Source organism: Callithrix jacchus, chromosome 15 (genome assembly GCF_049354715.1).
Source record: "Callithrix jacchus isolate 240 chromosome 15, calJac240_pri, whole genome shotgun sequence".
Lineage (NCBI taxonomy): Eukaryota > Metazoa > Chordata > Mammalia > Primates > Cebidae > Callithrix > Callithrix jacchus.
The window spans coordinates 23,759,266-23,903,444 of NC_133516.1; positions in this window are offsets into that span (position 1 = coordinate 23,759,266).

Consider the following 144,179-nt stretch of genomic DNA (forward strand, 5'->3'; position numbering starts at 1 on the left):
GATACAACAAAATTCTGGTATAAAAAGAGAATTTGCAAACTGACCTGCCTCGTGTGTAAAGGCTGTATTGTCAAGAGTTAGAGTTTTATGACTTAGAGAGAAAAAGCATTTTCCCTCTTTGACTAAATTTATTTCTTACTCTCTTATCCTTCCAACAAACCATGACAGAACATCCACCATGTCCCAGACCTTAGTAAACTCCAGGGGAATAAAGATGAAGAGTAAGTTGTATTTCTGATTTGTAGAGACATAATTCAGAAAGGGAGATGATATGAAAACCAAACCAATGATCACAGTTCAATACAAATACAGTGCAGGTGTGCACAAAGCGCTGTGAGAACCGGGAGAGAGGCTCTGAGTATGACAGGAAAAGGTGACACAAAAGGACTGGCCTTTGGATCAGGCTTTGAAAATGAGCCAGACTTATCAGAAAAAAGAGCATTCCAGGTTATAGAAAGAGCAGGAATTGAGCTATGGAGGCTAGTATCTGGGTTTCAGAAGCGGTCAGTGACGAGAGGTGGTTGGCGTGTAGAATATCTGGGAAGGGACAGGAGGCAGAGTTGGAATGAGAGGTAGAGGCAAACCAAAGGACCGTATGTGCCTAGCAATGGGGAGTTGTCGTAGGTCCCTAAACATGAAAGCATAGCAGAGATGGCTGGTTATCTACTCTAAGATTTATTATCTCTTTCCGTCTTATTTACAGAACTCTGCTGTTGAGTTAGGCCTATTAAGTTGTGAAACAGCAGACTACGTTCCTCAGCGTCCCAGGCACTTAGCCGTATGAGTAAGAGATACATGAGTAAGTCTTGGCTGAAGGGGAATAAGCAGAGTGTTTGTGTAGAACGCCTAAGAAGACTGCTTAACGGGGGATGAGTTATAAAGCAGAGACACCTTCGGTCATTCTTATTTCCTCTTCTTTTGGTTTGCAACTTGGACGTAATGTCTGGAGTTTCAGCAGTTCTTTTGTACTACAGTCACTTTGAGGAGGAAAGCCAGAGCTAGAAAGGGCAGAGTAGAAAGAGAAGGCACCAACCCCATGTGTCATCTTTCATTTCGTGTAAAAAATAAACAAGGATTTATGTTATATAAATTATTGTCATTTGGGGATTTGTAAGATCCAGCCAAACTTAATGAATTCAGTGAGTCATTGCCTCTCTGATTTAAACACCATGTCCGGTAACTCCAATATTCTGAATCTCCTTTGGATCTATATATGCCAATTATTTTCCTCCTGATTTTCGGTCATTTGATCTTACCTTTTTATTTTCCTGGTAATTTTTAATTGAAAGCCCAGCATTGGATACATCTGCATCATCAAGCACAGTAGTTACAAGTCACATGTAGCTATTTGAATAAAAATAAAATAAAATATAAAATTCAGTTCCTCAGTTATACTAGCCACATTTGAAGTGTTCAATAGCCACATATGGCTAGTGCTTACTCTCTTGGCCGGTGTAGATTACAGAACGCTCCCGTCATTGCAGAAAATAGATATTGCTGCTGGAGAGATTATTTGAGCCTCTGGATGATGTTATCTTTCTCCAGAGAGGAAACCCTTATTTCTCACCAACAATTAGGCTTTAGCTCTTTTAGACTGATAGACCCTGCAGTCCTACTTCTGTCTCTCTAGCCCCACAAGACTGTCAAATGCTCTGTTCAGTTTCTCAGACTCTCGACTGCTGCTTATGAAAGGGCAAATGCCTCAAGAGCAGCTAAATGATGGACTTACCTCTTTGTATTTACCTTCTTTCCACAATCTTGGCCCTTCACATTTTTTATTTTGGTCACTTTCCAGTGACTTCAAATGGATTTTTAAAATACCTCTTTCAATTTTCTAGGTATTATTCATAGAAAAGTTGGTCAAATACAAGCTGGTCTGCCATAGCTGGAAGCAGAAGTCATATCTCTGTCTTAGGTGCATGGCTTGGGAAGCATTGTAGAGGAAGTCTGGTAGGGTAGTTTAGACAAGAAGCAATGAGAACTTCAACTCTCCAGGGAGGGAGATAGGAGACAGATTTCAGAAATTTGAGCAACTGAAGAAAGCAAAGTTAGCCGGAATTGGTGTCAAAGTGGATGTGAGGCGTGAGAGACAGGGACAGGGAGAGGGAGAACTCAAGGATAACTTTCAGGTCATGGCCCTTAGATATCTTGGGCAACACGGTGGATGTGCCCTTCTGAAGTGACATAAATGAGCAGGGCCTGGGGAGAATTGTCTCCGGTGGCTTTGGAGGTGGCTGCATCAAGTGTGCCATGTACAACGTCCTGTTGCAGTAAGATTGGTAGAGCAGCTGTTGTGTCTGGTGTTCGGTGGCCGGACAGCAGTCCTGTCCCCCAGGCTAGTTCTGTAGCATGGCTTTAGTTTGCTCTGGCGGCTGCTTCTCCTCCTCCTCCTCCTCCTCCTCCTCCTCTTCCTCCTCCTCCTCCTCCTCCTCCTCCTCCTCCTCCTCCTCCTCTTTCTCCTCCTCCTCCTCCTCTTCCTCCTCCTCCTCCTCCTCCTCCTCCTCCTCCTCCTCCTCTTCCTCCTCCTCCTCCTCCTCCTCCTCCTCCTCTTCCTCCTCCTCCTCCTCCTCCTCTTCCTCCTCCTCCTCCTCCTCCTCCTCCTCCTCTTCCTCCTCCTCCTCCTCCTCCTCTTCCTCCTCCTCCTCCTCCACCTCCTATTCCTCCTCCTCCTCCTCCTCTTCCTCCTCCTCCTCCTCCTCCTCCTCCTCTTCCTCCTCCTCCTCCTCCTCCTCTTCCTCCTCCTCCTCCTCCTCCTCCATCCCCTCTTCCTCTTCTTCTCCCCTGCTCCTTCTCTGCTTGCTACCCCAGGCTTCTGGGCGATGCCAGTACTCTTTGAATGAACTTCTCGTCTGTTTCTGGTGTCCACTTCTGTTGCTTGAAACCCAGAACTCTGACAACTAAGGAACTATACGCTCATACTATCCAACGTATACATTATGGAGAGTTTTCTCCCTGTGGACCAAGTTTCTCAGTATAACTCTGGTACATCTGCTTGTCCTATTTTTCAAATATTCTCAGAAGTAATGAGAAAAAAACAGAACGTAGAGATGGAGGGTGGAATCAAATGGCTATTTCAAGCAGTCATAGTATAGGCTGGCTTAGCTGAAGCCATGAGAATGGCTGAGATTTCCCAGACACTGTGAAGCCTGAGAAAGAAAGAGAGTTTACGGATTTTCATTGAGTCTATCTCCCTCCCAATCTAGGTGAGGTGTTCCCATCTAGGGATGCTAAGCCAATTCCAGGGACTCTGGGTATGTGACTTTCTCCTAGCACACTGCTGTGCTGGTCAAGCAAAGGCTAGCCCAGTATTTACCCTTCAGCTGAGGAACAGCAGGGTCTCTGCCAGGTCTGGGTGAGCCTTTCTCCTCCTGGACATGACCCATCTGACCTGAGAGCGAGCACGCTGCTCCCTGCAATGCCTAAAACTGCCTGGGGTGCAGACCACTCAGCATCCCTGGGTCAAGTGGCCTGAGCTGGAGCCCCAGGAGCCAGAGGCCAGACTTAGGGCATCACTACATCCATGTGGTCCTTGAAGCTCAGTAGGCCAAAGAGGGAACAGGGAGGATGCCTGAAACCTGGGCTGCTGTTCTGAGCTCTGCAGAGGCTGGATCATAGAGAACCCCACTGACCAAGTTCAGACATTTGGGTTTTACCCTAGGGGCACTGAGGAGTGACTAGCTTAAGTGACTTGGTTTGCATTTTGGAAATCTGACTCCCAATCAGAATCGATGGAAGGGGAAGACACTATATGTTGTGAGTCCAGTGAGGATCTTCTGTAGTGGTCCACGCGAGAGAAGAGGCAGGCCTGCAGGGAAGAGTGTGGTAGGGACGCAGAGGAGGAGACAGACGTTTTAAAGGCAGTCTTGATAGACTGTGGACAAGGTCAGAGTGACCTCTAGATGCTCTTCTCTCAGGCAGATCCAGAGAAAGAACCACGAGATTTGCCGGAAAGATAATAAATTCCGTTCGGACATGACAGTTTGAGGTGTCTGTGAGAAACGCAAGACACTTGGGCAGACTGTGTGTCTAACGATCAAAGGCAGTGTCTGGGTGAGAGACCTGGATTTGAAATCCTTGGTCATAGCTGGCCTCTGTCTCAACCACTCCAGAAATTGATGGCTTGGGTATCTGCATATGGACTGCCCCTTGCCCCCAAGACTGGATGCTTGTTCACACTTTCTCGTGCCATCATCTGCTTAGGACCTCCCCAGATGCCCCACTATGCCCATGGACTGGCCCTGCCTGGGGGCTGCTCCTTGCAGTCCATCCCATCTGCCTCTTGGGAGCTGGAGTTCTGACAGGGGCAGGCCTGACCATCTCAGTCCCTGGAAGAGGGCACTGTCTAATGAGGCTTCTGACTTCTCAAAGCTGCCTGTGTAGACAGACTCACAGCTCTCGTGAGAGCCACCTAGAAAGGCTCCAAAAATATATGCAATTGTCAGGGGAGATCAGGAGTGCTGATGTCATCTTGAGGAAAGTGGTGTTCACTTAGGTTACAGTATGTGGGCTGTGGCCCAGAACTTGGCTCCCATGGATGCCCAAGCCACAGCGTTCTCTGCTCTCCCACTGCCAGTACAGAGCTGAGCTGACTTCAGATGCTCTCCCGATCATGCCCAACTTGCAGCCTTTCTCTCTGGGATGAGCTTCTTCACAGCTTCTTCCCAATTGACAAGGACACATTTTTTTAAGGCCAGTATCACATGCTACCTCCTCTCTGGAGCTTTCTCCAAGCCAGGAGCAATTGCCCTTCCTCTGGGCTCCCATGGCACTCTGGGTAGCATCTAACCTGGTACCACTGAGTACCTCACCTGGGACAATGCATATTCAAGTCTGTCTGTCCTGTTCAACTGTAAACTCCTTGAAGGCCTCCTTTTAATCATTCTATGTCTGGTGTCTAGTTCAGGGTCTGGCACAGAGGAACTTAGTAAGTATTTCTTGAATGCATATATAAATAAAATAATTACACCAAGAATTAGAAAGAAGGAGGCCGGGCATGGTGGCTGATGCCTGTAATCCCAGCACTTTGGGAGGCCGAGGCAGGTGGATCACAAGGTCAGGAGATCGAGACCATCCTGGCTACACGGTGAAACCCTGTCTTTACTAAAAACACAAAAAAATGGCCGGGCATGTTGCCACATACCTGTAGTCCCAGCTACTTGGGAGGCTGAGGTGGGAGAATCGCTTGAATCCAGGAGGTGGGGGTTGCAGTGAACCAAGATCATGCCACTGCACTCCAGTCTGGGTGAGAGTGAGACTCCATCTCAAAAAAAAAAAAAAAAAAAAAGCCACAGTCTGGTGGACTGCAGATTGGAATCCAGCCCCATCCTTTATCCCCGTGCTCCCTGATTCACCCTGAGTAGGTCACTCACCTTCTCTTCAGCATCCTCATCTGTAAAACAAAGGAGGTGGAACCAGTTGCTAAGGCTCATCCTACTTTGATGCTCTGTAATCTATGAACTAAATAAAGACACTCTGAAGACACAAAGCTCTAATCAGAACTGAAAGACTCAAGGACTTGAGATCTTGCCAAACTAAATAGCCACAGAAGTCAAGGAAAGCATCAGAGTGGAAGGCTTGGGAGCAGCGGAGGGGAGGCCCAGGCCATAGCAGGAGCACGCATCAGAGGTGCAGCAGGAAAAACGCTCATGGTTGTTATTGAGGGTCGATGAGGCACCGGCTTTGGGGGAGCCAAGCAGGCCCTCCTTCTTCTCCTTCATGGATTGGAATTTCTCATTGCGCTTTGTGTAGCCTTTTAGAAAACTGAAGAGCAGGATTTTTAGAGATGGAGAACTGAGTCCTCTCGTCTTTCAGCCAAGGGAACAGAGAATAACTGGTTGGCGCAGGGCCTCAAGGAAGAGCTCCTGACCCCGAAGCTGGGACTTGTTTTGTCTCCCAGGTTTCTTGTGAGTCACTGGAGGATTGGCACATCTTTCTTCCATATCTTCAGCTGCCTCCTGCAGAGTTTCATACCCAGAAGGTGTTTCATAAATGCTCAGCAGAGAATGAACAGCCTTGAAGGACTCTGTTCGTGTGCTGAGCAGTTTCAGCTGTTGGAAGGAGGTATGGCAGGGAAGGTTTGGGTAATTTTCCAAAGCTTTGGAGGCCTGGCGGGGCTCATGGTGAACTTGTAGGGGTAAATAGCTTGCCTCTGTGAAATGAATGAACTCTCCCAGGACACCAAGTGGTTAGAGAAAGAAGTAATTCACTAAATGGTTCCTTCCTGCAGCAGAAGAACAAATGTGCTTCACAGAAGCGTGGAAATTACTTATCACAGGAATATTTCTGGGGAGAATCGTTTTATCAGGGCTGTTGGAATCATGACTAGAGCCAGCACTGTGACGCAAGAGCCAGCTAGCCCTTCAGAGAGCTGGCCAAGAGGTGGCACCTCTTTATTCTTACCAGAGGAACCCTTGAGATGTGGGGAGGGGTAGAGAGAGGCAATACTCATGACAGATTAAGGGTCGCCTTTTCTCACTAAGTCATCCTCAAGACTGGGAAACTGAGCCCCATAAAAGAGAGAGGACTCCTAGAGCCATTCAGGGGATGGGGCAGGAGCAAAAGGACCCCTGGCTTCCAGCGTGGGCTCGGCCTTCAGCTTGCCTCTCAGAGCCCCGGGGACATCTTCCTCTCTGTTCTAGGGTCCCTGGATTTGTGGCTGGACACTCCATGCCTTCTGTCGCCCCTTGGTTTTCATCACAGTTGCTTACCCTGTGTCCAGAGCGCTGGGGCAGGGGACCTGGGAGCATAAGGAGCTCTCCCTGCCCCTCTGCAGGTAGAGCAAGTCTTCTCCACTTTATCTCTGAGTATAGAGAGCTCATCTTTTGTTGAAGACTCAAAACTCTGTAGCCTGCTTTTTTGTCACTTCTGAAAATCCTGTAAACAGTTTCCAAGTTGCCGCACACATAACTAACTTGGTTTTGTTTTCAATGGTTGCATTTTAATCTGTGTATGGATCTCGCATAATTTATTCAACCAATTATTTATTGATGAAAATGTAGGTTGTTTCAAGCTTTTGCTAATACAAAAGCTCATGTGATAGATGTCCTTCAAATGTACTCTTCTGTACTTGCTTTAACAATTTCTTTCTTTTTGTGTGTGTGGAATAGCTGTGTAATAGTAATAGTACTGGATTAAAGAGTAAATCCATTTAAAATTTTAATAGCAATGCCTGGCCAGTGTGGTGGCTCACACCTGTAATCCCAGCACTTTGGGAGGCTGAGGCAGGCGGATCATGAGGTCAGGAGTTCAAGACCAGACTGGCCAACATGGCAAAACCCCGTCTCTACTAAAAAAAAGATACAAAAATTAGCTGGCCCTGGTGGCTCATGCCTGTAATCCCAGTTACTTGCGAGGTTGAGGTAGGAGAATTGTTTGAATCGGGACCCGGGAGGTGGAAGTTACAGTGAGCCAAGATCATGCTAATGCACTCCGGCCTGGGCTACAGAGCGAGACTCCATCTCAAAAAAGAAAAGAAAAGAAAAGAAAAGAAAAGAAAAGAAAAGAAAAGAAATGTGCAGCTTACATGCCAGAACTGTATAGCAATTAAATCCTGCTGCTGTGTGAACTCATTTGATGGCAAAAATTGAGAAGTCATGATACCAAGTGGGGGAGATTCTGTCTATTAACTGTGTCTCTTCTGCATTCCTAGAAGTGCAAATTGGCACAAGCCTTCATTTTGGCCAGTCATTTAGCATGATCTTAGGAAGTGGTGCCTTCAGGTATTCTGTGACCCAACAATTCCACTACTCAGTGTACTGAACGTGCTTTCACATTTATGCTAGGAAACTCACACAACGGTGCTCCAGTAGATTTGTTCATATCAGCAAAAGCCAGAAACAGCAAATGCCCTTTGACAGGATATTGAATATGTAAGTTCTGGCATTGCCACAGTACACATGGTTGAGTTATAGCTACACGATATTCCATATGGTATATACATAGACTATGTAACATATATAGCATGATACTATACACACAGCATAAAATACTGAGAATTCAGATCCAGAAGAATATTGTGTACTGTTGTTTACTGTTTAGTAAACAATTAAATTTTATTAAAACCATATGTAAAATAAAACTTGAAAACAACCACGGTCATGATCAATGAGTAGTTCGTTGGTATTAAGAATGTCATAATTAGATGAAAATCATTAATGAATGAATCAAGCAATTCATCAGTTGAAAGAGGGTCATTCATGAGCGTGTGTCAGGTCCTAAGCCCTATATAAGAAAAAGAAAACAGAAACAAAGGCCAAGGAATGCAAGATGAGATTTCAGCCCCTGGAACCAGCTTTCTGACTAATGGGAAATCAGGATTCTCAGGTTCCCAGGTTTGGATCAGGGGACTTATGGAGAATATTGGCACATTCAATGCAGCATCCCTGCAAGAAGCCTGGGTGGCTTTGTCAGAACATTTATCCATAGCAGTTCTCTAGGGTACAGATGATGTCAGAGTCTGTCATCCTGAAGGCCTGGGAATGATTGATTTCTTCCCATTTCATGAGTTTCATCCTTCGGGGAAAAACATTGTCTGGAAATTTTCACCTTGCCTTGGAGTGAGGCACCCATTGGCTGAGGTGAATCAGCACCAAACGGCCACACACTGGTGTCTGGCTCAGCGTGAGGCTACCTAGAACTGGGCGAACATCCCAGAGGGAGGCTCTGTTCTTGCCCTGCCAAAGATACACTCACCTCCACATCACCTCTCTGCTGTTCCAGCCAGTTGGCAACACCCTCAGGCCCAGAAAGGATATGATGGATAAAAGGACCTAGCAGATTGGAATGAGGCTGTCTGTTATCAGGTGGAATTATCAGGGACCTGTTCTAGGTGGGGCTACATTGCCTTCGACACAGGGATGTCTGGTCCCTCCCCAAAACGTTTCTGCACTAAAACAATCACCTTCCTGTCTGAACTGGCTTGGTTGCCAACCCTCTTTGATAAGAAAGGGGCTAAATTGCTAATTATGATCTTGTCCTGGCTAGGAGGGTCAGGATGGGAGCACAGACTTTCCATCAGCTTCTGTATCCTGAGACTTAGAATGGAATTATCTAGAGGAGCAGCTGTAATTGTTTAATGGTAGATGAAATACTCACTCTCTCCAACAGCATGAGAAGATGGTGAGCTGCTGTTGTTATGATTTTTGATTTACAAAAAGAGCAAGTCATAGAGCCCCAGGGCCACCTAGCTAATGGACACATAATTTTCCAGATGCTCTCTAATGCATCACGTTATGAACAAGAGAGCCAGCTCTGTGCTCCTCTCCTAGCCTTGGCCTGGCTGCACAGTTAGGCCAACACAATCTGGACAATTTCAAACAGTCTAGGACGTTTGCACCAGGTTTCCACTCCCATGCCTGTGCTTACTGGCCTGGGTGCTCAAAGCTTCTTACACTAGTAAATCTCAATTTGTCCAGATTATAGGAAGATTATCCACTCAAGAATATAGAACCGCATTGCTAGTCATTTACCTGATCCGTGGTCATTACAAGGACTGCAAATATAAGGAATTATTCCCTCCACTCTGATTCTCATTCTCTCTCTCTCTTTTTTTCTTTTTCTTTTTTTTTTTTTTTTGAGATGCAGTCTTGCAGGAGTGGAGTGGCATGCTCTTGGCTCACTGCAACCTCCACCTCCCAGGTTCAAACAATTCTCATGCCTCACCCTCCCAAGTAGCTGGGATTATAGGCGCCCGCCACCATGCCCAGATAATTTTTGTATTTTTAGTAGAGATGGGGTTTCACCATGTTGGCCAGGCTGGTCTAGAACTCCTGACCTCCTAATCCACCCTCCTTGGCCTTCCAAAGTGCTGAGATTACAGGCATGAGCCACTGTGCCCCACCCCACTCTGACTCTTCTCCCTTTCAGTATATAAGACCCAGCTACATGGGTTTACTTGGTCTCTAAGGATTCCTTGAAGTTTTGCAACATACTGTGTTTATAGTGACCAGATTCTTCTTCCCAACTTCCCATCCTGAAATTCTGCTCCCTTTTTTATGGAGTTTATGGGAAGGCTGGGGCTTCTCTGACCTGAAAGACCATTATGAACTTTTGATATCCTGAAAAATCTTTCCCTGAAATGTGCATCTTTAAAGGGCCGATCAAATACTGCCCCCTCTTTGGAACCTCCTTGTTCCTCCTAGTTGGAATTAAGTGCTTCTCTATCTGCACATTCCGTTCTTGTGACACTGAAACTGTGCACCATGTTGTGGTTGTATACAGTTGTGTCTCTTCCATTTCCTTGTAAGTCCCTTGAGGGCAGGGAATGAGCAATGAGAGAGAGGCTGTGCGAGGCATGTAGCACAGAGTCGGAAGGTGACGGGCACTAACAGAGGTCAGCTGCCACTCTGCTCTGCGCAGTGCCTGGAACAAAGTGGGTCAATCCAGATTTCAGTTGAACACACATGGAACTGAGAGGTCAAAATGGCAAACAGGCTAAAGTGATACGAAATAGGTTAACAGTTTTGTGAGACTCCTGAATTATTTGTTCTGAGTGGGGCAAGAGAGTGGATATGTCCAGTTTTGTTACAATACAATTGGGGGTGGTTCTAGATTTAGTTACAATGAGCACAGGACATAAACGGATTGTGTGATTTGAGTTTCTTGATTCTGAGTATTTGAGGTGGGGGTTTCACCTGTTGCCACCACCCGGCCTCTGTGGTAACTAAGCCACGTGTACCGACACCAGGACAAGGGAAGGGAACTGCTTCTTTAACCCACAGTGTACCCCACACATGTGGGTTTCCTGTTTGGCTTAAACTGAGGGAAGGGGCATCATTTGCATTTGAAGCATTTTTGTTATACCGAATGTTAATTATCATGATATGTGTAATAGTGGGATTTGGCCTCCAAACCTACAGGAGCAATTGGAATTATTTTACTGCAAGGTTGGGTGCAGTGGCTTACGCCTGTAATCCCAGCACTTTGGGAGGCCAACCTGGGTGGATCATGAGGTCAGGAGTTTAAGACCATCCTGGCAAAGATGGTGAAACCCCGTCTCTACTAAAACTACAAAAATTAGCCAGGCGCCATGGCAGGCACCTGTAATCCCAGCTACTAGGGAGGCTGAAGCAGGAGAATCACTTGAACCCAGGCGTCACACAGAGGTTGCAGTGAGCTGAGATCACATCACTGCACTCCAGCCTGGGCAACAGAGTGAGATTCCATCCCCTCCCCCGCAAAAAAGAATTATTTTTACTGCAAAGGCAATCTGTTGCCATTAATCTCCATCTTATTTTTTTCTTTAGTTAGAACAGTGTAAGGGGAAATGAACTGGGGCTCCCAGATTAATAGTAGTTGCTGCCATCCCCATCACCTCCAATGAACCAGTAACCGGTCTTTGCCACTATCTCTAAGCCATATAAGAATCTTGCCAAAGAAGTATTATTTCCTTTACTTTAAGATGAGGAAACGAAGATCTCAAAAGGATAAGTGACTTCAGCTCAAGACTGAAGCTAGGATTCAAAATCAGGCTTGCCAGCCTTCAGAGCTTGTCTTCCTGCCTCCAGACTTTCTCCTTCCCAGAAGCCACGCTGGCTTCTGTGTCTGGGCCTGTGCTGCTGGCGTGTGTCACTCAGCCCAGGATGGGCACCACAGGTATGAAATGCACCCCAGAGCTTGCTGGAGAGTTTATAAAAGGTGAGGGCTTGTTTGCTGAAAGGTCCTTCTGATCTTTTGATATCATGAAAAATGCTTCCTCAGAATTTGCATCCATAAAAAGGCAAATCAGGATAAGAGATAATGACCCATATGCTTTGGGTTCTGGCTTTCCTCTGAGGCTATGCAATTGTTTTAAGATATAGCAGAGGGGCCGGGTGTGGTGGCTCATGCCTGTAATCCTAGCACTTTGGGAGGCTGAGGCGAGTGGATCACAAGGTCAGGAGATTGAGACCATCCCAGCTAACACAGTGAAACCCCGTCTCTACTAAAAATATAAAAATTAGCCAGGCGTGTCTATAGTCTCAGCTACTTGGGAGGCTGAGGCAGGAGAATCACTTGAACCCAGGAGGCCGAGGTTGCAGTGAGTCGAGATTGCGCCACTGCACTCCAGCTTGGTGACAGAGCAAGACTCTATCTCAAAAAAAAAAAAAGATGTAGCAGCAAGGTCACACAGGCTGTGAACTCGCAGCCGTTTACCTTGACCAAGTTCCTCAGCATCTGGCAGGTTTCTTTTCCTTATTTATAAAATGAGGCTCATAAAACCCCCTTCTTGGGTGTGATACGATGATAAAATGATTTGGTGAATGGCAGTGCCTAAAACAGTACGTAGAACACAGTAAGCAGATGATAAAAAGGATGTTAATTGAGTACATGAACATCAGCGTCCACTCTCAAAAGATTGGCACAGACATTGAATATGTGAATATGTGATGAAGGCCACAGGGCTCTGTTAATGTAATGCCCGGGATGCATCTATGGGATGATTCCAGGTGATTCTGCAAGAAGGACACTGAGCCTTGGAGCAAGCATGCGATTCGTCAGGGGTCGTTGCCATTTGCTATGAGGGGGTGATGAGTTGCCCCTCCCCAGTAGCCTGAACCCACTCCTCAGGGCCCCACCCTTTAGGAAATGCTGGACAGCAGTAGGTGGAAGGGTGGCCTGAGCTCAGCCTCTCCAAGAGAACAAAGGAGAGGAGAAAAGGAAGGCCCACCCTCAAGAGCTGAAAGTCTCCAACATTTCACTTTAGTGATTGACTCCAAGCAGTTTCATTACTTCGAAGGGTTGAAAAGGCGACAGGCATTAGCCTATTTAAATAATCCAAATCTTGTATCAGGAGAGACATAGAGTTGTTAAAACTCAGCTAACTTTTCTCAGTGCCAGAAGCACCTCCAGCGTTCACCCAGGGGCTTGGAAGGAGTTCCGTCCGTGGGAGTGGGTGATCGATGTGTGTAATATGCCACCGTGGCTCTGGGTTGGGCCTTTATGGCATTAGCTCCCACACATGAAGCATGATGCATGGACCCAATTCACTTTATGCGGCAGATGGGCCTGCACTGACATGAGGATGCCTCTCTCCAGACACATCTGAGGCCAGGGAGGAGATAATGAGGAAAGCTGCAGGACAGGAAGGGCTGGGACATGGGCTGCCCTGCTGCCACCCATGATTAGGCAGTTCACCTGGGGCTGCAGCACCACAAGGCAAGAGGGCTTTTCTGTAACAAATGGACCATCCCTTCACTTGGCTGGATCTGCCATGGCCCATCTGCTACCTTTAAGATGCAGTGGGGAAGGTAATCAGAGAATGAGCAGCATCACGGATACCTGGGACCTGCTCATTTTTGTTTAACATTTGCTCTCTTTCATGCTTCTGGCTTATTTTTCTTTGCAGTTTTGAAGTTGCTAAAAGACATTTATTTATTATTTTCAAAGCCTTTGGCTCTCTTGGACAAAGGGAGCTCAGATTAGTGAAGAGAACATTTGATTAGGAGCTCAGAGACCAAGCAAGCTCTGTGATCTTGGCAATTTCACCCTTTCAACAAACACTTAGGGCCCTCATTAGATGCAAGGGATCCCATTAAATGCCACGGAAGATGCCAAGATGTGCAAATGGCCTCTGCTCCCCAAGTGCCATAGTGCCTCCCTGTCTCTCACTTTATCTGAAGACCAAGAACCATAGGATACGCCCAACATCTTCCATAGAGTTGTAGACAGGAGCACGCATGAAAGCACTCAGCACCACACTTTCCTTCTCTCTTCGAGTATTGGGAGAGTCACCAAGGTGTCATCAAGTTGTGAGTGCTAACTTTCCATTTTTATTTAAAAACAAGACTAATTATAACCCTTTTACTTATCCAAGGCTTTGAAATGTAAGAACCAAATAGATCAACTCAACCTTTAAGTCAGTCGTGAGGACGTTGGCAAATAGGGCAGAAAGGGGCTGGCTTGCCCCTCCATTCTGCTGGGGCCAGTATTCCTCTGGCTTTATGAAGGGGCATTAAAAATATATGATGTACAAGAAGTGACGAAGAAATGGAGTCTCTGCTTGTCCTTGGAAAAAAATGTAGGCCACAGTAAGACCTCTGAGAAAAATCTCTGGACAGTCTGCAAACCTCTTTCCATCATCTGGAAAGGAAGGGAAGGTCCAAAGAGGCAGCTCAGCGAGGGTAGAGGGTGGGCTGTGGGCTCTCTGAGTGTCCTCCATAATTTATCAACGTGGAAGAGCAAACATCAGTCCTCAGAGACCAGTATCAAGGCACCAAAAGGCTCCGAGACTCAGCCAGAAAGCTGGGCCTGCACTTGGGGATGAGGGTGACAATGGCTCACAGAAATGCCGGTTTCTCGGCAGCATTGGCTGCCTGTGGGGTGTGCATGAGAATCATAGCAGGATCTTCACAGATGAAGGGGGTGGGGGGTCCCTGGATCCAGAGGTGTCAAAGCCCAGGGAATGGCTGCTTTCTGCCTAAGCCTCTGCAACACCCTTGATGTGTGAGCTTCCCCATGATTATCCTGGTCAACCTCTGGCCAACCACTGAGGGTCAGTTCAGGGCAGGGCTGAGGGCTACTGTATTAGTCTGTTTTCATGCTGCTGATAAGGACATACCCAAGACTGGGTAGAAAAAGGGGTTTAATCAGATTTACAGTTCCACATGGGTGGGGAGGCCTCAGAATCATGGCGGAAGGTGAAAGGCACTTCTTACATGGCAGTGGCAAGAGAAAATGAGGAAGATGCAAAAGCAGAAACCCTGATACAACTATCAGATCTTGTGAGACAATCATCACAACAAGAACAGTATGGGGGAGACCGTCCCTATGATTCAAATTATCTCCCACCAGGGCCTTCCCACAACACATGGGAATTATGGGAGTACAATTCAAGATGAGATTTGGGTGGGGACACAGCCACCATATCAGCCACCAAGCCACAGCTTTGCAGGAGGGAAGCATCAATCTGCTTCCCTCAAAGGATGGGCAGCCTGGATGGGAGGTGGGGCTGGGAACTACAAGCAGCTGGGAGCAGGAGACTGTGTTTGCTGATCGCTGAACACTGTTCCACCTCTTCAGTTTCACTGATGGAGCACTAGAGGTTGCTGAACAGCAACAGGGCATGGACACTGCATGCAGTAGGCTGTTAATAACTTAGGAGATGACCAGGGCTATGCCGGGGCAGGGCCCTCTCAGCCAGGAGCCCTGTTGGCTCACATTCAGGGTCACAGGAAAAATGACTTCAGAACCTTGGGTCTCCTTCTTCTTTCCAAGTTTCCTGACCCATGCAAGGTCCCAATGGGGCCTAGGATGCAGCCAGCATGGCCCAGTCACACCGGTGACCCTGTGGGGTCTTTAAAGATGCTCCCATGGGAAAGGGAAGGAGCTGACTGCAGCAAGGGACAGGAAGGGATGGAGGAGCTATTTGTGTAGTGCTCCTCATGCACAGAGCACAGGGCAGCATGGTGGTGGCTCATGAACAGAAAGGCAGCAAAACTTATCATCCACACTGGCACACTTTTAACAGAGAAGGTACATAACTAATAATTATTCCAGGACAACAGGGTTAAGTGGAGGCTGTTTGGGGCTATAGTGGATGCTGTGGTATGCCACCCAGATTCCTCCCATCAGTACTAGACTCTCATTTCCCCATGCTCATTTCTCCAGCATTGCCATCAGCCAAGAGAAGCTGCTTCACCCAAGGCTATGTCACCTCCACAAGGACAGCACCCATCTGAAGACTAGTTGATGTAGGGTCACAAAGGCCTGGCCACTTTGCCTCGATTTGGGACAACTTTGAAAGACCACTTTAGCTCCTGAGCTCACCATGAGTTTGGTTGAAACTTTTGTTGTAACTAGGTTGGAGTTCAACATCCCCTTCCGCCTAAGCTGATTCCCTCACTTTCCCATAGTGCTTTTGCTAAGAGCACACCCCAATAAACCTACTCACAACTCTCCATCTCGAAGTTTGTTTTCTGGGGATCTCAACATAGGACGGCTGGCACCAGAAGTTGTCTGCAGAAGCTGCCTCTACAGTGGGGATATGGAGCTTGGTCCCTCACTGGCTGGCTGGTGGGTGGAGTTTGGGTAGCCTCTGGTGTGCTGCAGCAGGTCAATGGCTAAGACTTTTCCTGGTGGTGAGTTGGAATTGAGTACTGGTGGAAGGGAGGCACTAGCATTTGCAGTATCTCAGGCATGTAAGGAGTTGCGGCAAGTTGTGATTATAAGAACTATGCAATCAGATGACTGTCCTGAATGGCCACACATGCAGTGGGGCAAGATAATAACAGCCAAGAGTGACTAAGCACGTTAAGGTAAAGTGTGAAAGTTTGAGGGTCTCCTTGACGGCATGTAAAAAAATTTTCATCTCCTGCATCTGGAGGGCAGAAAAAACTCAGGATCAGGCACAAGACTTAATCATGAGGGTAGCTGAGCTGCAGAGAAGGTTCAGTTCTCAACCAAAGCAAGTCTGAGATGCCACAATTGTCACAGTTGGGAAGAAATAAGATCTTGACATGGGATGGGGGCATCTGGACAAATACACTTGAGGATCATGAGCCCCCTGGGCCTGGAGAAGGGGTTCACTCCTCCCTGTTAAAGGCCATTCCCCTCAGGTGCTTAAACATGTTGTAACCTGTTTCAACAAAATTGGATGGCCATGTGGAGTTTGTTGCTAGTTGTCTTCTACAAGAACAGATCAATGGAAAAGGACTGAAAAGAAAACCATGAAGCATTTACTTTAACTTCAAAAAGAAAGGATAGGTTTAGAATTGAAATGTCACTGTCACCAGAATGACCACATCTCAGAGAAATGTTGCTGCAAGTCCATTCCTAGGGTGTAAGTCAGGAAGGAGTTGTTGGGCTGACACTGGCTCTGAGTGCATGGCCCAGTGCATGATGAATACGTATTGACTACCTTGGCATCCAGAGAAGGCACTGTTTATGCAAAGGGAGCCTGGGAGCTGTTGAAGTTTTAGAATCTTCTTCCCTCAGTCTTCATGGGGGCTTTAGTGGTGAGATGGGAGGCATAGGCTCATATCAGGCGTCCTGGCTGGGTGGGGATTCTCCTGCCCATTGTAGGTTGTGTTATCCCAAGCCAATTTCTTAGCTTCAGTGAGCCTCAGTTTCCCCATGGGTAAAATAATGTTAATAAAACCTCCTCCCAGAGATTTTGAGAGGGTAAATAGGAACAAATGAACAATGCATAGCACCATGCCTACCTACAGTGTAAAGGGTGGGAGGGACAGTGGGTAGGGCAGGAGGGGTCTTCTATCAATCCAGCTCTGTGAGGCCTCTGGGACCCAGAAAACCACTGGGGGTGCCAGGAAGGGAGGGCCTGGCCAACTGTGAGAAGGCAAAGGGATTGAATCTGGTTGGCCGAAGAGAGAAAGAGGCCATCTGATGGCATCTCTGTATCCAGGCAGCATTCTGTCAATTACCCAGGCTGGGATGCTTCCCAATTTCATAAATAGTCAAAGGGCACTGAATCATAGAGCATCATAAAGAATGGCTTCTTTGTGCTAATTTTATTTCCTAGGGCAGCCCAGTTTGGCTTTCCATCTGTTTTCAGCATGACCCTGATTTCTGCCTAATTTCCCAGTTGGATACTAGAAGCCAAGAGAGGTTAAGTGATTTGCCCATCAGCCTGTGGTGTGGTTACTGTTTGTAGCCTCCTCCACAGCAATCCTTTAGCACAGCCAAGGAAAAGCTGTGAGGTGAGGAGTCAGGAGGACTTGGTATTGAACTCCCCCCGGAGGAAGAGTTCAGCTGCTTATCCTCTCTGTGTCTCAATTTCTCCGTCTGTCAAATGGGCTAAGCCACACTGAGCCTGCCAGGCTGTTGTGAGGATTACAAGAAACGTGTAATTATCCTCAACCTTCCTTGGCCTGTGGTAGGGACTCAATACGGGGTGCTGTTCTTTTGTTATCTCTGTACAGAATCTTATGATTGGCAAACTCAAACTTCTTGTTTTAGAGGTTTCCTTATAGAATTTTTAAAATTTCATAGACCAGTAAGATTTCCAAAAAACAAGGGATTAATATAGGGTTGACAACTTTTATTTTGCTGAGCAAGATCATTAAAACAAACTATCCTTCATTAGCACCATACTTTCATTAAAAATGGATAACTTCACACACACACACACACACACACACACACACACACACTCAGATTAGAAATGGCAGCCTTTTAAAGTTGGGAACAATTCAATTTGTAAAACATGCATTACAGGCCAGGCACCATGGCTCATGCCTGTAATCCCAGCACTTTGGGAGGCCAAGGAGGGTGGCTTACCTGAGGTCAGGAGTTCAAGACCAGCCTGGCCAACATGGCGAAACCCCTTATTTACTAAAAGTACAAAAAAAAATTAGCTGGGCATGGTGGTGGATACCTGTAATCCCAGCTACTCGGGAGGCTGAGGCAGGAGACTCGCTTGAACCTGGGAGACAGAGGTTGCAGTGAGCCAAGATCATGTCCTTGCACTCCAGCCTAGATGACAGAAAAAAAAAAACCCATGCACTACCTTATTACTTTTTTATTTCCCCTTTATTCAGATTGGTTAAGACTGTGTCATATACTGACAACTCTGCAAAGATGTGTACTTGGGAACCACTGCTTCAGTTCATTTGATCCCCAAAGCAATCACTTGAGGAAAACTGGGTAGGGATTAAAGCCGTATTCCCATTTTATAGGTAAGCAAACTGAGTTGAGGAGAGATATCCTTTTGAGCTCTAAGTATCTGTTCTATTCGTTAGCGTTATTTTCATTGTCATCAGAACCTTTACTGGAATATTTCCTAAGTGCCGTACATGCTTGTTGGAAACAGATGCTCAGTGCCACAAAGAAAAATTCACAGGGAAACAACGGACCTCTCAGCAAAGCAACTTCTACTTCCTGCACTGCAGGAAGGGTACTTTCGCCAGCCATCTTGCCACAAGAGCACAATGAACAAAGGAAAAGCAGACGTATTTATTTCTTATGCATTTGGGGTCGTCCTTACTGCTGTGTCTGATCTCCGTTGGCTAGAGCCAAACCTCACAACCTAAACTAAAACCTGACTGGCTAACAACTTAAAACTTTTCTAAACAGGTGAAAGCAATGGGGAGCTGGGACTTGCCTGTGAGCACATCCGACACAGATATCTTGGTTTAAGGACAAGGACACAGAATATACTACATACCTATAAGCCTGTCTAACAGCTACATAGGATAGGGCTTAATAAAGAGTTATTAGCAAATTTATTCTTCAACAAGAAAGAAAACTTTAAAGAGGAACTCTTCTACTTCCCACAATGGTGCTAAGTCCCTTACAATCATGACCTCACCTGATCCTCACAGCCACCCGGTAACCAAGGGTGCTATCATTTCTCATTTTAATGATGGGTAAAGTGAGGGTCAGACAGTTTAACTCTCCAAGGTCTAAGGTCACACATAGAGTGAGTGACAGAACCAGGATCTGCCTGCGGTCACTAGCTGGTAAGAGGGAGATTGACTGCAAATCCTAAGCATTCTGACTCCTGGCCAGCTGCCTCCGCTGGGGAAAAGGTCTGAGTGGGGGGTCTCTGCCTCTTTCTGCTGCTTCGTCTGTCCGGATACACATCACTTGGCTCCATTACCCTTTGTTGACAAATATTAATAGTAATAATAATAATAAGCTTTTAAAGAATTAAAGTTACTTTTGAGAGTTTTATTGAGGACTATCACCTAGGAGTAGACTTTCAGAGAGGTTTTATTAGACTGTTTTAACGTAGTATTTTAGTTTATAGGTTATACACAGGTGGCGAAGATTTAGTATGTATAAACGTTTGTCTAAGTTTGGGTGTATGAGTAAAATTGGTTATAGTTTGTAGGGATATGTATTTACCTAGACAGGTGTTATTTTGTGTGTAGGAGCAGGCAACTTAGATATAATCGCCAGTGGGAACCTGGGACTGGGGTCAGAAGCCGAGCAAAGAATCCAGCCTAATGGCCCTTTACATTATCTCATTATCTTCTTGACTTTTATAACCAACAGTTGAACTAAAGGCTTTTGCCTCTTCTGCCTACTGGGACATAAAACTTTCAGCCAGGAAAGGCGAATAACCTCTTGGCACACCGCTCTTAATGGATTATGAGTCTAGCAGATACTGAGGAAGGTGGAATTCTCTAGGATTGTTTTAATATGTTTTGTGATCTGGATTAGGAGACAAAGCTACATCCCTGTTCCCTGTCTGAATGAGCAATTTCCATTTTATAAGCGCAGAATAAATAGGGAAAGTGAGTTGTTCCTAATCTTCCAGTCAACTGAAAGTTAGACGCAGAATCTCCCATGGAGCTGGGCAGTATCTGACCCAACCCTGCCCTTCAGATGGCCCCAGTGTAGGCCTTACTCCAGTTGCAGGTGGGGAATCCATGGGGTGAGGGGTCATGCCAGCAGCAGCCTCTGCAGCCCCTCCCACACCATGACACCGATACATGGGATGACAGAATTTCTGGATCAAATGGCTGGGACCACCTCCAGAGCCTGAACTGGCCTCTTGCCCAATCTGCAGAGGCCAGGATGGGCCTCAGGCAGGAGAAGAGGGCACTGTTTTCAAGCCTGTCTGTGAGTTGATTGTGCATGCTCCTCACCCCACCTCACACAGAGACTCTTCCTCCTTCTCTCCCTAGCCCTGTCCCACCAGAGTCAGCAGGAGGACAGAGATTCATTTTCTAAAGAAGTTTAAAAGAAGGGACTTTGACTTTAGGGCCACTAGGATCAATGGAGGGTAAGTGGAGTGAGTGCCATGTGGGCTGCAAACTAGAGGATTCAGTGAAATCTACATAATGGACAGTGAGACTCTGCCCCTCTCCCTACCCTGCCGAAGAGCACCTACAGCCAGGCACATGTCCTTCAGGAAGGAGACTGGGCTCTGCCTCTCTGGAGAAACTGAACAGATGACAAAAACAGATCTTGAGCGACTGGCATCTGGGGGTCCTCTGATGAAGTGCCTGGCTTGGTCTCTGGGCATTCACCATGCAATAAGCTGGTGTCATCACCGCTTGCCTGAAAATACCCTCGATTCTCTTGCCCAGCGTCCTCTGTTGCACTCACAGTCACACACTTCTTTATGCTGCCCAGAGACACTTTGAAGTTCTTCTGGAAAGCTTGCCATCCCCATCCGCAGGGGAATAATTGCATACTTTGCTCTTTCTCTTCAAACTCTGTCACTTTCACCTAGAAACCTTGTCTCATGTCTTCAATGGCGGCCGTAAGGGAGAAACAGCCTCATCCCTCTCCCAGTGCTGGAACCGTCCCACCGTCTGCATCAGCTTCTTCCCTTGGGCTCTGATGGACAGACAGCAGCCTTTCCCCTGCCCACACTGAAGCCCTCACCTCCCACTAGAAGTCTTCTCTCTCCCTTTCACCACTCTGGGTTTCCGCCCCACTCTCTCCGTCTCTGCTTATGGTAATTCCTGTAACACACAGTTCCCCATCCTCTCCTGTCTCTGACCAGCTTCTGCTGGCTCTGCTCAAGTTCAAAGTAAAACTTCCTGACAACATCGGCAGCACTCGCCCGGCCCCTTTTCTCACCTCCTATTCACTCTTCTAAGCTTATTTGTGTAAAGTCCCTTCCATACTATCCTTTCTGCATTGTGGCTGCTGATACTTTTTTAATCAGTAAGCTCATCAAAACCAAGGGTTGTTTTGGGGGCATTTCATGTTCCTCGAGTTATGATTTCCTGGTTCAGGGGCAGTGACTCACACCTGTAATCCCAGCACTTTGAAAAACTGAGGTGGGTGGATCACTTGAAGTCAGGAGTTCGAGACCAGCCTGGCCAACATGGTGAAACTCTGTCTCTACTAAAAATACAAGAATTAGCCAGGCATGGGGGCAGGTGCCTGTAATCCCAGCTCCTCAGGAGGCTGAGGAAGGAGAATCGCTTGAACCCTGGAGGTAGAGGCTGCAGTGAGCCGAGATTGCACCATTGAACGCTGGCCTGGGTGACAGAGTGAGCATCTGTCTCAAAAAAAAGTAACAAAATAAAAATAAAATAAATAAGATTTCCCTGCAGGAGGTTCCGTCTCCTATGCCAGATCCTCTGGGTTTCGCTGTTCTGTGCTGGTTTTGATACTGATTTCTTGGTCTTGCATTTCTGCATGACATGGACAATGTGTGGTGTGGCACAGCTTGGTTTTCTGGTTTTGTTCAGGTGGCTCTTTCCCCGTGATGTCCCTGGGGCAGGTGGTCGGCTTTCCAGGCTGTGAGTGCAATCTGTCTGGTTTGTTTCAGGAGCTCCCCATATACCTTGTTCTTCATTCACATGCCAGAAAACAGAGTTAAAAAGCCGTGATTTTTCTTGAAGATTTGACAATAGCCAGAGTGATCTCAGAGCACAGAATGATGAGACCATATGGGAAAAAGGCTGAGCTGTGCTGAGAAATTTTGTTAGGAATCCATTTCCATTAAAAAACAATTGTTAGGAATATTTTCATTAGTGGAAGAATGGAAAGAATAAAATCAAATATGTCAGTTGCTTATACTAAATACTTTTTTTTTTTTGAGATGGAGTCTTGCTCTGTCGCCAGGTTGGAGTGCAGTGGCATAATCTCAGCTCACGGCAACCTCCACCTCCCAGGTTCAAGAGATTTTCCTGCCTCAGCCTCCTGAGTAGCTGGGATTACAGGCATGCACCTGGCTCATTTTTGTATTTTTAGTACAGACGGGGTTTCATCATGTTGGCCAGGCTGGTCTTAACTCCTGACCTCAGGTGATCCACCCACCTCAGCCTCCCAAAATGCTGGGATTACAGGCCAAATACATTTTCTTAAATGAAGCTATTTTTGTGATTAAAAAAAAAATAGTTATGTAATTTTGGATAATCTAATCTTTCTTCTCTTAAACTTTTTCTCTTCTTCATGCTTTATGGCGTGACAGGAAGATCTATTTTGTTGACATGACTTTTCACCTGACAAACCCTCTGCCCTTCTAAAAGTTTGAGGGTCTATTTATAATTCATGCAGATCAATTTCTTTGATCATTTGCCTTTTTTCTACATTTCCCTTTCCCCTCCCTTCTCCTTTAAAAAAAACCCCAAACTCGTGATAACCCAAAAGCAAATGAGCAACAAGGTGAATAATCAATTAATTCATTTATTTTGAGATTTTTAAAAAGGGGGGTACTAATTACGACCCACTGCCCTCTCATGTTGCCTTCACCCTGTTAGTTCGGGGGCCTTTTCCCTCAGCATCCCTCAGAGCACAAACATCAACTAAGGCCTCTGGAGATGGAGTGCCCCCAGGTTTTCTTTTTTTTTTTGAGACGGAGTTTCGCTCTTGCTACCCAGGCTGGAGTGCAATGGCGCGATCTCGGCTCACCGCAACCTCCGCCTCCTGGGTTCAGGCAATTCTCCTGCCTCAGCCTCCTGAATAGCTGGGATTACAGGCACGTGCCACCATGCCCAGCTAAGTTTTTGTATTTTTAGTAGAGACGGGGTTTCACCATGTTGACCAGGATGGTCTCGATCTCTTCACCTCGTGATCCACCCGCCTCGGCCTCCCAAAGTGCTGGGATTACAGGCATGAGTCACCGCGCCCAGCTTTGCCCCCAGGTTTTCTAAGAACAAATTTCCCGTAAATTCATGGACTGTGGGTGAAACATTCTTCACCCCTCTACCTGTGTGTTTTAGACTACCCCAGGCCATTCTCCTTCATAGGGGGTGGTCAAAGCTACCACATTGCTGGGGAGACACTGCCACCTCCCCTTCTCCCCAAGTTGCTAGAAAAAGGGTCCTATTGCCCCTTCCTCCCATTTCATGCCTTTCTCTCCAGAACGTAATTGCCCCTCCCTCCTCGTCCGCATGTCTGGGTGTTGGCCCTGGGGATGATGTCTAAAAAGTCCTGATGACGGCGGGGTGCGGTGGCTCACACCTGTAATCCCAGCCCTTTGAGAGGTCAAGGTGGGCCAATCATGAGGTCAGGAGATCGAGACCATCCTGGCTAACATGGTGAGAACCCGTCTCTACTAAACATACAAAAAAATTAGCTAGGCGTGGTGGCAGGTGCCGGTGGAATCACTCGAATCCAAGAGGCAGAGGTTGCAGTGAGCCAAGATCATGCCATTGCATACCAGCCTGGGCAATAGAGAGAGACCCTGTCTCAAAAAAAAAAAAAAAGAAGTCCTGATGAAAGCAGGGAAGTGACAGAGAATCCTTGGCTCCTTTGAAGTCTCTCCTTAAAGGCAATGAGCAGGCAGAGCCTCCCCTGGAGAGGTGGGTTGTACAACATAAGCAGGTGCGAGCCTCCCAGGATGTGTGGGCTGGGATTTCTCCACCCCTCAAGGCCCTCACAGATGCTTCCTTTTTCGAACCTCAGGTTATAGACATGAGCCTTGGCAGGGTTAACCCCACCTTCTCATTGTATCCATGGGATTGCTGATGTCTGGGAACAAATGCGACGCAGCTTCTCCTGACAGCTCTTGCCTGTCCAATCTGGATTACTTCTAGATCTTTGACCAGAGATGTAAGATCCAAGGCCACCTAGAATGTTTCTTGTCCTCCTCCCCCCCGTCAAATCTCATGCGATGTGTAGAAACAGGATGAGTTTTAAGCTGCTCAGCGTGCACGCATGCATGTGGGCCTCGCTGTCCTCCGGAGAATCCCCCAGGAAGGGGTGGGAGGATAGATTACAAAATCAAACAGGCAACTATCTGGTAGCACAACTCCAAGATATCTGGAAATCCCTCATCGACTTATCTTATCATGGAAGTGAAGAATGCAAGAAACCAAAAATCCTGTGGATGGGAAACGGGGATAAAACCGTGTGTCACTAAATAGCATTTTAGGGAAATGTGCTCAAAAATTTGGTTTAGGCTGGGTCTGGTGGCTCATGCCTATAATCCCAGCACTTTGGGAGGCTGAGGCGGGTGGATCATGAGGTCAAGAGATTGAGATCATCCTGGCCAACATGGTGAAACCTCATCTCTACTAAAAATACAAAAATTAGTTGCGCATGGTGGCTTATACCTGTAGTCCCAGGTACTCAGGAGGCCGAGGGAGGAGAATCGCTTAAACCCTGGAGGCAGAAGTTGCAGTGAGCGAGATCATGCCACTGCACTCCAGCCTGATGACAGAATGAGGGTCCATCTCAAAAAAAAAAGGCCGGGTGCAGTGGCTCACACCTGTAATCCCAACACTTTGGGAGGCCAAGGCAGGCAGATCATAAGGTCAGGAAATTAAGACCATCCTGGCTAACGTGGTGAAACCCCGTCTCTACTAAAAATACAAAAAAATTAGCCTGATGTGGTGGCATGTGCCTGTAGTGCCAGCTACTTGGGAGGTTGAGGCAGGAGAATCGTTTGAACCCGGGAGGCAGAGGTTGCAGTGAGCTGAGATTGCATCACTGCACTCTAGCCTGGGTGACAGAGTAAGACTATGTCTCCAAAAAAAAAAAAAAATATATATATATATATATATATATAATTTTTTATTTTATATATTTAATACATATTATAAATTATATATATATATATATATATATATATATATATATATATGTCATCTGCATTTAGGCAGAGCCTGGCATGTGCAGCTCGAGCATGAGGGCCAGGACCTGGAGGGCAGGCATGAGAAAGAGGGCTAGCGGCAGGGCTGGAGAGCAGGGGAAAGAGCAGCCCCTGCCCACTCATCAGCACACTCCACAACGCAGATGCAGGTGCAGGGCTCTACGGAGGGCAGGTGACACGACCTCAGGTCCTAGCCCCTCAGGGGAAAGTAGCCCCTCTCCTAGGGCTGATCTCGGCACTGTGCCCCAAAACCCAGCCCCTCAGCTTCCTCAGTACCACCCTTCTGAGAGAAGGGAAAGTTTATCTTCAAAGTTTATATCTCAGACTGCATTATAAGGAAAAGGAATTATAATCTCTTGCTCTAAGACCATTATCCACTATTATAAACATACCCATGTATATATATTCTCTAAATCAGCCACGTCTTAAATCAGCTACCTTGACTCTCTCCGGCATGTCTGAATAGAACTGGGCAAGCTCCAAACGCTGATGCATGCCATTCCTTATTGAGAAACCCTCCTGACTAGCTTCCCCCTTATCTATTCAGGAAATTGCCAAGATTTTAGCTAATCAGGGCAAGCAGAGAATGTGAGGTCCTGTTCTGGCCAGTGGAAACTGGACACAGCAATAGGGTGATTTTGCCAGGTTATGGAAGTTATAAATGTCCCTGTCTCCTTTGCTCAGGTGTGCTCTCATGGCAGGGCTGCCGGCGAGTTGCATCCTTTCTGCAGGAAGTAAACTAGCCTTGCTGAGTGACCCATGGTCTCAGTGTGATTTTTTCCCCCACGTTATAAACCTGTTCCAAGCAACCCTCTGTGAACATAACTTTCCTCATTATTCAAGGCCTTGCCCACTTACCCCTTTTGCTTCTTTATGCCTGGAACAGAAGCTTCCTCAAATCTGCCCAATCATACCTCCTTTCCCTCTTTTTTCCTCCGCTTCTATTCATAGCCAAGTTTCCTAAAAAAGTGCTTCATGTTTGGTGTCTTCGCTTACTCCCCTTCCACTCTCCTTGAAGTCTGGTCTACTGCAACCCTCATCAGCCGCCTTCCTGCCTTCCCCCTGGAATCTGTGCTGGCCCAGGTCACCTTGACGGACTCCTCGATGCTAAATGCCAGAGGCACCCCTCAGTCTTCTCACAGCCTGGTTCTTCTCTCAGCCTCCGATGCTGCTCACAGGACCGCCTTCCTGACATCCCCCTCCGACTGCTTTAGAGTAAGGCTCTCTCCTGGTGCCCTCTACCCTGAAGGCCAGACTGATTTGGGGCTCTCTTCCCTCCCTGGCCCTTCGGTGTCGACGTGTACCACAGATCTGCCTCAGGCTACCTCTGCTCCATCATCATGTCTCCATGGCAGTGTTTCCATCCCTGGAAACACTACACATCAGAAGAAGCACCTGGAATCATTAAAAATCTAGCAGTGCCAGGGCCCATTATACAGTAATACACTCACCAAATCATAATGTCTGGGGATGGGACCCAGAGATCAGTATTTTTTTTTTTTTTTGGAGATGGAGTCTTGCTCTGTCACCCAGGCTAGAGTGCAGTTGCATGATCTTGTCTCACTGCAACCTCCACCTCTGGGTTCAAGCAATTCTCCTGCCTCAGCCTCCTGCATCGCTGGGACTACAGATGCCTACCACTGCACCTGGCTAATTTTTGTATTTTTAGTAGAGACGGGGTTTCACCATTTTGGCCAGGTTGGTCTCAAACTCCTGACCTTGTGATCCATCCACCTCAGCCTCCCAAAGATCAGTATTTGTTTTTAAGCAGCCTAGTTGATTTTGATGAGAGTGAAGGTTGAGACCCACTGTTCTAGAAGCTTCTTCAACTCCTTACCATCTTCCAAAAAGTTTAATGCAAGCCTGATTTCTCCCTGGGCCCCATACCTGTATATCTGACTTCCTGCTTATCAATGCTGCTTAGATAGCCATGCGCCTCCCTACTAGGACAGATGCAAAGCAAGCCTGCCCTTACCTGCACCTGCTCCTGCTCCTGCCCCTGCCTGCACCTGCTCCTGCCCTGTGCGCCCTCACTCCATGGATGGCATTCATCTGTTCCCAGCCACCCAGACTCAACCCTGGGCTTACCCTGACTTCTCTTCTCTTGTCCCATGCATACAACTGGTCTATGCCCTGTTACTTGTTTTCATCCTACCGTTTAGTTACTTCTAAGGACTTCTAGAACTGGCTCCTTCTTTTTTATCCTCTCTCCCTCCACTTGCCTCTGTCCCATCCTGTCTCACCTGCACTATTGTTAAGACCTGCATCTGGCCTCCTTCTCTGCAGCCTTGTTTCTCTCCATCCTCCCCACAGCTATCATAGGGATGGCCCCAACATCCACCGATGATCATGCTCTCCACTGCTGGAACCCTCCAGTGGCTCCCCCTGCCCTTCAGGCAGCCCTGCACCTCCTGCTCTGCCTTGCTCTGGTCCAGCTCCAGGGTCCCCGCCTTGCCCATTCCCACTCGGACCTGCTTTCGGCTCCCATGTGCTCCCCGCTCTGCTGCGCAAGCTGCTCCTGTCTGGACAGCTATTCTGTTTCCTGTTCAGCCCTCAGATGCCCAAAGGGATGACTCCCTTCCTGAAGCCTTTCTTACCTTCTCTCCCTACCCTGCGCCTACCATGCCCTGGAGTTCCGTCCTGGCACCATGACCTCCCCAGGGCAGGGAAGATGTCATTTATCTCTGAGAAGGCCTGGCCCAGAGTGCATACTGGGGAAATCCTTGTGAAATGAATGAATGGTGACTGGTTTGACTACAAGGGAAAGTGGGTGTGGCCAGATATGTAGGAGAACAAGAAGAAATTCTGAGCCGATGCCGGCTGATCCAAGGTTGTCCCACCTTTGGTCACACCAGAGACTTTCATTTACATTTTTTTTTGCATAACAGTGGTGTTATAAATGCACACATATCACTTTCATTTCTTAATCTATAACTTGGGGATAATAATATCCATTTGGCAGAAGTGCAATGGCGGTCAGAGAAGGTCATGGATACGAGCATGCTTTGGAACTGATAAATGACTGTTCCCACGTGAAGCTGAGTAGACAGTGTCCCAGCTGCGTGGATGTTGTGTGCTGGTGGTTCTGAGAATGTCCAGTGGGAAGTGGAGTGCACAGCTGGGCACAGGGGTCCCATCGTAGTGGGCTTTGTGGTGCCTGGCAGGTACCCGGAGAGGGATGAGCCTGCACCTGCAGCAGAGGCCTTTGCACAGTGGGGAATCCCTGTGGGCAGGGAGGAGAGTGTGGGGTTGAAGTGCAGTGCCTCCTGACCTAAGGGCCTGCGAGGCATCAGGCCCTAACTTGGTGCTTTTGTGTGCATGTGATGAGGGGTTCCGCTCCTGTGACCTGGGGTTAGCAGGCTTCAGGGCCTTAAAAATAGCACTGGGAGGATATTTTTAGCGCACCATCCTGAGGTGCAGCCCGTGGCCTCCTATGACGCATGAAAATAGTTTTGGCTCTGTTTGCAAGTGATTCAGACAGCTGGTTTTGGACTTCAAGGGTGTAAAAATAAAAACAAAGTGGGGGAAGCTGGGCTCTAGCCAGGAGCACCCCCACCCCCACAACATCTGCATAATTACTCCTGAGAAGGTTTCCTTTGAGCCCTGGTTCTCTGGAGCTTAACACAGCACAGTTCCTTGTGAAGGGTTTTGGGCTGGTGGATAAGACAAAGAAGAATAACCCCGTATTAAAGACCAGAAACCGGGGCTGCGGGAGGGTGTTTCCCTTCTCCAAGTCACAGAGTCAGTCTGTGACAGGACCACATTCAGACCCATGTTTAACTCCAGAGCCTCTGCTGTCTTGCCAATTTTTCAACCATAAACATTTTAAAGTCTACAAAGCACTGCAATAAACTGTGTCTGACTTGATCCTCACGTGAGGCAGCGTTTTAATTCCAATCTTACCAGTGAAGAAACTGAGGCTCAGAAAAACAAAGTGACTCCAAAGTCCTTCAGCACCTGGCCAGGGTCAGTCCCCACAGTGGCTGAGATGGACAGCCAGTGGCCTCTGGGGAGAAGGCTGTGAGCACAGCCACTGGTCCCTGGCTAGCTGGGAGGAAACAGGAATGTCCATGTGCCCTTCCTCACCACTGCCTCCCGGGGAACAAGGAAGACCCCCAGAGCTAGCGGGCAGGGTGGACAATGGACTCGTGCATGGCCTGGGTGTCTCTGGGGCTCCTGGGAGATCCTGGCCGGCAGCAGTGAGCACTGTGACTTGAGCCCTGTGGTGGTGGCTTGCCACGTGGCCAGTCAAGGCTCAGTCTTCTTAGTTATCAAGACTGAAAGTGTCCAGTCAGCTCTGGATGACCGTGAGGACTCGTTAATAAAGACTGCTGCCCTATGGGGATGTGTTATGCTCTCTGGAATGAGCAATGCAGGTGGGCCCAGAGAACATACTGTGTGCAGCACCTCACCAAACACACTCATAACAATGTAAAGGTGTGAAAGTAAAAGTCACATGAACTCCTGTGGTGCAGAGCTAGGTAATGTTTGGTGACTGTCACTCCAGGCATCTGTCTTTGCACTTGCGGGAGGGATAAAATGTAAGTAAATAGAAAAACACTGTACAGTAGATGCCATCCTTAATTTAGTCAATGATATATCAATAAATATAAATCTATATCATTGTAACTGCATCCAATTCCATTGTATGAATGCACCTTACTTTATTTAATTAATATGCTTCTGATTGCAATTTGCATTGGGTTTTGTATCTCAACCATCTCTCACGATCCTTAAAGCTTGGACCTCAATCAAGATACACAAAAATACTCACCTGAAATTACTTAACAGAGACTCACCTTCATTTTGCCCCAACAGTTTTGTGTCTATTTAATGACAGAAAAAAGGGAGACGACAGAGATACAAAAGGAGAGCCTAGTCGGCCGCTGCCCAGGCAACATCCCCAATGCCACTACTTTGCTAAATGCAAGAAGTTCTGTACTATTGCAATTCTTAGCAATGACTCACCTGGCTTGATGAAACTCCAGTCTTATTGTAGGGCCTTATCTATCGTTCCTGATGTCACTTATCTGAGCCATCCCAGCTAGCAGAGGGGGAGAGGAAGGAGAGCTGCACTCTTCTGAAAATGAATGTCCTTGTGTGGTATGTTGCTGAAACCACGGTTCCACTACCTGTGGCTTATGGTGCTGCCCCAGGCAGCCTCCTGGACTTGGAGCTCTACTTTCCTAGCAAGATCGTTTTTTGAGACCCAAAAGCAAATGTGAAAGCAAATGTTTTTTAATTGCAACAGGCAATAAAACATGAAGCTGTCATTTCGTTAATTATTTTGACTACCTCGTGGTTCTTGACATTTTCAAGTACAGCTGTCTTTTTTTTTTTACTATTTTATTATTATTATTATTATTATTTGAGATGGAGTTTTGCTCTTGTACAGGCTGGAGTGCAATGGTGTGATCTTGGCTCACTGCAACCTCCGCCTCCTGGATTCAACTGATTCTTCTGCCTCAGCCTCCCGAGTGACTGGGATTATAGGCACCCACCACCTTACCTGGTTATCTTTTGTATTTTTAGTAGAGACGGGGTTTTGTTGGCCAGGCTGGTCTTGAACTCCTGATCTCAGGTGATCCACCAGCCTTGGCTTCCCAAAGTGTGCGATCACAGGTATGAGCCACTGAGCCCAGCTGTGTCTATCTTTTTAAAGTAAAAAGTTTCCCTGATGCCTGACAAATATCTGCTAAGCATCTAGCACATGGTGAGCCTTGAACACGGTGCTGGGAGTACAGCACCAGTAAGACAGCTATGGTTTCATCTTTTCCAGAGCTGGCACTCTAGTAACTGAGAGTCCTTACACAACCCATGTAGGATGCATGGTGGTATTTGTGGTAGTAACTGTTGCAGTACCCGTTGTTGTATCCATGATAATATCCATTGAGCTAGAAAAGTGCATGGTGCTTGGTATAAACTCAGTGCTACTTTTAAATGAATTTCCATTTCATTAGTTACAGTGGCAGCTCTGCTGTACATTTGAGAAACAAGGTGTAGTTGCAAGACTTCATACTCATTTAGTCTAGAAATGACACTGGATTCACAAGGAATCTGTGGACCTCTAGCAATAATTTTAAGCCCTTCTACCGTCTGTCCTACATTCCAGCCCTGGACTTTGGGGCCTCAGGCTTTAGACTCTGGAGGGTTATAATAAATTTCTAGACACTTTATGGTCATTCATATAATTTGACACATTTTCCAGTTCTTCTCAGGTCCTGATCCTGAATGATACTTTTACCCCTAGTCTTTGGAATTCAGCAAACTTACCAGCTCTGTAGGGAAGAGATGGTGGAGTCAACATTGAGAAGCCCCAGGATGCTAATTATGAGAAAATAAAGACAGGGCTCCTCCATCCCAGGAAGAAGGCAGTAGGAGGTACTGACAATTAGGTTTTGAGGACTAAGTTCTGTTGGAACCAAAGCATCTCTTTTTTCTAATTATGTCCTTGGTGCTATTTATGGAATTTAAGAGGGTTCCTCTGAACATGGTGGTCTTCTGATGTCCCTCACAAGCAACTCAAAAGAAGCTTCTTTTTTTTTTTTTTTTTTTTTTTTTTTGAGACAGAGTCTTTCTCTGTCACCAGGAGCCAGGCTGGAGTCCAGTGGCGCGATCTCAGCTCAATGCAACCTCCACCTCCCAGGTTCAAGCAATTCTCCTACCTCAGCCTCCCAAGTAGCTGGGAATACAGGCATGCGCCACCACACCCAGTTAATTTTTGTATTTTTAGTAGAGACAGTAAATACTAAATTTTGTATTTTAGTCAAGATGATCTCTTGACCTCGTGATCCACCCACCTCAGCCTTCCAAAGTGCTGGGATTACAGACATGAGCCACCACGCTCGGCCAGGAGTAATTCTTAAAGAAAACATGTATGATTCACCACCATAAACCACAGAGTCTGAAAAGGACTTCTGAGATTTTGATCCTAGAATTTATATGTGCAGAGAGGAGATTGGATTTACACGAGTTTATGAGGAACTCAGATCTCACGACTTCCTGCCTAGTGCTTTTCTTATTGTGCTACCTGCTTTTTCAAGATTGTCTCTGATACCGAGGATTTATCCTATTGCAGCAATTCTATTTGTGAATGAATGAATTCAATAACCACTTACTGAGCTCTTTTCTGCTATATCCTGGGAAGTGTGCTAGCCACTGGAGGTACAATAATGAGTCGGAGAGAATCTAGGTCTCAAGGTCTCACATCCTAGTAAGGGAAACAGACAACTAAGCAGGTAATTGGTGTATATGAAGGTATTGGCTCAACAGTGGTATGGGGTCTCCTAATCCAGCTGCTGGGAAAGGAGGTGATGGTGGAGTGTGCTGAGTGCTCTGGGAAAGTGTCCTGCCCTGGTACCCTTAGCTCATGTCTAAACCATCTTCAAGGTTGATTAGGAGTTAGGGGAGGGAGGACAGGGAGATCCAGGAGGACCTGTGTTGTGTTTGAAGACCCGAAAGTAAGAGAAAACATGGGGTATGAGTGGTCAGAGCATTCCTGCAACAGAACGAGTGCTGAGGAGTAAGGACATAGCAGAGGTCAACAGGGGTCAAGCTGGGAGGATTCTGTGAAGCAGAGCAAAGCGGCTTGGATATTACCCTGAGGTCTAAGGAGGCCATTGAGGGGCAATAAAAACCTGGTTAGATATGTGGCTTAAAAGATGGCTCTGGATGCTGTGTAGAGATCAAATTAGAGGGGACTGAGAGGGGGGTCAGGAGTGCCAGTTAGAATAGTGTGCAGTGTCCAGGCAAGGGGAGAGGTGGCAGAGGGCTGGAGAGAAGTGGTTTCAATTAAGAGAGCATTTGGAGGAAATGGAGTCAAAGGCCTTTGTGAGTTATTAGAAGTCCATGCTTATGAGAGAAGCCCCACAATTCCCTGTCTGTGAAGTTTAATGTTCTTCGATGAGTGGGATAGGTTTATTGGGTCACCTGGAAATCTAACACAGAAAAGTGGATAAACCAGTTCACTGCCATGGCTCTGGTCACACCTGTGGGCTTTGTCCCATTCTCTTCAGGCCTTGAGGCCTTGGGGCTTTGAATGCCTGAACATCTATGTAACCACTTCAGCTCCCCAGGCACCCATCAGGAATTCTTTATGGGAATAATTGGCAATGAGATTGCAGTGGATTAGGGGAACTCCTCCAGGGAAATATATATATATATAATATATATTTCTTATATATAATACATATATAAATATATATAATAAATATATATTATATATTAATATATAATATATATAATATATACTTTTATATATTTGTATATAATATTGTATATATTTATATGCAATAATGTATATAATATTTATATATAATGTATGTATTATTTATATATTTAAATATAATATATTATATATTATTTATATATATTTAAATATGTAAAAATATATAATATAGTTATTATACATAATAACAAATATATTTTTTATTAATAAATATATATATATAAATCCTTAGTGTGTGCATATATACATATATATATATTCCTTTCATAGTACAATCCCTAGAGAATGAGTGACTAGCAATGATCTGCCTCCAATCCTAAAAAACTGCTGCAGCAACCTCTAGGACAATCTGAAGCTAAATCCACACTTGAGCACTGCATCAGATGTGGGGTGCGGAGACAGAGAAGACCGGGCCTGGCAGGCAGTTCCAGCCGAGCCAGCAGAAACCAGCAATGTAGCAAGCTATCTACAAATCAGGGCGGGAGTTTTTCTGAGACAGGCAAAAACACTGTAAACAAACGACAACATGTCAGAGCCAAGGTTAAGAATCTCTAAAGGAACCACCTGATAGGCTATTTAAGAAAGAAAGGGTTGTCTTAGAAACAGGAAATCCCTGGTGCAGCCAGCACTGAGCAAGGCAGTCTTCTGAGGGCAGACACTGTCCTGCTGATGTCTGTCTTCCCTGTGTGTTGCCTGCCAGGCACACAGGGGATTGTGAAATGCAGATGATTGAACAATGAGTCCATTGACGAGTAGAGTAAATACTCCGTTTCCTGACTTTGACCTTAGGGAAGAGTTCTTGAAGGAGTGGGCACAGGTGTGTGTTCTTCTGACAGGACCAGGTTTGCTGGACAGAGTCCTTGGTGTTGAAGGAATTCATCCATGATCTCCTGGGAACTCTTCCAAGCTTCTGGAGGGCTGGAGTTCTGGCCAACCAGCCCAAGACAACCTGAGAAAAATCCCAAGAGTCTCTGCCTTCCTGGATCCTGTAAGGAAGATCCTCTGAAACGGACCCCTCTGGGCATCCATCAGGTTTCCAGCAGGACACCAGGGAACGTGTAACACATACCTCCCTGAAAGGAGCTCCATTATATCTGACTGTGGATGTGGGAGGGAGCAAGAGGCAGCAGGGTGTGTGTGTGTGTGCATGTGTGTGTGTGTGTGTGCGCATGCGCGCACGTGTGTGTGAGCGTATGTGCATGCATGTGCAGGGTTTAGACTGTGATGAATGAACTTACCAAAAATAAGGATTCTATGTCTATTAGACATAGAATTTAAATTTAAATTTCCTTCCTTTAGGTCTTTCGTTGAAAAAGGTAGTCATCATTTCATGGAGTTTGGCAGCCCCCTTTCCCAACAATGAAAGAGATTAATCAGCTCTAGGTTTGGGGAGCAGATCTTCATTCCTATTAGGAGTGTGGGGAAATAGAAAACATTGTTCTGAATGGGAGCTCAAAGGCTGGACTCTCCCAGTTTGGAGTTTATTGCAGAGGACTTTTTGCTTCTTTCTGGCTTCTGAGCTGCATTCTAAGTAGAAGAGGGTGTGAGACAATGTCTTTCAGATAAACAAGATGCCACTGTGGTGGGGAAACAATGCAAGCACATAAAAATTCCTCCAGAAATGGAGGGAATGGAGTCAAGGAAGGAGGGAAAGAATCCATATCATATTTGAAAGACATATAATCTTGGTTGGAAGGGCACAGATGGGTGGGAAAGAATTCAAGGAAGCCTCATTCATTAATTCATTAATCCTTTGAAAAACTCCATTTAATAGACTTGGGTGTCTGCCATGTGCCAGGTGCTGAGCTGGGAGCTGGTCATCCAGCCAGAGACAACACATGTGTGGCCCTTGCTCTCATGGAACTTATAGTCTAGTGGAGAAGGCAGGCTGCCACCGAAAAAGACTGCAAGTGCTGTGAAGAAAAAGAACAAGCAGAATGAGCACACAGGGACTAGGGAAGGTGACATTTAAGCGGAAGGCTGAAAAATGAGCAGGATTCCATCTTGTGAAGAGCTTGGGGAAGGGCATGCTGGGTGGAAGCCATACCTGCAAGGGTCTAAGACAGTGAGGAACTTGGCTCTGGGAGAAATGGAAAGGAGAGGACAGTGTGTCTAGAGGGAAGGCAGAGAGAGATAGGAGATGTAGGAGGAGACATAGGAGGGGCCAGTTGCTGTAGGGCCTTGTAGGCCTCAGAACACAGGGAGGAGCTTGAGTTGCATTTTGAGGGCAATGGAAACTTGCTGGTGTGTTGCAATCAGGGCTTAGGCTTTTAAGTGGTCTGGCTGCTCTGTGAGGTGTGGATTGGAAGAGGCAGGAGTGGAGAGAGTGGGAACAGAGCGACAGCTGGAGAGGCCCAGAAGGGAGAGGGTGGAGGAAATGGGCTGGAGGCAAGCGCCCTCAAGAGGCGTTCTAAGACAGAAATGGACAGGACTCGGGGCTGGTAGATGTGGGGACTCGGGGGAGAGAAAGATCAAAAGTGACTTCTACATTTCAAATCTGGAAAACTATTTATTTGTTTACATCATGAAGAAAAGTGCCATGACCTAACCTTTGGAGAAAATGAGGGATAAGAGAATTTCACCAAGAATTAAGTGAGTAATGCTCACCCTGTCAACCTCTGCCGCAGATGAGACAAGGTTTAACAAGGCCTGAGGTTTTTTGCTCATTGCAGTTTGCTGGGATTATTGCCCTGCCTTTCTGTTTACTGGACTGATAAAGAAAATAAAATTGAGCAATTGCTCCTGCCTCGGGAAAAGAAATCATGTACTGAATGAATAATGATTGAATAAGAAATGAGATGGGTTGTTATTTTAAACTAGGATTTCCTGCCTACCAGAAATCATGGGGGAAAGATCATTGCATGATCAAATTTGGGAGCCCAAGTAATGGAAGAAGATACAATTAGCAAGGTGAAGAACATAAATTTCCACAGTGGTCAAACAAACCAGAAAAAAATCATAACAGGGAGGAAAACGGAAAGACCTCAGAGACAAAAGCATCTGCGGTATTTGCATGAGTTAAGAGGATGGGCCTGTCCTCGATCAGCAGAGCCTGGGCTCCAAAAAGGTTTAGTAGCCCAACCAGGAGTTCAGGTGGCAAAAGGGGAAGGGGAAATCTGACCAGATGACAGGCTATCATCTCAGGGTGAAAGGTGGGGCGGGGAAAGACAATGGGTATATGAGCCAAAGGCACCAAGGTCACCGCCAGAACACAGCGAGCCCTGCTGCCTTGATCTGCGCAAGGGTGGGCAGGAGTGAGAGCCCTTTGGTCACTGGGGTCCCATGCTTCTGCGCCCCTCTCCCCACCCTCACCCTTTTCTGCCCTCCTACCCTACATTGGATTACCCAGCCAGGGAGCTCTCCTGCCAGGCTGAGCTTCTCTCTCCTCTTTGGCTAGAAGGCCTTCCTCCTCTGACATTGTCGTCATCATCACCATCAACACGGATGAGCTTGGACTCTGTCAGATGTAGGGAATGCAGCAGTGTGACAACAGCTACGCACAGTCCTCCAGAGTGACCACGTAAAAAGGCTCACCCAACAACTGACTGGCATCGACGAATCAGGGAGTGAGGAGGGACTGACCCTCAGAAGTGTCCAGTGGAGCAATGCTTAGGATGAGGACAGAGTACAGAGGCCATGGGTAGCCAGCGAGAACTCAGGGAGCTCACTCCTACAAACACGAGGGAATATGTTCTGCCAACCTGAGTGAGCTTGGAAGCGGATTCTTCCCCAGTAGAGCCTCCAGAAGAACATGCCGTCTGGCCAGCACCTTGACTGCCATCCTGTGAAACCTTGAGCTGAGGACACAGCTAAGCCGTACCTGGACTCCTGATTCACAAGAACTGTGAGATAATGAGTGTGTGTTGTTATGTTTGTGGTAATTTGTTACACAGCAATAGATAATATCGCTTCACAGGTGTTGGGAGAACTAAGTGAGACTCTTCTCATGAAGCCCCCGGCACGGGAGGCACATACCAGGGCCTCAGTAATTTTGGCTATTGTTAGAATCACCATCACGCTTTGTGTGGTACAAGCCACCGGGAGGGGAACATTGGTGAACTATTTTGTGGGGAAAGCCCCACAAGAAAGCAGAGCCCAAGGGGAGTTGTAAAGAAGAGCAAGGCTTCGAGAGTCAGCAAGAGGGTGGGTGGGAGGGGGAGAAGTGGCGTGGCAGCGAGATCCTGGAGGGAGAATTTATACGGCATGATCTAATGGATTCCTTCCTTCATTCCTATGTTTAAGGCAATGCCCAGGGGCTGCAGAAACAAAGTCCAATACACAGAATATCTGTACTTAGGAAGCTCACTTGTATGTACGGAAGTACACGCACAGGACAACACAACATGTCGCCCATGGCCAGAATGTGCTAGAAGCCTTGAGACCAAGGAAAAGGAAGTGCTCTACACATTCCTATACAATCGGTTTGGGTTGAATGGAGGATCTGTACCAGGGACAGGTGGGAGGCAGCTAAAGAGGAAGGGGAAGGTCACCCGGGTCCCCACTGGCCTATAGCATATCTTTGTGTGTTTAGAAAATGGGGTCTCCTCTGAGTGTACTGATTAGAAAAATCCATGCCTTTGGGTAGATGAAGCTGGGCTGGCACTGGAGTTGTCAAGTAGAAGATGCCTTTGTGCAAAAGAAAGAACAGTACCTCTTCCTGTGGAGGCAGAGATCTCATCCTGGGCCATAGAATAGAACTTGGTAAAAGGAGCATGGACTGGATTTCAATTCCTACTTGCTCCATTCAGCCAGGTGCCCTCATGAATGGCACATGCTGCATACCTGTGGGCCTCCTAGGCCAGAAGGACAAAGGCCCTGGCTCCAGAGGTCTGCCCCCTGCAGTCCCTCATCCAAAGCCAACAGTGATCACCCATCCATCCCCAGCTCACAAGCAGTCCTGCAGAGGTGCCTGATGGTTCTACATCTTACTCCAGCCAGATTCCAAGTCTGCAAATGAAGAGGTGGGGCCAGGTGCCCTTCAGGGTCCTTTCTGCTCCTATGGTCTGGCCTTCTGAGTCTGCGTGCTCTAGGCAGATGTGAACCATGTGTTGGCACCCTCCCCAAGGTCCACATCAGTGGAAGCTCAAAGAACCTTTATTGACTCAGGTGAAAAATTCCAGGATAATCTGGCCCTGTGCACCACATGTGGTGGAAAGGATAAAAAGGCAGGGTAGAGAAAGGACTGGTGGATATCATTTTTTAAAGTATAAAATGTGGCCGGGCATAGCGGTTCACACATATAATCCCAGCACTTTGGGAGACTGAGGTGGGTGGATCACCTGAGGTCAGAAGTTCGAGACCAGCCTGGCCAACATGGGGAAACCAGGTCTCTACTAAAAATACAAAAAGTTAGCCAAGCGTGGTGGTGGGCACCAGTAATCCCACCTACTTGGGAGGCTGAGGTATGAGAATCACTTGAACCCAGGAGACAAAGGTTATGGTGAGCCGAGATTGTGTCGCTGCACCCCAGCCTGGGCGACAGAAAGAGACTCTGTCTCAAAAAATAAAATAAAATAAAGTCTAAAATGTGGGAATCCGCAGCATTCACTTCCAGGAAGCATCACAGGAATCCGTGGCAGCCTGGTTTGTTATTCCAGACTCACAGAGCCCAGGAGAAAGAAGGGCTCCATGAGAACGGATGCCATGCCCACTTATGAAACACTGGCTGCTTTTAACATCTGCAAGCACTCAGGCTAGTCTGGAGGGGGGCTGTCTCCTGGCCCCTACTTCCAACTCTTAACCCCCACTCAACCCACTTTCAGAGCCGTCTTCAGGCAAACTGCAAATGTGAGAGACTGATAAATACCTTTCTAGGTCTTGCCTCCCAGGGTGCTTTTCTATAATCAAAGCTTCAGGCTCCCAGAAGGAAATTCTGCCGGGGGTAAAGCATTGTTAGAATCAGAGACTGGGTTAATTTTAATAATCCAGAGATGAATAACTAGCCTTAATTATTTATATTAACCTTGACAACCCCAAGACACCTTTGCAGTGACAGCACTGTAAAGAATTCATTCGTTTAACAAATGCCTATCACGCAGACTCTCCTACAGGCTTCTGTGCTGGGCAGCAGCAAACACCAAGCTGGAAAAGACCAGGTCCCTGCCCTCCCAGCTGAAGGCCTGGGTTCCTGTGGCACTCCATGGGTCGCAATAGTTGTGAAACAAAGCAGTTAGGTGAGTGAGATCAGAGAGAGAAAACAAAGACGTGTGAGGCCCCACAGGGGTTCACTAAGAAGGCTTCATGGAAAGATGGCATTTGTGATAGGTCTTGAGAAGTTGGTGGCATTTCTGCAGGCTTGGAAGAGAGAGAAGGCCATTCTAAGCCAAGGAGATAGTCTAGGCAAACACAGTGCATCAGGGAAGCTTCAGGTGTATGCAGGGAGCAGCAACAGGCTGGCTGCATGGTGGGTGTAACATGCCCAATGAAGGGAGCTGCCAGATAAGGCATAGCTAGAAAGACATTTGCAATCGGGGCAGGGAAGTATAATATCAGCTGAAGGAAATCAATGGGGAGCCACTAAAGGTTTTAGAGTAGGGGACATGATCAGAGCTGGGTTTTTGGAAGACTGATCAGGCTAGCATATGGAGCTACAGTGAATAGCTAGGGAGGACATATTGAGGGCCTGAACTGATAGAAAACAGAGCGGTTGGAGGTTTATAGGACAGAGTTGAGATCTGCACAAGCATATTTTCCAAGTTGTGAATCCAAGCTGGCGGAAAACAAAGCCACGATTATGCAGCAAACAAGTCCTCAGGCTACTTCGTGATAGGCCTCTGTTTCCATTCACCAATGTTTTCAGTACCAGTAGCATCAGCACCAGACCTGGCCTAAGGGATTCTGGGATTGACTCAAATAGTGGAAAGACCAGGAGAAGGGAATCATGGAGAAATGCTAAGCGCTGAAGCCAGAAGATGGAGGCTGGAGTCAGGCCAGTAGCTGTGCAGTGCCTCCTTCTCCCCTCCGAGTCCAGCAGCACCTCCTGCTTGCATGCCCGTAAGCATCGGGGAACTGGAGCATCAGGATCCACACGAAGGCCAAGCTTCACCAGCCTCCATTAGGGGACAGACCTCTGCACGTCTGTGTTCAGTACAACAAACTCAAGTCGTCTCCATCCAGGAGGACAGATTGCATTTCCTCTCAGGACCTCAGTGTGTCTCCTTGTAAAATGGAACTGTGCAAGGCCCCTTCCACCTCTTACACATCATGATTCTGTGAAAGGGAAGGAGAACATGGAGGCCTGTAGAATCCATGCTTAAAAGCCAACATGCATTACCTGGGACACTTGTTCAAAACCGTGAAAAAATAGATAGCTTGCAGTCAAGGGGCCAGGTGCGGTGGCTCACACCTGTAATCCCAGCACTTTGAGAGGCCAAGGTGGGTGGATCGTGAGGTCAAGAGATTGAGACCATCCTTGGCAACATGGTGAACTCTATCTCTACTAAAAAGACAAAAATTAGCTGGACACAGTGGCAGGCGCCTGTAGCCCCAACTACTCAGAAGGCTAAGGCAGGAGAATAGCTTGAACCCAGGAGGCGGAGGTTGCAGTGAGTCGAGATTGCGCTACTGCACTCCAGCCTAACGACAGAGAAAGACTCCGTCAAAAAAAAAAGAGAGAGACAAAGATCACTTGCAGTCAAGGATACACGGAAGTATGAGACAGAGATGATTAAAAGCCAGAGGACTAGGTGGTTTCCTCAAGTGAGATGTAGAACACTGAGAAGGGTACAAACCGGAAAGGTGGGAGCACACCCTGCCAGGGCAGGGGGCCTGGGAGTCCGTGGAGTGGGAGCTGGTCCAGTGTGTAGGTGATTGGAGGAGGGCTGGGGTGGCAGGGAGGGGATGCAGAAGGCGCATGCCTGAGAAGTCAGCTGAAGGCCTGGGTTCCCATGCGGCTGGTGCTTCCGTGTTTGCAGCTAGACTTCTGGGTGTTTTAGCACACGTTTCTGAGACTACAATGGGCTGCTTTCAAGGAGATGGGTAGGAGGAGGAAATGCACAACCAGGTTTTGCTAAGGAAAAAAGGAGATGTCCATAGCGAGGGCTGTCTGCTCAGATTTCAGAGAAGGAGCCTCGGGGTTGGGAGGATAAGGGCTGCCCTTACAGGGACAGAGACTCTTTGGCCTTCCCTGAGGCCTCTAAACCCCAGCCAGCCATGGAGAGCAGAAGGCTCATCTTTAATTGGTACCAGTTTTTCTGGCAAGCTCAATTTAGAGATGCAGCTCAGTTGCAATCAACAGAATAAGCCAACCAGAAAATCACTTGCTTCTCTTGGCGCAGTGAGGACCATCAGCAACCCCAAAGGCACCAGAACATTTGCAGGCCTTCATCAGGGAACAGGACCTCTGCTCCTATGTCCTCAGCACGCACCAAGGTAGTATCCACCTGGGAGAGCACCTTCCCAGTCCACCCATTCCCCACGGTACTCTTGGTAAGGCAACAGCTTTCCAAGCTGTCACTGAAAGACACTGGGCTGAAGTGAGAAAGCGAGTCTCGTGTCTGCTACTGCCTGCTGGATGGCCACGCGCAAGTCACTTCTCCTGGAGCTGCAGTTTTCTCTCCTCAGAAGGGAAGAGGAGCAGGGACTAAGCTGTGCTGCACCTACTTTACAGGGTGATTATGAAGCTAAAATAAAATAATGGATGTGAAAGCTGTTTTTGTACATTACAGGACATCGAGCAGATGCTCACCTCTCAGGGTAATGGTGATGATGGCAACGATGGTAATGATGGCTGAGTTACTTTTTATGTGCAACTCCTATAAATATCACACTGAGAGATGAATTCCTGGTTTTAATGGCCTAACTGTGTCCATTTCATTCACCCCTGGGTTCTCACCCTGGCTCTGAGGGATTCTTGTTTAGCTTTGTGAGAGAGTTGGAATGGAATGTCTCAGAGCACCCTGGTCCCTCTGCAGAGTCCAGCAGTCCCTCTTACATGTCCTCCTCTAAGCATCAGGGAATAGAAGCGTCGATACCCACATTGAGGTTAAGTTCTGCCTGGTTTCACCCGGAAGAAGAGAGCAGTTGGTGACCTTCAATGTCTTTGCAAGGTATCAGGTGCTAAAACCTAGAAAATTCTTTTAACACCCCAACTAACTGCCTCCTCTTACTCAAGCCAGAAAGAAAGAACTCAAAGACAGGGCCAGCTGGGTCACACCTCTGTCTTGAGTATGACTTTGCGTGTGTGTGTGTGTGCGTGTGTGCGCGTGTGCGTGTGTGTGCGTGTGCATGTGTGCGTGTGTGTGCGTGTGTTGTGCGTGTGCGTGTGTGTGCGTGTGCGTGTGCATGTGTGCGTGTGTGTGCGTGTGCGTGTGCGTGTGTGTGCGTGCGTGCGTGTGCGTGTGCATGTGTGCGTGTGTGTGTGTGTTTACACATATGGTGGGTTAAACTTCCGTGAATTGCAGTTCTGGTTCTGAGAGTGTATTCTGCCTAACACTTACCTTTCTCCATAGAATATCCAATAGTCAAAAGATTATTCTAACTGTTACTATTCAAAATAATGTCCATTTATGCCTCTCTTAGATAGGACTTTTTTTTGCAGAAAGGAAACTGAGGTAATGATAAAGTAAGTTGATAATGGTTACTGAGAGGATATGCTGGGCATTAGGGATCATAATCCCAAATCACCAGCTTCTCAGACCTTTTCTTAACACACAGAGGGGCCAGTGCCCTTGTCTGAAGTGAGCTTGCAGCCTGATCCTAGGTGCAGACGGCTGCTGTTTGCTGCAGAGCGACAGAGCAGGAGGAAGGCAGCTACGCGGGTTCCTTAGCCAGTCTTAGAATCTTAGGCTTTTAGAGCTGGAGGGATCACTGGGTTTCAAGGGACCTCCCCTGTGTTTACCACCAAAAACCTTTCAAAAGCCATCCTTCATGCTGGCCCACATTTAGAACAATTTTGTATGAAGAAAACTAAATATGTTAAAAATTTATTTTCCTGTGATTTATTAAAGAAATATATGACTGCTGATAGGGGTTTCTAATGAACACGACAGTCCCAGTTTATGGAATCTACACAATGCTAGTCAAAAGCAATGGAATTGGGCTCTTGAGCCCAGTCAGCCCCTTCGTTGTGAAATGTACATTTCCATCAGGCCATTTGAAATCACAGAAACCATTGCTACTGCTGGTAGACTTGGGCCCAAAAGTTACAGCTTCTGGACTAGACTGACTATCGCCATTTTTCAGATGAGGAAAGTGGAGCCCAGAGGGAAACATGGCTTGCCCACAGCTACACAGAGCATTGGCAGCAGGTCTGGGACTAGAAGCAGGTCTCCCATTCTCTTCCCTGGCTCCTTTCTTCGGCACGTGGACACCCTGTTAGTTCTTAAGTTGGAAAGCAGGAGACACACATAGGACCCTTTCACAGAGCCTCAACTGTGTGGACCTGCCGATGCTTTTACAGATCCAGACTGTTATAGTGAACCCCACGTTTCTCTTCAAAGAATCAGTATGGCAGTATGTTCAGCTCTTTTATTCTTTAAATCTCTAAAGTTTAACTTCCTTGTACTTCCAGTAAACAACCTTCTCCATCGGTTCTAATCAGTAATTCACATCTGTTGTCTCCTGCCCCCACCATCCTGACTCATCCCGGTCACCTGATCACCCCTGGCTACCTGTTCTGACCCACCTGCCAAAACACCCACCCTGTCACTCCAGCTCAGACCCCTGCTCTTTTTAAAATAGCCAATTGGGATTAGTTTAGCTTGTGCTATCTAACCTTAGCCAATAGGGGACGACACAGCAGTAGGGACGACCCCCCAACAGGCATAAGTACCCCTTCCGCCCTTGTCCAAGCATGCGACCGCCATTGTTCCATCTGTACACCGCACCCTTCTATAGAAGTAAACTGCCTTGCTGAGAGGACTTATCTTCGAGTGCCATTTCTTCTGCGGCATCTAAATTTTACTTACAACAAGACCTAAGCATGAATGGGGAGTGACAGCTTATCACTCCTGAGGTGACTCAAGTTCCAAGGTGACTCATCCTGACAGCAGAATGAGCCCTGGCCAAAGGCACAGTGACATCCTAGAGCCTGCCCTCACTGTCTCTCCTCATCTCATGTTTAGCTAGAAAAGGCAAAATCCAGTCCTTTTGTGAAATCAAACAGGCAAGTAACCCTCAGGTCTCCCTTGGCTCTGGCTAGAGTTGCTGGGACTCACAGGATAGAAGAGACCCTACAGGGGCCTGTCACAGAGGAAACAGAACATTGCGTAATGATGGCACTGCGGTATCTTTGATCTTTTTTCTTCCTCAGGGAAGTAGGTGATGGAAATGTCCTTTCTTTGTCATTGAAAGTTAAACTGCCTTTGGCTAAGCCTTGGGATAACCCCGCTACTGTGTGGTAGCACACTGATACCTCTGGTGTCACCTCATCAGGTCTTAATTCTGACATTATACGCGCCCGTGTTCCTTCTTAGTGCGGAGATTTGAGAAAACCAGAAGCTTTAAAAAGTCATGTTCGTTTCAGTTTGAGGCTCCCCAAGTCAAACGTCCAGGTAAATCCTCGTTTGCTGATAACACGACATGCAGGCAGCAGCCCTCATTCATTCCCTCAATAAACATTGAGCAGTGCTACTAATCCAGGCTCTGTGTGAGGAACTGGGAATGAATGAGTGGGCGAGTGAGTGGTGAGTGAATGAATGAGCAAGTGCCACCCGTCTGTCTTGGGTACACCTCCATTCCACCCTTTTCATTCCCGGTAACACTTGAAATTATTTGTTGAATGTCTGTTTCCCATTAGAACTTAAGCCCACGAGTGCAAGGACTATTTCTGTCTCACGTATCACTCTGAGCCAAGCCCCAGGCACATTCATGTTTGTTCAATGAAGGATGGTTGGTTGGATGAAAGGATGCATTGGTAAATAAATGATCAAATAAACAAATAGATGACAGACAGTGGGTTTCCCCAAATATTTTTCATGTCCTTATTTATTCATTTCTATGCTTATTTTCACTCTCTTCAATTCATTTTTTTTAATAGCTTGCATTATTCTAGAAAGGATTTGAGGCAACTTCATCAGAAGTAAAAGTTTTAATTTGGGGTTCCAAAGAAAACATTTCAGAATGTGTCCCAAGATCTTAGTTCATCATAATTTGGAATTGGATAACATTTCCTGAGCACGTGTCCCACGCAAGGTAAGCCATGGAGGGACCACGATGCATAATCACGCCCTCCAGCTGCTTTGAGTGTCGCGGAGGAAAAACCACAGTCGGGTGACAGCAGTTCATGGGGAATGAAGGGATTCAGCCAAGGAACACTACTGCAGTAGAAGCAAAGAGGAAGAAAGAACATTTCCTCTGATCATGTTTATTTTTTGCACATGTCTTTATTATTATGCTGGTCTTTCAGCAAGCATGTGATATTCTTCCATGAGATTTTATTAACATAGGGGAAATTAGGTGCCACTAAGACAAAGACTTATTTTCTTGCTGTCTATGCAAACTACCTATGTCAGTTGCCCATTTTGCTAGAAGTCAGTAGGACAGAAATGAACATATTTTGAGAATTATTTTGACTCTTTTTTATTGTAAACCATAGAAAGCACCGATAACGTGTCAAGCTCTGGGCTAGGTGCAGAGTGGTGTCGAAGATGTCTCAGTCTAGGGTAGACAAAGAGATGACCGTAACACAGTGTGGTAAGAGTAGTGACGGGGGTCAGCTCCTGAGGTGCTGTGGGAGGAAAGAAGAGTGTGCTTAACCTGGACTGGGGTTTCAAGGAAGTTTCTTTAAAAACCAGTGGGACTTAGCCGAGAGAAGGCGGTGGGAAGAATGTTCCAGATATACAGAACCCTCTAGATAATGCCTCAGCAACATGAGAGGGCACAGCATGTTTGGAAAACCATGAGTTTTTCCATTTGGGTTTGGCATGGAACGTGCAGGATTATGGAGAAAAGCCAGAGGGGCAGCCACATCTAGACCATGAATGACTGTATGAGTTATACAAAGAAATTCAAGTTTTATTTCAAATGCAACAGAAAAGCAGACACTACAGGATCCTTAAGCAGGAGAGTGACATGATCAACTGCGCATTCTGGAGAGATCTCTGGGCATGATATAAGGAGTGGCTGAGGAAGGGAAACGCTGGTGGCAGGGAGATAGGAGACTGTTACACTGCAGCGGGAAGATGTCAGACCTGGATTATGACAGTGGGAATGGGGAGGATGAATGGATTCAGTCCGATTGCAGAAATATCTGTGAAAACCCTAACTACTCAAGAAGGAAGCCAGCCATGGGCCTTCTGGTTTTTCATTGAAATGCTCTTTCCCAGTATCTGCATTTCATCAATCTTTGCTGCTAGAATCTAATTCATTTCACAGGGTTTGAGAACTCTCTCACAGAAGCAAGAAAAAAACCCACCTCTAAGGATGACTTCAAGCAAATCAAAGCTTTTTCTTTTAAGTGCATCCATCAAAAGCGGAACCTTTTCACCTCAGGCTTTTAGCAGGAAGGATTTTCTCTGAATTTTGTTAATCAGCAGGGGTAAGGTGATGGCAATTTTGCAGCTCAGATCTACTTGAAATTGGTCCTTCAAAGAGAGGGATCCTGGTCGCTGGCCTAAAACTACTCAGTGGTTCTCAAGCCTGCTGTACTTGGGCCACCTAGGGAGCTTTTAACGCCCTCAGTGGGCAGGCCACACCCCCAGTGAAGTACTTCAGAGAGCACCTCTGGGGCTCAGTGTTTGTTAAAACTCCCAGGTGGGCGGGGCACAGTGGTTTCTGTCTGTAATCCTAGCACTTTGGGAGGCCAAGGCGGGGGATCACCTAAGGTCAGGAGTTCGAGACCAGCCTGGCCAACATGGCAAAGCCCCATCTCTACTAAAAATACAAAAATTAGCCAGGGGGTGGGGGTGGGGATGGTGGCGGGTGCCTCCAATTTCAGCTACTCAGGAGGCTGAGGCAGGAGAATCGCTTGAACCCGGGAGGCAGAGGTTGCAGTGAGCTGAGATCCCACCACTGCACTCCAGCCTGGGTGACAGAGTGAGACTCCATCTCTAAACAAAACAAAACAAAACAAAAACTTACAACAGAAAAACCTCCCAGGTGATTCCTAGTACAGCAAGCTTGAGAACTACTGAAAGAGAGGAGAGTGCTAACCCCCGTCCCCCACCAACCACTCAAAACCAACTTACTACACCTTTTGGAAGAGGTAAACTGAGGCCATGAAAAAGAAGGCTCAGTTCTCCAACCCCCTAAAAGCATGAGTTGATTTAAAATTTTCTAAGAAATTTAATCTTCCTAAAATTTTCAAGAAGATAAAAACTTTATATAACCGAATTACCTGAAAGCAAGATAAGAAGAGATTTGAAAGATCCTACAGTCCATTTCTCTGACCCTAGCTAGCCTATGTGCACTCAAGCAGTCTGCCTCAGAGAGACTCCAGCCTCTGATAATCTGGAGGCAATCCCCAGACAGGAAGGAGGAGTCCAGGGCAACCCACCGCCTTCCCCACCAGGGCCTTCTCACTGTTTCCCGGGTGAGCCTGGAGCCTCTCAATGTTTTCCACACAAGTGCTTCAATGGCAGGAACAAAGACCCCAAACCTGGGCAGAGCCTGAAAGAGCCCATAGGTTTGAGTTCTGTTCTCATCCTAAACAACTATGCTTAACTTGTTCTCCCTTCCTTAATATATCAATGTTGATTTTAAAATAAAGCTAATGTCTATGAAAAACCAAACAAATTGCACCTCAACAAGATGGCCCATATTTATTTCTGTGGCTTCTAGCACCCACTGATGCGCTGGTGTACACCCTGGAGATACTGATGGTGATGATGATGACGGTGATGGTGATGGAGAGTATTGTGAACATAGCCTTGGCTGGGATGCACATGTGCAGTAGAAAATGCATGGGATTTGGAACCAGGAAGTCCTGGGTTTGAATGTTAGCTGTGGCATTTCCAAATTGGCCTTGGGAAATCTGCTTAACATCTTGGAGATTGTTTATTTGTAAAATTGGACAGTGATCTCCAATTCAAGATTATTATAAGGATTAGATATATTCTAGATATCTGGCAGCTGATGTACAATAAATACTAGAGACTACCATGACAGAATTCCCTATTATCTGCTAAAACATCTTTTGCTCTAAGATGGAGACCAGGCAGACTGTTCTCTGCTTCACATGAGTGACCCTCTCAACTAGAATCCTTCCTTGGGCTCTAAGTCCCCAGAGTACAGCCCAGCTGAGGGCCTGGTCCATCCAGGGAAGTTCTCTTAGATAAGCACACTATAAAATCAGCTCTAACATGGCTGGTGCATAGGGTGGTCCAACAATCAAGCGTATTGAATGTTGGTCACTCAAAGGAACATGTACGATGTCTAGTTTTCCTGTGACACTGTGAGAGTGCACATTAAGGGTGGGGTCCAGTGTGAAGACAGCTAGTAACTGAACCCACTACCCTGGTGGACACACCGTGGGCACTTGGGTCAGAAGTCCTGGGTACCCAGTTCCTCCTCTGCAGCTCTTGGGTTCCATCCTCTTCTACTACTAAGTACCAGGAGCACTCTGGAAAACAGAATCCTGTACAGGAGGGAGTGGCTGGCATTTTTGGCTGCTCTCATGCTGCCCAGGTTTTTCCTATCTCAAGTTCTCTTCTCTGCAGAGTGCAGATGCCTGGGGAGCAAAGGCAGGGTCTCTCTGGATTAAGAAAGAGAGGAACATAACCCTGAACAGCTGCCATTCACCTCAGCTGCCCTGCCAGAGCCTAGGAGAACCTGGGGAGGCTGTGGAGTGGCTGTTCAAGGCATAGCAAAGGAGCGTGACCACACGCATGTGAAACATTCAGGACCAGGTGCCCCACACAGCTGCATGCTCCCAGGGGTATTGCACATGGCTGAGATCCCATTAACCCTAGACAGAGCTAAAATTTTTCAAGACTTCCAAGGAGAAGGGGGAAGGAAGAAGTCATTGCCTCTCCCACTCCTGCCTGAGCTATAGTTATATGACTATATGACTATATAACTATATATATATCGATATCTATATAAGGATATATAGAATGGATTCCAGTCTCACTTCCACAGGATGGTAGCTGTGTGGCCTTGGGCAAGGTACTCAATCTTTCTGTGCCTTTTGTTCCTCAGATATAAGATGGTATTGATCATACCAGCAACCTCATGGGATGGGTGGGGTTCAAAGAAAGTCCTTGTAAAGCCCTTCACACCACAGGCCACAGCCTGGCCTGCAGGAGGCGTTTACCCAAGGCTAGTCATGTTTATGGGGTTCCCCTGACCTGGAACCCTTGCCCCTGTCTCCCAGCAAACTCTTCCTCAGCTTTCAGACTTCAAGCAAAATCTCCTCTTTTGTGATCTGCTTCATGGCTCCTGCAGAAATTTCCCCCTCTTTAAGTCCCCAGAGCCCTCTGTCACCATTCCTTCAGCAAGTGCTGTCTGAGCAGAAGCTGGGTACCAGTGTCTGGGCTAAATGCAGTGGGGAAAAAAAGGTTAAAATAAAAATCAACCTTTCCCTCAAGCAGATTATACTCTGGTGGAGAAGGAGGCACAAAACAATTACAATCCATCGGAAAATTGCCACAGTGGAGTTGCACGCGTGGCAGTACCAGCGAGGACAGGCACCATGAGAGCGCCGATTATTTGCTTCGTGGTCTTTTGTCCACAGGCCTGTTTTCCCGGCTAGACTTTGAGCTGCTCAAGAGTGGTAGCGTTTGTCTTTATGTCCTTCACTGTGCTTAGCACCATGCTGTGTTCAATAAATAGATGTTACCCATAAACACAAGAACAAACAAACAAATGAATGATATGTCGCGGCAATGATGAGGTTTCTGGTACATCTGCAGGCCCTGAGGCCTAGGCTCTGTTTTAGGGTGATGCATCTTTAATGCAGACCCATTCTGCACCCCAGCAGATTTCTTGAGCTTTATACAACTGCTCCTGACTATACTGTGACTCATGTGTCTTGGTCTCACCTTCCTCTTCTGTACGGTGGATAGTGATAATCATCGCCTTCATCTAACTGATGGCAGTGTTGGGAGGTTCGAATAGTGTTAACTGTGGAGGGTGTCCAGGTACTTGGAGTCTTGAACAAAGAATTGGACAAAACGCACAAAGAAAGGGAAGAATGAAGGGTATTATTGAAAATGAAAGCACACCCCACCGTGTGCGAGCAGGCCTGAGCGCAGGGCTCAAAGGCCGTGTTAGAGAGTTTTTGTGAGTTTGAATACCCTCTACTTGGGGTATGCACTATGTAAATGAAGTCATTTACTTGGTGTATGCCCTATGGAGAGGGTATCCCATGTTTCCCGCCTGCAGACCCTATTTTCCTGCCTCCGTAGGATTCACTCATTCAACAATATTCTCTGAGGGTAGCATTTTACTTTCCCCATGTAACACAGGCCTCACCAGGAGAAGGCAAAGTCTGAGGGATGCTGGATCCAGATGAAAAGGCAGGGTGATTTTAAAGAAAAGGTAATTTACTGACAAGGCTGGAATGTTACTTCCCCAGACAAGACCAGTGTCACCAAGAAGGCCTTGGGTCTCTACCCAGGAGTCCGTGCTTCCTTCTTCTGGCTGAAGCCACTCATCAGCATGAACCTGATAGATTGTTGCTGTAGGTCAACTCCTAAGATGTGAATATAGTGAAGGGCCTAATTGGGAGTTCTTTCCTCAGTTTATCTGTTTCCTCTTTTTTGTCTTTATTTTTCAGGAAGAGATAGAGAAGAAAAAGAAGGAGAAGGAGGGAAAAGAAGGTAGGAAGGGAGGAAGGGAGGGAAGGAAGGAATAATTGTTGTGTCTAAGAGAATCAGTCATCAACAGAGCAACAAATACGGAGTGTCCATAAGTAATGGGCATTGGGCTGAATTCCAGGGGAGGGAGTGAAGGAGTGGGGCTGGTGGGCAGGAAATGGATCTGATGCAACGACCACTTTCAGTGAATTCACCTTCATTTAGAGGCAGACAAGACATAAAAATACGTAGCTCTCCTGAGAGAGACAGAGCTACTTTATCTACACCTATCTTCTTATTTATACAGTGCTTTGTGCCAGAAAGTATTCATAAATAAAACATAACAAGGGAACGTAATTTAAAAGAAGAAATGAAAGGAAAACTTAAGGGCATAAAAATGGGGCCAGGAATGAGACTAAACTACGAGAACTGTAAATATACATGTGATGAGGGTGAACCCCAAATTCGACTCGAAGCTTTCTAACAGCTTCCAGGAAAGGGAAGCCTGGGAAAAGGCCCAGTTCCTGGTGTCCATAAAACAGAAACTGACCAGTTGCTCAGGAGCACTTCGGGCACCTCTCCTGAGGGTCCTAATTGAGAGAGTGCTGTGTGATGAAATGAGCCGTGTCCCCTAACATCTCTCCACAAGAGTCCTCACAAGGCAATGTCTTATGATGCCTGTCAGTGCAGGTATATGGCTTGCCCTCTCCCCACCCCACTGCAGAGGTCGAGCACAGAGTAAGATGTGGCATCAGATTAGGGCATTGAACATCCTTTTTTTTTTTTTTTTTTTTGAGTCAGAATCTCACTCTGTCACCCAGGCTGGAGTACAGTGGCACAATCTCAGGTCACTACAACTTCTGCCTCCTGGGTTCAAGTGGTTCTCCTGCCTCAGCCAGTTGAGTAGCTGGAATGACAGATGTGTGCTACCATACTCGGCTATTCTTAGTATTTTTAGTAGAGATGGAGTTTTGCCATGTTGGTCCGACTGGTCTTGAACTCCTGACCTCAAGTGATCCACCCACCTTGGCCTCCCAAAGTGCTGGGATTACAGGTATGCATCACCACGTCTGGCCAGGACACTGAGCATCATGAAAGGGAGAGATGCTGGCTAGTTCAGAGAAAGAGGGAAGCAGTCAGATTTGGGCAAGTGGAGAGAGCTTGAGGTGAAGGAGAGCATGCTAATAGAGCAAAGGCAGGTTCCGCAGGGCAATGAGTAATAAATATTCGGTGACGTAAGACTGCCCTTTTCTTCTTCCCTCCCTCCAGGAGGAGTCAAAAGGGCTCCCTAGGACTCTACATGCCGCTGTCCTGGCAGGAGCCCAGCCTCTCCTGAGGGAAAGCCTAGGCCTTTATTCCAGAGTGGTCACAGGAGGACTGAGGCAGCTATGGACCTGCGCCTGTGAGAGCCCATCATCTCTGGGACAACATGGCAGTCACAGAATAGAGGTAATATGGGGACGGTATTAGAGCGATGGTTCTCAACTAGAGGCAACCCTGCTCCAGGGGTATTGGGCAATGTCTAGTGGCGCTGTTAATGGTCACAATTGGAGAGGAGGCGCTGGTGACATCGAGTGGGTAGAGATCAAGGATGCTGCTAAGCATCCCACTGCACAGGACAGCTTGGACAACAAAGCGTGACCTGGCCCCAGATATCACTTGCTGAGGTTGAGAAACCCCGGGTTAGAGGACAATCCTTAAGCTGATGATGGTGCTGACCATGAAGGATGATGATTCCACTTGCCCACGCTGCAGTGACAGGACTCTCACACCCATTTCCTCCCATGGCCCCCAGGCAATTGGTCATAATGGGAGAGGCAATTGAAGCCCAGAGAGCAGAAGCGACTAGTTCAAGATCTGTTTCCAACTGTAGTGTTTGTTTCTCACTTCTCCTCTTCTTACTCCTTCTTCTTCTTCTTTTTTTTTTTTTTTTTTTTGAGACAGAGTCTGGGTCTGTCACCAGGGTGGAGTGCAGTTATGCGATCTCAGCTCATTACAACCTCTGCCTCCCAGGTTCAAGCGATTCTCCTGCCTCAGCCTCCCAAGTAGCGGGGACTACAGGCACGAGCCACAATGCCCAGCTATTTAAAAAAAAATTTTTTTTAATTTTTTTTTTTTTTGAGACGGAGTTTCGCTCTTGTTACCCGGGCTGGAGTGCAATGGCGTGATCTCGGCTCACCGCAATCTCCGCCTCCTGGGTTCAGGCAATTCTCCTGCCTCAGCCTCCCGAGCAGCTGGGATTACAGGCACGCACCACCGTTCCCAGCTAATTTTTTGTAATTTTAGTAGAGACGGGGTTTCACCATGTTGACCAAGATGGTCTCCATCTGTTGACCTCGTGATCCACCCGCCTCGGCCTCCCAAAGTGCTGGGATTACAAAATTTTTTTAATTTTTAATAGAGACAGGGTTTCACCATGTTGGCCAGGACAGGATGGTCTCGATCTCTTGACCTTGTGATCCGCCCGCGTTGGCCTCCCAAAGTGCTGGGATTACAGGCGTGAGCCACAGTGCCGAGCCTTCCTCCTTCTTCTTGGCTGTCAGTGTGTCTGACTGACCCTTCCCTCCCCAGTCTCCTGTGTTGGGAGAATTTCCTAATGTAGAAATCTAGAAGCTGAATGGGACAGACAAATCACTTACCCCATGCTCCTTGAGGCCAACATGTGGGCCAGTTACCCTTACCCACCTCTGACTTTGAATCAGGAGCCAGTGACTGCAGTGAAGCAGGGACAGGGACAGATTCTTTCTGGCAACTGTGGTGTTAGTGGTGACAGTGGTGATGGTGGTGGTGGTGATGGTGATGGCAGTGGTGGTGGCAGCAGCAACGATGGCAGCGGCGACATCCGGCATCCAAGATGGGCAATATCAGCGGTGCCTGCTGAGCTGTCTGGAGTTTGCCAGTGGAGAGGGCACAGCCTTCTCTGGCTCTGTGGCTGTGGTAGTAACCTTTCGCTTCTTTTAGTTTTCCAGTCCTGCTGGCCGGCCGCCTTGTGAGCTACGTGATACCCTTTCATAGCACTCCTTCTTAGCTCCTATCAGCCAGAATCGGTTTTTGTTGCCTGCAGTGAAGAGCCCTTACGAACGTACTCTGCGCAAGGCCCAAGACATGCATGTTCTTACTTCAAGCCTTCACCCTCTATAGAGCCCAGGCATGAAGTGAACCAGGGCTGTGCGGGGTCCGATCAGTCTCAGCTGCTGCTCAGGAGGACTCGCCTCCTCCACAAAGCTTTCCACGTACTCATGCCGTGCGGCCCCTTCTTCCCTTAGGACGAGTGCTCTCTGAGAGGCTTCTCTGCTCCCCCTGCCTGAGGCCCTCCTTGGACCATCGTTTGCCAGGTTAACCCAGGTATGTGTGAATTCCACCTGTGGATACAACTTGAATTTCTTTCCCAGAAGCCACGGTAGCCCCATACCACCTTCATTCCTAAGATTCCCCCTTCTGAGGCTGGAACCTTTCACTGCCACATGTAAATTTGCTGCTGCAGTGGAGCAGGGATGGGGACAGTGCAGTGACCTGGCAGCTCAGCTCCAGACCACTGCTCAGAGAGGCCTGTGGCTGCAGAGGGGACCATAGAGGGAGCTCCCAATCCACTGGGCATGCCAGGGCTCCTTCTCAGCCCCATAGGGAAGCTACAGCAAGGTAAGAATCTGCTGGCTCACCTGAGCAGTACTGTGTCCCTGGGGACTTCCACCCACTTCTCAGTGAACTCTGAGAGTCACGTGGCCTGCCTGTCCCCTGGAGCAGGTGGAATCGTATTTCTTGTGGGCACTGAGGCCTGGCATGCAGCCACTGGCTGTGGAAGGCAGCGTGAAACCAAATCTTTCCCTTGTGCTACCCAGGCGATGGAGACAGAACAGGAAAGACTAGCTCCTGGAGCTCTGGGGAGGGGCTCAAGGACATCCCCCGAGCCACTGGCCTGGAGGGCAGTGCCTCGACTCCTTCCCAGCAGACAGGCAGCCCATCAGCTCTGAGCTGCAGAAGGGCCAAAGCCACCCCGGCAGGGTCTGTGTTTACTTTCTTCACTTACCTGCCTGGGGTGGAGGGTGGGACTGGGAGGCGGTGGAACTTTCCAGTTCCTCCCCAGGGCAGAGGGGAAATGGAAGCACTGCCAGGAGCCAGAGCTCAGCGTCCTGCAGGCACTGCTCAGTGTCCCCCTCTGAGGGCCCCATTCCAGCCTGTGGTGAGGGCTTTCTTCTCCCCTGAAATTCCCCCTAAGGCTAGTTCTCTTCATTTCTCTCATTCATGGATTCACCTGTTTTATGTCGAGATAATTCAAAATGGCTTTCCTACCCACCTCAGAAACACCTAAGAAGATATTTGATACAACACTGGGAAATTGTTTTATCGTCTTTGGTATGCCCAATTTTAAATATTCATATGGTCAGATCTGGCTGGGAGAGGTGGCTCATGTCTGTAATCCCAGTGCTTTGAGATGTCAAGACGGGTGGATCACTTGAGCTCAGGAGTTCGAGGACAGCCTGGCCAACATGGTGAAACCCCATCTCTACTAAAAATACAAAAGCTAACCAGGCGTGGTGGTGCACACTTATAATCCCAGCTACTCGGGGGTTTGAGGCAGAAGGATCACTTGAACGCAGGAGGCGGAGGTTGCAGTGAGCTGAGATTGTATCACTGCACTCCATCCTTTGAGACAGAGTGAGACTCGGTCTCAAAAAAAAAAATTAATATGGTCAAATCTGTTAATCTTTGCCTTTATTGTAACTGCTTTTGTATCATGCTAAGAAAGACTTCCCCTGTCTCAAGATTACATTCACTGTCTCTATGTTTTCTTCTAGTAAAGTTTATATTTCTCTTCTGAAACCACCTGGAATTAATATTGGTCCACAGAGTGAGATAGAGATGAAACATTATTTTTTCCTAAACAGCCATTTGCCCCAGGCCTGCTGGTTGAAGTTATCCTTTCTTCACTGATTGGCAGTGTCACCTTTGTCATAAAAGAACATTCTTATATGTTCTTGGACTTTATTGTTTGGCGTGTTTATTGATGTGTTTCTTTGTCTTGGCGACATTTGTTTCAGGGAGAGTTGCAAAGTCAAAGCAAACACAACTGATTTAGTTAGGTTTCTTTGCAAGGCTGTGCAAAAGAAAAACCGTCAGCTATTGAGAAAGCGACAAGGCCTGCTGGGGGCACAGTGGGTGGACAACTAGTAGTCTTCTATTCGGCCAGCTTGAAGAGCAGTGACAAAAATGTCAGAGGAGGCCAGGCTGGGAGGACTTTGAGAAATCACTTTCTAGCCCAAGCTTTTGACTTCCCAGCTATGGCACATGAGGCCCAGAGAGGATAAGCAAGGTGCCCTGTGGGGGAACGTGGATGAGAACTCAGAGGGATCGTCCCAGGAGCTGTTTGTCCTGGATGCCTCTCTAGTTCTTGCCCTTTTCGCTCGCTGTCACCTGGCCAGTGACCTTGGCTTTAGCATGCCTCCCTCTGGTCTCTATCTTTTTTCTGGTTGACAGAACCCCTCAGGATGGGGTTTATGTCACTTCTCTGCTGAAATTCCTGGCTCAGTGATTCCCCACTGAAGTCAAACACACCTGTTGCTGAAGGCTTTTTTACCCCCTAGCACCCCGCTAAATTATCTCATTTTTCTCATACGTAATTTGTTTGCTCCAACCAGACACTGTCAGGTCCTGTGTATTTCCCTCCGAACCCCTAATTGCCCTTCCTCTTCCTGGATTGCCATCAAACCACACCCACTCTTCAAAACCTAGTCCAAAGTTTAGCAAACTTCTCCCCATTCCTAAAAGGTTAACTGGTTGCCCCATTTCTCTTCCTCTGTGGCGCCCAGGCCAGAATATGTCTCTCCTTTCCCAGATGACACATTTCCTTGGAGGCAGCATTTTCCAGGCATGTCACACTCTTTGCCTTGTGGTCTGGCTGTTTCCTAGATTATGTACTCCATGGGGGCAGGTGCTGCCTTTCACATGGGTATCTTCCATAGCACCTTGTACTGTAGGTGCTAAATAATACTAATATAATATGTAGTATGTGTGAGATGATATAGGACAAGTAAATAAATAAAACAGGCTGGGCGCGGTGGCTCACGCCTGTAATCCCAGCACTTTGGGAGGCCAAGGAGGGCAGGTCATGAGGTCAAGAGATCGAGACCATCCTGGCCAACATGGTGAAACCCCATCTCTACTAAAAATGCAAAAATTAGCTGGGTGTGGTGGTGCGCGCCTGTAGTCTCAGCTACTCGGGAGGCTGAGGCAGGAGAATTACTTGAACCTGGGAGGTGGAGGTTGCAGTGAGCCGAGATCGCACCACTGTACTCCAGCCTGGCATCTGGTGACAGAGCGAGACTCTGTCTCATAAATATAAATAAATAAATAAAATATTTCCCCTCCTTACCACTGTCAGAACCTTTCATTAGTTCCCATGAATTAGGATGGAATGCATTCCCGGGTTCCCAAATGACTTAATAAACTCACTAAAGCACTGTAGACGATCTTTAGAGAATTAGGGAAAGGAGTTGACATACAGGAGTGGCAAATGCCACTCTATTTTCAAAGAGAGAGAGAGAAGTTATATACTGAAAAAGATGATATAAAAGCCTGAAGTTCATTTTGGACAAAATTATAGACTGTATTGTTAAAAGGACGCATTATGCAATCCCAGCACTTTGGGAGGCTGAAGTGGGCGGATCACCTGAGGTCAGGAGTTTGAGACCAGCCTGACCAACATGAGGAAGCTCCAAATCTACTAAAAATACAAAAATTAGCTAGGTGTGCTGGCGGGCACCTGTAATCCCAGCTACTCGGGAGGAGAAGAATTGTTTGAACCCTGGAGGAGGAGATTGCAGTGAGCCGAGATCATGCCATTGCACTTCTGCCTGGGCAACAGAGCGAGACTCCGTCTCAAAACAAAAAAAAAAAAGAATGTGTTAGGAGCATTTAACATAGGTTCATGAGCAATGCATGATGACGCTAACATGTGCTGAAGACATTTGGGGCTCTCACATTACCTCATTTAATCCTTACAACAGCTTTCTGAAGAAAGGTTTGTACTGTTATTATACTCATCTTATGGCTGAAAGAACTAAGATTCAGAAAGGTTAAATTTTCCCAAACTGCACAACTATGAATAGCAAGTAAGACGTGAATTCAGGGCCTTCTCTTTCCAAAAGTGGGGCTCCTTCTGTTACCCTGTGCTGCCTCTCGCAGGGGCCTGATGTAGAGCTTGGCAAACAGTGAGTATTTAATTTTAGTTCTCCTCATTCTGAGTCATAATGTGATAGGCCATGGACTGAATTATTCCTTGTGGAGCAAGAAAGGCACCAGTTCTGCCCTGGTCTAAGCCGAGCCATCCATGCCTGGCCTGCGGACACCAGAGGAGTCCGGTGAGCCAAGTTAAGTTCTAATCCTATCATTTGCTGCTGCCTCCTGGGCTGGCCGCCTGGGTATCTTGCTTCTCCTGTAAGATGTGGATAATGGCAGCTACCTCACCATGGAGGTCGTGAGATTATGTGTGGTCATGCAGAGAAAGCGAGGAGCACAGGTCTGGCGCTTAGAAAGTGCTCAACAGATGCTGGCCTCCTTGCCTCCGGCACCAACCCCCAGAGGCACTTGCCAAAAGGGACCGTGTTGACACGAGGGCCTCGGGGCAGCGCCTCAAAGCCCTCGTGCTTGAAAAGCATCACCCGGAGATGTTCAGCCTGGAAAGCATTTGGAACCCAAAGCCCTGGAGCTCTGACACAGGGTCCTCCAAGCTCCTTCCAAAGCTGCCTGGGACTCAAAGGCTTCCTGGAACTCACCTTCTCCCTGGGCACTGAAATGGCTTTTCCTAAGCCAGCTAGACAAAATAGCAAAGGTCTAGAAGCAAGTCATTTGTGATTACTGATTTAATAATTTTTTTAACTCTAAAAGTGAAAAACCCAAGCCCCCAAAGTTGATCTCTAATGTAGACAGTTCTCTCCCAGTATTGCTTAACACGCATTCATGAATGTTGATTCAACATGAACCATGATTCAACAATGGTTGGTGTTTCCCTCAAAACATAAAAATCTGGGGCAACCCCTGAAGTAGTTGAGGTCCTGCCCCCATTCTCCTTGTGGGCCCTTTGTACCACATAGTTGTTTGCAGCCACCAAAAGCCCTCTGTCCCTACTACGTCCTCTCCCAAGCACCCAACCTAAGTGACAGAGGACTGGGGAGGAAAGGTAGGAGAATCAACCCCCCTCCCATCTTGGTGAGCCCACTCCAGGCACATGACACATCGCAGCATCAATGGTGTATTGAAAACATCGTAAGCGTAACGTGCATGCTTCTGCTCCAGACACTACTTCTTGCTCATCTAGGAACACAGAACGGAGTGTGTTCCATTCCTTAGAGATGCAGCCATTGCCTCTTCAGTAAGCAGATGCTTTCATCCCAAGAACTACATTTGGGGAGCCCGGGTAGCTGCCCAACATAGCAGATACCCATCTCCATAGTGTCACTGGAGTCTTCCCCAGCCTATCCTTAATATGCACTTACACATACCCATTCCATTAAACTGACTTGGTGTTTTACAAATAACTGGACTTCTTGTACTACACAGCTTAATACCCTCACTGCCAAGCCTAATTATCATAGTAACTGAAGCTCACATTAAAAGCAAGAGATGGGTTCACTTTATCCTTATCATGAATTAGTAAGTTTTCCCTCTGGAGATCCATTCCCTGAAAATGTCCACTGAAGGTATTTCAGCCAAATTAACTATATTTATTTTAAGATTTTGCATGCGGTGAGTGTTCTGGGCTTTTGCTTAGAGTAGATGAGGTCATCCACCTGCCTCATTTCTTCTCTCCCTCTCTCCCCATGTCTGGTGGGGTCCCTTGTCAGGGAAATTGTGTGTCCCACATAAATGCCTCTTGGACTTTTTTGAGACCCAGCTCCACCACTGGAAGAAGCCCTGTGACCCCAATAACTTACAATCTCTCTGAACCTTCATTTTTTGTCTGCAAAATGGGGAGTCCTGCCTATCTCATTGAATTGTTGTAGGTATCAAAAGAGGGGGAAAAGGCATGGAAATGCTTCATAAACTATCATAAACTGTAATCTCTTTCTGTTAAATGACCCTGGTTATAAAGCAGATTGCATAAGACGGTGTCGGGAGCTACCAGGTTTCTACTTGAAACCCTGAAAACAAATCCTATCTTTCAGCTTCTCTGGGTCCTGGTAGAGCCAAAGAGTTCTATTATCAAAATAAGGTGAAAGAAAATAACATTACTAATAGCCATTAATAACATGATTAATAACAATAATGAAAATAACATTAATATCCATAATGATAATGGTAATAACTCGTATTTATTGAGTGCTTTCTATAAGGCAGGCACTGTCCCAAGCACTTTATGTATGTTTAACTCACCCCTATTGTGCTCTGCTGGAGCTAGCCAGTGCAGGTTTAGGACAGCAATTGCTAAGGATCCAGGACTTTTTGGAGCATTTTTAAACCATTCATAAGTGAAAGTCAACCACAGTGGGAGTATTTACACCAGGGGAAAGGTGCAGATGCTACAAATCAAGGTTATTTATTTATTTATGGAGCCGGTTTTCTAGAAATTAGATATTCTCCTTTTTTTTTTTTTTTTCTGAGATGGAGTCTTGTGCAGGCTGGAGAGTGCAATGGCGTGATCTTGGCTCACTGCAACCTCCACTTACCAGGTTCAAGCAATTGTCCTGCCTCAGCTTCCCAAGTAGCAGGGACTACAGGCACCCACCACTACGCTGGACTAATTCTTTTGTATTTTTAATAGAGACAGAGTTTCATTATGTTGACCAGGCTGGTCTCGAACTCCTGACCTTGTGATCCACCCACCTCAGCCTCCTAGAGTGCTAGCTCTCCTTTTTTTTCTTTTTAACAGTTGGGAAACTAAAGTCCAGAGAGATTAGATGAAGATAATAATACTGATTCCTGCAATGTTGGAATGTTCTATGTGAGTTGCTGATTCTGCTCTTCCTCCTCTTTCTTCTCCTAAACCTCCTGTATTAGTCCCTTTGTGTTGCTATAAAGGAATACCCAAGGCTGGGTAATTATGACCGAAAGAGGCTTATTTGGCTCATGGTTCTGCAGACCATACAAGAAGCACAGCACCAGCATCTGCATCTGGTGAGGCCTCAGGCTGCTTCCTCTCATGGGGGAAGGCAAAGGGGTGCAGGCTCCACATGGCAAGAGGGGGAAAAAGACAGAGGAGGCGGATGCCAGGTACTTCCTAACAGTCACTTTTGTTGGAAAGGAATAGACCAAGAACCCACACATTACCAGGAGGATGGCACCAAGCCTTTCATGAGGGACCCACGGGCATTACACCACCCACTAGGCCCTACCTTCAACAATGGGTAGGCTTGGTGAATTTTGGAGATTTCAACGTGAGATTTGGAGATGACAAATATGCAAACCGTATCACCTCCTGTTTGCTTTTTATCTTCCGCCATGATTATTTTATTAATAGTAACAAAGCCATTTCTCATATTTCCCATAGTTCAGACATTTGTGCTTGGGAACCTTGGAGGCTTGGACATCCAGTTTCTAGCCTCAACAGTTAAATGGGAAGAAAAACATGTAAATGAGTGGTTCTCAATTCTGGCTGCACATCTGAAACACCCAAGAAACTTTTTTTTTTTTTTGAGACGGAGTTTCGCTCTTCTTACCCAGGCTGGAGTGCAATGGTGCGATCTCGGCTCACCGCAACTTCTGCCTCTTGGGTTCAGGCAATTCTCCTGCCTGAGCCTCCTGAGTAGCTGGGATTACAGGCACCCACCACCATGCCCAGCTAATTTTTTGTATTTTTAGTAGAGACGGGGTTTCACCATGTTGACCAGGATGGTCTCGATCTGTTGACCTCGTGATCCAACCGCCTCGGCCTCCCAAAGTGCTGGGATTACAGGAGTGAGCCACCGTGCCCAGCCCCAAGAAACTTTTTAAAGACACCAACAGCCTTTGCCCCTTTCTAGCCCCTTTCCTGAGCTGATTCAATTATCACCATTTCTAAGGCCCAGAGAAAGAAGTAACTTGCTCAGAGTCACTGCAAATCATTGCTGAGTAAAGACTAGCACCCACAATTTTACATTTTGAGTTCCAATTCCTTTCTACTACTCCCACCAATCAGTCAATCAACTTTTTATGTATTAGTGTCTTGCATATAATAAGTGCTCCGACCCACACAGGTAGTGAGTAAACTTTGGCCAGGTGTGGTGGCTCATACCTGTAATCCCAGCAGTTTGGGAGGCCCAGGCAGGTGGATAACTTGAGTCCAGGAGCTGAAAACTAGCCTGGGCAACATGGCAAAACCCTATCTCTACAAAAAAGACAAAAATTAGGTGGGCATGGTGGCATGCACCTATATAGCCCCAGCTGCGCGAGAGGCTGAGGCAGAAGGACCACCTGAGCTGGGAAATTGAGGCTGCAGTGGGCTGAGATCGCACCACTGCACTCCAGCCTGGGCGACAGGAGTAAGACCCTGCCTCAGAAAATAAAAAATAAAAAGATAATAAAAGGCAAAATTCATGCACTAATTAATCTTCCAAAGTTATTTGTCCTTCAGGAAGAAATTCCTTCTCAGCAGGGCTCATCTGAACCTCAGAAAGGCAACACAAGTGAAAGGCCACATCGTTTGCTCAGTTGATGGAGCTTTCAGATTCACGTGTCAAAAAATCACCTGAGGAGCAATAGAAAGTTCTGTAAAAACTGAGGCCCAGAGAGGCAATGACACGCAGCAAGCTAATGCCGGTGCCAGTGAGTGAGTCCCACCCAGGGCTCCTCCCGCCCCACCGCTCTGCACACCTCCCACACGGCCCTGGGGCCCCACAATACATCCAGCTGCCCCCTGTGCTGTTTTCCCCTTTTCTCCCTCCCTCCCCTCTTTCATTTATCAAATATTTAATGAACCTATAGCACAAATCCTGGAACTTAATTAGTGCTCAGTAAATATTTATTTTGGATGAATAAATAAATGAACGGCTGCATTCCTCACAATTCTGGGCTCCGGGAGCTACAGATATGAGTGAGACCGGGTCTCAGCCCTCAAGATGCTCAGCGTCTAGGGTCTGTTCAGAGGTGGTATGGGCTGGAGGAGGATGCGCGGGCGCTGCAGGGAGTCAAGTCTGCATCGGGAGCCTGGCTCTGCATGGAAGTGGACAAAGGGCTTGACGAGTGCGAGCCCAGCTCCCTCATCACAAAGTGAAGATACACCATGCCGGCATCGTGAGGTTGTGGTGGGGTTTTGCAGGAATTCACTCAGGATAGTGGCAAAAATATTAAGAAATAGTTATAAGTTACAGAAACAAACCTCCTTAGAAGGCTGAGAGGTTTGCATTAGTTTCAGTAGAAGTAAACCCCATTTATATTTAGTGAATGAGAAAAGCAAATAGTTAAGGTATGTGTAGGAGTTTATCTGAATGCCTCCTAATCTTGGTGCCGGATGGCCCTCTGATGAGGGGAGGACGTTGAAGAAGGATCGCCTGTTAATAGTGTCTACTCTAGGCTCCATAAACAAAATTTTTATCATTTGTAAAACCGCTTTTATCCATGTTAATGATCCACAAGCATGTTGACTTAGAACCTCTGTTATTAAATCTATACTGAATAAGTGCAAGGACGAACAGCTAGCCAGGAGTTGCTTAGCTGTAATTGCCCTCTAAGAGCAGCTGATGACCTCCCTAGCCCACTGGATCACCATACTCCGTGTGTGTGAGTGTGTTCTATTTATCCGCCGCCAAGTCAAGGTCTGCAGGACAGCCCTCCGCAGGTGGTGGTCAGTGTCTCAAGTCGTGACCCCGATGTGATCGCCACCACAGGTTTTAAAGGACATTAAGTGTATAAAGCCACCTTGGAAGTTGCGCAGCACATAGTAGAGATGTGATGTTATCATTCATACCTTGGACCAAAAATTGGAAAGCAAAAAAGCTAAGACCGCAGTCCAGAGCACAAATTTTGGGCCAAGTGGTTGCTTGTCTCAAGGAGAAATCGATATCATTCCTTGTGACATCCTCTGAGGCCCTTTCTTCCGGCTCCACTGGTCCTCTCCTAGCCCAGACACATCAGGGCTGGGTAGCTATAGGCACGTTTATTGCCCTGCTGCTCTCAATGGCTCAGAGAGGCTCCGAAATTCCTAAATACCCATAGACTGGCCAAGATGCTCCTGGCTTAGCCTAACCTACTAAATCTCTCTCCACAGCACTGCCCAATATGTTTCCTTACTCGGAGTAGAAAACACACTCACACACACACACACACACACACACACACACACACACGTCTTTCTCATTTCCCTTTCAGGAATACACTCCTCTAAATAAAAGCATCCAATTAAGACACTATCATTGCTGGGTGTTTTGTGTGTGTGGATTTATTTCAGCTGCTGCGGTGGTTAGACGGGGATCTCGCCAGTGGATTGCCTTCACTTACTGTACACACACTACGTTTTATTACTGTACTGTACCCATTTTTTAAACTGCCACTGTTACGACACTATAATTTGTAAACGTGTATTTTTGTGTGTGTTTATAGTGTGTTTTCTAGTCTTAGAGTGTAAGCTTCTCAAGAGCCGAGATACTGTTTGCTTTGCTTATCAAGGACCCTCCAAGCACAGAGCTCGATGCTTGAGAGCAGGCAGGAAATGGGCATTGAGTGAAGATGGGCGATCCGCCTAGGCTGGCATTTGCTCAGAGCTGGGTAAAGCAGGGTCCCAGTCTACACATGAGTCCAGGTAGGGTTCTAGCTGAACAGACCACGTTGCAGCTCTGGCCTCCAAACTGGGTGCTCACCCCGGGGACTGCGTGTGCTGAGCTACCACTTTGTTTATTTTTACCTGAGTCAAAAGAAAGAAAGAAGCCCCAGAGTTTCTAATGTCGTTTGTTGAGTAGACTTACCTTGGTAGGGAACAAATCAGAAACAGCTTCATTTTCCTCCCTGTGCTGCCTTCAGACATGCTTTTTTGGATATATATATATATATATATATTTGAGACAGAGTCTTGCTCTGTTGCCAGGCTGGAGTGCAGTGGCATGATCTCAGCTCACTGCAACCTCTGCCTCCTGGGTTCAAGTGATTCTCCTGTCTCAGCTTCCCAACTAGCTGGGATTACAAGCGCTCACCACAACGCCCAGCTAATTTTTGTATTTTTAGTAGAGACGGGGTTTCACCATGTTGGCCAGGTTGGTCTTGAACTCATGACCTCAGGTGATCCACCCACCTCCGCCTTCCAAAGTGCTGGGATTGCAGGCATGAACCACGGTACCCAGCCTTTTTTGGGTATCTTTTTCCCCTCCTTGGTGACATCTTAGAAAATTCCTCAGCTTTCTGGTCATTCCTAGCTATATGAGATGGTCTCTGGTTCAGGTATTAAACAGTCAGGCCAGTCTAAATCAAAACTTCTAACTTCCATCCAGTTGAGTGCTCTTTCTCTCCTGAACCTCACTCCTGCCTGTGGCTTGAGGACCTGTGACCCCGGGAATGGGAGGGAGGACTGGTCTTCACTCTTCCTCTGCTTGCTCTTCCTGTCTGGGGGATACTGCAAGTTGGGGACAGAGGGGAAAGGGGCAAAGACTTGCATGATTGGTTGTGCTATTTTGATCTGGCTACTGCTGCCTTCTGTGAGGTGAACATCCCCCAAGTCCGGTTTGTTTAATAGGACATGTCTGTGTGTTACTTGGTGATGTCCCGCCACCTCCTCCTCTCCCAGGGGAGACTCACATGGCACTCACTGTCCCTATCACTAGCAGTGTGCTGTCTTGTAAAACTCCCTCCTTAGCTCCTGTACGTCTCTGTTCTGGAATCTCATCAGCTCTATAGGCTACCTCTTGGGAGATGTCCCTCCAGAGGGCTCACACCTGACAACCCTCTGGACCATCCACTTGGTCCATGGGGACTCAGGCATCCTTGCTTGGCCAGTCCATGCCAATGCAGGCTGCTCCTACCTCTTCTCTCTTGCTTCGCCTGAGTCCCAGGGGGCCCTAGCAAGCTTCCCACCTTCACAGTCTCTGGAACGTGGAAGACTCCAGTTGTCATGTAATCTACTCTCTGATACTTTGGGACTCTCTTGAGACACTTCTCTCCCCACCCCATTGAGACAAGATGATCTCAGGCAGCTCAGCAAGCCTCAGGCTGGGAGCAGATCTGTCGCTCCTTTTCTTGCACAAACTCCCCACCTTTTTGAGTCTCCTCTGTTGGCTTGGAGTAGGTAAGTACCTTCCAATTCCGTTCCCACAGTTTGCAGGGGAGAAAGCAAAAGACTTCACTGCTTTTATGAATTCCCCAACTTCAATGATTTCAGAAATTCCTAGGCTTGACTTATCTGGGCTGGGGTTTGGCAAACTCTGAATGAGTCTTGCTGTCATAATAAGTCCCGCCTGAACATGCTTAGCAGCCTGTTAGCAAAAATGTGGGAGCACTTACTCTGCTTTCGTTTGCTGCACAACAAACTTGGTAAACTAATAGAATGTGCTGGGAAAGACATGCTCAGAAATGTTTACTGATGAAAATGTTTTTCATTCAAAATAGTTTGGAAACTAATGGTCTAGAGAACAGTTGCAGAAAGACATGTTGTAGCATGAAAAACAGCTACAATAAAAAAATGTTTTTGGAAACACAAAACCTTCTTTTATGAGTCTACCAATGATTTAATGCCACAGACAATATATGGCATGAGAATCTTTATAATTGGAAATATAGACATAATTTTTTTTTTGGGAGGAAGGCAGGAAGGGAGGGAAGGAGGAAGGGAGGGAGGAAGGAGGGGATGAAGGAAGGGAGGAAGGGGGGAGGGAGGGAGGGAGGGAGGGAGGGAGGGAGGGAGGGAGGGAGGGAAGGGAAGGGAAGGAAGGAAATCAAGCAATGAGAGAGACATTGCCGACCTGGATCTAGAGGTTTACAAGTTGATTTCTTCTTCTTTTTTTTTTTCTTTTTTTGAGAGAAGGAAAGAAAAAAAATGAGTAAAGGAGAGGAAGAAAGAGGAAGAGAAAGAGGGAGGGTGAACAGAAATATTGCTTTATTCTGAAAAAAAAAATGGGTATTAATAATGGCCAATCAATGTTTCATTTAAACCTGTGAGTAGGTGTGATGTGGTATTGACAAGAATGTATATTTTGTGTATTTAAAGTGGAGAGCTCTATAAATATTTATTAAGTTTACTTGTTCTGGAGCCGAGTTCGAGTCCTTGATATCCTTATTAATTTTCTGTCTCATTGAGTCTAAGTCTCTATGTATCTGGGTGTTAGGATCGTTAGCTCTTGTTGTTGCATTGAACCTTTTACCACTATATCTTTGTTGCTTTAAAATCTATTTTATCCGATACGAGAATTGCAACTCCTGCTTTTTATTTATTTATTTATTTTTGCTCTCCGTTTGGTTGGTAAATCTTTCTCCATCCCTTTGTTTTGAGTCTTTGTGTATCCTTGCATGTGAAACAGGTCTGGATGTAACATGCCGTTGGGTTTTGGCTGTGTCTTTTGATTGGGGAATTTAATCGATTTAAATTTAGGGTTACTGCCATTTGATGTTAACTGGCTGTTTTATCCATTCGTTTATGTAAATTCTTCTTTATGTTGGTGTTCTTTACTTTTTGATATATTTTTAGAAAGGCTAATACTGGTTGTTTCTTTCTGTGTGTAATGCTTCTTTCAGAAGCTCTTGTAAAGCAGGCCTGGTGGTAATAAAATCTCTGAGTACTTGCTTGTTCATAAAAGATTTTATGAACATAAAAGATTTTTCCTTCAGTTGTGAAGCTTAGTTTGGCTGGATATGAAATTCTGGGCTGAAGGTTCTGTTCTTTGAGGATGTTGAATATTGGCCCCTACTCTCTTCTGGCTTGTAGAGTTTCTGCTGAGAGATCTGCTGGAAGTCTGACAGGCTTGCCTTTGTGGGTAACCTGACCTTTCCCTCTGGCTGCCCTTAGTATTTTCTCCTTCGTTTCAACCCTGGTGAATCTAACGATTATGTGCCTTGGGGTTGCTCTTCTTGAGCAATATCTTTGTGGTGGTCTCTGTATTACCTGGGGTTGAATATTGACCTGCTTTGCTAGTTTAGGAAAATTCTCCTGAATAATATCCTGAAGGGCATTTTCCAGCTTGGATTCATTCTCTCCATCACATTCAGGTACATCTATCAAACGTAAATTTGGTATTTTCACATAGTCCCACATTTCTTGGAGACTTTGCTCATTCCTTTTTATCCTTTTTTCTTAATCTCGTCTTCTCGTTTTATTCCATTAAGTTGGACTTTGACCTCTGATATCCTTTCTTCTGCTTGAACAATTCGAGTGTTTAAACCTGTGCATACTTCTCAGAGTTCCTGTATTGTATTCTTCAGTTCCATTAATTCACTTATATTCCTCTGTAAGTTGTCTATTCTCAATAGGATTTCTTCAAACCTTTTTTCAAAGTTCTTAGTTTCTTTACATTGGGCTACAACATGTTCTTTTAACTCACAGAAGTTTCTTATTATCCATTCCCTGAAGTTTGATTCTGTTATTGGGTTGCGCTCATTCTCCATCAAGCCTTGTTCCATTGTTGACGTGGAACTGTGATCATCTTTAGAAGGAGAAGCGTTCTGATTTTGAGTATTCTCAGCCTTTTTATGCTGGTTTCTTCCCATCATTGTAAATTTATCCTCCTGTCATCTTTGAAATTACCAACTTTCAGATTAGGTCTCTTGAGTGGATGTCCAAGTTGTTAGTTCCCAGGGCGAGAACGGCGGCGTTAAGACTGATAGTGCTTTTCTGCCCAGGATTCTCCTGTCTGGCTTCCTTCTTGTGTCCGTCCTAGGCGACTCTGCCTTCCCGGGGCTCCAAACCTCAGTCAGAAGGGGAACCAGTCTCGTTTACTCTGTGCCGAGAGCTGCCGCGACGAGGTGCCGTCACAACCGCTGCGCCGGCCTCAGGAGTCGTGCTGGGGCCCCGTGTGGGTCCTCCAAACCTCGGTCAGAAGGGGAGCCAGCCCTGTCTACTCTGCTCCAAGAGCTGCCTCGCCGAGGTGCCGGCGAAACCGCTGTGCCGGCCACAAGAGTCGCGCTGGCGACCCGTGTGGCTCCTCCACTTGGAATCTTCTGCTCCGTGAGCGACCAGAATTTGTCTGAAAGTGTGGCGTCCTCTAGTTCTCTGGCTTTCACTGAGAGCTGCAATCCCAAGATGTTAGCGATCGGCCATCTTGGATCATTCCCCTGACATAATTTTTTTTAATGAAGGGAGCAGAATGGACAGGCTCCAATATTCGTTGAAAAGTTCCCAACAAGTTGTCACTCCATTGAAAGAGATATGATGTCCAAATATCTCCAAGGTCAGTTTAAAAGGTGTTCGCGTCCTGCTACAGATGTCAGTGTAACAAGATCAGGAAGACTTTGGACATCAACTTAGTTTTTAAAATACATGTAGAGGCTAAAGAGATGCTTCCTGTGGAAATCAAAGTAGAACACATCAGGGATCAAGCCAAATTGAGACTCTCTATTCTGCAGGGACTTGCTACACCATCTTCACCCAGAGGCGATAGCCCTAAAGGCCAAAGTAGAGGTCTTGCTAAATCAGAGTACGAAAACAGGCATGATATAAAACGCCTAAAAACAAGACCAGCTTTTGTTCTAGAAATGTCTGGCTACCTTGTAAAGTACTGTGAGTTAAGTCTAAGTGAAAGGGCTGTGAAGGGTAGAACATCTGTCTGTGTGTCCCCGCACCTCATGGAGGAGGAGCCCAGCACAGCGCCTCATGTGTGTGTGCAGACTGAATACATGAGCCCTATGCCAGGGAGGCTGGCCCCCGCTTTAACAGGGTCTTACACGCAGGGTGTAGGGTATCAGACCATTCTAGCTCCATCTTCCTGAAAGACACTTCACTTGCTCTTGAAAATCACAAATGGTAACATCTGCAGCCCTCTTAAAACACAAATAAACCATTGGCATTTCCATAGACAGAAGCCAAACCCCAGGGAACTTATTTTAAATCCAACTGCTCCAGCTTCAGCTTTGGCGGGAATATGAACTCGCCTTGCTGATGGCAGTGCCAAACGACATTTTAAATCATCAAGATCATATAGCTCTAACCAGGTTGATGTGTGGAATGTCTGGTGTTTATTTTTTCTATGTTTCCCATTGAGCTGAAATTTCACTGCCAAAGATGTTGACCAAGCAGGCTTCTTGCGCAGCTGTTGCTTTACAAAGCAATTTCACAAAGACAGGATGTTGTCCTAAAAAAGCATCCTCTGGTTCCCTGTTGGGCAGGCCAACAGCTTGGCTGGGTATCACAAACAAACCAGTAAATTATGCTCAGTAATGCCAGCTCACTAGGGAAGCTGGAACTATGGCTTCAAAAGCAGAGCTGTAGTGAGCTGGGAAAAAAGTGGTAAATCTTTCAGGAGGTTGTTGACGTCACATAAAGCCCAGGAAAACAAAGACTGTGCATAAGTTACACAGTCCCCGACACCCTGCGTGTAAGACCCTGTTAAATAGTAAAGGTCCTAGAGTGAAGGTACCTGAGGATAGCTAGGGAACAGGGGAGACGATCACAACCAGCTTGAAGTGGTCCATCGGTCTGCATTAGGTCTCACAGACACGTGGAAGCAGAATTAAGCACAGACAACAAATTGTTCCCCAGATCCGAAAAATCCCATTTGACTTCAGTTTCGCCAGTACCAGGAACATAGTAGTGGTCATGGTGATAATAATAGATATTTATAGCACGCATTCCCAGGCACTGTGCGAAGTACTTTGCATACAGTTTCTCATCTGATGTTTTTAAAACTCTGAAATGGAAAGTTTTATTACTCTCAAGTACAGATGAAGAAACTGAGACTCAGAAGTAAGAAGTAACTTCCTCCAAAGCCACAGCTGTGCAGTGAAAGCTGGGGTGTGAATCTTGTCTCTGTAGCCTGAAAGCATGTTCTGAAAACCATTTTTGTCAATTCCAAATGCAAAACAGTGACACTGCAGTGCTGCAGGGAAAAGAGTGGCCTTTTCTGTTAAAGGGCTCTGGGTTGACTCGCTAATCATAGAAAAATAATGCATCTTAACCCCATCTCACAGCACACGCAAAAATCAATCCCAATTGAGTCACAGATCAAAAACATTTTTAGAACAAAACATAAGGAAATAGGTGAATATCTTGGAGTAGATAATGATTCCTTACTCAGGACAAGAAAGTCCCTAACCATAATATTGATAACTTGGATTACATTACCATGGAGAACTTCTGCTCATCAAAAGTTACTATTGAGAACAGAGAAAAGCAACTCAGAGTGGAAGAAGATATTTAAAAGATATACAGGACTCATACCAAGAATCTACAGATAACTTCTACAAATCAATAAGAAAAAGATAGAAAACCAGGTTCAAAAAAATGGACAAGACTTGACCCAGATACTTCACAAAGAAAATATCTAAAGGGCCAATAAACCTGTGGAGAATTGCTTAAGTTTATTAGTCATCAGGGAAATGCAAATCACAAACCACCACGCAATCACACTACACACCCGCCAGAATGACAGTTCAAAAGACTGCAAGTAGACAGTATTGGTTAGGATGAAGTGGACCAACCAAAGCTCTCATAGCTGTCTGGAGAGTATAAACTGATACAAAAACTGTTCTTCAGTATCTACACATCTGAATATACACATCATATACATATTTTACTACCAACAGATACTATAAATATATATATATACACACATACATATCTTTACAATTTCACTCCTAGTTTAGAACCAACAGAAATATGTATATATGTGTGTGTGTATATATATATATATTCACCAAAGACTTATACTAGAAAATTATAGCAATGCTAGCTATTTATGATGCCTGAAAACAAAAACAACTCAAACGCCCATCAACATAGAATAGAACAGGAAAATTTTCCCATTCGATTTCCCATTTCCAGCTGTAGTTCATATCTTCTCATTGCTCTTGTGCTAATATACCATTGATGGGAAAATGAATTGTGGCATATTAACACAATAGCAATGAGAATATACGAACTACAACTATAAGCAATAAGGATAAATCTTACAGCTGTGATGTTGAGTGGAAGAAACACAAATGAGGATGTTCTGTATGTTTCCTTTATTTAAAATAGGAAAAGAGACAGAATCCTTCTATCAGAAGTCAGGTTAGTGGTTACCTAGGGAGGGGAGTAGCAACAGCAGCTGGAACAGGGTACAGGGAGGCTTGGCTTCTCAGGTGCTGGTGATGCTCTGTTTGATCTATGTGCTGGCTGGCTGCAAAGGTGCATTTGCTTGTAAAAAGTTACTGAGCTGTACACTTACTTTATCAACTAGCAGTTGCCGTAACAAACCATCCCCAAACCCAGTGGCAGACGATAAGCATTTATTTCTTGCCAACTGGTTTGTGTTCAATTGTTCGGCTGTTGTAAGTTGGGCTCGGCTGGGGGTTGAGGGCAGGCTTCTCCACATGTCTCAATCTCCTATACCTGGCAGCCATCCAAGGCATGTTCTCCAGGGGTGAAAGGCAGGAGCCCAAGACAAGGAAATGGAAACACACAGGCTGCTTCGGGTCTCAGCGTGGAGCTGATGTCCTCTGACTGCTGCCACATTCCAGCAGCCAAGGCAAGTCACAGGATCAAGCCCAACATCAGTGGAGTGGGGAAACACGCTCCTCTCAATCTCCTCCCCACGTAAACATTTGCTCAACAATAATCTAATCCAGGCCATTTATGAGAGGTGTGGCTTACTGTGTGTATTTCATATTTCAAAGAAAGTTTACAAAGGAAACAAAAAAAGGTGGAAGAATCACTATCTTTCCCTATCTCCTCCCCCAACTCCTGGGTCCCTTCCCGCCTCTAGGATCTAGATGGAAAGGGGATAATATTATGAAAATTCTCTACACAAGCACAAGGAAGACAGGAAGGAAGAACATGCGCTTCCTAGCACACAATGCACTTCCTGTCGGCTGGGCTGCAGAGAGAAGTGCCTCCCTGGTCTGCCAGCCCCCACCCTCAACCCCCCCAACCCCCCTCAGAGAATTCACCACTTCCTGTGGATGCAGCTGAAGGGAGTGCTGTAAAGTACAGCCCCAGTTTTCCCAGTCCCTGCTCCCTAACCTTCAACGGTTCCCTATTACAGTCACACTGTTTAATAAAGGTTGAGCTTTATTCAGTGAGAAGGAAGGAGCTGAACATTTAAAAGGCTCGACATTTCTGAAAGACAAATTGAACTTTTTGCCTCCTAAACAAGAGTCCTGAAAAAGCCTCTCTTACTCATAATAGAAGGAGCAGGTTTAAGCAGTCAGCAAATTACTCCAAGGACAACATCCCAGTTCCTTGGTCTTCATATCGGGTATACTCAGAGGGAGAATAAGCCTTCAGAGAGATCTGGTTCCTACTGTAATGAGAGTGTGGGATTCTGTTCCTTCTCTGTAGGTAAAGTTCAAATGTACACAATGACAATTCACCCCTCTCTTACAACCCATCTCATATAAACTCCATCTCAGAATCAGACTGCCTGGTGTCAAGTCTTGGCACTATTACCGACTTGCTGTGCAACCTTGGGTAAGTGTCACCCTCAGGTCCTCCATCTGTAAAGTGGGGATTTGCTTATTCATTCAACGGATCTTTATTGGATGACCTACCTACTATTTGTCCATCAGGGTGCTGGGCTGGAGGGATACAATGGCAGCTGAGATAGACATGGTCCTTGTCATCATGGAGTTTACATTTGGGGAAAGGTAGAGTCAAACAGCAAACATTCTGTCTCATAATCACAATCACAGCCATAGCGTTACGAAGGAAACAAACCATAAACTGAGCCAGAAAACAGCAGGAGGGGGCTTCCGCCAAGATGGTCAAATAGGAACAGCTCCGGAGCACAGTTCCCAGTGAGAGCAACACAGAAGGTCAGTGATCTCCACATTTCCAACCAAGGTACCAGGTTCATCTCAGTGGGACTGGTTGGACAGTGGATGTAGCCCAAGGAGGGCAAACTGAGGCAGGGTGGGGTGCTGCCTCACCTGGGAAGTGCAAAGGGCTGGAGGACCCCCCCCCAACCCAAGGGAGGCCATCAGGGACTTTTTTGACATTCCAGCACTCCTGCTCAGATCCTGCACTTTTCTCACGATCTTTACAGCCCACAGACCAGGAGATTCCCACTAGAACCAACGACCCCAGCACCGTGGGTTTCCAGCACCAAACCAGGCAGTTGTTTTAGCCAGCGCCTGGAAAGCCTGTGAGACAGAACCTCCCAGTCCACCTGAAAAAAAGGGGTCTGAAGGCAGGGAGCCAAGTGATCTGGCTCAGCAGGTCCCACCCCCACAAAGACCAGCAAACTGAAACCCACTGGCTTGAGATTTTTTCTAAAGACTAAACCAGGAAGAAGTTGAATCCCTGAATAGACCAATAACAAGGTCTGAAGTTGAGGCAGTAATTAACAACCTACCAACCAAAAAAACGTCCATTTGTCCAGATGGGTTAACAGCCAAATTCTACCAGACGTACAAAACAGAGCTGGTACCATTCCTTCTGAAACGGTCCCAAACAATACAAAAAAAAGAGAATCCTCCCTAACTCATTTTATGACACCAGCATCACCCTGATACTCAAACCTGGCAGAGACACAACTAAAAAAGAAAATTTCAGGCCAATGTCCATGATGAACATCGATGCAAAAATCTTCAATAAAAGACTGGCAAGACGAATGCAACAGCACATCAAAAAGCTGATCCACCATCATCAAGTAGGCTTCATCCCGGGGATGCAAGGCTGGTTCAACATGTGCAAGTCCATAAATGTAATTCACCACATAAACAGAACCAAAGACAGAAACCCCACGATTATCTCAATAGATGCAGAGAAGGCCTTCGACAAAATTCAACAACGCTTTATGCTAAAACCTCTCAATAAACTAGGTATTGATGGAACCTATCTCAAAATAATAAAAGCGATTTATGACAAACCCATAGCCAATATTATACTAAATGGGCAAAAACTGGAAGCATTCCCTTTGAAAACAGGCACTAGACAAGGGTGCCCTCTCTCACCACTCCTATTCAACATAGTATTGGAAGTTCTAGCCAAAGAAATTAGGCAAGAAAAAGAAATAAAGGGTATTCAGTTAGGAAAAGAGGGAGCCAAATTGTCTCTATTTGCAGAAGACATGATTGTATATCTACAAGACCGCATCGTCTAAGCCCAAAATCTCCTTAAGATGATAAGCAACTTCAGCAAATCTCAGGATACAAAATCAATGTGCAAAAATCACAAGCATTCCTATACACCAATAACAAGCAAAAGAGAGCCAAACCATGGGTGAACTCCCATTCACAATTGCTACAAAGAGAATAAAATACCTAGGAATACAACTAACAAGGGACATGCCAAGGAGAACTACAAACCACTGCTCAGGGAAATAAGAGAGGACATAAACAGATGGAAAAACATTCCATGCTCATGGATAGGAAGAATCAATATCGTGAAAATGGCCATACTACCCAAAGTAATTTATAGATTCAGTGCTATCCCCATCAAGCTACCATTGACCTTCTTCACAGAACTGGAAAAAACCACCTTAAACTTCATATGGAACCAAAAAAGAGCCCACATAGCCGAAACAATCCTAAGCAAAAAGAACACAGCGGGAGGCATCATGCTACCTGACTTCAAACTATACTACAAGGCTATAGCAATCAAAACAGCATGGTACTGGTACCAAAACAGAGATATAGACCAATGGAACAGAACAGAGGCCTCGGAAGTAACACCACACATCTACAACCATCTAATCTTTGACAAACCTGACAGAAACAAGCAATGGGGAAAGGATTCCGTTTAATAAATCGTGTTGGGAAAACTGGCTAGCCATGTGCAGAAAGCTGAAACTGGACCCCTTCCTTACACCTTATATAAAAATTAACTCCAAATGGATTAAAGTTTTAAACATAAGACCTAACACCATAAAAACCCTAGAAGAAAACCTAGGCAATAACATTCGGGACATAGGCATAGGCAAGGACTTCATGACTATAACACCAAAAGCATTGGCAACAAAAGCCAAAATAGACAAATGGGACCTAATCAAACTCCACAGTTTCTGTATAGCAAAAGAAACAATAATTAGAGTGAACCAGCAACCAACAGAATGGGAAAAATTTTTTGCAATCTACCCATCTGACAAAAGGGCTAATTATCCAGAATCTACAAAGAACTTAAACAGATTTACAAGAAAAAAACAACCCCATCAAAAAGTGGGTGAAGGATATAAAAAAGACACTTTTCAAAAGAAGACATTTATGTGGGTCGTGGTGATGGTGGTGGAGATGGGGAGAAGCAGGCAGTTGAGTCAAATGTCCCCAGTGGGGTGAGAAGCCCCAGGACTCAGGACAGATTGAAGATGGGGGAGTGTGTGGGTCTGGTTTGAGTGAGTGAGTGGAGATGGGCATGGCCTGCTGATGTGGGGAGAGAGTACAGGGTGGGGTGAGCAGAAGGCAAGGTAAGGCTTACAACAACACTGGGAGAGGGGAGGAGAGGGGAGGGGAGGGAAGGGGATGGGGCATTGGCACAGGAATCTTCAGAGGAGCAACCAATAGGGTGAAAGGAAAACAAGGAGGCGGTGGCTCCAGAGAAGCTCGTTTCAAGAAGTCAGGACACCCATCTAGGTCCAGTGTTGCTGAGACAAGGACAGAAGCTCCAAGACACACCAACGGTGGAAACAAGTCAAGGAGCCGTCTGTACCATATATCACATTTGTGTTTTCAAAAGGTGGGTGTTTGGAAGGGGGAGGAAGTTTTGGGTTATTTGCAGGTTTGCTTATGGAAACAGCTCTGGAAGACTCTGCAAGATCCTGGTGACAATGGCTCCCCCAGAGGAGGGAACTGTGTAGCAGGGGATGGGGTGGGGTGGGAGAGGGACCTTTCACTGTGTGTCTCCCCCTTTCAGAGCTTTTATGTTTTTATAGCATATGACTAGATTACTATTCAAAATTACAGTTTGAAAAAGCACCTGTGAGGGTACTGATAATCATTTCCTGCGCTTCTCAGGAGGATTACTTGAGATGATGTGTGTCAGCTGCTCGGCTCAGGCTCAGTGTGGTGCTCTGTGAGGTGAGTCGCGTCCCTGTCATTGCTACTCCAGGAAACAGCAGAGAGGGCCCTGGCCTATGTATTTGGTTCCCAGGGTGCTCCTAACAAAGTACCACAAACTGCTTGGCTTAAAACAAGAGAAATTCCTTCTCACAGTTCTAGAGGCCCGAAGTCCGGAGCTGTGGCAGAACCCGCTCCCTGGGAAGGCTCTGCGGAGGAACCCATCCTTGCCTCTCCCTGGTCGTCGTTGACTCCTGGCATTCCTTGGCTCGTGGCTGCATCACTACACTCTGTGTCTTTGTTTTCACACAGACTTCTACCCTCAGTGTGTCTGTCTTCATATGGCCTCTTACAGGGACATCAGTCATTGTGTTTACAGCCTACTGTAATCCAGTATGACCTCGACTACTGGCTAATTACATCTGCAAAGACCGCATGTCCAAATGAGGATACATTTGTTGCATAAGGTTGCAAATCACAATACAGGCACTAGGTAATTCTGAGGACATCATTTAACTCAGTTGAGCCTGGCAGTTAAGATTCTCACAACCACAAACTCACCTGTGACCCACGGTAGTCCCTTCTCGTTCCGGGTATATCCGGTTTCCAGCTATAAAATGAAAGGGGCGACTGGAGTCGCTCTAGACCCCAGCCCAGCCCAGAAGCGCTCCTGGACCCGGTCTCGGGTAGGTAGGCTGGGCGTCAGGAACAGAACTGAGAAGGCGAAGACCTGTGTGTGTTTCATGTTGCCACAGGCAAGGGACATGCAGTGGCTGTCACTGTGGACCTTGCAGCCATTGGTGAGGATTTCTGAAGTCCTGAGCCACTAGGTTGCTGGCAACAATGAGGCTTGAACTCTGTGGCCAGAATCATAGCCAGAGCTACAGTAAGATTCAGTCCCCGCCGGCTCCCTTTTATCACCTAATTCATGGCACAAGTGCAAACTCACATTCTTGTCAAAAGAGGATTCGGAACAAACTGGATTTAGCACAGCAGATTCCAAGGGGTGTCTGAGGTCATGAACGGAGTGGGCGTGTGCTGCTGAGTCACCCCACAGAGGCTGCCAGGTGACATCCTCCAACTCCGCAGGAGACGGTGGGGAGTGGGAGAAATGGGAAGAAGATTCCAAGAGGAATTTGTGGGAAACCTGCTTCACAGTGTCGGTTCCCTTTGGGTAACCAGATTGCAATAAAAACAATGATGCTCTCCTCCATTTGTGAGAACGTCACACCTCACGAAAGGCTTCGTACCTGTTCGCTTGTTTGGTTTGATTCTAAAAAGTCATGTGCCAACAGAGACTTTGACTGCAGCTTTCCAGATAAAGAAACTAAAGCTCAGCGTGGTGCCACACAGGGTCCGTCCTAGGAGCTGCTTCTGGCGGCTCGTTCAGGAGGGAGACCTTTAGAATTACCACCCAAATCTCCACCCCAAACCACCCAACCCAGCATTAGGGTAATCATCTTCGCTATGGACACCCTGTTCTCACATTCTTGTGTAAAGTACGAATACGTGCATTTTATAGAAGATTACTATTTGTATTGATTTATAACATACAATATAAATGAAAGCAGTGTGCTTGCTATGCAAACACAGGTTCGAGACCAGCCCAGAAGACCCCTCCCAGCACCTAAGCTGTTCCAGATGGGCCTCCTGGAGTGATCACAGCTGCTGTGACTCACAGGAGGCTGGCCAGGATCCTGCCCGAGAGGCTGCCTGTGGGAGCACGCGGCTGCAGAAGGCAGACTGTCTCACACTGCCAAAACAGACAGGTTACGCACTGGGCTCCTGCTGAGGACACTGCCCAGGGAGAAACCCTGGGACACCTCACCCACTGTTCTAGCCCTGGGTGGGGCCTGGCAGGGCCTGGGTAGATCAGACTCTGCTGTGGGGCTGGTTTCCACAGCCAGTGAGGAGCCAGTTCCGCTGCTGACTGGTGGGTGGCTTCATGCTTTGGCCAATCAACCGCATGGCCATTAGGCAAATATTTGCGGCTTGATTTGGGTTATAGTTTTTAAAATAGAAAATGAATAAATTAGACTTGCGGAAGTGGTATTTCACAGTCACATGGGAGGAACCGGCTTGAGTCTGATTGTCCTTAAGCTGCAGCTAAAATTGCAGCCTCGCCTTGGTGGCATTTAGGCCTTGGCAAGTAGCTCAACCACAAATCACAGACCAGAGAAGGCCTGAGTGTCAGAAAAAGGCCTGGAAAGAAGGAAGTGGACACAGAGAGCCATGGACTCGCCCAAGGTCACACAGCTCGTCCCAGGTGATTGAACTGTTTGGGGGTGGAATCACATCTGTCCAGGACACCATCATGTCCCTGGCACGCATCTGGCACCTGGCAGGGAGGAGATGCCCATTATGTGGGATGATGGTGTGGAAGAAGGAGGAAGGCAGGCAGGGAAGGAGGGAGCAGCAGAGGGCAAGGACACAGGCCTCTTGTCGTCCAGGCCCTGAGCTCTGCATCACCACTCTGAGCTTGACAGACAGAAGCAGGAGACAGTGGGAGCAAGGGAGAGAAAGGAAGGAGCAAGACTGAGAGGGCTGGGACCCAATGTGACCTCTGCTTCCCAAGTCATGCCTGACTGTCCTTGGTGATGACTCGGGCAGAGAAAAACAAGGTGCCCGGGAATGTTTTCCCCAGTAATCCTGGCCCAGGCTCCCTGCCTGTTCTGCAGGAGTTCTGTGGGAAGAAGGAAAGGGAAGTTAAGAGGAAAGAGAGGGCAGGCACTCACCTTCCAGGAGGGAAACAGCAGCGTCCCTCAAACCTGCTTTTACTTCTGACAGTCACATGCCACATCTAATTTGATCCCTGAAACAGCCCTGTGGAATGGAAGTTCCCATTCCACAGATGCGAAAACTGAATCTGGGCTCTTTCCACATTCCTGTATAGTTTTCTGGTAAACATTAATAAACCAAACTAAAAAGGGCTGTTAGTGTATTTAATTTAACAAAGAGTAATTCTTTAGTAACTCCAAGGACAGAATCGCCAATGGGCTTCGCTGACGACCTGCTCAGGAGATGTTTGGATCCTGGAAAACCTCAGCAGCCACAGCTCAGTTAGCATTTCACTGAACATTTACTATGTGCCAGAACTATCTCCTTACCCTGTTGTCCCATTGACTTCTTACCCTAAGAGACAGGTACTATTATTACCCAGGGTTTACAGATGATGAAACTCCAGTACTGAGAGGTTAACTACCTGGCCGAGGTCATCTCAATAATCACTGGTGGCCTCAGGATACTTTTAATTATATTTCCAAGTCTGTGCAAGAGACTAGCCTATGCCAAATACTGGATCTTTGAGGGAGGGGAGCAACAGAAGGGCACACTGGGGTGATGTCATCAGCTGGTGGGGAGGGAGGGAGGAGCAGGAAGAGTAGAGGAGAATCAGGAAGGTCATTTTTTGGACAGTGGGCAGGGTAAATGAAAACCACTCCACTCTTTTTTTTTTTGAGAGTGAGTCTTACTCTGTCGCCAGTCTGGAGCACAGTGGCGCAGTCTCGGCTCACTGCAACCTCTGCCTCCCGGGTTCAAGCGATTCTTCCGCCTCAGCCTCCCGAGTAGCTGGGACTACAGGTGCGTGCCAAACACCTGGCTAATTTTTTTTGTATTTTTAGTAGAGATGGGGTTTCACCATATTGGCCAGGATGATCTCAATCTCTTGACCTCTTGATCCACCTCCCTCAGCCTCCCAAAGTGCTGGGATTACAGGCGTGAGCCACTGTGCCTGGCCCCCTCCCCTCTATTCTTCAGCCTGATGGCCCCTCCAGGGCCGGGCAGGTTCAGCGGCTGGGAGAGCGGGAGCAATCTGGGACCGCTGCGCAGAGCAGAGCAGAGCCGAGCCAGCTGTTTCCGTGCATTTCTGGCGCCCTTCCCACCTGGCTGGGGGTTTGGGGGATGTGAGGGGCCCAGGTAGGGAAGCTGAGGTGGGTGGGAAGTGGCCAAGCTCAGCTGTCTCCCTCTGACCCACTTGCTAACTCAGGAAATCCAAGGGCCTTTACAGCTGCTAAAAGGCGGAGCTGCTTCTGTCAAGCTCCTCACCTTGACAGAACCCAGGGGGCCAAAATCCCAGAAAAACCCAAGTGGCTGGTGACAGCCGGCATTTGCCTCTCCGTTTCTGTTGTCCCAGTAAGAGGGGAGAAGAAAAGCTTCCAAAAGGCCAGAAGTTGAAACACGCCTGTGGGGAGATGAGATCTGACTTCCTTGCTGTAGTCTATTTACCAGTTAATCCTTCCTTCTAATTTTCCTACTCTCCTCAGTAGTATTTTCCTGGCGTCCCAAGATTCCATATTAAAACTCCTGGAAGAAACCAGTCAGCTAATTGCTTCCCTTTGTTTTATGCGTGTGTGTATGCGCACGTGTGTGTGTGTGTGTGCATGAGTGTGTGTGTGTGCATGAGTGTGTGTGCATGCGTGTGTGTGCATGAGTGTGTGTGTGCATGAGTGTGTGTGTGTGCATGAGTGTGTGGGCATGAGTGTGTGTGGGCATGAGTGTGTGTGTGCATGAGTGTGTGTGTGCGTGAGTGTGTGTGTGGGCATGAGTGTGTGTGTGTGTGTGCATGAGTGTGTGTCTGTGTATATGAATATTCATAAGCAACTCTGTGGAAGACAGATACTTGGTAAGAATCACGAGAACTTTCCAGAGGAACCCTGAAGGAGACTGGCAAACACACAAGTGAGATGGACGCAGCCTCCTTCTCTTCCGAGAGCCGATCCTACTCCATTTTCTCCACACGCTCCCCAAAGCCCAGCGCACTTCCTCCCAGGGGTTTGTGAGGCTGCACCCTTCTCTCTCCAACCTGCCTCTGCAGACCTGGTATTTCCTAAACAGAGCTAGGGTAGGGCACAGAGGCTGGAAAGTGTTGAGCAATGCTGCTCCAGAGCCTGCGAAGACCAAATTCCCTAGCACGCACACAGGGTCTTCTTAGTCCAGCTCGTACCCATTCCTTCAGCCGCATCTGTTCATTTGCGGACCCCTCCCTGCCTCTTCACCTCAGGCATCTATCTACCACATCAAACTACTTGCCAGGCCTCTTTCCCCCCATCCACTCTTTCTCTGCCTAATGTTCATTCAAGGTCCAGCTTGGCGTCCAGTTTCTCAGTAAAGCTTCATCAGAAGTTCCTTCCCCTCCCGGTGAAATGGGTGTCCCGTTCTGGGCACTCCCACCGCACTCAGTACACAACTTTATCAAGGTGCTCAACGCCCGGCTTTGTGACTGTGGCTTACATACCCCTCTCTCCCTACTGGTCTTTGAGTCTGTGACGCACAATAGCCGTTTGTTGAAACCTTCAATTCAACAAATAAGTTTGCTGCCTTGATAAAAACAGCCCACTAATAACATCAAAGAGAATTAGAACTGATGCAGTGAAGCATTTTCACATGCACAGGCCACATGAATTTTTTGAAAGACTTCACCAAATTTCTCATGAAAGGTAGAGTTCTTACCTTGATTTTTAAGTTAAAAAGCAGCTTAAAAAACTTTTATGTCATGCTGTTGTCTAATTATATTAGTCATTTGCAGGACAAAGTCATCGTAATCACTAATCCTGTGAATCTTGGATAGTGTCACATGGCAGAATGTGACATGGAAGGGGCTGATGGGGACCCCCAGCTGAAGATTCTGTGCTATGGTTCAGTGCTGCTGGTCACAGTGAGGACCTCAGGAACAGCTCCAGGAGGGCAGAAGACACTTCTACTCTAACATTTATCTTTAATGGAGACAGGATTTCACCATTTTGCCAGGCTAGTCTCGAACTCCTTACCTCGAGTGATTTGCCCACCTCAGCCTCCCAAGTGCTTGGATTACAGGTGTGAGCCACTGCGCCCCTTCTAACATTTATTTTTAATTTTCTTTTGCTTATCTGTATTTTCAACAGTATTTGTGTATCACTTTTTAAATCAGTAAAAACACTTTTTAAAGTAAAAAATGTCAAACATGAAGTTGATTGAAACCGTAAAACCTCCATGAGAGAGAAGGAAAGAAGACAGTCTTTACTAAAGTTGTTTTTGGCAGACCGCAGTGGCTCACACCTGTAATCCCAGCACTTCGGGAGGCCGAGGCAGAAGGATTACTAGCGGTCAGGAGTTTGAAATCAGCCTGGGCAATGTACCGAGACCTTGTACTTTACAAATAAAACTTTAAAAATTAGCCAGACGTGCTGGCTCACACCTGTAGTCCCAGCCACTCAGGAGACAGAGGCAATAGGATCTCTTGAGCCCAGGATTTTGAGTGAGCTGTGATCACGCCACTGCACTGCAGCGTGAGTGACAGAGCAAGAGCCTGTCTCTGAAAATAAACATATTAATTAATTTATGTGGTTTTGCCCTTAAGCTGGGACAAGAAACCTGATTGCTTTGTTCCACACCAAAATCATAAGGGGAAGAAGACAAGGAAACTGCAGGAGCCCTTTCTCTGCCCAGCTGTCACCTGCCCCAACATGCTCAGACAGTCCTCCGAGGTTCCCCGGGAGCGCAGAAAAGGACACAACCTGGGTTTTAGACCCAGATCTGCCTTCTATAGCTATAGGAGCCTGGACAAGTCACTATGTCTCCGTATCTTCACCTCTTAAGGAGATAACACAGCTGCCTGCCAGGGAAGTGAGTGCATTTTAAACTACACAGTGGTACATATGTGTGAGGGGTTACTATAATTCCCATTGGTTCTAGAAGGGCGTGGGGTTGATAGGCATGCGTGGGCAGACTGATAAGCCTTTTGCAGGTTCACCAGTGTTTCAGGAGCTAAAAAGCTGCGATCACCACAATTGTGTAGGTAGGTACTATTATTACTCACAATTTACAGGTGACAAAGAAAGAGGAACCAAGAAGTTGAGCCAACTGTCCAACTTACAACACAGTTAAGAAGAGAGGAGCTAGAACCTGAAGCCAGGGAGTCGGTAGCAGGGCCTGTGTTAGGGAACCGTGGCTCATGCTTACACACACGTGTGCGTGCACTCACACACACACGCACACACACATACACACACTTCCCTTTTCCATCCCAAACACGCCACTCAGAGTCTAGTTGAATTGTGCAGTTTCGATTCTGACTTTGTTTCTCTGAAGCTGAATTGCTCTGACACTGTTGATAGTTGACCTCCAATGAGAGAGAATGTGGCGTCAAAGTGGGTCAGACACCTTTATTTTCATTTCACAGCCTTCTGCATTATTTTGATTCCTGCCATGAGCACGCATTATATTTATCAGGACTGATTTTAAAATATATTGCTCCTCATTGGGAGGACTGTGTTTCCAAACAAAGGTTTTAAAGTTTAATGAAAATGTAAAAATCCTTTGCCTTCTTGGGTTTTCAGAGTCTTATTTATCGAATGCCCTGGCTGCTGGGGATCTTTCCAATTCATGCTGGACTCGAGCCTGGGCTTCCTGATTTTCCCAGCTCCAACACTCAGCCTCAGCAGCCAAACCAGCCCGGCCCCTTCCTGTGGTTTCCAGCTCAGCCCTCCTCGTGGGAGGGAGGAGGAGAAGGGAGGATGCTGTGTTGGGCCCTTCCCATGGGGCCCCAGTGTTTGGTGAAAACAGGGTCATGTCAATCACAGTCCAGGCCTCTAAAACATAGTAATGGCGGCCCAAGGAAGGTGAAAATATACAGGGTGAACAGAATCAAGACGGTGAGGACTCACAAAAGGGCTAAGGTCAGGAAAGGGCTAAACTCACCAGGCAGAGGTCCTGAGCCCTAAAGCTCTGTCCTGGCCTCACCAGTGCTGTCTTTTCTACTTTTCTTCTGGGGTCCAGGGGCATCTAAGAGCAAGATACCACCAGGGCAAGGGACCCAGGAGGGGCCCAGGAGCCTGCCCCTGCCTGGCCTGCAACTTGGCACAGACTGGTCCCATCTGGTATCCAGCTTTAATTAAGTTTCTGGACAAACACACTCTCATGCATTACCCATCAGAGGAGGGACACTGTCAGGCAGGAGGAGGAGGAGAGAGGCAGGCTCACTCCCGTTACGTGTACCCACTTAGCAATGCCACTTTAATTTCTCAAAAACATTCCCTGACAGCTCCACGCAGTGCCCAGCACAGGGAGCCTAGCCCTGCTAATAGACCAGCTTGGAGGCAGCTGGAGCCTGTCTGCCCAGCTTGCTGGGGGAGCATTAGTTACCCAGCTGGCAGCTCTTCTGTCTCCAGAGACCATGCTGGGATGGTCTAGGGACAATGCACGCGTATGCAGAATCCTTTCCATGGTCCCCCCACAGACCAAAGAATCCCTGCGGTACCGAGTGCCCAATGGCCCCTGTGGGACGTTTGCTTTGCTACTTCCTCGGCATGCAGGGAGTCAGAGCCTTTGGTTCTCCTCTCTGGCCACATTCAGGGCATTATCAGGGCTGGGCTACACTACCGCTGCAGTAAATGTTTGCCTGGCTGGAAAATGCTCACTCATGTTAACAAGGAAGCAATGAATGAGAAGGCTTTCTTCTCTTTTATTAAAGGCTGTACAGGCACAAAGCAGACTCTGAAATGTTATCTGTTCACAAACCTCATGTGGCTAAATATTTACTGAGAATGTGACTGGCATTCCTCAAGCAGCAAAGCCAGTGTCCATGGAGTGTCAGAAACAGAAGCAGTGTCCAGGCAGACCTGTGGGAAGGGAGACCCACCTCTGGGGAGGGCAGGTGTCCCCAGCCTGGCCCTCCAATGGAACTGTAAGCTCCCTGGCTTCCTGGATTCTTCATTGCTCCATCCTAGATGCACCTCCGGGGACTGATCAAGCTGTAACCCCATCATGGAGCTCTAGCCTGTGGCTACCTGAGACTTCCCGAAGCCCTCCAAACACACAGGCCCTTTCTCATGCTTTGAGGGGGTTTTGACTGCTCCCCCTGGCATGCCCTTTCCGAAATGCCCCTCTTGCCGCATCAGGTACCCTTCTAGGTCAAGGATGGTGCAGGCTTCATCTGGGGTGCCGACTGGGATTGATTTGTGGTCACTGCCGGGAGCTTTGTGATGATCATGCTGTGAGGTGGCTTCTCAGGGATGTGCACTAGGGTTGTGGGGACACTGAGGCACATATTTCCCAGATCTGTTATGGATCTAGTCACTTGTGAATGCCACCTCCTCCAGGAAACTCTCAAGACTCCCACCGCCAAAGCATTCATAATTGTGTTCTTGTCCTCCCTGCATTCCCTTGGCACCTAAGTCATTTGTCATTTTCCACTTTGTGTTACAACTATTTGAATAGTTTACACCCCTTGCCCTACTAGCCTGGGGTTCTTAAGGTAGCAGCTGTGTCTCATTCATCTCTGGGTCCTCCTTACCATATGTCTTTCCTTGTTTGGAGTCAAAGCTCACTTAAGGTGGCTGAATTGAATTTCTCACCTGGGGACAGCTAGCTGAGAGCAGACTTCAAATTTAGTATACTCCTCATGAGAGGGGTATTTTGGAAGGGAGCAGGTGGATTCTGCACTCCTGCTCTGGGGAAGGCGCTGCCTCAGGGCAGGACTCAGGGGTACAGTGGGCACAGGGCAACTGGATGGGTTAGGAATGTGGGTGATAGTGGTTGCCAGATAAACGATGGACACCCAGTCAGGTTGAATGTAATTGTGTTCCAAGTATTGCATGGAACATACTTACACTAAAAAAAGCTATTCATTGTTTGTCTGAAATTCACATATAACTGGGTATCCTATATTTTTATTCTCTAAATCTGGTAAGTCTAGGTGGGAGTGCCAGGGAGAGAACACGAGATCATCTCCCCAGACTTTCTAGAATCAATTCTGTACACTACGCGGTGTCTTCATGGAGAAACACCTGCCCGTACTTGCAAGTCTCCTGAATTTCCAGAAGAGGCTGTTTGATGAACCAGGCTATCTGTGAAAGCCAACTCCAGTGAAGCCCAGGAATAAAACTAAGAAGCCCCCTAAAAGGTGTTTTAGTGTGGTCAGCTGTAAACTTTATTAGGTAAGAACCAAGGCCGTCTCATTCATCACTTGCTCTCCAGTGCCTTGCACAGTGCTTGGCATACAGCAGATGCTCAATAAATATTTACTAAATAAAGAGCTGAGCTCCACCGGGCCTTCTCCACCCATGACTGGGCTTACCTCATCCACAGCGATAAAAATGTGCAAAAACGGGAGTTGGCAGGCAGCCTTTCCTTTACAAGAGTCATCACTAATTTTCATTAGCCAGCAAAATGCCCAAGTGCATTAGACTGATTTGGATTTAAAATCAATTAATGCATCCTCAGGGATCTTGGCTTCCATAAAGGCAAGATAAAACTGCATCTTCTTGAGTTGATTTATTTCAGTTTAAAGGATAATTAATATGTTTTCATTGATATGATTTAGAAAATAAGGAAAAGCAGCGTGAAGGGAGAAAAGCTTGTGTAGCCTCAAGAGCTCGGGCAGACGCAGTAACACTTGAGTCAAACCTGTGTTTCGTACACCTTACTTTCTCATCCTTCTCCACTCAGAGTCACTGGACATCTTTGTTTTCTCCAGTTTTATCTTTTCCCTTCTCTGCCAAAACTCCCCTTACAGGACACAGTCTGATTCTGGATTTCGAGGTCTGACCAGAAGTAGATGGCCGTCATCCAGAAGAGCCCAGCAGCCAGAAGAGCCATTGATTTGGGCAGCAGGAACAGGTAAATGTAATGAGGGCCTGGCTCAAGGTGGAAGAGGACAACAGAGGTGACATCACGGGGCAGGATTAGTGGACCTCAGTGACAGTGGTGTGTGAACCAGAAAGGAACAGTGAAGAAGGATCTCCAGCTTCCTGACCCAGTGACTAGGGGAAGGGTGAGGGTACCAGCCGGGACTCAGTTGCAAACCATAGAAACTGACTCTGGATCTCTAAGAAGGAAAAGAATTTTTTAAAAGTATTTTCATTCAAGCTCACTGAATCAATGGCAAGGCTGGACACCCAAACTTAGAAGACAGATGGGAACCAAGAGGGCCTGGGACCAGGGTCATGCCACAAGAACAGCCTGGTCAAGTGATAGCCAAAGCATCCTCACTGTTGGATACTTCCTTCACCTGTCCACCTCCACGGCTGCTGTGAATCACCTCTGGACTTCATGTTACTCTCAAGAACCAAAATCGCAGTTCATGGTATCCCTATGTCATGTGCACATGCCCCACTTGCTAGGGGGCAGAAGTAGGAATGTCTGACCTCCTTCAGACTCACACACTGGAATTTCTTCCAAATGGGAAAAGGGTTCAAATAATAGGAAGAAAAAAAAGACAATTGATCTCTATGGTGGCATTAAGGTAGGTTGTACGGGAGGAAGAGCAAGTTTGCATGGGGTGTGACAATGAAGTATTTTGGTGGAGCTGTGGAGAGAAACCGACATTGGAGATGTCAACCTGGAGGTGTCACCTCTTCAAAGAGGTGACAAACCATTGGCATAACACCTTGCCCTGGGTTACAGTGGCTTCTCCAGCCATCCTTGCATTCCATCATCTTCAAACTGATGTCTTGTGAGAAGCTCAGGTAGGAAGGCAAGGATCCTACAGAGGATGAAGGTTTGGCTGGGTTCTCTTTTCCCAGAAATCCCAATTCCTGGTTTCAGTTTCCTATAAGTAAAAATTACTAGCAAATACAAGAAGTTTAGCTGGCTAGGGTAAGGACACAAAGGTTGTTTTCAGTACAGCTTATTTGTGGAGGAAAAAAACCTGGAAGAATCACCCCTCTTCTTAGGGTTTCATGTTCTACTCGTGCTGCAGGGGCAGAAATACCTCCAGGTATTTTTAGGGTAGTGCAGGGGCTTTGCAATATTCAAAACCCCAGAACCTCTGAGCTGCAAGGAGACATAGGGATCATACAGTCCAACCCCCTCAGTTAATGCACTAGGGCCCTAAGGCTCAGAAGATCATTAAAACTGCAGCATCCTTTCACATTCTCTCATCATGAAAAAGATTGCATCACCTTTCACCCACACCTCAGCCCTATCCTGCCAACACTGCCACCCACCTGAGAGGAAGGGAGGCCTTGAATAGGATGCAGCTGGGTGGATCACCTCCTCTTCCCCTGGAGGGAGTGACGTCTGTCACTCCTAGGAGATGATGAAAATGTTGCTGCTATTGTTAAATTTTGGCAAGTAGATTCTGGATTATTCTCCCAGGGGTCTGGTCATGAGTCAGCACAGCACATCCTCAGGAAGGAGCTGGCTGAACTCCAGAAATGGCCAGATCTTGCAGTGAACTGAGGACCCAGCAGTGTCACAGTGCTGCAAACGGGCTGTGAACTGGAGGCTCTGCTGGTTGCCACCATCAGGAGTGGCAGGCCTTAACATCTAGGAGGGGCCGGAAACCCACCTTCCATGCTGGCATCACTGATCACAGAGTTCATACAGAACAACCACCCATGGGAAGACCTTGCTGTGATGGAGGAAGAGTGGAGGAAAGGCCAGCCAGGGTCCTGCACAGAGAAGCTAGTCAAGAAAGGCTCCCCTCTGCCAGTCAACATAGCAAACCCTGATCTCTACAAAAAACTGGGAGTGGTGGTAGAGCATTCCTGTAGTCCCAGCTACTTGGGGGCTGAGGTAGGAGGATCACTTAAGCCCAAAAGTTTTAGGCTGCCGTGAGCAATCATCATGCCACTGCACCACAGCCTGGGCAACAGAGAGAGACTCCACCTCTAAAGAAAATACATTAATTAAAATAACATAAGTAAAGGCTTGCCTGCTCTATTTCTTCTTACAGGACTTGGGCCTCTGGCTGAACCTTGAAGCTGACCACATCTCCTTTCTTTCTCCCATAGGGAGTAACAGGGAACAGTCTGGGGGAAGGCATCTTGATAGATCCCAGGACTCTGAGTCCAATCATGCATTTTTGGTGATTAACCTACACACTGTGGATAGCTGCACAAGAGGGACATTCACTCAAAGTGCAAAGAGGCAGGAACACGGGAATCCCAGGTTACATGATGGAGGTGAATGGCTCTGTCACATGGAAGAGAGTCCTGGGTGAGTGAATGAAGAAATGAAGAAAGGAATGAATACCTGCTATGTCCACAGTAATTATAGGCTGTGTTATACTCTGGGATGAAAAAAAGACAGTGGCTGTGCCCATGCTTTCCCCTTCCCTTCCTGCAACGCTCTACTACTGCATATCTGAGTCACTCCAATGTGGCTCCAATGTCATGCCCTGGCCAGGCATGGTGACTCATACCTGTAGTCCCAGCACTTTGGGAGGCTTAGGTGGAGGTGGGTGGATTGCTTGAGCCCAAGAGTTCAAGACCAGCCCAGGCAACATGGTGAAATCCTGTCTCTACAAAAAATCACAAACTTAGCCATGCACGGTGGTACATGCCTGTAGTCCCAGAGTATTAGTCCATTCTCAGGCTGCTAATAAAGACATACCCAACACCAGGCAAGTTACAAAGAAAAAGAGGTTTAATGGACACACAGTTACACATGGTTGGGGAGGTTTCACAATCATGGCAGAGGGCAAAGGAGGGGCAAAGGCACATCCCACATGGCAGCAGGCAAGAGAGTCTGTGCAGCGGATCTGCCCTTTATAAAACCATCAGATCTAATGAAACTTATTCCCTACCATGAGAACAGGGTATGGAGAGAAGTGTGGGGTGGCAGCCCCCACACAGACCCACTGGGGCACTGTCTAATGGAGCTGTGAGAAGGGGGCCACCATCCTCCAGACCCCAGAAGGGTAGATCCACTGACAGCAATCCCAGGTTACATGATAGAGGTGAACAGAAACCATTCCCATGGTTTAATTATCTCCACCCAGCCCAACCCTTGGCATGTGGGGATTATTACAATTCAAGGTGAGATTTGGATGGGGAAACAGAGCCAATCCATATCTTTCCACCCCGACCCCTCCCAAATCTCATGTTCTCACGTTTCAAAACTAATCATGCCTTCCCAACAGTCCCCTAAAGCCTTAAATCATTTCAGCATTAACTCAAAAGTCCACAGTCCAGTCTCATCTGAGACAAGGAAAGTTCTTGCCACCTGTGAGCCTGTAAAATCAAAAGCAAGATAGTTACTTCCTAGATACAATGGGGTATGGGCATTGGGTAAATACACCTGTTCCAAAGGGAAGAATTTGGCCAAAACAAAGAGGCTACAGGCCCCATGCAAGTCCAGAATCCAGCAGGGCAGTCATATCATAAAGCTCCAAAATGACCTCCGTGGACTCCACATCTCACATTCAGGTTATGCCGATGCAAAAGGTAGGTTCCTATGATGTTGGACAGCTCCACTGCTGTGGCTTTGCAGGGTACAGCCTCCCTCCTGGCGCTCTCACAGGCTGGAATTGAGTGTCTGTGGCTTTTCCAGGTGCACAGTTCAAGCTGTCAGTGATTCTACCCTTCTGGGGTCTGGAGGACGGTAGCCCTCTTCTCACAGCTCCACTAGATAGTGTCCCAGTGGGTCTGTGCGGGGGCTCCCACCCCACATTTCCCTTCCACATTGCCCTACCAGAGGTTCTCCATGAGGGCTCCACTCCTCCAGCACACCTCTGTCTGGACGTTCAGGTGTTTTCATACATCCTCTGAAATCTAGGTGGAGGTTCCCAAACCTCAATTCTTGACTTCCGTGCACCTGCAGACCCAACACATGTAAGCTGCCAAGGCTTGGGGCTTGCACCCTCTGAAGCAAAGGCCTCAGCTGTACCTGGGCCCTTTTCAGCCATGGCTGCAATACAGGGCAGCAAGTTCCAAGACTGCACAAAGCAGCAAGGGCCTGGGCCCAGCCCACAAAACTGTTTTTTTCCTCCTAGGCCACTGGCCTGTGATGGAAGGGGTTGCCTTGAAGACTTCTGACATGCCCTGGAGACATTTTCCCCATTGTCTTGGCAATTAACAGTTGGCTCCTTGTTACTTATGCAAATTTCTGCAGTCAGCTTGAATTTCTCAGAAAATGGGTTTTTCTTTTCCAACTTACCAAACTTCTATGCTCTGCTTCCCCTTTAAACATAAGTTTCCATTCCAAACCATATACTTGTGAATGAATAAAACAATGCTTTTAAGAGCACCCAAGTCACAAAGCTTTGCTGCTAAGAAATTTTTTCTGCCAGATACCCTAAATCATCTCTCTCAAGTTCAAAGTTTCATAGATTCCTGTGGGGAGGAGGGGGTCAAAATACCATCAGTCTCTTTGCTAGAGCGTAGCAAGAGTCACCTTTGCTCCAGTTCCCCAAAAATTCCTCATCTCCATCTGAGACCACCTTAGCCGGACTACATTGATACATGTCACTATCAGCATTTTGGTCAAAGCCATTCAACAAGTCTGTAGGAAGTTCCAAACTTTCCCACATCTTCCTGTCTTCCAAGCCCTCCAAATTATTCCAACTTCTGCCTGTTACCCAGTTCCAAAATCACTTCCACGTTTGTGGGTGTTTTTACAGCAGCACCCCACTCCACGGTGCCAGTTTACTGTATTAGTCTGTTCTCATGCTGCTAATAAAGACATATCCAAGATTGGGCAATTTTCAAAGAAAAAGAGGTTTAATGGACTCAAAGTTCCACATGGCCTCACAATCACGGCAGAAGGTGAAGGAGGAACAAAGCCACATCCCACATTGTGGCAGGGAAGAGAGTGTGTGTAGCGGAACTACCCTTTATAAAACCATAAGATCTTGTGGCACTTATTCACCATCATAAGAACAGCACATGCAAAACCAGCCCCCATGATTCAGCTACCTCCCCCAGGTCCAACAACATGTGGGGATTGTGGGAGCTACACTTCAAGCTGAGATTTGGGTGGGGACACAGCCAAATCCTATCACCCAGCTACTTGGGGGCTGAAACAGGAGGATCACCTGAGCCCAGGAAGTCAAGGCTACAGTGAGCCACGATCACATTATTGCATTCCAGCTTGGATGAAGGAGTGAGAACAACAACAAAAAAAAAGGCCTGTTCTCTACTAGGAAGCCTTTTCTGATTTACCAACTCAGAAATTCCTTTTCCTCTGTCCTCCCAAAGGCCTTACCTCCACTCTCACAAGGACCTTATTTCTAGGCTAAATGATGGTGATTGACACATATCTCACCTCCCTGTGCCCTCCCAGTGCTCAGGGCCTAAAGAACCCCTCTCAGAGGGTGTTAAGGATGTCTGACTTTCCAAGGACTCCCCAACTGTCTCCACAGCTCCTAATATTAACAAAAGACCTGTTTTCTCCTGACCCTCTTTGTCTAGAATTGTTTGAGTGACTTTAGTAACAAAAGAGCTTTGAACAGAAATGAAGTAGAGATAGGTTTCTTGGATCAAAGGTGGCCTCCGTTGGGAAAGAGTCCTGGGCTGGAAGTCACATCCTCCAGCAGAGGAAGAACAAACAGATCCAAACTGAAGTAAATGGAAACCTATCTCAGGGCTCAGGGCAAATCCTAGGGGCCAGGAGGAGATGACCATGGATGCTCTGGAGGATGAGAAAAGTAGGGAGCAGGAAACCTCCAGGCGCAGGGGAGGGGAATGCGCAGAGTGAGACTGGAGAGCCAGCTTCCCTATGTGCTCTCCTTGACTTAACCAGTTGTGTGCCTGTGCCCTGATACTAATCAGAAAGTGCATTTCCAGAGGATGTTCCCATGCATGCTCAATAAATGTTGATAGAATAATCCTGATGAGAACAACAGGCAACTATTTTTTTTTAGTACTTGCGATGTACCAGGTGCTGTTCTAATTATTATTATTATTTTTTGAGACAGTCTCACTCTGTCGCCCAGGCTGGAGTGCAGTGGCACGATCTCAGCTCAGTGCAACCTCCGCCTCTGGGTTCAAGCAATTCTCCTGCCTCAGCATCCTGAGTAGCTGGGATTACAGATATGTGCCACCATGCACTGCTGATTTTTGTGTTTTTAGTAGAGATGGGGTTTCACCATGTTGGTCAGGCTGGTTTCTAACTCCTGACCTCAAGTGATCCACCCTCCTTGGCCTCCTAAAATGCTGGGATTATAGACGTGAGCCACTGCACCCAGCCTCTAGTTCTCTCTTTTTTTTTTAATGTATCTATTCATTAAATCTTCTCATCAACCTGTAAGGTATTTAGTATTATCAGCCTCATTTTACAGATCATGAATTGGAAGCACAGAAATGTTAATTAAATTATCTGCAGCTGCACAGCTAGTGAATAATAGAGCTGGCACTTAACCACTGTGCAGTAGAGCATGGATGTAATATTAAAGTATGTGCTCACCTAATTTTTGCCCCAACCTACTTCACCCCTACTCCAGATATATTCTGCTATACGAGATGAAAAAATTTCTCTTTTAGGGAATAATTAATAGCCTTGAAGATCAAGTAATAATTTTTGTAGTAATCTGCAGAAAAAGACCTCTTCAAAGAAGCAATTAAAATAATAGAATAATCTATTCCAATTACTTCTGAAGGTTTACTTCACTGCAGTTCAGTCCTTGCTTTATTTTATATCTACTAGAACTCAAACAAATTGGGGGCGGGGGGAACAGACTTCTGTTTGAATGAAAGGGAGGCTCCGAACAATGGAAAAATAAAGCTGATTCAAAAAGTAACCTTCAGCCCACCTGAGTGCCAGTAATAGGTTTATTCATATCTATACAGATATTAAACTCATTTTCCTTGAACCTGTTTTCATGATTTGGACAGACTATAAATCAACAATTCTGCATAATGTTTGGAAAATAAGTGCTTTCCTGCCTAAGAATGTGCCTTTTTATTGGCAGTGTGTGGAGTTAGGATGCTTTCAGCTGCAAATAATAGAAGACCCTGACTCAAATTGGTTTAAGAATAAGAACATGTTATCATTTTCCACAACTGCAAGTCCAGAGGAGGAGAAAGCCCAGGCTTGAATCAATCGACGATTCAATAAAGTCATCAAGGGCTCTTTTTTTCCCACTCTGCTCTCCTGAGTTTTGTCTGAGTCCTCAAGCTGTCTGCCAGATGTCTGTGGCAACCTCAGCTGTAGCATCCAGAAGCAACACCCAGAGGAATGACAAATGCTGTCTATTTTCTGAGTCTTTTTTTTTAGAAGCAAGACAACCTCTTCCAAAAGACTCCCAGCACACTTCTGGTCAATCCCTTTGTTGAACGTCGGTCACTTTCTTGTTCCCAAAGCAATGGCTGGCTGAGGCCACCCCTCCTGGAGAGTCAGCCACTCTGAGAGACACTAGCCATTTCCAAATTGTATTTTTGAAACCAATGCCAATTTTTCATCCAGATATCAAACCTTTAATAACCCACGGAAATAAAAATCTTTAATAAGGTAAAAACCTGAAATTTCATACTAAGAGTAGGTGGGCAGTTTCTCCTGATAATGAATTGTCCCTATTACCACAGAGGGTCACCTTGCTTTTTATGAAATATGATAGTTTCTGAAGGTTGTGAAATACGAATTTGCTGGCCAAATATTATTTTTGATGCAACAGAGGAGACTGCTATTTAGAAGAGCTGTTTGGTGGAACTTTTTTCGGTGACAAGAACTTTAGGTTAAAATGTTGTTTTGAATGCACGCATTAATCTCTATCTCTAAATGTCACTTAAAAAGGAATGAGAAATTGGCCAGGTGCAGTAGCTCACGCCTGTAACCCCATAACTTTGGGAGGCCATGGTGGGTAAATTGCTTGAGTCCAGGAGTTTGAGACCAGCCTGGGCAACATGGCAAATGCCATCTCTACAAAAAATACAAAAATCTGGCTGGGCCTGGTGGTGCTTGTAGTCCCAGCTACTCAGAAGGCAGAAGTGGGAGGATGGCTTGGGCTGGGGTGATTGAAACTGCGCTGGACTGTGATCGCACCACTGCACTCCATCCTGGGCAACAGAGAGACCCTGTTTCAAAAAAAAAAAAAAGAAATGCAGGGAGAAATTAAACAAAAGGCATTATGCCTTAAAGACAGAGAGAATTAGAAAGAAGTCAACCACAACAAAATTTCAGAAGCCGGAAAGCCAAGGGAAGAATATCTGACTTGGAAGCCCTCAGAAAGCTGAATTTTAAGTCACCAGGAAAGCCAAGAAATATGCTGATTTTATAGTGAAGGTCTCTCAAAAGGCTCAAGACTTGGTAGCACTAGGTATCTCTGGAAGTGTAGGTGAAGGAGGGCTAAACTATGAGGATTGGTTAACGTCTGTATAGCAGAGGGTTAGACCTCTGATTCCCTTCCCCTACTCTACAGAGTCAGTGTTGCCCTCTGAAGAAGGCTAGAGGCTGGTTCTTAGCAGAATAAAAAAGAGAGGGTCTTCATTAAAGGAACACAGGGGAAATCCAGGGCAGGTGTATCATCCAGAAAACAGGGCAACTAAGTAGAAGCTCACAACTATAGGTTGAGATGGCCAACTTTCTTTGCCCATCCAGCATCCTGAATACTTGAAACCAAGTTACAACCTTCAGGCGTGAGACGAAAGACTAGTCTCTGGGTCAGCTGAACAGGCCGAGAGAGAAAATAAAAAGATAGTGACATAAGAGGTCCCCAGCCAGGTAATCCTTCAGTGAAAACCAGTTGACAAGGTCCCTGCTTCCTGAACTTCCAGTCAGTTGTTAAGGCCTCTCTCTCTCTTGTTTAAGAGACAGGGTCTCTCAATTTGTCACCTAGGCTGGAGTGCAGTGGCACAATCATGGCTCACTACAGCCTTGACCTCCCAGGCTCAAGTAATCCTCCTACCTCAGCCTCCCACGTAGCCAGGACTACAGGTACATGCCACCACATCCAGCTAATTTTTTTTTTTTTAAATTTTTGTAGAGACAGGTTCTTGTTAGGTTTCCCAGGCTGGTTTTGAACTCTTGATCTCAAGTGATCCTATTACTTTGGCCTCCCAAAGTACTGGGATTAGAGGCATGAGCCATCATGCCTGGCCAAGGCTACTCTTTTAAAAATATATAGACAACAAAGGATCACTAGGTATTGGTGGAAATTCTCTAATATCAAAGAGTTCATAACAAACAAACAGAAGGGGAAAAGTATCTTCGATGCAAGAGACTGTATATGGAGAATAAAGCCTTTAAAAAAATGAAATAATCATTAGTAGCCCCACAGAGACAAAATATTACATCTGTGAAATGGAAGTAGGATACTACAAAAAGAGTGAAAGCCTTTGTAAATTAAAAACATGAAAGCATAAATTGAAAACTCAATAGAAGGATTAGAAAGTTAAGATGGCGAAATATTCCAGAAAGTAGAGCAAAAAAAACAAAGGGATAGAAAACAGGGAAGAAAAAGTTTTTTAATAAGTAGAAGACAAGCTGTGGAAATCTAATATCCAAACAATAGGAGTTTCAGAAAGAAAATGGAGGAGGAGAAGTCATCAAAGGAATCGTTTAATACATTTTCTTTGAATTGAAAGATACAAATTTCTAGACTAAAAACGTCTGCTAAAGGCCCAGTATAATGAATAAAACTGGATTCACAGCAGACACATCATTGTGAATTTCAGAATGATGGAAACAAGACAAGGGCTGAGGGGAAAGTTGCATCCTCAATGTGGGCAGGCACCATCCAGTCAGCTGGGAGCCCAGTTATAACAGGAAGGCAGAGAAAAGGTGAATTTTGCTTTTTTTTTTTTGGAGCTGGGACACCCTTCCTCTGTTGAACATCAGAACTTCAGGTTCTCCAGCCTTTGGACTCCAGGGCTTGTACCAGAAGCCCCCAGGTTCTCAGGCTTCTGGCCTAGGGCTGAGAGTTAGACCATCTGTTTCCCTGGTTCTGATATCTTTGGATTTGAACTGAGCCATGCTACTAGCCTCCCTGGTTCTCCAGCTGTCATGAGACTTCTGTCATGAGACTTCTCAGCCTCCGTAGTCATGTGAGCCAATTCTGCTAATAAATCTCTATCACCTATCTATCTATCTATCTACATACCTACCTACCTACCTGCCTACCTATATATCTATCTTATTGCTTCTGTCCTTCTGGAGAACCTAGACTCATACAGAGAAAAACTGATTTCATTCAAAGAAGCAGGATTCAGAATCAGAATGCATTGAGTTTCACAATGGCTAAGTTGGAAACATGACAATGGAGCAATACCTTCGATGAGACAATATTTTTCCACTTAGAATTCCATATCAATTAAGTATGAGAATAAACTAAAAACTTCTTCAGGTGTATCATGACAAAAACAAAAAAAAAATACTTTCTATGCACTCTTTCTTAGAAAAGGAGAGAAAGAACTTCTTTCACCAAAATGATTGAGAAAACTGAGAAAGAATACAGGATTCAAAACAGAGGTAATCCAAATCTAGAGATAGGTGAAAGAACTCCCAGACTGGATCAGATCTGTGAGCAACTTCTTTAAGAAAACTAAATTGACAGAATACTTAGTGTGCTTGAAGATATTAAGAGAAAATGTGCCTGTAATCCCAGTACTTTGGGAGGCCAAGGTGGGCAGATCACGAGGTCAAGAGATCAAGACCATCCTTGCCAACATGGTGAAACCCCATCTTTACTAGAAATACAAAAACATTAGCTGGGCGTGGGGGCATGCACCTGTAGTCCCAGCTACTTGGGAGGCTGAAGCAGGAGAACTGCTTGAACCCAGAAGGCAGAGGTTGTAGTGAGCTGAGGTAGTGCCACTGCACTCCAGCCTGGCGCCTGGTGACAGAGCGAGACTCTGTCTCAAAAAAAAAAAAGAGAAAATGTACACATTCAAAGAAGAGTTTAAATTGGTGTTTAGTACATAGAAACCTTAACAAATGGAAAATAAGAAGGCAATTATTAACTCTAGGGTAAACAAAAAGTGAGGAGAAAGAAAAGGAATTGTAGTACTCATCATGGTTCAGCTATAAATAGCATTTACAAGGTCAGAATAATGTAAACAATGAATATGGATCTAATCTAACTACTTCAAAGAGTAGATTCTATGTATTAGTCCTTTGTCGGATGCAGAGTTTATGAAGATTTTCTCCCACTCTGGGTTGTCTGTTGACTCTGCTGATTATTTCATTTGCAGTGCAGGAGTTTTTTAGTTTAATTAAGCCCCATCTATTTATCTTTGTTTTTGTTGCATTTGCTTTTGGGTTCTTGGTCATGAACTCTTTGCCTAAGCCAATGTCTAGAAGGGTTTTTCTGATGTTATCTTCTATAATTTTTATGATTTCAGATATTAGATTTAAATCCTTGATCCATCTTGAGATTTTTGTATAACCTAAGAGATGAGAACCCAGTTTTATTCTCTACATATGGCTAGCCAATTACCCCAGCACCATTTGTTGAAAAGGGTGTCCTTTCTCACTTGTGTTCTTGTTTGCTTTGTCAAAGATCAGTTGGCTGTAAATATTTGGCTTTATTTCTGGGTTGTCTATTCTGTTCCATTGGTCTACATGCCTGTTTTTATATCAGTACCATGCTGTTTTGCTAACTATAGTCTTGTAGCATAGTTCCAAGTTGGGTAATGTGATGCCTCCAAATTTGTTCTTTTTTGCTTTGTCTTGCTTTGTCCATGCAGAGTCTTTTTTGTTTGTTTGTTTCATATGTGTTTTAGAATTATTTTTTCTCTTTCTGCAAAAAATGCTGGTGGTATTTTAATAGGAATTGCAGTGAATTTATAGATTGCTTTTGGCAGCATGGTCATTTTCCCAATATTGATTCTAGCCATTTATAAGCATGGGATGTGTTTCCATTTGTTTGTGTCATCTACAATTTCTTTCAGCAGTATTTTCTAGTTTTTCTTGTAGAGGTCTTTCACCTCCTTGGTTACGTATATTCCTAAGTATTTTATTTTATTTTTGCAGCTGTTGTAAAGGGGGTTGAGTTCTTGTTTTGACTCTCAGCTTGGTCATTATTGGTGTACAACAGTGCTACTGATTTCTGTGTACTGGTTTTGTATGCTGAAACTTTACTGAATTCATTTATCAGATCTAGGAGCTTTTTGGATGAGCCTTTAGGGTTTTCTGGTATGCAATCACATCATCAGCAAATAGTGAGAGTTTGACTTCCACTTTACTCATTTGGATCCCCCCTTATTTTTCTCTCTTGTCTGATTGCTCTGGCTAGAACTTCCAGTAGTATGCTGAATAGAAGTGGTGAAAGTGGGCATCATTATCTTGTTCCAGTTCTTCTGGGGAATGCTTTCAATTTCTCCCCATAGTTGTGGGTTTGTCAAAGATGGTTTTTATCACCTTAAGATATGTCCCTTCTATGCTGATTTTGTTGAGGTTTTAATCATAAAGGGATGCTGGGTTTTGTCAAATGCTTTTTCTGCATCTATTAACATGATTTTTTATTTTAATTCTGTTTATGCGGTGTATCACATGTATTGACTTGTATATGTTAAACCAACTCGGTATCCTTCATATGAAACCCACTTAATCATGATGGATGACCTTTTTAATATGCTGTTGGATTCAGTTAGCTGGTATTTTGTTGAGGATTTTTGCATCTATATTCATCAGGGGTATTGGTCCATAGTTTTCTTTTTTGTTATGTCCTTTCCTGGTTTGGGTATTGAGGTAATACTGGCTTCATAGAATGACTTAGGGAGGAATCCCTCTTTCTCCATCTTGTGGAATAGTGTCAATAGGATTGGTGCCAATTCTTCGAGTGTCTGATAGAATTTAGCTGTGAATCCATCTGTCCTGGATTTTTTTTGTTGGCAATTTTTTTATTACTGTTTTAATCTTACTAATTGTCATTGGTCTGTTCAGAGATTCTGTTTCCTCCTGGCTTAATCTAGGAGGGCTGTATATTTCCAGGAATTTATCCATCTTGTGTAGATTTTCTATCTTGTGTGCATAAAGATGTTCATAGTAGTCTTGAATGATCTTTTGTATTTTTGTAGGATTGTTTGTAACATCTCCCATTTCATTTCTAACTGAGCTTATTTGCTTCATTTCCTTTTCTTGGTTAACCTCACTAATGATGTATTGGTTTTGTTTATCTTTTCAAAAACAACAGCTTTTTGTTTCATTTATCTTTTGTATTGTTTTTGTTTGTTTCAATTTCATTCAGTTCTGCTTTGATCTTTGTTTTTTTTTGCTGCTGGGTTTGGGTTTGGTTTGGTCTTGTTTCTCTAGTTCTTTAAGGTTTAAGCTTAGATTGTCTATTTGTGCTCTTTCAGACTTTTTTGATGTAGGCATTTAATGCTATGAACTTTCCTCTTAGTACTGCTTTTGCTGTATCCCAGAGGTTTTGATAGGCTGTGTCACTATGATTTCTTAGTTCAAAGAATATTTTAATTTCCATCTTGATTTTATTGTTGACCCAAAGATCATTCAGGAGCAAATTATTTAATTTCTATGTATTTGTATAGTTTTGAGGGTTCCTTTTGCAGTTAATTTCCAATTTTATTTCACTGTGGTCTGAGAGAATACTGAATATAATTTCTATTTTTTCAAATTTATTGAGGTGGTTTTTGGCCTATCATATGGTCTACCTTGGAGAATGTTCTATGTGCTGATGAAAAGAATGTATATTATGCAGTTGTTGGGTAAAATGTTCTGTAAATATCTGTTAGATCCATTTTATCTGTGGTATAATCCATTTTTTCTTTGTTGACTTTCTGTCTTGATGATCTGTCTAGTGCTGTCAGCTTTAAGGAGGTTCCATTTTGGTATATTTCACAGTTTTGTTTCAAAATTTAGAACTTCATTTAGCATTTCTTGTAGTGCTGGCTAGTAGTGGAAAATTGTCTCAGCATTTGTATGTCTAAAAAGACTTTATCTCTACCTCATTTATGAAGCCTAGTTTCACTGGATGCAGAATTTTTGGCTGTTAATTATTTTGTTTGAGGAGGCTACAGATAGGACCCCAATCCCTTCTGGCTTGTAGGATTCCTGCAAGCTGTGATATCTGCTGTGAATCGATAGGTTTTCAATTACAGGTTACCTGATGCCTTTGCCTCACGACTCTTAAGATTCTTTCATTTGTCTTGATTTTAGATAACTTGATGACTATGTGCCTAGGTGATGACATTTTGTGATTAATTTCCCAGGTGTCTTTTGAGCTTCTTGTATTTCGATGTCTAGATCTCTAGCAAGACCAGGGAAGTTTTCTTTGATTATTCCCTCAAATAAATTTCCCAAACTTTTAGATTTCTCTTCTTTCTCAGAACACCAATTATTCTTACGTTTGGTCATTTAACATAATCCCAAATTTCTTGGAGGTTTTATTCATTATTTTATATTCTTTTTCTTTGTCTTTGTCAGATTGGGTTAATTAGAAAGCCTTGTCTTCAAGCTCTAAAGTTCTTTCTTCTACTCATTTGATTCTATTGTTGAAGTTTTCTAGTGTATTTTTCATTTCTCTAAGTGGGTCTTTCATTTCCAGAGGTTGTGACTGTCTTTTCCTTATGATATCTATTTCTTTGGAGACTTTTTCATTCATATTCTGTATTTTTTAGAATTTTTCTTTAAGTTGGTTTTGACCTTTCTCCAATACCTCTTTGAGTGACTTAATACTCAAACTTCTGAATTCTTTATCTGGCAATTCAGAGATTTCTTCTTGGTTTGGATCCATTGCTAGAGAGCTAGGATGATCTTTTGGAAGTGTTATAGAATCTTGTTTTATCATATTACCAGAATTACTTTTCTGGTTTCTTCTTACACATTTGGGTAGACTGTTTCAGTGGAAAGATCTGAAACTCAAGGTTTGAAATGAGTTTCATTTTCTGAACCTGCTGTTCAGATTCTTTTGTCCCACAATGTGGTGCTCTCCCCCTTTCCCTAGAAATGAGGCTTCCTAAGAACCAGACTGCAGTGAGAGTCTGGACAGAGCCACCCAACAGGGCTACTGGGCTCCAGGATGGTGCTGGTGAATGTCTGCAAAGAGTCCTGTGATGTGATCCATCTTCAGGTCTCCCCTATGTGTACCAACATCCACTTTGGTGGACGTAGCGGAGGAGTGAGGTGGACTCTGTGGGAGTCCTTGGTTGTAGTTTTGTTTAGTGCACTGATTTTCTTGAATGCTGGTTAAGCTTGCAGTGAAGTTGTCACACGGACAGACTCAGGACCTCTAGTTAGCTAGGATGTTGCAGGCAGTGGAATTTGCTATTGTTATCTCCATTTGTGGAGGAGGGTGTTTCTGTTATGAGTTGCTGAAATGGCTTGAGTTGGTTGGCCTTCAGCTGGAAGGTGACACTTTCAAGAGATCATCAGCTGCTATAGTAGAAGGGAAATTTAGGCTTGCCCTACATTAGCCACGGTAAGTACTTGGATTGCTCAGGCAGTGGGAGGGGCCACAGAACTCCCAAGAGTTTAAGTCTTTTGTCTTCAGTTACCAGGGCGGGTAGAGAAAAACCATCAGATGGGGGCAGGATTAGATGAGTCTAAGCTCAGACTCTCCTTGAGTGGGGCTAGCTGTGGTCACTGTGGGGCATGGGGAGTGGTTCTCAGGACAATGGAGTTATGTTCCCAGGGGGAATATGGTTGCCTCTGCTGCATCATACAGGTCACCAGGTAAGTGAGGGAAAGCTGGCAGTGGGAGGCCTCACCCAGCTCCCATGCAGCCAGCAAGGCCAGTCTCTCTCCTGCCATGCCCCCCCAACAACACCAAGTTTATATCCAAGCAGCCAGAGAGCAGGACTGAGATCTTGTCCCAGGCTCTAAGCCTCCTTGCTGTGGAAGGACACAAGGCTCTCAGCGTTTGTCCCACCTTGCTTGCCTGCACTGTCAGCTGTGGCTTCTGTGCTGGTATCTGCTTCCCACTCACCCTCCACCCCAGATCCTGCTCAGGAAAATTCGTGCTCAGTCAAAATTATTTCAAAATTCAGTTAGATGCTTCCTTTACCCTGTGACCCCTCTCCAATTCCACTAGCTACCTTCCCCACGGAACTCAGTGTGACAAAGCCAGGAATGGCTTCCTTGGGCTGCAGCTGGGGACTGAGAGTGCCTACAGGGTTCCTGCTGCTGCTTCTACTTTTACATTTTGCTCAACTCCCTAAATCTGTTTCAGCTCTAGGTAAGGTTAAATTCTTCTCCTGTGATCTGGATTTTCAGGTTCTGCAGTAGGGATGTGTGTTCAGAGGCAGATCTTTCCCTGCTCACACTTTGGGAACTCACAGGTTTTCAGCTGTCTTGCCTAGTTTGCAGCAGCAAGCTACTTCTTTCAAAGGATCTGTGAATTCTTTTGGTTTTCCTGGTAATGGCCTATGGTGGTTCCTGGAGCAAAAGTTCACAGTGTGAGTCTCCACATGCTGTTGTGTCCATCCAAGTGGGAGCTGCTCATTAGTTCTGTCTCCTTTTGCCATTTTCCACTAAAGTCCATCTGACTTTTTCCTATTTGACCCCTTTATGTACTTGTGAAAGTTTAATTAATAATGTTAAATATATCTCGATCATGTGATATTAATTGAAACTTTAATATCTGGAATTTATTTAAGTGACTCAAAGTTGTGGAAGTAGCTTGGCATTACAGACTGTAACAATGCATGATTTATTGTTAAAATGATTGTCTGACCTAATCCCCTACAGTGCAGTTGAATAGCAAGGCTTGATGGCAGCGGACAAAAGCTTTGGTAGCCAAGTTCCCTGCCAGAGTTTTTGTAATTACTTTTATTTCCCCAGAAAAATTAAAAGCAGGTTATTTTCTGATATTCAACTGAGCTCCATTTTGTGCTCTCAGAGGACATGGAAGAATCACTTAAGACCCCTGCCTGGGCTGGTGAACTTATGGAATGTTGCTATTTGTCATCCATTCATTCATTCAACAGACAAGTGAGGAGCACCTTGTATAGGCCAAGCATAGAGGTGAGGATGGATAAGACACATTTCCTGCCCTCAAAAATGCTTACAGTGTTTAAGCTCCTACACTAGACTTCAGAGTGTTAGACTGTAAGCACCTTTGAGGTCAGGAACTGTGTCTTATAGTGTAGGTGCTTATACATTATACTTCAAGGTGTTGTCTCATATTATATCTTGCCCCTGAGCTTTTCCTCATGTTTCCTCTCTCCCTGGAATGTTTTTCCCCTAATCCTTTCCCATTTTCGCCACTTGGACTGGTTTTCTCAAATTCATTATTTAAGACTCAACTAAGGGATTACATTTTCCAGGAATCCACTTCTGACTCCCCTTCCACCTCCCAGGGTAGATTAGAGGCCACTCCTCAGGGCTTCCATCCCTTCTTCTAGTGGAAGACCCCACCCACTTGGCCTCGAGAATAGGCACATGATACAAATTAGAGGAATCAAAGCATCCAGTCTCCCTCACCTTGTGATTGATGCAAGGATGGGTGTGTGGTCCAAACAAGCCAATCAGAGTCCTTCCTTACAACTTTTCTAACTGGAGTTGGTAGCGAACAGTCCTTTATTTAAATCTCCCCTAAAATTGAGTTGCCAGCAGCCATGTTCCCTAATAAGTGGAGTAATTTGGTCTAAATAAAAAGAAGCAAAAATAAGAGATGGATATAGAGACAGAGAATCGCTATTGCAATGTGCTGTTGCAGAACAAAACAAGAAGGCTGTTTATTGTGTAAAACATTTTTAAAGATACCATAGTAGACATGTCAGCAAATACTTAAGGAATTTGATAAGTTTTCTCTCAGCAATCAAAAAAATCAATGAAGTTAATCACCTGAAATCAGAGTCAAATATCCAAGAAAAAAATCTAAACTATTTTTAACATTATCCGAGCTAGTAACTTTGGCCAATTATAAAATGGCTTGGATTCTTGCAAACATACATACAACAATTTTAGATGAAGTGATCATTAAAGCAAAGAGAAACTCTTACTTAAGTTATGGAAATTTGATTAGAAAATTATGAATAAATAAAAGATATTCTACTAATTAAGAGACATTTTCAATTAAGCCACCAAACAATTGCTTATAGACTACAAGGCCTTTTAATAATATCAAAACCCAACTGATTCAACTTTTTTTAAGTTGCAAGGGCTTTTCTTTAGCTTTGTAGAATCATACACTATAGAAGATACTGCCTGATATGGTTTGGCTCTGTGTCCCCACCCAAATCTCTTCTTGTAGCTCCCATAATTCCTACATGTTGAGGGAGGGACTGGATGGATGATTAAATGATGGGGGTGGGTCTTTCCCATGCTATTCTGATGATAGTGAATGGGTCTCATGAGATCTGATGGTTTTAAAAATGGGAGTTTCCCAGCACAAGCTCTCTTTCTTCGCTTGCTGCCATCCATGTAAGACATGACTTGCTCCTCCTTGCCTTCCACGATGATTGTGAGGCCTCCGCAGCCATGTGGAACTATAAGTTCATTAAACTCTTTTTCCTGTGTAAATTACCCAGTCTCAGGTGTGTTTTCATCAGCAGCATGAAAACAGACTAATACACAGCCCAATTAATTTTTTGGTGTACATTTTGTCTGAAAAGATTTTCAAAATTACAAGGAAATGTCAATTTATGGCCTACAAATTCATGGCATAGATAACTTTTCTATCTGTCAAATAAGAATTTCAGCTAAGTGTGAAATATTAGTTTCTAGTATGATAGATGGTGGTCCAGCTATGTTAGATTTAAAATCCAGATTTACTGGAATTTTAAAATAAGAGGCCAATGTTTTCATTTAGGAAAATATTTTTTCTTAGCTTTCAAAAGAAGAGTCTATGGGGAGTGTCATACATATTAGGTGTTCTAACCATTCAGCACACACATGCAAATGTGTGAATTATTGCCAGTTAATGGAAATGTATAAAAAATTAAAAGACAGTGAATTGAATGATCTTATGTTCTTTAGCAATGCCTATAGGTTGAATGGTGGAAGAATTTTACAAGGATTTACTGTGCTAACTCCAATTCAAAAATCTTCTTTACCAAAAAGCAATGCTTGCTAAACATCAAATCATCCAAGACAAAAGATAACATTATCACACTGCATTTGAATAAGCTAAATTTGAAAGGAAAGGAGAAGCTTATTTGTTACCTAGTTAGACAGGTATAAAAATTTTATGCTAAAATAGAAACTTTTTATAATAAAAAATCAATAATAATGATTGTGTACATGTTTCTAACACAAAGATTTTAATGGAAAGCAATAGCATAATTTAAATTGACTGCAAGAGCTACATGAAAATTTGAAGTATGCTCTGTTGGTATGCTTTGTGGGTAAATTAGAGTTACTTTTCAATATATGCAATATTTCTTAGAATTCTGTGCTAATAATACTAAGTTGTTCCAGAAGTTAGAGTCACTTAACTTAGAAGTAATTTTGAAACTATGTTTTTGCTTCAAAGTTACATTAATTCTTCAAAAAAAGATGAGCCACTTTGTTGATGTAAATATGAATATTCAAGTGCATTTTTGATATTTGATTCCATTACTGGTATTTTTTTCTTTTTTCTTTATTTAGCTTTCATTTTAAGTTCAGTGGTACATGTGCAGGTTTGTTATATAGGTAAACTTGTGTCTGGGGGTTTGTTGTACAGATTATTTTTTCACCCAAGTATTATTAAGCCTGATACCCATTGTTATTTTTCCTGAGTCTCTCCCTCCTTCTACCCTCTGAATGGCTTAGAGTCTTACAAACATACATACAGCAATTTTAGATAAAGTGATCATTAAAGCAAAGAGAAACTCTTACTTAAGTTATGGAATTTCATTAGAAATTATGAATAAATAAAATATATTCTACTAATTATGAGACATTTTCAATTAAGCCACCAAACCATTGCTTATAAACTACAAGACCTTTTAAGAATATCAAAACCCAACTGATTCCACCCTCTGATAGACCCCAGTGTGTGTTGTTCCCCTCTGTGTGTTTACATGTTCTCATTATTTAGTTCTCACTTATAAGCAAGAACATGTGGTATTTGGTTTTCTGTTCCTGCATTAGTCTTCTAACTATAATTGATGAGCATTTAGGTTGATTCCATGCCTGCTAATGTGAATAGTGCCACAATGAACATATGGGTGCACATGTCTTTATAACAGAACAATTTACATTCCTTTAGGTATATACCCAGTAATGAGATTTTGGGATCTTTTAAATATATTTGAAAGAACTTGAATATGTGAGTCTCTGTAAACTTTATGAAATCTAAATACAGATCAAATATTTCTAGTGAAAATTTAGTGCCTAAATTAAGACGTACTCAAAGTATAAAATATACACTGGACATTGATGACTTCATTTCAAAAAGAAGAAAATATCTTATCATTAATTTTTTATATTGCGTGCATACTGGAATGATAATATTTTGGATATATTGAATTAACTGTATTGTTAAAATTAATTTCTTTTGTTTATTTTTGTTTTCTTAATGTGGCTAGCAGAAAATTTAAACTCACATCTGCATCTCACATTCTCGTTCTATTGGACAGCAGTAGCGTATGCATTTCTTCATTGGGGCTTGTGTCTGAATCACATGTGTATATTACCACATGTACTGTGCCAAAGATTGTGCTAAGAGCTTCACAAACACATTTAACCTCAAAACAACTCAACCTCAAAACCACACACATTTAATCACAAAACAACAGTGAGGTAAGTTTACTGATAAGAAAATAGAGGCTCAAAGATGTTAAGTAATTTGCCCAAGGTCACACCGCTAGAAAGTACAACCAGACTTCCAACTCAGAATCCCCAAATCTGCGCATTTAGTCACAACTGTGGCACCCATCACACACCCACTGTTAGTGCTTCGTGCAGGAATTCCTTCTCTGCATTTCTCAGGAAATGCATGTTTCCCAAATAGTAGGAAAACATTCCTGGTCAAAGGCATCCACTGATGTCATGTCAAAAACAAGGGCAAGACACGTTGACACATGGAGTTCAAGGCTAAGGTCGACATTTCCGGGAACAGGAGCAGAGGCAGGAGAATGTAGAAGGGAAGTGGCTACAGTCTCACTGGTTAGTCTTGCTTGTAGCCGCAGTCTTCTTATTAACATGTGTTCCTGGATTTTCTGCTGCTAACAGTGAGTCATTCCTCCAAATACAATGACCACTACTGTGTTTAAACGTATAGGAAGCATTATGCAAATTCTATGAATGGTATTCAGAGAAAGAAAAAGTTTTGGAAACAAAGCAAGTCTTTGAATTGGTAATTCCCACAGATGATTTTGAAGGGCCCTGTTGACCTCACGAGGAGCTCAGATGTTACCTTAGTCAAATACTACTCACTGAGCTTCACTGGTAGTTTCCAGGATTTGAGTAATTGCAGTAAGCTTTAGTTCTTTATACTTACTACCAAAGTATAAATGCTTTATAAATAGTACCAAGTACAAATATTTTACAAAGGCTACCAAACTGAATATTTCTCATTTGTTAAATAAAAAGTTTTAGATATCCATCGTAATAGAGAGCATGAAGAATGTTGAAAATCTTTTTTAGATACTTACAATGTTGGTAATTCCTGAGAATGCCCAGAAATTTCTATTTTTTATTCTAAAATCCCAAAGATCAATGTCTGTCAAAAATCTGGAAATAATTCCTAGCATCTTAGGCCTTTAAGACTGTTCACTGAAGGAAAGAATAAAGGAAGTGACAGGATCCACAGCACCGGGGTGTTTCTCACGTGGAAACAGAAGAGAAGGAAAGAGCTAGAAACTAAGGTGAATAAACCTATGACCGTGGGTAGAAAGTGTAGTTGTTTCCATGAAAGGCCTCTGTCCTCTAATGATGAAAAGTAAGAGTCATTCATTGAAAAGAAGTCAGGAAGTGGCTGGCAGAGGGTTCCTAAGAGATGTGCAAAGGTTCGAGAGTGCCCTGAGAGAGGGTGAGAGTGGCCGTGGGATACCTAGGAGGTCTTGTGGGCACCGCTGAGCTCTTAGCTGCAGTCTAAGCACTCACTACATACAATAGGCTCCCAGTGCCACCAAACCTTATGGATTTTCGGAGTAGACCCAGGGGTACCCACAAGCACACACGAGCACAGCCACACACACACACTCTCCTAAACCATACCTGAACAGTGCGTGGGTGTCACTAACAAACTGCTATGCAACGTCCACTCAGCCCATGATGTGAGCTACAATGGAAGGGTGAATCAGTGTGACCCAGGAAGGCCTGCCAGGTCTGCAAACAGTAGGTGAAGAGAGGAAGACACGCTAGCAAGAGTGGCATCTCGGAGCAACTGGATCTAGTGTCAAGAATTACTATGTTCGCTACTCCTCGACTCACCCTGCATTTCACCCCTTCCCTACAAAACCATGACTGTCAGCTCTGGGAGGAATCCAAATCTGGCTCCTCTTCTCAATAAGAGTCAGGTGGCCTGGTTTACAGCCTCAGCTATTTCACTAGTTTAGTGAGTGACCCTGGGCTCCTCTGAGGTCCAGCTTCCTATGTGCATGATCTTCTGGTGGGCGGGGCGTTGCTCTGGGCACCTTTGTGCTCTGTTAACTTTCTGCCTCAAGAAACAGCCTGTTAGTTCTGCACCTGGAAGGACATTCAGAGTCCAGGGTTCCCTTTGCGGGTCGGTGCACACCTGTAGCAGCTGCAGGAGCTTGCTGTTCTTAGCTCTAGTGCTCATCTTACTGTAGACAGAACTAGGTTCCTTCTATGTGCGTGTGTGTGCGTGCACGCGCGTGTGAGTGTGTTCTTCTCCTTGGATGCCTGCTTGCTTCTGTCTCTCATGGACCATTCAGAGAGAAAGAATCTGATTGGCTTGGCTAATCACCCATCTTTCCAGTTTGGACTTAACCTTTTGGGCTAAGCCATCTCATAGAACAGTTGCCTGGCTTACAAATCAACTGCCTTTGGGTCATGTGCCTGCCACAACCCTCTCAGCTATGTCCAGGAAGGATTGGCCATGTGACAGAATGAGGTGACCCTCAGCTCAAAACTGCCCCAGCTGCTCCCTCTTGGAGGCTGTAAGACAGCAGGCATCTTGCTCCCCAGAGTTCCCTCTGGCTCTGGCACTCACAGAGGTTACCCATCCTCTACCTCCTAATTATGCCAGCTGGTGTCAGACTCTGAGCTGGCGGGCATATGTTACATTGCATAACTCTCTCAGCGATTTTCCAAGTTAGTTGCGCCCCTCTTTACAGAAACAGAAACTAAGACCCAGTAAATTAAGGTCACTCAGATAATAAGGGGTGGAGCCAGAATGAGAACATAGGCCTATGTAATGCTAAGACTTATTTTCTTTCTATTGTTCCCCTTATGTTTCCTTGCAAAATCTTGACAATCACTCTCCCTTAGACCCTACATCTCAAAGAACAGTCATTCATTCAAGAGAAGAACAACCATGGCAGGATTCTGGCAATCATGAGCCGTATCAACTCCCTTCTCCAAGTTGAAGTGCAAGAGTTCGCAGGCCAGCCCTGCTTTTCAGGCCGCTGACAACATCTGGTGCCGGCCTAGGCAGCAGCGCACAGCATGGCCCCCACCAGGCCCTGCCGAGGCGGCAGAGAAGCAGACTAGAAATAAATTAAAACAGACTGATTATTCTCTGGGTGTAGCTTAAACCATGTCAGAAAAATTGCCTATAAATAAAATTGGATAGCAGCCCCGACAAACCAGTGCAAGTAATTATATCCACTTGATGGCAGTAATTATTTTTCATAAAACTCAGTTACTTCCCACCTCCAATAAATCTACCCAGTGATAATTCTGTAATATGTATTCCTTGTACATAAAACTAGGAGTCATTACCAAGTGTGCTGTGAATATCCATTGAGTTTCCTACCTTCTCCAAAGACCTTGAACTATCTGTGGTTCCTGCAGCTCATCGACAAACACCCAGGCCTCACAGATGCCAGGATGGCTCTTTGGCTAGGGTCCAGGGTTTGTGGCATGGCCTGGGGTCAACCTTTCAACACTTCTGATTTTTACTAAGAAACAGTGTTCATGGTGTCAGGGAGGATACTCTTAAAAGATGGTGACAGAGAGTAAAACGGAGATGATTAGGGGAGTTGGATCCACTAAGCACTCTCCTTCCATTTCATTTCTCCCGTTTCTCCTCCTGTTCCACAGTTAGGGGAGCCTTGGCTGGGGTCAGAATGTGGTGTACTAGTCCAAGCCTTACCAGTCAACTTGCTGTGGCCTTAAAAACCCTCATCGCTTCTTTGGACATCTGGTTTCTCATCTGTAAAGATACGGATAATGCTGTTTTATTTCATTTATTTATTTTCTTCTTTTTTTAAAATATGAGATGGAGTCTTGCTCTGTCGCCCAGGCTGGACTGAGGTGGCATGACCTAGCTCACTGCAGCCTCCGACTCCTGGGATTAGGGAATCCTCCCACCTCAGCCTTTTGTGTAGCTGGGATTACAGGCTCACACGGCCATGCCTAGCTCCCTTATTCTTTCATCAAAGACTTTTTAATTTAATTTAATTTATTTATTTGAAATGGAGTTTCACTCTCGTTGACCAGGTTGGAGTGCAATGGTGCAGTCTTGTCTCACTGCAAACTCCACCTCCTGGGTTCAAGCCATTCTCCTGTCTCAGGCTCCCAAGTAGCTGCGATTACAAGCATGCACCACCACACGTGGCTAATTTTGTATTTTTAGTAGAGACGGGGTTTCTCTATGTTGGTCAGGCTGGTCTTGAACTCCTGACCTCAGGTGATCTGCCCGCCTCAGCCTCCTAAAGTGCTGGGATTACAGGCATGAGCCACCGCACCTGGCCAATAAAGACTTTATTTAGAGCAATTTTTGGTTCACAGCTGAATTAGTCTGTTCTCACATTGCTATAAAGCAATACCTGAGACTGGGTACTTCTTAAAGAAAAGAGGTTTAATTGGTTCATGGTTCTACAGGCTGTATTGAAAGAATCGAGGCTTTTGCTCGGCTTCTGGGGAGGCTCCAGGAAATTTTAAATCGTGGAGAAAAGCAAAGGGGAAGCAAGAATGTCTTGAACATATTATACGGCTGGAGCAGGAGGAAGAGAGAGAGGCGGGGAGGTGCTGCTCACTTTCAAACAAGCAGATCTTGTGAGAATTGTATCATGAGGATAGTACTAGGAGCACGGTGCTAAACCATTCATGAGAAGACACCCTGATGATCCAGTCACCTCCCACCAGGCCCCATCTCCAACATGGGATTACAATTCAACATGAGATTTGGGTGGGGACAGAGATCCAAACCATATCAATAGCAAAACAGCAGAATGCACAGGGATTTCCCACATATCTGCTGCCCCAACATGTACAGACACAGATCCCCATTATCAACTCCCTCCACCGAGTGGTGTATCCGCTACAGTCGGTGAACCTACATGGCCACCTCATCACCCAAAGCTCATCGTTTACATGAGGGCTCCCTTTTGGTGTTGTACATTCTATGCGTTTGGACAAGGGCATGATGATATGTAAACACCATACAGTGTTTTCACTGCCCTAAAAATCCTCTATGTTCCAACAATGTCATCCATCTGTCCACTGTATGTTGCTACAGCAAAAAGTCTGAGACTGAGTGATTTATAAAGAACAGGAATTTGTTTCTCACAGTCTGGAGGCTGAGACGTCCAAGAGCAAGGGGCTGGCAGGTTCAGTTGTCTGTGACAGTTGCTCTCTGCTTCCAAGATGGCGTCTGTTGCTGCATCCTACGGAGGGGAGAATGCTGTGTCCTCACATGGCAGGAGGCAGAAGGGCAAGAGAGCCGAATGCGGTGGGAAGCCTCTTTATAAGGGGCTTACTCCCATTTTTGAGGGCAGGAGCCCTCATACTTAATTGCTCTTACAGACCTCACTTCTTAATACCAACACATCGGCCATTAAGTTTCAACATCTGAACTTTTGAGGGGACGCATTCAAACCACAGCATCATCTCCCCTGACACGAATTCATTTGGTTCAATGGATCTTCCCTAAGTACCTCTTCCATGCCAAGTACTGTGTTCAGTGTCTCCAGCAGTAAATGAGACAGTCCTTGACTTCTGATGCTGACAGTCAAGGGGGGAATACAAGCCAACATTGAATTACAGACACGCTAGTTATGACGATGGAGAAATAGGGAATACAGCAGGTGTACTGAGCAGGGGATCTAATACAGCTGGCTGGTGGGGGGCTTGGGGGGAGTCGTGGTAGGGAAGGCTTCCTGGTGGTAGTGACACTTAAGTTGATACCTAAAGGAGAAGGTGGAGAGAGTCTCTGGCAAAGGAAAGGTGCCAATGGCTTAGGATAGAGAAGCACCTTCACACAGAACTGGTATTCCTGGGGGAGAGGAATTGTCTCTTGGTCTTCCTCCTATGTCACAGCTGGACAAGTGTTTGCTTATCTACAATAACCTTGAGAACCAACCACTGTGATCTAGATCCTATACATAGGAGCCTGATCCAGGCCACACCGTCTGCTTTTGGTAGAACATCTGCCGTCTTCCAAATCAGTGCCGTGTCCAGATGTGACAGTCAGATGAGGTCCTGGAAGCAACAAGAGTTTGAGACCTAAGAGCTGCTGGACACATGAGACCTGGTGATCATTTCTGTAGGTTGCTTCCTTTTCTCTGTCTCTGAGTGGCAACCACTAGGACTTTGGCTCCCAGAACAGCTGCCTAGCTGCCTGGTTTTCTCCTTGCAGAGTTGGGAACTTTACGCTTGTGTTTCCCTTCTCCATCTGTGCCTGAACTGGAAATTCCGAGGAGGAGCCCTCTTCCCCCACTGGAAGCCGGAAAGCTACCTTCTCACTCATCCCCAGGAAGCCCAGCTGCTCCCTAGGGTCACATCAGGACTGCAGGGCTCCTCATGTCTCCTCATCAGACCCTCCCAAGAGCTGCCAGGAAATCTGGCACTGATTGCATAGGCGGGTAGGAGCATATATTTCCATATTAATTGGTTATTTAGCAACACTTTAAAAGGTTGGCAAGTCTCAGAGACACATCATTTTGACTCTGTAAACAAAAGGAGGCTCTGCGATCTCTTCGAATTTGAGTTCCCGTTGTCAGCTGTGCCAAGGGGCCTTTGACTTTAATTCTCGTTATTTCAGAGAAAGTTCTCCCTGGTCTTTAGTCTTATTCCTAACCAATCCCTTAGCCCTAAAGACGCTCACTATCACCTCCCCCATCTCCTGGGTCAGGGGAGCAGAGCATCATTTGAAATGGGAATCAGAGTCCATTTTTTCCCATATGGCACAGTGTGGACAGTCTGTGGCCGTGGTCCCCTCATTCTGCCCAGTTCTCTCTCTGTCTGCATCACTCAGCAGGTCACAGTGATCACTGCTAATCAAGACAAAAGTTCACACACAGTGTCCCTAAACAGTGTCCCACTGCTCCCCATTTAGTTGTCCCCATTATTACAGGATTGTTACAGGGCCAGATATGAAAAAAGCTAAAGAAAAAAATACCAAAATGGCAAAATGATTGAAGGCAGTGGGGTATTCTATAACTATGACTGGAAATCTAGGTTAGTAGAACCTACTGCAATTGTGTTTGAAGCAAGATAGCCATAGAACTCATAAGAGGCATGCAGGATGATAGGGGAGATATGTGTCCCTTAAAACAGGATCCTCTGATGGATTTAGGGTTGGATTTGTGCTCATTGGATGCGTTCAAAAGACAGAGCGCACAGATTCCTAGGCTGTCCCACTAAAACCTTAGAAAAATCCAGGCTGCTTCTGGGATGAGCTATGGCTCGTAGCTATGGCTCTTTTCAAGCCACGGTAAGAATCAGGGTTAGTTCAAAGTCTAAACTTGAATGAAGTAATAGCAAAGCTATTTTGCACAGGAAGACCTGTGATTACATCTAGGCTCCTTATGCTGAGGACTGAATGGTCAGGCCTGGGTCTTATGCCCACCCACTGGCAAGATGTAGTCTGCTACTAAAGACAGTGCATCCTCCCCAAGTCACATGAAAGGAAGAAGGCGTGGGAAGGGAAAGCAGAGGTTCAGAAAGGCTGAGCGAGGAAGAGGGGCAGGCACAGAGAGGACCAGGCAGGATTGCTGGCAAACTTAGAATGGGGAGGGAATTGAATTCCTAAGCATTCACAGGTTCCCTTAACATGTAGAATTAACTTTCTTCTTGAGCCTCTCTATTTCTCCGTCTCTCGGGGTAATGAACTCAGAAAGTTTCCTCCTCCATAGGTGAAGAATGCTCTTGTTGTATTTGTTCCAGTGTCTCCTTTCATGGAAATTTCTCAGTCAGCTGTGGTGAGATTTGTTCACCACATCAGCCTCTGCGCCTTTCACACCCATTCTGTCTTTGTATACTTCGGAGGTCACTTTTTTGTCACCTTCCTGCGTTGTTAGTCTACCCTGCCTTCTTAGACCTTCTCCAGCCGGCCAGGTCTTTCTAAGGATATAGGGAGTCAAATTGCAAAAAGAAAGTTCTCCCAGTCTGTGGCTCACCTTGCTGTTTTTTTAATGTGTCTTTCAAAGAGCGAAAGTTTGTAATTTTGAAGAAGTCTATTCATATATTTTCTTATAAAATGTGCTTTCTTTGTTCTAAGGAATCTTTGCCTACTCCCAAACATACGAATATTTTCCCCTGTGCTTTCTTCTAGGCGTCTTACATTTTAAAATTTTATATTTCAGTCTATGATTCACTTGTGAATTATTTTATGTAGTATGATACAAACACTTATGTCTGCCTTTTCCCATAGAGAATCCATTTTACAGAGCACTATTTGAAAAGACGTATTTTCTCCCTGGAATTGCCTCAACTAGTTTCTAGAGTATCAAACTATCATATATGTGTTGTTTTATTTCTGATTTCCCTATTTTTTCCACCTCTCATTTTCAGAAGATGAATTTTCTATTCTTACCATTGATTTCTATCTCTGTCTTTTCACCAGTTAGTCTTAAAATCAGATAGTGTTAAGTCCTTCAACTTTTTCTTAGAAAAATTCCTTTTTTAAAAGATCCTTTACATTTCTTTATTTTTTTTGAGATGGAGTTTTGCTCTTGTTGCCCAGGCTGGAGTGCAATGGCGTGATCTTGGCTCACTGCAACCTCCACCTCCCCGGTTCAAGCTATTCTCCTGCTTCAGCCTCCTGAGTAGCTGGCATTACAGGCATGCGCCACCACACCCAGCTAATTTTTGTATTTTTAGTAGAGAGGGGGTTTCACCATGTTGGTCAGGGTGGTCTCGAACTCCAGACCTCGTGATCCACCTGCCTCAGCCTCCCAAAGTGCTGGGATTACAGGCGTGAGCCAAGGTCATTTCTAAATAAATTCTTGAATCAGCTTGCCAATTTATATTTTTTAAAAGACTATTGAGATCATAATAAATCTATAAGTCACTTTGAGGAGAATAACCATCTTAATAATATTGAGTCTTCCAATTCCTGAACATGGTATATCTTTAAATTTATTTAGGTCTTCTTTAATTTCTCTCATCAATTTTTAATTTTCACGGTATAAGTCTTGGACATACTTTGTTAGATAAATACCTAAGAGATTTATGAGTTTTTTGGGCTCTATTATAAATGGAATTGTTTTAAAATCTCATTTCCCAATTGTCTGCTGATACCGTATGTAAGAATATAATACTTTCTGGGTATTAACTTTCTGTCTTGCAGCTTTGCTAAATCCACTTGTTAGTTCTTACAGTCGTTCTATAGATCCTCTAAGGTTTTCTACAAGTGTATTGTTTGAAATAGGGACAGTATCATGTCTTCCTCGCTAATCTTTATGCCTTTTATTTGTTTTTCTTGTCTTAGTCTAGTAACTAAAACCTCCGGGACAATGTTGAATAAAGGCAATGAGAATGGGAATCCTTGCCCTATTCTCCATATCAGGGGAAAACAGTTCAGTCTTCATTGTAAGTATGATGTTGGCTTTCGTTTTTCACGAATGCCCTTTCTCAGTGTGAGGAAGATCTGTACCATTTCTAGTTTCTGAGTTTTTCTTTTTTTTTTTTTTTTTAATGAATGGGTATTGACTTTTGTCCAATGTCTTTTTTGTATCTATTAAAGTGATCCCATAATTTTTATCCTTTATTTTGTTGATATGCTGAATTACACTGATTTGTTTGCGAATATTAAACTCAACTTGCATTTCTGGGATACAATTACTTGGTCATTATATACATCATGGGCTCCACTTGCTGTTATTGTGTTAAAGATTTTTGGATCATATTCATGATGAGACGGGTTTCTTATTTTTTGTCACATCAGTGTCGGATTTTGGTATTAGGTATGTGCTAGATTTATACAAATGGGTTGGACTGGGGTCCCTCCTCCTCTATATTCTGAAAAGTTTGTGTAAGACTGATATTATTTCTACCTTGAATATTTGATAGCACTCCACAGGGAACAATTTAGGCCAAAGTTTTCCTTGTGGAAAGATTTTCATTAATAAATTTCATTGCTAATGGAGATAGAATTATTAGATTTTGGATTTTTTGTGTTCATTTGGGTAACATTTTTTTTTCAAGAAATGTGTCCATTTTAGCAAGCCATGGTGGTTTATACCTGTAATCCCAGCACTTTGGGAAGCTGCAGCAGCAGAATTGCTTGAGTCCAGGAGTTTGAGACCAGCCTGGGCAACATAGCAGGATCCTGTCTCAAAAAAAAAGGAAAACAAGAGAAATTTGTCCTTTTTATCTAACTATCAATTTGTTAATTTATTAGCTTTTTAGTATCTATAGAGCCTTTTTTTTTTTTTTTTTTTTTTTGAGACGGAGTTTCGCTCTTGTTACCCAGGCTGGAGTGCAATGGCGCGATCTCAGCTCACCGCAACCTCCGCCTCCTGGGTTCAGGTGATTCTCCTGCCTCAGCCTCCTGAGTATCTGGGATTACAGGCACGCGCCACCATGCCCAGCTAATTTTTTGTATTTTTAGTAGAGACGGGGTTTCACCATGTTGACCAGGATGGTCTCAATCTCTTGACCTCGTCATCCATCCGCCTCAGCCTCCCAAAGTGCTGGGATTACAGGCTTGAGCCACTGCGCCTGGCCCCCCACCTTTTTTTTTTTTTTTTTTTTTTTTTTTTTTGAGACGGAGTCTCACTCTGTGGCCAGGCTGGAGTGCAGTGGTGCGATCTCGGCTCACTGCATCCTCTGCCTCGTAGGTTCAAGCGATTCTCCTGCCTCAGCCTCCGGAGTAGCTGGAACTACAGGCGTGCACCACCACGCCCAGCTAATTTTTGTATTTTTAGTAGAGACGGGGTTTCACCACGTTGGCCAGGGTGGTTTCGATCAGTTGACCTCATGATCTGCCCGCTTTGGCCTCCCAAAGTGCTGGGATTACAATGTGAGCCACGGCGCCCGGCCACCCCCTTTTTATTTCTTTTTTGGTGAAATATATGTAGTTTATTTTTCATTGGTCAGTCTAGCTAGAAATTTGTCAAATTTGTTGGTCTTTCAAAGCATCAGCTCTTTGCTTTAATTTTCTTCATTGTCTATCTAGTTTTTATTTCATTGATTTTTAAATATGTATTTTCTTCTTCCTCTTTACTTGAGTTTACATTCCTCTTCTTTTTCTGCCTGCTGAAAGTGGAGACTTAGGTAACGGCTTTTATTTCCTGTTTTCTACTAGGAAGGTTCATAAAGCTATGAGTTTCCTTCTAAGCATCACTTTGTCTGTGTCTCACAAATTTTGGCATATTACATTTTTGTTGTCATCCAGTTCAAAATATTTTCTACTCTACCTTGTGTTTTTTTACTGACTCATTAATTATTTAAAGTGTGCTGCTTACTTTCCAGATATTTTGGGTTTTCCTCAAAATCTTATCGTTCTTGACATTTCATTTTATTCCATTGTGGTCAAGGAGTATACTCTGTATGATGCTGATCCTTTTGAATGTATGAAGTTTGCTTTATGACCAGGTCATAGTCTATCTCAGTGAACACTTTATGTGCACTTGAAAAGAATGTGCACACTCTGCCATTGTTGGATTGTTGGAGGTTATTTTGTAAAGTCAATTAGATCAAGGTAGTGGATAATGTTGTTTAAATCACCTATTGATATTTTGCCTAATTATTCTATTTGCTGAAAGGAGTGTCAAAATCTCCTACTATGATTGTGGAATTGTCTATTTTTTCCCTTCCGTTCTGCCAATTTTTGCTTCATGTATTTTGAAGCTCTGTTACTGAGTGCATGCACATCTGTAATTGTTAAATCTTCCTGCAGAATGGTTCCTTTCATCATCGTGAAATGATCTATGGCAATACTCTTTATCTTTATTTTATCTCATATTAATATAGCCACTCCCATTTTTAATGCATTCTATTTGCATAGTATGCTATTTCCTTACTATTTTTTGTCTAGTTGTGTCACTACATTTAAATCTTACCTTTTTTAAACATGTTATTGGGTCTCTTTAAAATAAAATCCATTCTGACAACCTCTGCCATTTAACTGGGATATTTAGTTCATTTCTATTCAATGAAATTATTGATATGTTCTGATTTAAGCCTAGCATTTTGCTCTTTATTTCTTGTTTTGCATCTGGTCTTTGTTCTTCTATACTTTTTTTCTACCTTTCTGAGAGTTAATTGAATATTGTCTAGAATTCTACCTTACTTTTTCTGTTGGCTTTTAAGTTGTATCTCTTTGCATTATTTTTAAATGGTTACTCTACCTATTTCAAGATGTATCCTTATATTTTTACAGACTACTTAGAGTTAATATTATTCACTTGAAATGTAAGTACCTTCTAAGTCCATACTAATTTTAATCCTACATCTTTTATGCTGGCAAGTGTCACATTTACATACTTTATAAACCTCACAGTACAATGCTATAACTTTTGCAGTAAACTTAAAGATGTATTTTAAAGAAACGAAAAATGGAATGTTAGTTTTAAGAATATATATCTACATAGTTACCAGTTCTGACACTCACTATTGTTCTGAGGATCTGATCTTCACTGGTACTGTATCCCTTTTGCTCAAAGAAATTTAGAATTTCTTGGAATGCAGGTCTGCTGGTGATGGATTCTTCTAGTTTTTCTTTATCTAAAATTGGCTTCCTTTTATTTCTTTATTCTTGAAGATTGTTTTTTGCTGGATATAAAATTCTAGGTTGGCAGAATTTTTCAGTGCTTTGCTTTTTAAAAAAATAGATTCTTATTTTAGAACAGTTATTTGTTTACAGAAACATTGTAAAATAATAACAATAATAATAATATAGAGGTTGGGTAAGGTGGCTCACATCTGCAATCCCAGCACTTTGGGAGGCCAAGGGAGGAGGATCACTTGAGCCCAGGAGTTCAAGATGAGTCTAAGCAACATAGTAAGACCTCATATCTATAAAAAAAAATTTTAAGTTAGCCAGGCATGGTGGCACGTGCCTATAGTCCCTGATGCTTGGCAGGCTGAGGTGGGAGGATCACTTAAGCCCAGGAGGTTAAGGCCATAGTGACCTGTGATTGCACCACTGCTAATAATGTTATTACCACTTTTAATAGTATTATACACTTGTTAAAATTAATGAACCAATATTTTCTGGAAAAAGAGTATACAGAATTGGCATTTCACTTAAGGAATTTCTTCCTTAAAAGTTTGGTAGAATTCAATAGTAAAACCGTATCACCTCAGTGCTTTCTTTCTTGGAAGGTTGTTACTTTTTTATTCATTTTTCTTAACAGATACAAACCTATTCAGATTATCTGTTTCTCCTCGTGAGTTTTGATAGTTAGTGTTTTTCAAGGAATCAATACCTTTCATCTAAGTTATCAAATTTAACTTAGATGAAAGTTAGATTTTATTTAAGTATAGAATTGTTCGTAGTATTATTTTATTATCCTCTAATGTCCATGGAATCAGCAGATGAGCCTGTTTCTATTCTAATGTTGAAAATTTATCTTTTCTTTTCTTTCTGATTAGTCTGCCTATATCTTTATTAGTTTTATTAATCTTTTTAAAAAACAACTTTTGGCCGGGTGTGGTGGCTAATGCCTGTAATCCCAAAGTGTTAGGAGTTTGAGACCAACATAGTGGAACCCCATGTCTACTAAAAAGTACAAAAAAATTAGCCAGGCATGGTGACACATGCCTGTAATCCCAGCTACTCAGGAGGCTGAGGCAGGAGAATTGCTTGAACCTAGGAGACGGAAGTTGCAGTGAGCCAAGATCATGCCTTTGCACTGCAGCCTGGGTGACAAGAGTGAAACTCTGTCTCAAAAAAAAACTTTTGTTTTCATTGATTTTCTCTATTGGTTTCATGTTTTCAATTTCTTTGATTTCTGCTCTAATTTCTATTATTTCTTTTTTTATGCTAAAATTGTTCTTCTTTCTCTGGTTTCTTAAGGTAGAAACTTAGATTATAAATTTTAAATCTTTTTCCTTTTCTAATCAATGAATTCAGTGCTATAAATTTTCTTGCTTTCACTGCATTCCCCAACTTTTGATAAATTGTGATTTACTTTTTGTGTAATTCAAAATATTTTAAGGTTTCTCTTGAGAATTTTTGACCCATGTGTTATTTAGAAGTGAACTGTTTAATCTTTACATATGTGGACATTTTCCACATATGGTTTTTGGTTATTTATTTTTAGTTTGATTTCATTGTGGCCTGAGAACATACTTTGCGTAATTTCTATTTTCTTAAATTTGTTAAGGTGTGCTTCATGGCCAAGGACATGACGTATCTTTGTGAACATCACATTTAAGCTAGAGAAAAATGTAGAGTCTGCTGCTTCTAGATGGAGTATTTTAGAAATGTCAATGAGATCAAATTGATTGATAGTGCCATTCAGGTCAACTATATCCTTACTGATTTTCTGTCTACTTGATCTATCAAGTCCTGAAAGAGGTGTGTTGAAGTCTCCAACTACAATTGTGGATTTTGTCCATTTCTCTTGAATTACATCAGTTTTTGTCTCACATATTTTGATGTTCTTTTGTTCAAAATTAATAAAGCTATTCCAACTTTCTAATGATTAGTGTTAGCAAGGTATATCTTTCTTCATCCCTTTGCTCTTAACATATCTGAGTCTCTATATTTAAGGAGGAGGCTTTTAAAAGAGCACAGGTAGTTAAATCTTGTTTTTATAATCCAATCTGACATTCTTTAAATTGTTATATTTAGACAATTCACATTTAGAGTGATTATTTACATAGCTGGATTAATATCTACTGTATTTGTCAATCCGTGTTGTTTTCTGTTTTTTGCATTCGTTCTTTGTTTATCCCTCTCTCTTTTTTCTGCCTGTTCTGGTTGTAATGAAGAGTTTATATGATTTTCTATTATTCTTTCTCTCAGAATGTCAAGTATGCATTTTTATTAAACTTTTAGTGATTGCTCTAGAGTTTGCAACATACATTTAAGAATAATCTAAGTATTTCTTCAGCTAACACTATAGCACTTCTTCATGTAGTGCCAATACCTTATAATAAAGTATTCCCAATTCTCCTTTCCCATCCTTATGATACCACTGTCATTAATTTTCTATATTCACATTCTATAATTGCCCAATACATTATTACATCAATTAAAAATAAGGAAAATAAAAAAATTATTTCACTTTCATTTATTTCTTCTCCAGTACTTGTCCTTTCTTTATGTAGATCTGAGTTTCTGACCTGAAGAACTTTTAACATGTCTTCAGAACATGTCGTGGGTGACAGATTTCTTTAGTCTTTATTTGCGTGAGAAATTCTATTTTTCCTTCTGTTTTGAAGGATAATTTCACTGGATATGGAATTTCAAGCTGGTAAATTCTTTCTTTCAACACTTGAAATATTTCACTCCACAATATTTTTGCTTTTTTGGTTTCTAAGGAGACATTCGCTAAAATTCTTACCCTTGTTCCTCTGTAGGTAAGATTTTCTCCCACCCCAACTCTTAGGTTTTTTTTTTTTTTAGAGATTGTCTCTTTGTCTTTAGTTTTCTGTGGTTTGAATATAATATGCCTATACGTAGATTTTCTGGTAATTATCCTTCGGTATTCAGAGCTCTCTGTAAGTATGGTTTAGTTTTGTCATCAATTTGAAAAAGTACTCAGCCACTTTTACTTTAAATATTTCTTCAGCTCCATTCTATCTTTCTTCTCCTTCTGGTATTCCAATTACACATAAGTCACTTCTTTTGTAATTTTCCTGTCAGAGGCATTTGAACCAGAACAACTCCATCTTCAACAGGAGCTGGGTAAAATGAGGCTGAGACCTACTGGGCTGTATGCCCCGATGGTTAAGCATTCTAAGTCGCAGGATGAGATAGGAGGAGATATGACAAGATACAGGTCATAAACAGCTCTCTGATAAGACAGGTTGCAGTAAAGAAGCCAGCCAAATCCCACCAAACCAAGATGGCCATGAGAGTGACCTCTGGTCATCCTCTCTGCCACACTCCCACTCCTACCAGCACCGTGACAGTTTACAAATGTCATGATAACGTCAGGAAGTAACCCTATATGATCTAAAAAGGGAGGCAAGAATAATCCACCCCTTGTTTAGCATATCATCAAGAAATAACCATAAAAATGGGCAACCAGCAAACCTGGGGCTGGCACGATCTCAGCTCACTGCAACCTCTGCCTCCCAAGTTCAAGCGATTCTTCTGCCTCAGCCTCCCAAGTAGCTGGGACTACAGGTGCATGCCAAACACCCAGCTAATTTTTGTATTTTTAGTAGAGACGGGGTTTCACCATATTGGCCAGGAAGGTCTTGATCTCTTGACCTCGTGATCCGCCCACTTCGGCCTCCCAAAAAGGTGGGATTATAGGCATGAGCCACTGTGCCCAGCCAATCATAGTCATGTTAAATTCCCTGTCTGATCATTCCAACTTTTGTGTCATACCAGATCTGGTTCTGGTGCTTGCTCATTTCTTCACACTTTGCTTTTTCTTGCCTTTTAGCATAGCTCATAACAGCTTTTGAAAGCCATACATGATGTAATTGAGTAATAGAAACCAAGGTAAATACTCCATTAATGTGAGGTTTACATTAATCTGGCTAAAAGTTGGGCCGTGTTTAATGTTTTCTGTATGTTAGGGCTAAGAAACCAATACTCCAAAATATAGCATTTTGACATGCTGAGCTGAAGAAGCTTCAAGGTCTCTCTGACCGCCTTCATCACTTTCTCTGCCATTTAAGTTGAAGTTTCTTTATCTGCCTATCTACTGCAGAAAAGAACTCCAACAATGTAAGCACACCTGAACAGACATTTTATAAGTGTAATGACTTCTTATTAATCCTCTCAAAAGAATTCCTCTTCTGCCCCATGGCCTGCTTGATCAGGATCCAAGACCCCATTTTTCTGGTAGCCTCGAGATGGTATACAAGCTTTTGTACTTCACTGGGAGTCTGGGTCTTCATTCTGAAGGCTCCCATGTATACATATTAAATAAATCTGTATATCTTTTCTCTCATTAATCAATCTGCCTCTTGTCAGAGATCTTCTTCAGCAAAACTTTAGGGGGCCAAGGGCCTTGCTTCAAATTCCTGTTGTCCTTATTTTTGTCTCCTCCTTAGAAAGAATTTGTGTCTTCAACTTTTTCATCTGTAATACACTATAATGAATTACACTGGAGCCCCTTTGCAATAGTGGTGGGGGAAACCACAGTAGTGTCACACCAAAATATGTTGCCCGACTATGATGAGTATTTTGAATTAAGGCTCTTGGAGATCAGCAGATGCTGGAAGGGGTTTTTTTCTTAGCTACATAAAAACTGGACCCACTAAGGCGATGCTTCCCATTTGAAGCATCGCCTCCCTGAAATCTCAAAGTCTGTGACAGAGACGAAGACGGAGGAATGTAATCACACCAGAATGGACCTTTTCATAACATATCTATCTCTCAGGGTCATTCACGTTCCAAAGAGAATCATTTACAGATTAACTTCTGATACCCAGGTCCATTCATTCTCCCTAATTATTATTTACTGATCCTCAAAAGAAATACCATGGCTTTTCAAATTAGATTCAGAAAAAATAAGAAAGCATTACCTACATTTCCCATTTGCTCCCTCCCCTATGAAGAAAGTTCTAACGACATCTGGATTCCGTCGGGCTCTTGGGTGATCATTCTCCCGCAAGCCCCCACGCTATGCTACGCACAGTACGATGAATTTGTATGCCTCTGTCTCCGATTCAGCTGCCTTTGTCAGCTGATTTTCAGCAAAGCATCAGAGGGCAAATAGGAAGTTTTTTCTTTGTTCCCTACAGTGGTAAACTGTAGAGGAGAGGGAGTCATCAAAGCATCAGAGGGCAAAGAGGAAGTTTTTTCTTTGTTCCCTACGGTGGTAAAGTGTAGAGGAGAGGGAGTCATCTATAAATCACATGATTAAATCATGGTCATTTAGTGGGTCTGTGTTCCTGGGCTGTGACTTTTGCAGGTGTTTCTCAGCTTTCCCACCAGCCCTCCCCCTCAGGTGAGACAAGGAGCTGGAGGGGGAGAAATGGCTTTCCTGTAGATGGGTTAAACCTCTGGGAATCTTGGAGAGCAGGTCTTTGTTATGTAAACTGCTCTTCACAGTGGTCCCGCTTCCCCTCCTGCCAGAGACAGGAGAATATCTTTGTTGGCTCTTTGTTGTTTCTTCATGATGAGAACCTTTGTTATGTAAACCTGGTGATTTTCTGGAGGTAAAACCCATACAACACTAGGAGGGCCAATGACTGCCTCCCCCAGGAATTTCCCACTTTCACACTAGCCCACTTAGCATCTGGCAACCCATCAAAACGACACAAAATTTAAGTGTTCCTACCAGTTTGAGCGAAGTGAACTTAAGGCCGCAGAGTTTATGGTTCCAGGGGCTTCTGCTCTGGGAAAACACATCTTGACTGTGACTCTTGATGCACCCGTCTCCCCAGATCTCATGGTGGTGCTTGGCTTGACACCTCAGCTGTCTGATGAGCCTGTGAAACGTTGCTGATATTCAGTTTATTCAGCATTTTCTTACTGTAAAAAGCAAAAGCATGACTTCCAAGCTCTCTACGTATCGGAACTCAAACCACAAGTCCCTTTCAGCATTTTAAAGTTGCCATTCCATTATCTTCTGGCCTCCATTATTTCTGATAAGTCATGCAATTTCAATTTGCATGTAATATGCCATTTTTCTCTGGCTACTTTCGAAAGGTTTTCATATTTAGTTTTGAGCAGTTCAACTTTGATGTGCCCAGGTATGGTTTTCTTTGGGTATTTGGATGGGGAAGGGGGACAGGGAAAAAGAGGGGAATTCTCTGAACTTCTGGAATATGTAGATTTGTGTGTTTCACCAAATTTTAGAAAATCCCAGTCACTATTTGTTCCAAAAATTTTTTGTGTGTGCTTCATTATCTTTGTCTTCTCCTTTTGGGCCACAATTGCATGTATCTTGGCTTTTTTTGGATATCATCCTATAGTTTACCGAGGCTCTGTTCATTTTATCTCGTCTTTTTTTTTCTATTATATTCAGGTTGGATGGTTTTATTCATCATTCTTCAGGTTCACTGACTCTTTTCTCCTTTCTCTTTCATTTTGAAACTCCTTTTTGTATGTTTTTTATGATGTTCAATCTTGTGTTTATGACATTCATTTGGAAGATGAATTGTATTTTAGTCACAGAGAAAAAACTTGGCTGAAATCACTTTAACTGAACAATCAATGTCATCTTAATTGAATGCTCAAAGCTTAACATAACCTATAATGAGACTAGCAGATATCAGGTTCCCCTAACCCCACCCCACCCCCACGAAATACAGTGAATAGAAGTAAACAGTATTATCTAGGTACTATTCCTGTCAAAAATGCTTAACATAAATCCCGAGGAAACAATCAGAAATATTCAAATTCTGTAAAAAAAAAAAAAAAAAAAAAGCTTCTTTGGACTTCTCAAAGATGCCAGTGTCATAAAAACTGAAAAAGCAGTCAGAAGGACTGTTCTAGATTAAAAGATACTAAAGAGACTCGGCAACTAAATGCAATATGTGATCCTTGATTGTATCCTAGATATTTTAAAAATCCATCTACAGTGGACTTAGGAAAACTTTACTTTGGACTATATATCTATTAATAGTTTGTATCAATGTTATGTTTTCTTAAAGTAGTACTAGGATTATATTTATGTAGGAGAATGTCCTATTTGTGGGCAATCAATGGTATTTAAGGATGAAGAATCATGATGTCTGCAATATACTCTCAAATAGTTATATAGCAGGACTGGAAGCAGACAAAACCTCTCAAACACCAAACTGAAAAAGGAAGCGGCTTTTTATTTGGCCGGGAGCTGCAGCAGGCTAATGCCTTAACAACAGAGCTCCCTGAAAAGCAGCTTTCCCTTTTTATAGGCTTGCAATTCTCAAGGAGAAACTGAGGCAAAACTGTGTCATTGTCCATTGGCTGTACGTTTGACTTCACAATCTTTGGCTTCATTGATTTGCTAGTTCATATGTGGTGGACCCAAGAATAGGCCAGGGAGAGGGCTTACAGGGACAAGACAAAGGCAGTAAATCATTTGTTGGCAGAGGTATTTCCAGAAGGGGGTCTGGGTCATGTAAACATGGAGGACGTGATCCAGTGCTGGGCTCTGGCCGGTAGTGATAACATTCTTTGCAACACTTTCAAGGATTATAGATAGCTTAGATGCTGGGAACTAAAAAGAGAGTTATCTTCCCAGTCCTTGGGCCTCATTATGGCCTGGTCAGTGGCGTCAGCAGGTCACTTGACCATGGATTCCAGTTCTTTGGCATTTTATCTTTCTTTACCCTCCTTCTCATCCGGAGGGAGGAGGTGGAGGCCTGCGAGGAGGGAGATAGGGAAGGGGGTCTCCCTTCCTGGTTAAATAAAATTAGAATATTTATGCATGTATATATACATTTTAATATATAATGAATATATGTGTGTGTTCATGTGTATCTCTCTGTGTGTGTCTGGGTGGAGGAGAGAGGAAAAAGAACTTGAATATAGCAAAAATTAAAACTGGTGACTCTAGCTGAAGAATATATAAATGTTTATCATACTATTCTTAATTTTTATTGAAGTATCACATACTTACAGAAAAGTATGCAGATCATAAGTGCTTATTATTGAGCTGTTCTTGAAATTTTTCTGTAGGATTGAAACATTTTTAAATAAAATTTTGGGGAAAAGAAAACAGTGGTCACAGACTAGATTCTATATACTGTCAGTTAGTTGCACATGCCTTAGCAAGCAGTCCCTGAAACTAATGTCACTGCTACCAGGCATCTCCTCTACTTGGAGCACATAGCTGATGTCAAGGTAAACTTAGGAATAAATGTTGTGCCTTTCTAGCACTTGCCACAGTCTCAAATTCTCTTGTGCATAACATAACAAAACATCACAGCTCTCCTGAGTCTTGTGAAACCTTCCTACTGTGGACAGAATTCTTCTTGGGAGTGGGGAAAGATTAAACCTAGAGTCATACACAAACTTGAAGATTTTTCAAACCAAGTATAAGCGTGTCTCTCCTCCACCCCACTACCCTCTTCCAAGAAAAGACTGGTAAACTTGCAAAGGTCAAGAAGCCTCCTGAGAGGATGCACTCAAAAGCAATCCTGATTCCTTCCTTTTGAAGATTCATGCTGTTAGAAGCTCTCTGATGGGCTGAGATGATTGGGTCTGGGGTGATCTGACAGGAAAGAAGTCCAAGTAGACCCGTCCTCAAAGCTCCCACTGGGCCAGGAACAGCGTTTAGATGTAGTCAGAGAGCAAAAGAAACAGCCCTCTCCTAAGGGTGAATTTCCCAACCCAATCAGTTGATGAGAAAAACTAAGGGGGAGTCTTGGCTCTTCCCTTCTTCAGCCCACAGAAAGTCTCTTCAGACTGAGAGAGCACAAGAATTCTTGGATAAACAAGGTGGGACATCCCAAGAGGGACAAAATTCCTGTGAGTTTGGCTGTGGGGGTGGCTAAAGCGATTAGTTTGAACATTACAAACAGATGTAGTCATATGTCTTCCAAGCTGGTAAAGCAAGTTTTTGTGTTGCAAGGGTCAAAGGCATTTTCAAAGTCAAAGAAATGTTATCAATCTATTCCTCATCTGCAAATGATACACCCCATGCTCAAGGACACATGTTCAAATTCTCACTGCTCACTTCTACCTGCCTACCCAGTCTCTCCACACTCCTTCTTCCTCCCAAGTAAAGAGGCAGTAGCCAGTGCTGATGGAGAGCCAGTGAACGAGGCAGGGGACAAGTCTCAAAGAACCTCTGTTACAGGAAGTCATCAGACATGAGCAGGGCAGGAAAGGGCCCAGATCAGGAATGTCAGGTGTTAGGAATGATGAGTTCCTCTTCTAAAGGTTTAATTGTGTAATGTTCTTATCCTTTGTTCAGAAGCCTTGTACTTTCCTTGTACTTTCTTGCTTCCAGCCTGCAAACCACCCTCCTGCTCTAGTTGTGCCCGGACATGTCCAGACATGCCTTCTACTACAACAGACAAAGCACTCCTAGCCTCTCCTTCCCTTACAGATTGCACACTTACCATATTCAGAAAAGTTTAAGTCTTAGCCAACTGAGATATGCTTACATTGTGTGGTCCAACCCTAGCCAATAGGGGAAGGACACAGGAACAGGAACTGTTTTAGGGATAAAAACTCCTTCTCCCCTTTGTTTGGTGTGCTCTTGTGATTGTGACTGATATAAGCAGCACCCTTCTGCAGAAGTAAATTGCCTTGCTGAGAAAATTTTTTGCCTGAGTGCTGGTTTCCTTTGTGACTTTGAGCTCTTATTTCCAACAATCTGGGGGCCCATCCAGGATCCCATTCTTCTCTGGGGAAGGGGTCTGATTATCTCTCATGGAGAGACACGTCCTGCTGCAGTGGCCTCAGGAGTAGACAGTCAAGACCCACCCTGCATGATGAATAAACCAGACTTTCAGCAACTGGAAGAAAAAGGTCTACAAATAGATACTGTGGTGACCAGGTAACTCTGTGCACAGACCAAAGTAAGAAAAGCCATGGGAGCAGTGAAGTATTTCCTTGGTGGTCAGGACCAAGGTAAGAAAATCTGTGGGGGCAATGAAGTATTCCTTGGTTGGGACATACCAAGGCAAGAAAAGCCATAGGGGCGGTAAAGAATTCCTTGGTTGGGACGTCTGAGGGTTGAATACGTGTGAATGAGATGCAATTGAGTGCGAAGTGAGTGCAGTCTGGATCCGTGGTTCCGTGGTCACCTCATATAGCTTATGGTGGATTCCTGCTATGGGGCTTCTACCACCACACCAATGCTAAGAGGAACCTGAAATATTCCCCTCAGGGAAGTGGCCAGAGAAGGACTAAGTGAAAGGAGAAGAGTTCAAGAAATCTCCAGTGAGGGGAGTTAAGCCTCTAGAGAAGACAAGGCAAGGAATCTCTAACATGAGGGATTGAGCCTCACACCAAACCTCCAGAGTGAGAAACACCCCAAGTAAGATGGAGATAAAAGGGATAAAGCTAGTAATGATAATAATATTCCCTCTGATAGTCCCTTAGGTCTCAGGTTAAAATGCTGGAGGGATCATGAAAGCACTAAGCATAAGAAAAAACAACAAATAATAAAATGCTACTGTTTTATTTGGGCCGAGGAAACTACCCTCAAACCCTCCATTTTCTGGCTGAAGTTTAGGTCTACTAAGGATTGGATTTCTCACCTTTTAATAGAATATGTCAATAACAAAAGACCTGTCTCCCAGGAAGAAATAGTCTATGCCCTGTGTTGGTGGCAAGGGCCTGTCCTCCTCTATCCTCTAAGAGCTACAGGAGACAAGCCAGGAATTACTTCCCCTCAGGAAAAATCCACCAACATGTGGGACCCTTCAGACCACCTTCCTCCACAAACGCCTCTAACCTACCTCCCCTTCAAGCAAGTGCCACCACCCCCAGCCCTTCCCCTGTTCACGCTGCCCCCCACCCAACCTTATAATTCTGAGTCTTGGGTCTGTCCCCAGCCTGAATGCCCTTCCCCAGGAAGACTTCAGTGTGAGATAAAACAACATAAAAATATCCAAGACTTCCCTTTCCCTGCTACCTCCAAAGAATCTGCTCCAACCCTCTTTTCCTTAAGGGAAGTGCCTCCAGGAGGAAGGGGCACTGGCTTTGTAGATGATCCCTATGGAGTAGCAAATCAAATTGACCAATTTCTGGGGCCACAACTGTACACGTGGGCTGAATTAATGTCTATTTTATGTATTCTCATCTCAGGAGAGGAGAGAACTGTAATCCACAGAGCCGCCATAGTAATCTGGGAACTGGAACATCTTCCTAATCAAAATATCTCTGCAGCAGAGCAAACATTCTTAACCCAGGACCCTCAATGGGAGCTCACCGAGAAAACACAAAAAGCCTCAGGGATATGATAATTAAAGAAATGGGAATCAGTGCCTTGAGCCCAAAATATTTCCCAAGCATTTAATGTACAACAAGGGAAAAATAAAGGGCTCATAAAATTATTAAACAAACTTAAAAAAAACAAATATAAAAATAAGTCAGCCATTACTAAGTTCTTGTTAATTCCAGAAGCAAGAACTAGTTTATTAGGGAGGGACTTTCTGTTCAGATTAGGCAAAGGCCTACATGTTGATCAGGAAAAACTCCTTACTTTCTTAAATCTGCTCCTCATAAAATGCTCTATAGACTGCCTTATCTACATTCCACTGCTAACCTCCCTATATTTGAAACAAAAAATCCTTTTCTTAAAAACTATATATTAGGTTTGTGCTCCAGCTTTTCTTTCCTCAGGACTCAAGGCCTTCTAGCACAAACCTCACCCCTCGAATTTCCGGTCCATCACCACCAGCCTGGAGACTACGTCCTCATCAGAGGTTGGAAAGAGGGAAAGCTCAAACCCATCTGGGAAGGACCTTATGTAGTACTCCTAACAACTGAAATGGCTGTGTGGACTGCTGACAAAGGATGGACTCATCATATCCAAGTCAAAAAGGCCTCACCCTCTCCAGAATCATGGACCACCACTCCAGAACCCACCCCAACTAGAGTAATGTTGAAAAGAAAAGTTGAATTTGTCTCCTCCTCCCTTTCCTCCTCTCCCCAGCTACTGCACATCTTATTATCAATATAACTAGGTCTAATTCCCCTCAGACCATTACCTTTAATGCTTCTCTTGTTATGCCCTGTGGAGATCTCCAAAGCCAAAAAAAAGCTAGCCTTCTTCAGAAAAGTGCCTTTGCCCTTCCAGGATACATAAAACTCTTGCACCAAATGGGCACAGAGCAATCAGTGAAGTTTCTGTTATGTTGGGGAGATGTGGTCTGGACCACCAAGTATCAAGGCTGGACCTTCCCAGGAGGAGGTTGCACTAACTTAGGACCCTACATCCACTTTACCAAAGAGGCAACTCCCTCTAATCGTCAACTCCAACAATGTAGCCCTGTGCCAATCTCCATCACGGTCCCCACCTCTACTGACGCTAAGCCCACTTTAGGTCATTTCTATGGCCTGGGAGCTGATGTTCCTGGAACAGACCCTATGGGATTCTTTAAGATGTGCTTCATTGTTCCTCCACTCCCTTCCCTTCCTCCTCCTCCGACACCTTCTTCCAGTCAGTTATTATTTCTGTACCCAATGGCAAAACTATTGTAGACATTGTAGAAGTTAAATATTTAAAACAAACTTTAGCAATTAAAACGGGGTACCAAGATGTGAATGCCTGGCTGGAATGAATTAAACCTTCTGTTCACACATTCAACAAAAGTGACTGTTAACACGGGTGTGGCAGGCAGGCCGGAGGCTCAAATAGTCCTCTTCCCACTCAGATAGTCTTCTGACTGACTGGGCATAAACTCATGGTAGGTCTCTTTCAAAACCCCACAGCCTGGGCAATGAGGCATGCAAGAATCTCACTGCTATTCCCTGAGAGAGTTAAAGGCTCTTCAGGTCAGTCCTCGAGGGTCATCCGGCCTCCAGCCTTGGATGTTAATTTTACCTCATGTCTCTCACACCAGGAAGAAAAATTAACATCTCTCAGAGACCTAAAAGAATACAGTGAAACCAAGCCTTTCCAAGAGCTCATCAGTCAAGCCTTGTTCATTCCTGAGCAGATGTATGGTGGTTTCGTGATGGACTACTATTAAGTACTCTGCCAAGTAACTGGAGCGGCACTTGTGCTCTGGTCCAACTGGCCATCCCTTTCACCCTGGCATTCCGTCAGCGTAACAGGATAAAGAATCAAATAAACAGAATTGCTCCTCATGAGTCTTTTGAGCCTCATATTTATTTAGATGCTATTGGGGTCCCACGAGAAGTACCAGATGAATTTAAAGCTCAAAATCATATCGCTACAGGATTTGAATCTGCACTGTTCTGGTGTCAACTATAAACAAAAATATAGATTGGATAAACTATCTACTATAATCAACAGTGATTCGTCAATTACACCAGAGATACCATTAATGGGATAGCTGAACAATTAGGCCTCACCATCCAAACGGCCTGGGAAAATAGAATCACTCTTGACACGATGTTAGCAGAAAAAAGTGGAGTCTGTGTCGTGATTGGAGTCCAACGCTGTTGTTTTATCCCTAACAACACACCCCTGATGGAACAATTACAAAGGCCTTACAAGGCCTTACCTCCTTATCAAATGAGCCAAAAATTCTGAAATAAATGATCCCCTCAGAAGTCTCATGGAAAGGTGATTTGGTAAATGAAAGGGGCTTATGTCTTCAATATTAACTTCTCTTGCAATTGTCATAGTGTACTCATTTTTGTAGGATGCTACATCACACCCTGTATCCAGGGGGTAATGTCAAAACTTATAAAAACAGCTCTCACAAACCCTTCTCTATCCCTCCTCCTCCATACTCAGCTCTAAGTTCTTGTTCTTAAACAATCAAGAAGAGCAACAAAACAAAATTTGAAGAGAAAGAATTATCAAAAGACAAAGGGGAAAATTCTTAGGAATAATGAGTTCCTCTTCAAATGGCTTAATTGTGAAATGTTCTTATCCTTTGTTCAAAAGCCCAACCTCCTTGTACTTCCTTGTTTCCAGCCTGGAAACCACCATCCTGCTCTAGTTGTGCCCTGCCATGTCCAGACATGTTCAGACATGCCTTGTGCTGAAACAGACAAACCACTCCCACACGCTTATCATATTCAGAAAAGTTTAAGTCTTGGCCAACTGGGATCAGCTTAGATTGTGCATCCAACGCTGGGGCACAACAAGGACACAGGGACAGGAACTGCATTAGGGATAAAAGCCCCTTCTCTCCCTTTTTCAGTGTGCTCTTGCAATCGTGACTGACAGAGGCGGCACCCTTCTGCAAAAGTAAATTGCCTTGCTGAGAAACCTTTCTGCATGGGTGCTTGCTTACTTTGCAACTCCAAGCTCTTATTCCAACATCAGGAGATCATCAGGTGATGGTCGGGCAGTTGTTCACTGTGTCTTTAAACTATTAATAATAATTGCTTGCAGCCAACACTAGGGAAAGGCAGTCTCCCAATAGATAGAAACACCTGAAACTGGCTATCAGCAGCTTCCCAGTGAGATCTCAGGAGCTTGGCAAGTGGGCTCAAGCATGTACACTAAAAGGGAAAACGGTGGAGTTTAGCTGGTGTGTGACCTTCCTCTAGGAATGCTAGGCTGGTAAGGGAAAAACACTCAATGAGCACACACACGACTTCAGTAAGCACACTATGCATGTGGCCTCTCCCACTGGGAAGCCACTGTATCAGGGGACAGACCACCCCAAGGGTATCATCAGGGAAATGGGATGCAACCGCCCGGAAGTGTGCCAATGTATAAAACCCTGAGTCAAAGGTCAAACTGTGCACTTAATCTCTCAAGTCACCCTCCTGGCCCTCTTCCAAGTGTGCTGTACTTCCTTTGATTCCTGCTCTGAAGCACTTAAAAAAAAAAAAAAGCTTTCACTTCTGCTCTAAAACTTGCCTCCGTCTCTCACTGTGCCTTATGTCCCTTGGTCAAATTTTTTCTTCTGGGGAGGCAAGAATTGAGGTTGTCGCAGACCCGTACAGAGTCACTGCTGCGAACATACTTTGGTGCCGTGAACTTTCAGATCTATTCTCTAGCAGTAACACCGTGAACTTTGCTTTGGTAACGTGGCCTCTCCCTTCCCCTGCCTTTACTCCCACTCAGTGCAGTAACAGTCGGGTTCAAACGCCACACAGAAAGCTCTGGCTCTAAAAAAAATTTTTTTCTGGCTTCAAATAAGGCTGAACTATTTTTTTTCTTAAGTGATCCAAGAGTAAGGATTGTCTGCTTCTCTGAATTTGTTGGGCTTTGTATGAGGTCTCTGAGCCAGGACACACATTTTAAGTGAAATCACATAATCTCAAAGTATGTTTGTATAGCCCAATTTCATCTGGAAAAGCTAATGCTGCTAACGGATTTTTCAAAATTCCAAAGCAGTGAAGTAGCTGGAGCTTAGTAGCCCAGAGATGTGAATTATGCTCTCAATTTAATTATTTTAATGTTTAATTTGAGCATTTATTTTCTTTTGTGACAAGGTCTCACTCTGTCACCCAGGCCTCCACTTCCCAGGCTCAAACAATCTTCTCATCTCAGCCTGAGGAGTAGCTGGGACTATGGCCATGTGCCACCACCTCCAGATAATTTTATTTTTATATTTTTGTAGAGAGAGGGTCTCACTGTGTTGCCCAAGCTGGTCTTGAATTCCTGGGCTCAAGCGATCCTTTCATCTCAGCCTTTCAAAGTGCTGGAAATACAGGTGTGAGCCACTGCACTCATCCTCAAGCGTCTTCATTATGATATAAATATGTATCTGCTTCAGCAAAGAAGAGAACTGATCCAACGCCTATATCAGGCAAAGCCAAAATCATGTAATTTTACTTTTGGCAGCATCTCTATTGCATTGACCGGAGAGGACTTGGCGCTTACCATGGAAAGGATGGCAATTTGTATAATGTTATTAAAATGTTATTAAAAACTTTCTCCGCTTGTGTTGGAGCCAAATAGCAAAAGAGGCACTAGAATTCCTCCTGCCCTGCTGCTAGCATCATGGTTTTTAGTCCAGACACAGTATCTAGAAATACATTTTAACATCCTGCTTGATGTCTTCCTGTACCATAATTGCCGGCACCATAACTGCAGAAGAACATCCAGAGGCAGGTCCCTTTACTAACAACTGTGCCCACATTTCAACAGCCACTGGACTGCACCTGTGGAGAGAATCGCTGCAGCCAAAATCTCTTTGTGGTAGAGAAAAGCACCAAGAGTTTCTTGTGTCGAAATCAGGAAGACACACTAGAGTGAGTAAGAATAATTTGCCAACAGACCAACGACTAACTCTACAGCCTCTTTCTAGACGAGGCGAAAAATGCTTCCATGAAAATCCTGTATTTCACATTCTCTAAATATTTGAGCTTCCTGACAGGCATTCTTCTCGGAGCTGGGGAGGAAGCTTGACTCAGCTCAGCTTTGTAGACCCATGAAGTCCTGGAGGCACATGCCAACAGCAGGATACGCTTGTGCCGTGTCCACAGTCAGGACACCTGGAGCAGTTCCCGCTCCTCCGCAGCCTGGGGCATGGTGAGCAGGGAGCAGAGAGGGATAGAGTGGGAAAAGCTGGGCAAGGACTAATTGAAAGCCAAGGTCGTTGCTCTGAGTCAATCATTCCTTCCTGGAAAGAGAGCGGTTTTTTGCTTAACCTCGTGGCCCAAGGTTTCCAGGATGTTGCTGGCTCCTGGATCTCTCTGGGGCCAGCTTATTTACCAGGCTTCTAGGTCCAGCGACAGAAGGATGTGAGAGGAAATTACTGAAATGGGACACAAAGACAAACCCAAGGCAAAGCAAAAGCTTTTAAAAATGCTGCTCACAGATCCTTCCAGTAGAAATTATAATCAGTTAAACAGATGCCATATTTTTATTGCCCATTACAACTTTAAAGTGTATTTCACGGAGTTTCAAAATATTTAAATTTCTTTTCCAAAAAGAATGTCATTTGGAGAATGCCCACAGGGAGAGAAGCAAATTGATGACTTCTAAAAAACTCAGTTTAACCTTTTGCAAGCCCATCTCTGAATATGCCCAAATGTAAGCAAGATCATCCTTAAAGTTTTCCAGACTGAGCGGACAAAGTGCCTGTCCACTGGGACAGCGTTCCCGGTTTCCTCCTACAGAGCTGGCTGTAGCGCATCAAAGCAGCCTGAGTTTTAACACAGGGCTTTGCCATCACTTGGCCTGTGGTCCACACAGATACAAGTGGGGCTGCCAGGAAGCGATGCCGGGAATGGCGAGAGTCACCCAGTGGACCCCTGTGATGTGCTCAATAAACCCAAGGTGACCAGGGTCTCAGAGCAAGGCAGAAAAGACCCACTCAATCTCCGAAGATCTCCCTTGGGGACGATGAGGCAGATTTGTACCTTGACCCCAGAGGGCCAAGGTGGAAACAGAAGGGAAACAGGATTTACTTCCATACAAGGAAGGACATTTTAGCTGGATGCCTCAGGAGGCAGTGAATCCCCTGACTTTGGCCTGTCTCTGGCATACCCCAGGTGGCTGTTGCCGGGAAATCTGTGGAAGGGACTCTTCTGTTGACAGCAGAACCAGCCTAGAGCGTGTGCAGTAGGTATTGGCTCAGAGAAAGGCAGGGCAGAAAAGGGAAGGAAGGAGGCCTTTGGTATCAGCATTGCGAGTTCCCAGCAAAGGCACATTCTGAAAAGGTCATTGCACATAAGCACTGGAACTTCTGAGGGTAGGGCCTTAAATGATTCATTTTTGTGATCCTCTGTAATAAATGAATGAATGAATATTGATCTTCTCTTCAAGGAGGGTGATGGGATACTATGTACCCTGAGCATGGGGGACAAGCGGAAGAGCAGTGCGGGAAGGCTAGGAACGCATGTCGGGCAAAATTATGAAGAACCTTAAGTGACAGATGGAAGAATTTGCATTTAATATGGCAAAGTGAACCTCAACCTGGGCCCCAGCCTAAATGTACGAAATGGTCAGCTCACACCCCCAAATAGCCCTGGGTCACAGCTCCAATATCCTCTTGCTCACACCCCAAGTCTCCCCCACTTCACACTCTAAATCACCCAAGGGCACACTCCAAATATCCCCTAGCTGAGGATGGTAGTGAAGTATTCCATGGGGTCTTCTCAAGACTCAATCGTTTCTGGAACCAAATGATCAATATCCCTATCTAGCCAATCTCTCTGAGATTGTGGCAGAGACAGCCAACCTTATCAAAGACTTTGATGTTTTTTTGGCAACTGGTCTTTCAGTGAGTCAGGGTAATCTAACTCCTGTGATAAACAACTTCAAAATTTCAGGAGCCTAACACAACAGGCATTTATTTCCCCTCCTGGCAGAGTCCAAGGCAGACATTCCTGGGCAGCCTTCTGTGATCTAGCTCTGTGTGTCCTGACTTCTTCCCTCTGCTAGGACCTCAGAGTCCTCTCATTCAGCAGATGAATGACAAAAAGGCGATAGAAAAGGCACACTTCTTCATCATAACAACACATTGGCCAGGCACGGCGGCTCATGCCTGTGGTCCCAACACTTCAAATGGCCAAGGTGGGTGGATCACCATGTCAGGAGTTTGAGACCAGCATGGCCAACATGGTGACATCTCATCTCTACTAAAAATACAAAAATTAGCTGGGCATAATGATGGGTGCCTGTAATCCCAGCTGCTTGAGAGGCTGAGGCAGGAGAATCACTTGAGCCCAAAAGGTGGAGGTTGCAGTGAGCTGAAATCATGCCATTGCACTGCAGCCTGGGAGACAGAGTGAGACTCCATCTCAAAACAAATAAACAAACAAACAAAACACACATTAGTGAAAGATGCTGGTTCTATTATTATCCCATTCTTGAAAACTAGTACCAGGTTTCACAGTCCCTAACAGAGAAACTAAAACTGCTTTGTAGCTACAGCTCTGTACTCCAGAAGATTCTTTAAAGTTCTACCTGAACTTTAAAGAAATCACTAAATATGAAGTGTGGGCTGGCAGGGGGTTGCATACTCTGAGGCTGCAGACACAAGAGAGGCTCTCACATACAGACTTCTCCAGAAACCTCCACCCCATGCTCTCAAGAAAGATTGGGCAGGGGAGAGAACAGGAGAAGGCCACCCTGAGAAGTGCAGTCCTGCAGACAGGCGCACTGATACTGCGGGGAAAAGCATAAATCCCTGTCCAGAATCTTCTCCCCTGAGGCCTTAAGCCACTAGGGAAAGGACAAACCTGCTGTCCCAAGAGCACTTGCTGTAGGTGGGAGAAGGAGTAAAGATAAAAACTTCACCCTCTGAAGAGGAGCAGACACCACCCTGGATCCAGCTGATTAGAGGTCTTCTGTTGGGTGGGTGGTGGGGAGGAGGTAGAAAACTCTCTTGGGCACAGGAGCAGCCTAAAATACACGGCAGTTTGGCTGCCACAGGGATGAAGGGCAGGATTACTGCGAAAGCTCCAACCCCCAAATCAAGGGACACACAAGGTCTGCCTAAGGCTGAGGCTGAATCAGGACAACAGGATACACCCCTGTCCTTGTCACCATCCTGTTGGTCAGGCTGAAGCACTGAATAACAAGCAGAATCTCCTGATGATCTGTTTCCTTCAGAACCAGAGATGGTCAGGAATGCTGAATGCTCTGGGTCATAGAATTTCAAGCTTCCAAGGCAATGTGTGAGTAAGGGACCCTAAAGAGCTCCACCGTCTATTTTAATTTCAGGCCCACAGACGTCACTGGGGCTGTGAAGAGAGGAGCTGGGAGGAGGGTGTTGACATTAACATATGAAACTTTAGCACATCAAATGAATAGGTCAGTGGTTCTTACAATTCAGTAAAAATGGATGAAAACATGGGCAAAGGACATGAATAGAAGTCCAAACAAATGACCAATAAGTACATGAAAAGATGCTCAAGCTCACTCCTAACTAAAGAAATACAAACTCAACAAGCCAACGCCATTTTTCATCTTTCTGATTGACGAAGATGGAAAAGTCTCACTTTGTGTTGACAATGGTGTGGGGAAGCCGACATCAGAGGAAGAGACTGTTACTGCAAGTTTGAACTAATGCAGTCTTTTGAGATGGCAAATTCATGCATATCAAAATGACCAACAAATACACAGGGATAGGGTCCAAAAGTTCATGGAAATAGAGTCAAGCACCACCCAACTATAAGTACATTTCAGTCAACAGCAGACTGTGTAGATGGCAGGAGTCCTAGGAGATCATCATCCTGTATTTTCACTGTGTCTTTTCTCTTTTTAGGCATGTTTAGATATGCTAATACTTACCATTGCATTACAATTGCATGTGGTACTCACTACAGGAATGTGCTGCACAGGTTTGTGGCGTAGGAACGATAGTCTACAGCAGACGGTGCAGGTGTCTAGTGGGCTATACCACATTGATTTGTGTACCTATACTCAGTGATGTTTGCACAACGACAAACTTGCTTAACAATGCATTTCTCAGAACATATCCCCTTTGTTAAGGGATGCATATATAAATATCCATGAATATATATCCATGGCTATTCATCACGTGCACCAACCTGTTGAATCTGTTTCCAAATTGCCAGAGTGGTGTTAATAGAAGGCCCCAGCTTGGCCTGAACCCATGGTCAGAGCCACTCTGACCCAAGACCATCCCTGTGTGCAAAGTGACATGGAGCTTTGGTAGAAGTTTCCCTCCAAGACAGCTGGAGAAGGCTAAAGAAAGATTCTGTTTCCTGCGTTCTGGAGATGCTTTCTTCTCAGAGGTAGCCCCATCAGAGTGTAACCATTAGCGGGTTCATCTTGCCTGCAGCCTAGACAGAGCTGATTTATCACGACAGGAAGATTACCATAGAGCAAGAGTAATTCACACAGAGCCGGCTGTGTGGGAGACTGGAGTTTTATGATGACTCAAATCAGTCTTCCAAGCATTTGGAAATCAGAGTTTCTAAGGAGAATTTGGTGGGTAGGGGAAGGCCAGTGAGTTGGCAGTTCTGATCGGTTGGATTGGAGATGAAATCATAGGTTGTTGAAGCTATTCTCTTGTGCTGAGTCAGTTGCTCAGTGGGGGACACAGGATTAGATGAGCCAGTTTACCATTCTCAGTGGTGACAGCTGATCCACTGAGTGCAGGGTCTGCGAAACATCTCAATCACTGATCTTAGGTTTTATAATAATGATGTTATCCCCGAGAGAAATTTGGGGAGGTTTAGAATCTTGTAGCCTCTAGCTGCAGGACTCCTAAATGGTAATTTTGTTTTCTCTTTTGAGATGGAGTCTCGCTTTGTTGCCCAGGAGGGAGTGCAATGGTGTGATCTCAGCTCACTGCAGCCTCCACTCCTAGGTTCAAGTGATTCTCCTGCCTCAGCCTCCCAAGTAGCTGGGATCATAGCTGTGTGTCACCACACCAGGCACATTTTTGTAGTTTTAGTAGAGGTGCGGTTTCACCATTGTTGACCAGGCTTGTCTTGAACTCCTGGCCTCAGGTGATCCACCCACCTTGGCCTCCCAAAGTGCTGGGATTACAGGTGTGAGCCACCGCACCTAACCCTCAACCATAATTTCTAATCTTGTGGCTAATTTGTTAGTCCTGAAAAGGCAGTCTAGTCCCCAGGCAGGAAGGGGGTTTGTTTTGGGAAAGGGCTGTTACCATCTTTGTTTCAAAGCTAAACCATAAACTAAGTTTCTCCCAAAGTTATTTCAGCTTATACTCCGGAATGAACAAAGACAGCCTGGAGGTTAGAAGCAAGATGGAGTCGGTAAAGTTATATCTCTTGCACTGTAATAATTGTCTCTGTGATAATTTTTGCAAAGGTGGTTTCAATCATGTAACAGAAAAGTCAACCACAAAGTTTAATCTGACTTCAGGAAAATTATTTAGCCCAATGGCCTCCAGACTAATAAGAAATCTTACCTTCCAACCTCCGGTTTTTGCTGGAGAAACCGAGTGGAAATAGTGAAACTTCAGCCAGTTTCCCCTCTTGCTTTTGCTGGGAGGGAACGGGAGACATAGGAGCTTTGACGAGTGCCTTGGGATGCTCTAAAACCTTAATTAAGTCAGCACCGAAAAATGTAAGTACCCAAAGGCTGTCTCTCCATAATAGAGCAATTCTCACAGCTAAATCTCAAATCATAGGTTTGGCTTAACAGAAGTTTTTACCTTAGGGAAAATTAATTGCTAAAAAGTTCTTTTCATTGTTTTAAATAAGATCAAGTTAACTTCTTTTCCAGCAAACTGCAATTTCCGCTGCAATTTTTAAAATATCTTCTTTGGAGCTCTGTGCTTATAAACTAAATACTAGGCATCTCTAGCTTCTCATGATCTCACCTGGAGATCATATAAGTCAGGAAATGAAACGAGTTACTCTCCTGACGAGAATAACAGGTACCCTCCAGGACCTAAGACTACACGTGCAGACCAGTTTGGGAGGAACTGGCTGGATGTGCACACAAGCAGCTAAACCAGATTTCTATAATTTCCTTGTGGATTTCCCCAAATTTTCTTATTTGCATAGACCCAACTTCAGATTTTTTTTTCTTTCTTTTTTTTTTTTTTTGGAGACAGAGTCTCACTCTGTTGTCAGGCTGGAGAACAGTGATGCAATCTCGGCTCACTGCAACCTCTGTCTCCCAGGTTCAAGCACTTCTCCTGCCTCAGCCTCCCCAGTAGCTGGGACTACAGGCATGTGACACCACACCTGGCTATTTTTTTTTTTTTTTTTGCATTTTTAGTAGAGACAGGTTTTCACCATGATGGCCAGGCTGGTCTTGAACTCCTGAACTCAGGTGATCTGCCCACCTCAGCCTCCCAAAATGCTGGATTACAGGCATGAGCCACCACACCCAGCCCCCAACTTCTGATTTTTACACAGACTCAGAGAATATTATGAATCTTTAAATTCCTAAGTCCCTATAAATTTCCTCCACAGAAGAAAATTCAACCCGCGTATCTTCTGTGAAGCCAGGCACCACGCTTAGATGAGAAGAGTAGCTGAGAACATGGGTTCGTTCATCCAGGCCTGGATTCAAGGCCCAGCTCTGCCATTAATGAGCTGCTGCGACTTTGGACAAATTATTTCATTTCTTTGAAGCTTGGTCCCTTCATCTGTTACGTGAATAATAACCATCTTACAAGTAGCCAAGAGCAGCATGAATTACGTGCGATCATATAGCTTGAAGTGGTGATCAAGGTTCCTGGAATGTACTCAGGGGCCCGACCAACGTCAGTTTGTCAGTGTGATTAGAGAAAGGCCTGCGGCTGATGACTTATTCCTAGAGAAGTGGCTTCCATCTCTGTAAAATCGGGCTATGGGGCCAGGTCATCTTCAAGGACCCCTTCAGAGCTGATGGCTGAGGGGATGTTTGCACCTCTGGCAGGATTAGCTAAGCGAGTGCTCCTAGCTCCCTTCTTCTGTTTTCCACGGTAGGGAGCTTCTGCTGGAGCAATTAGG